General features: G+C 35.8%; 5 protein-coding genes and 7 non-coding genes across 14 annotated transcripts in view; 7 read left to right on the top strand and 5 right to left on the bottom strand.

The window, feature by feature from the left end:
* Positions 1–4,918, top strand: part of stpg2 (sperm-tail PG-rich repeat containing 2) — a 26,894-nt gene extending 21,976 nt beyond the window's left edge. Inside the window, exons 11-13 of the mRNA XM_073833317.1 lie at positions 3,103–3,271; positions 3,516–3,631; positions 4,784–4,918. Of these exons, the coding sequence (XP_073689418.1) occupies positions 3,103–3,271; positions 3,516–3,631; positions 4,784–4,918 (420 nt within the window). The remainder of the gene's footprint in view (positions 1–3,102; positions 3,272–3,515; positions 3,632–4,783) is intronic.
* A 50,527-nt stretch (positions 4,919–55,445) lies between these two features.
* On the top strand, positions 55,446–55,517 carry trnac-gca (transfer RNA cysteine (anticodon GCA)). Its single transcript has one exon. It is a non-coding gene; the product is annotated as a tRNA-Cys (tRNA).
* A 2,760-nt stretch (positions 55,518–58,277) lies between these two features.
* On the bottom strand, positions 58,278–58,349 carry trnac-gca (transfer RNA cysteine (anticodon GCA)). Its single transcript has one exon. It is a non-coding gene; the product is annotated as a tRNA-Cys (tRNA).
* Positions 58,350–60,201: 1,852 nt separating this feature from the next.
* On the bottom strand, positions 60,202–60,273 carry trnac-gca (transfer RNA cysteine (anticodon GCA)). The gene has a single exon. It is a non-coding gene; the product is annotated as a tRNA-Cys (tRNA).
* A 1,951-nt stretch (positions 60,274–62,224) lies between these two features.
* trnac-gca (transfer RNA cysteine (anticodon GCA)) lies at positions 62,225–62,296 on the top strand. The gene has a single exon. It is a non-coding gene; the product is annotated as a tRNA-Cys (tRNA).
* Positions 62,297–64,247: 1,951 nt separating this feature from the next.
* On the top strand, positions 64,248–64,319 carry trnac-gca (transfer RNA cysteine (anticodon GCA)). Its single transcript has one exon. It is a non-coding gene; the product is annotated as a tRNA-Cys (tRNA).
* A 1,527-nt stretch (positions 64,320–65,846) lies between these two features.
* trnac-gca (transfer RNA cysteine (anticodon GCA)) lies at positions 65,847–65,918 on the top strand. The gene has a single exon. It is a non-coding gene; the product is annotated as a tRNA-Cys (tRNA).
* A 2,194-nt stretch (positions 65,919–68,112) lies between these two features.
* trnac-gca (transfer RNA cysteine (anticodon GCA)) lies at positions 68,113–68,184 on the top strand. Its single transcript has one exon. It is a non-coding gene; the product is annotated as a tRNA-Cys (tRNA).
* Positions 68,185–69,263: 1,079 nt separating this feature from the next.
* On the bottom strand, positions 69,264–74,548 carry arl5c (ADP-ribosylation factor-like 5C). The gene is made up of 6 exons (XM_073833316.1): positions 74,076–74,548; positions 73,052–73,112; positions 72,781–72,928; positions 72,542–72,625; positions 70,117–70,268; positions 69,264–69,994 (listed from the first exon to the last, which is right to left on the bottom strand). Exons 1-6 carry the CDS (start codon positions 74,119–74,121, stop codon positions 69,946–69,948), a joined length of 540 nt encoding a protein of 179 aa, XP_073689417.1. The 5' UTR covers positions 74,122–74,548; the 3' UTR covers positions 69,264–69,945.
* Positions 74,549–80,024: 5,476 nt separating this feature from the next.
* cacnb1 (calcium channel, voltage-dependent, beta 1 subunit) lies at positions 80,025–134,823 on the bottom strand. Of its 2 annotated transcripts, none has more exons than XM_073841589.1 (14): positions 134,553–134,823; positions 121,678–121,764; positions 105,666–105,785; positions 103,828–103,950; positions 102,985–103,121; positions 102,483–102,550; positions 100,323–100,465; positions 94,079–94,159; positions 93,930–93,988; positions 93,631–93,740; positions 89,449–89,600; positions 87,420–87,515; positions 86,145–86,330; positions 80,025–83,990 (listed from the first exon to the last, which is right to left on the bottom strand). In XM_073841589.1, the coding sequence occupies exons 1-14, from the start codon at positions 134,643–134,645 to the stop codon at positions 83,520–83,522; spliced, it is 1,926 nt and encodes a 641-aa protein (XP_073697690.1). In that variant the 5' UTR covers positions 134,646–134,823; the 3' UTR covers positions 80,025–83,519. The 2 variants fall into 2 exon arrangements, with proteins under 2 accessions (XP_073697690.1, XP_073697699.1); XM_073841598.1 differs by lacking the exon at positions 100,323–100,465 and adding an exon at positions 98,012–98,040.
* A 2,289-nt stretch (positions 134,824–137,112) lies between these two features.
* On the top strand, positions 137,113–139,057 carry rpl19 (ribosomal protein L19). The gene is made up of 6 exons (XM_073833314.1): positions 137,113–137,151; positions 137,879–137,985; positions 138,083–138,205; positions 138,379–138,499; positions 138,589–138,699; positions 138,865–139,057. The coding sequence occupies exons 1-6, from the start codon at positions 137,147–137,149 to the stop codon at positions 138,986–138,988; spliced, it is 591 nt and encodes a 196-aa protein (XP_073689415.1). The 5' UTR covers positions 137,113–137,146; the 3' UTR covers positions 138,989–139,057.
* Positions 139,058–140,396: 1,339 nt separating this feature from the next.
* bckdhbl (branched chain keto acid dehydrogenase E1 subunit beta, like) lies at positions 140,397–143,892 on the bottom strand. 2 transcript variants are annotated; one of them, XM_073833312.1, is made up of 7 exons: positions 143,749–143,892; positions 143,588–143,658; positions 143,148–143,474; positions 141,290–141,589; positions 140,938–141,210; positions 140,763–140,847; positions 140,397–140,594 (listed from the first exon to the last, which is right to left on the bottom strand). In XM_073833312.1, exons 1-7 carry the CDS (start codon positions 143,757–143,759, stop codon positions 140,510–140,512), a joined length of 1,152 nt encoding a protein of 383 aa, XP_073689413.1. In that variant the 5' UTR covers positions 143,760–143,892; the 3' UTR covers positions 140,397–140,509. The 2 variants fall into 2 exon arrangements, with proteins under 2 accessions (XP_073689413.1, XP_073689414.1); XM_073833313.1 differs by lacking the exon at positions 140,763–140,847 and having other exon boundaries at positions 143,749–143,891.
* Between the last annotated feature and the right edge of the window lie 287 nt (positions 143,893–144,179).

Raw genomic sequence — 144,179 nt, 5'->3', positions numbered from 1 at the left:
TCATTCTCTGCCGCTGCCGCTTGGTCGTTACTTTAAAAATCAAAAACTTATATTTAATGAACAAAAAATGCTCCAAACGTTTTTTCTAAATTAACTTAATAAAAACGAAACGAAATATAATCACTTTGCGTTACATACAAAACTGGACTATTTTAATAGCTGAAACAATAATGCAGGGCTCTTATGTGTGTGACAGCAATGCTCACCGTAAATAATACTAATAATTGTAATTATTATAATTATTATTTAAATTTGTAGACTAAATAAATGGGTATACTTAAGACAGTAAACTGTTTATAATGAATGCTTTATTTTTAAATAACCTTTTACAGCTTTGGAAATGTGTTATACTATTCATTCTTAACACGTAGACGAATTTTGGCGATTTTATTATAAGCTTTTCACCCAGAGTTGAGTTAGATGCATGCTTTACTGTTAATGTTATTATTAAAGGGCTCTTCGTCTTCGCACCTGACAATAAAGTTTTCACGTAATAACGTGATAATTATATTGTACGAACATGATATTATATTGTATGAATGGGAAAAGTAGCCTATATTGTACAAACGTGATATTATATTGTAAGAACGTGATAATTATATTGTACAAACGTGATATTATATTGTACGAACGTGAAAAGTATATTGTACAAACGTGATAATTATATTGTACAAACGTGATATTATATTGTACGAACGTGATAATTATATTGTACAAACGTGATATTATATTGTACGAACGTGATAGTATATTGTACAAACGTGATATTATATTGTACGAACGTGATAATTATATTGTACAAACGTGATATTATATTGTAAGAACGTGATAGTATATTGTACAAACGTGATATTATATTGTACAAACGTGATATTATATTGTACGAGCGTGATAATTATATTGTACAAACGTGATATTATATTGTACGAACGTGAAAAGTATATTGTACAAACGTGATATTATATTGTACAAACGTGATATTATATTGTACGAACGTGAAAAGTATATTGTACAAACGTGATATTATATTGTACGAACGTGATAATTATATTGTACAAACGTGATATTATATTGTAAGAACGTGATAGTATATTGTACAAACGTGATAATTATATTGTACAAACGTGATAAAGCACAGATTTTTTTTTTACCTGGGTGGCAGCTCTACGCTTCCGTAGAGCTTCTCTGCATTGATGTTTTAGCTCCATACTCGCTGTATGTCAACTTATGTCAGTTTTTAGCAAACGTCTAAGGAAAAAGTTGATTTTTAACTAAAACATAACTGAGAATCGAGCTATAAAAGAGCTAACTCTGAGCAATGCAAGTTTTTGCAGTAAAAAGTCAAACTCAGACTGTCCTAGAAGTTCAGATTTGTGTGTGTTTGCTTTATGTGGGAAGGCCCTGATCATTTGGCTTCATGGAGAGTTCAGATTAAATCCTGTCCATATCTAACATCAGTAATTATACAACACAAGATATGAGAACGCACAAGTAACCTAGAGAGTGTTTGACTCAGACGCTCCGATGCAGATGCTGCAAATATTTCATTATGAGCTCAGTGCCTCGCCTCACGTCTGCTCCACGCTTTTATTAGACACATGTCTGCTCCCTCGCAAATAACACCACATACACACCACTGTCTGCGGCAGTCCCACCAAAACATACCCTGATCACATTTCGCCACAAAATCAAAAGACATTTTATGGTGTATGAAGAAAATGAAGCTTAATTTTAGCATCATTGTGATGTTTTGCATCGTGACATTATTCTCGTGACAGATTAACATGATTATACTAAATTACCATAATGCTTTAGAAAGTTAGACCTTTATTTATTTATTTATTTTTTGTAATACTTGTTAACCATTTAGTTTAGTTAACAATTGATTTGTTTCAAAATTGCTGAAATAAAGTCTTTGACTGTAAAAAGTGATGCATTAATAGTATTATTATATTCTATGTATATCCTTTTATTTATATATATATATAAATATATATAAATTATATTATATTTTATATATTTTAGGTTTTGCAATTTTTAGGTATAAAGGGTGCAATAATATTTTTACTTAGATTTTTACTGTTCTAGATATGATTCATTTTGTTTTGATTTTTGTTTACACATAAAGCACTTTGAGCTGCATTTTATGAATAAAGGTTACAATAATAATAATAATAATATACACTAATTTTACGTTTTTACTTTGATTTTTACTGTTCTAGATTTGATAATTTTTTTGTTGACACATAAAGCACTTTGAGCTGCATTTTTGTATAAAGGGTGTAGTAATAATAATAATAATATATACTAATTTTACATATAAAAGGTGCAATTTTATATATAAAGGTGCTATACATAAAATACAACAATACTACTAATTATCATAAACTATTATTATTAATTTAAATATAAATATATATAAAATATATTACATGTAAATTAAATATATAAATATTGTAGAATTTACACAGATTTTTTTTTTTTTTTTTTTTCACACAAAGGGGAATTTAGTTTAATTACTTGAATTAATTTCACAATACAAAACGTCTTAATGGTCTTAAAAATAGTCTTGTTTCTGACAGGTTTGGAGAGAATCTCTCTCTCTCTGTCTGTCTGCCCAGCTTACAGATGTCTATTTACACAGCTCAATAAACAAGACATGTTACTCTGTGTGTGTGTTACCCGAACGTGGCTTAATTCACAAAACCGTCTTTGCATATTTATTCATTAGATCTGTCACTCCTGACTGACATCTATATTTTTAAATGTTGAGGTTTACTGATTGTTGTTTGCCGACATGATTACAACCATGCCAATATGATCCGAATGCAATTATACAAGTAGCCAGTTAGTATTGCAATATCCAATAGTTACATATGTCTAAATAACTAGAATGTTTCTAGTTTGCTGCAGTTTAATTTCTATGTACAGCGTCTGTAGCATCTGACTTGTCATTCGTTTTGTAAAAACAAGCAAAAATTGTATTTGCAGTAATGCACTTATAGCACAGACACACACACAGCCTCATATGTACCTGCTGTAAATACATTGTGCAGGTGATGTTTATGATGCTGTGGTTAGATATTAGATTTCTCTTGGCAGGATACTCCTCCGCCAGGCTCATATAATGTGTGCGAATCGTTCGAGAAGATACACGGCCTCCATCACTACAGCGGGCCGCGCAACGACAAAGCACGCAAGCGACAGAGCTGCTTCCTGTCTGCCGCCCCCAGAGACCCCGCCTTCCTCCACTACGACCCCGACACCCCAGGTGACCAAATCTTGGACAGCTATTAAAGGAACATACGTTAAGTTCATCTTTATGGCCTGATGTTAATTCACTGAAACAAACAAACTAAAAATATTACACTCTATATATGGCTAAACATTCAAAGTTGTGGATTTGTTAATATTTCTTTAATAGTTGTCTAATTGGGACTGAGAACGTCTGCTCGTTCTGTGCAAGTTATGTGCAAGTATTTCAGCTAAACTAGCTGTTTATTTGTGGTTTTTAGGCCCAACTCATTATAGTCCAGATGTTAAGTCCAACCCAAAACTTGCACTGATTGTCTCAAAAGAAGATCGCTTTAAAAGCCCTAAAGACAAGACACCTGGACCTGGAGCATATGAGGTATGTATTGCATGTATTTATGTTTATATACATACATACATATACATACATATAATTATGCGTATGCATATACTTATATTATTTTAAATAATATTTATTTGATATACATTTATATATGTATGTAGTAATTTATGTAAGCAAAATATTTTGTTTATTATTTAAATTAATTAATTAAATAATTTATTAATTATATGTGACCCTGGACCCAAAAGTCTTAAGAAGCACGGGTTTATTTGTAGCAATGTTCAAAAATATATAGTATGGGTCAAAATTATCATTTTTTCCTACCATAAATGTATCAAAACTTCATTTGGACAACTTTAAAGGTGATTTTCTCAATATTTATTTTGCACCCTCAGATTTCAGATTTTCAAATAGTTGTATCTCGGCCAAATATTGTCCTATCCTAAACATCATACATGAATGGAAAGCTTATTTATTCAACTTTCAGATGGACCCTTATGATTGGTTTTGTGGTCCAGGGTAACATATATCATTCTTAACTAATGAACCTTAATTATTAATTAATTATAGATTTGTTTTTAAATGAAAATTAATTATTGACATATTTATATATATATTATGTTGAAAACCGCTGAGTAGAAGTTTGTCAGATTTCTTTGAAGATTAGACTAATCTGAAATCAAAATCTTGTGTAACATTATTAATGTCTTTATCATAACTTTTGATTTAATTTAAAGCATCCTTGCTAAATAAAAGTATTAAGTTTAAAAAAAAAAAAAAGAATCTTTCTATTTATCAAAGAATCCTAAAAGATTTACTCAGCTGTTTCAAATATTGATAATGAGTAATAATAATAATAATAATAATAATAAATGTTTCTTGAGCAGCAAATCAGCATATTAGAATGATTTTTGAAGGATCATGTGACAATGAAGACTGGAGTAATGATGCTGAAAATTCAGCTTTGCATCACAGGAATAAAATGCATTATTTTAAATAGTAAAAATATTTCAAAATGTTACTGTTTTTGCTGTACTTTAGATCAAATAAATGCAGACTTGGTAAACAGAAGAGACTTCTTTAAATACATAAAAAATCTTACCGTTCAAAAACTTTTGGTAGTGTAGATGTATTAAACAAATACATTTACTCCACATTTGTGTCACACTCTGGATGTGTGTGTTGTAGTTGAGTCCGGTCATCAAGGACACTGTTCTGAAAGGCACCTTCAATGTGACGCTCCATGATCCTTTGGTGTCCAGCATGAGATCTTTATCTTCACGCAGGTCTTTGAGAAAACCCTCCGCCCACAGCAGTGCCTAACTCAGGTCAAAGGTCAGTAAGACTATAGCAGACACTACTTATAAGGGTTAGTTTCAGTGAAGCGTTCTTGAAAAAAGAGAAAAGATGACTCTCTTCTGCTCTCCTCTCTGTTTTATTGAGACTAACAGCTCTGTTACACACAGATTCACCACAGGAGCAGCATGAGCTCTGATATTATATTCCCTCTGAATGGCTGATTAATCTCCTAAAACCAAAGACGGTCAAATAAAACATGTATCATATTTTTTGATTTACATATCCTAATTAGATTATTCATTAATGGCATGTGAGTCTGCTCCCTGCATGATGGATAACAGGATATCTGGCTCTCAGATTCACTGTTTTGATTTGGCTTTATTAGCCATATATTTGGAAACATGTATTTGTATGTTTACTTTTATTTTTTTGTATTACAAAAGCATTTGTAGCTTGCCTGCGCTGATTATACATATGTTAATTGCTCAGAGGCTGCTAATTCAGCAGTAAACTGAATGTGGATGGAAGCCCAAAGCATTTGCTATTGACAGCAGGATTATTATACTTTATATACTATATATATATATATAATAAATGTTACCTACATTTAAATTAATTTAATTTTTTTTAAAAAAATTTCCAGCTGTTACATGAAATAAGATAAATGTTTCCTAAAAAAACAAAATAAGTTATTTAATTTAATATAATGTAATGAAAAATAAAATAAAATAAAATAAAATAAAATAAAAACTTTTTATTCCAGCTAAGTTCCAAGGCAGTATTTCTCATTTAATTTAGTTTAAGGTGATCTACTAAAATAACTAAAACTAAAACAGTTAAAAAGATTTTTTTTACCTGAAATAAAAAAACAAAGAACTAAAATTAAATGAAATTAAAAATAATAAATAAAATTAAATAAACTTTTTATTCCAAAAAAATTACTTAAATTAAATAAAAAAAAATAAAAAATAAACTTACTGAAAAACAAACAACCTAACAAAAAAACTAAAATTTAATTAAATTAAATTAAAAATAATAAATAAAATAAAATAAAATGAAATAAAAAACTAAACTTTTTATTCTAGCTGAGTGCAAAGGCATTATTTGTCATTTTAATTTATTTTAAGGTGATTTACTAAAATAACTAAAACAGTTAAAAAGAAATTGTTACCTGAACTAAGATAAATGTTACATGAAATAAAAAAATAACTAAAATTAAATAAAATTCAAAATAATACATAAAATAAAATAAAATAAAATAAACTTTTATTCCAGTTATGCTCCATGAATAAAAATGAATAAAAACTACACACACATAATATATAAACAAATATATATATATACAAAAATGCAACATAAATACTAGAAATTTAACTAAAATTAAAATGGAAACAATATTAACAAAATATAAAAATAAAAACTGATTTTTTTTTTAAATAGTAATACTAAATAACACTGTTTGGGAGAATTGAAGGATACATTTTGAGATCTTTGCTGTCATTGCTGTATATAAAACTAAATAGATCTCATTTGTGATGTATGTGTACAATAATAAGCAACAAAGTTAGTAAAGTAAAACAGCACGCAATCAATTAATACAATTAAAACGAAATAACAGTGTAGAGTGAACTAAAAACATAGCAATCTATGAACTCAACAAAATTAAAAAATGAAAGAAGTAGCATTAGTAATTTAGAAGTCTCTTAATTATTAAAATGAACACTGTATTATATAAATAATCTATGTAGATCTAGTTCTGTCTTTCAGTTTTAGTTTTAAAAATACAATAATGTTAATAAAATAAAATAAAAAATATCAGTAATGCAAATCAAAGAAGAATATAAAAATATATAAAAATATGAAAGTATTTTAATATGATATTTATGACTTTTTAGGAAATTTAGATCAGTCTTATACATGTCTTACGGTTTCCCTCTGTATTCTAATTTGTTTTTCAGGTCACACACTTCCAAAAAGACCTCAGCTAAGCCTCTCCTATTAAACACATGCTTCCCAGGAGTTCCTGTCACACACACACACACACACACACACACACACACACACCTCTTTATGGGTGATATATTTCCCCAGTGCTCACGGAGAATAAATCAGGATTCTTTAATGGGTTTGATGTTTCAGGGTTTTTGTGCGTCATAAATTCTCAGCCCTGCCCACAATAACACAGCGCTAATGTAGAGCGATCTCGACGTACACACACACACAACATCTTGATATCGTTATACACACCCTTTTAATCTAATTAAGCATTTACACACTCTCATTATTCAACAGAGGGAGGGAGGTCGCGGGAGGAAGGGCGATAGACGAGCGAACGAAAGAAATAGAGGTTTTAGCTCTTTATTGAACTGACTTGTTTTACATTTGCAGGCTAATTGAATCAGATAAATCACTGTGGCGGCCCTCGCCCCGCACGCGCGTGTTTGTCTCGTGGAGTTTACGGATGTTAAAGTCAATGTGAAATCTAAATTGAACCCATTTGCTTTCTTAATTCACCATCCTGGACTTATTGTGAACGATTCGTTAGACCATGTTACTCCGAAGAACAAAACGCCGGTTTTTAACTTTTAAGTTAACATCAGTTAGGCCATGCGGCTGTTGGACAGCGTTAATCAATGCAGTGCAACAGTCGGGTTCTGGAAGTAAAAATCCTATTTGCAGGTGAATAGGGTTAAAAAATGTAATAATAGTTATCACCTTACTTACCCAGTTGATTGATTACATTGATAATTTCAAACAACATTTTGCAGATTTTGCAAGGTTTATGTAAACTGTCTTTTGTCTTTGTTTTTTGCATGCCTGTAACGCAAGAAAAGTTGAAGATATCTTAATATCCTTTTAGATCCTGGTTTCTTTTGGTGACTCTATTTGTAAAGTGCTATATGGTTCCATCCCAGAGATATTGGGATCTCAATGTGGCTCCATGTCCAAATAGTTGAATTTTACCTATTTTTAAAGGTCGAATGTGGTCCCAACTTATTGTATTGAAAGAAGAACAACTGAAGAAGAAATAGTGTTAAAATTAGAAATATACCTGTATTTATTTTCATAAAAACCAATAATGACAATATTTAGAGTTTTGGATTTTTAGGTTATAAAAAGGTCTTAAAAAGTCATAATTAGCCCTTCCACAATTTTAAAAAGGTTTTAAATCATAGCAGAAAGGCTTACATTTCTAAAGTCATGGCATTAAAATGTTGCATGCACTGCAAATACAAAATACATCCAATGCAAATATCTAATTGACCTTATAAATCAAGATTAATTTACTTGAGATGCATGTAAAAATTCTTGAAAAACAAAAAAACAAGTTTATGCTCTCAACAAGAACAAATATTTGTCAGTGGGGTATGAAAACTTGTTTTCCTTTTAAATTAAGATATTTTTCTTGTCTTAAAGGTCCACTGAAGTGCCTTGAAACAAGCAGCGTTATTCTATGTGGTGACGTACTTTTAACTGAAACAAAAACATATCGCCCAGCCCCGCCCACTTATTTTGAATAGCCAATAGCGTTCCATTTATATCTGCTCGGGCCAGAGCCGTTGAGCTCGGTAAAGCCGCATTTGTAAAGCCGCATTGATTTAACAATCTTGCATTCAAAAACAAGACAAATTACTAACATTTTGCAGTGTGAATGTACAGTAGAAGTTATTTTCGTATTCTAATGGTGGGGCAGATGTATTCAAGGCATCTTTTGTAAAATTAATTCAAAAGTGACATAGATTGGTTAAAAGTTGCACTTTCAAACACTGAAGTGTTACAAACACAACTCATGATGCAGAACATTTACATTTTGAAAACGCAAATGTATTGTTTATTCCTTAAGGCGAGATACTGTAGGTGAATAGTGTAAAAAATAGCTAATAGTTTTGACCTTACTTACTTTGATAATTGTAAACATTTTTTGTATTACAAGTTTTCTAAAATGTTAGGTTTAAATATGCAAATGAGGCATTATTTAATGAAACATGCGCTCATTTGCATAAATTGCATAAAGTCAATTTCAAAATTCGTGTTTAATTTTTGTTTTTACAGAGGGAATTTTTAGCATCTCATTTTGTTCCATAATTCAGAAAATACAGACAGACAATTTTTTTTATTTTATTTTTTACAAATTTTGGGGGAATAAAATGTTGTATAAAATTCAGCAAATTATATATGAACAAATCCCTCTGTAAAAACCTTCAGTATATATACTGGAATAAAAATGGTGTGTGTAAGTGCTACTGAAGTGGAGATTTATGGCTCAGTGTAGGAGAAAAAATAATTTTGAGAAAACAGCCTTCAAAAAAATTACTTGTAATTGAAATCTATTGACACAAATAGATAAAGTGCTAAAAAAGAAACACTTAACAGTGTCTTTTGGATGTTTTTTTTACCACTATTCTGAAAAAAAAAACACTATGTAAAACCAAGAACCTTAAAAGTCTTAAAAAGTCTTAAATTTACTGTCATAAACCTGCATAAACTGTTATAAGGAAAGCGTGGACATTTAGCTGGTGCAACACATTTATTTTATTTTTAGATTTCAGAAAGGTACATCTATAAAGCACTGGAAGGCATAAATGATCTCATCAGCACATCCTGACCAACTCAGGTTGGTTTGGATCATGACTTATAACTTTTTTAAAGACTTTTTAAAATCTCTACATGGGAAAAATACCTCAGGAACCAGTGCCACTGATAAAGTGGGCGATCACTGTTGCACTCTTAAATAGCTATTTAGCTATTGTTTTTTTTTGTGTTTTTGTGGGCGATGCAGTTCGCTAATTGCCAGCACACTAATTTGAATGCAGTTTGACAGTAATCTTATAATAGCATATAATTGAGAGAAATCTCATACAGTACTGGTGTTCTGATATGAAACACCCACTCGCCATAACTAGCTGTCTTACAATAACCTCTAGACTCTCAAAGTTTACCATGGCAACCTATAAATAGCGGGTTTTGTTCGATGTGCGACAGGACTTTCATTGCGGTGAACTCGATTCGAGCTCTCTGCAAGCATATGTTAATGATTATGAGTGGGAGAACGTTTGATAGTTTGTTCTCGGTGGACTTATAGAAACAGAGCTGAAGACTTTTAAAAGTAAACACCATATTGCGAGATGTGTTAATTGGGGAGTTAATTGTCGTTAAGATGTCTTAATTAGTCATTAAGCCAAGCTGTTCCTCCTGCTGAGGTCTGGTTGGCCCCGTGCCCATGACTCTCCAACCACAACTTCTGCTTCTCCATTATTGTCGTTATGTTGAAGAACTTCAGTCGCTCTCAAACACCCCCTGAGGAACATCTGATGACTCAGATGTTGTTCTTCAATAATAATTAAAAACATATGAAGTATTTTGTTGATAGTGTGCAATAACGTATTGATTATTTTGCATCGCACACACATTTTATTTAATTGTCGTAAAGTGGTGCTGTTTTGTAGTGAATATTTTAGGGATGTAACAATATCGAAATCTCATGATACAATAACATCATGATATGAAGACAAATGAAGATTTTGTACATTTTAAAGTTAAATTCTTCTATCTAATGCACTTTGAGAGAGTTAAAAATTAAGAGCTCCAACCCATGTTCTTAACTAAGAAAACTTTAGTCAGAAAAAAGTTAGTAAATTGAATTGTACCTGAACATTAAAGGGGATTCAACCATCTTTTTATTTGTGGTATACTGTTTCAGTCTAATTTACATTCATGCTGATGTATTAGAAGCAAAAAAAAAAAATTTGAATATAGTAATAATAATAACAACAATTACTGCAACAATTATTGATATTTCTATGACAGTAATAGCCATGCATTGTAAAACACTTATATTTCAGAATATAATAATATTTCAGAGGTATATTATTTTTGCTTTATACAGAAGGGAAATTCAGGTTTTCAATTAGCTTTTATTTTTATTTTTCTCTTTTTATTTAAACTTTTGTTTGTTTTAGTAATTTTGGTATGTGTTTTTGTCATTTTTTTTATTAGTTTTTGTTTTTAAATATTTTTATTTATTATAGGTTTTACTTTAGTTTTGCCAGGGCAACGCTATTTTCATCTAATATTTAGATTTTGTTGTTGTTGTAATTTACAATACAAAACATGACAGTTGTTGACATACAGTAAGAGTATTTTTTCATCCTTACCATAAGAGTGGGCGTAGCCATTTGTAAATTTTAAGGGTTTTTAGCTGTTCAAAACAGCTTGTTTTGCTGCTTGATACTGCAAATTGGTCTGTCTAACCATATTATTTTTTATGTATTATCTTAATTATGAACACACTGGTTTGTAGTGCAAACAGATTTACCGTTTACTGCATGCTGTTGTTCTTATCATTATTTCCCTATAGCGGATAATTAACCGGATGTCTCGCCCATAGGCTTACTATTGCGTTGAAGAGAAAGAGCTATAAAATGAATGTGAATAGCAGCCTAGATCCTTTGGATTTGGAAAACTGTGATGAGAAATGTTTGAGTTGAGATTTCTGTAGTCTATTTCGTAGGAGAAATATCTCTAGTTTCTAGAGTTAGTTTCTCAAACTAATGTCTTTCATGTCTTGGAGAAACAATTAAGACATTTAAGAGATTGTGATAAGCAGAAAGATCTGTCCTAACAGTTTAAAAAGTACATTTTTAAAGGATTAATTTACATTCAGAACAAAAACGTACAGATAATTTACTTACCTCCTTGTCATCCAAGATGTTATTGTCTTTCTTTCTTCAGTCGTAAAGAAATTGTTTTTTGTGGAAAACATTTCAGGAATGTTCTCCATATAGTGGACCTCTATGGTATTAAACTTCCTAAATGTACCTTCAAAGGGCTATAAACAATCCCAGCCGAGGAAGAAGGGTCTAATTTAGCAAAACAATCAGTAATTTTCTTGAATAAATTAATTTTTATACCCTTTTTAACCTGAAATGCAGGTCCAACTTTAAAATCAGACCCATTAAATCGAGTCTGCACTGGTTTCACTAGTTGAAAGAATTTGTAATTGTTATGAATAATAATATATAAGCATAGCTATTTATCTATATAGCTATGGATAAACATTTATTTAGTTTTTTGTGTTTTTTTATTTAGCTGACATATTGCAGGATTCTAATAAGATAGTTTTGAAGTCTTTTATGCTTACCAAGGCTGCGTTTATTTGCTAAAAATACAGTAAAATATTGTAATATTGTGAAATATTATTTCAATTTAATAGACCTATTTTCTATTTGAATATGTTTTAAAATGTAATTTATTTCTGTAAGACAAAACTGTATTTTCAGCATCATTACTCTAGTCTTCAGTGGCACATGATTTTTCAGAAATCATTCTAATATGCTGATTGTTGCTCAAGAAACTTTGACACGTTTTGTTTAGGTTTTATTGAATAAAAAGTTCAAGTATTAATATGATTTTGAAATCTTTTGTAACATCATAAAAGTCTTTACTATCACTTTTAATCAATTTAATGCATCTTTGCTAAATTAAAGAAAAAAAGGGATATCTTATACTCCACACAGAGGTTAGGTTAAATGTTGTACTATTCAGGAGCCAAGTTATTCATGACATTGTAATAATGCTAGTGTGTTTCTATGGTTGCTAGGGTATTCTTGATGGTTGCTAGGGTGCTTGTCTCTGTGATATTCTAGTCTCTAGATGAGTCTCTGATTGCTTGTTTTTATGCATCTCATCATCCGCCATGTGATGATCATTAGCCAGATCGCATACAAAACAAATCACACACATCTGCGTGATTTGAGGAATCATTCACATCTGTTGCGCAGCAAAAAATGAATACTTAAAGGGATGTTTCACCCAAAAATGAACATTCTGTCATCATTTACTTACCCACCACTTGTTACAAACCTGTATGCTTTTCTATCTTCAGCTGAACACAAAAGAAGATATTTTAGAGAATCTTGGTAACTGAGCAATATTTTTGGAGGTCACCCTATACAGGGCTTGACATTAACTTTTTTGCTCACCAGCCACTGTGGCTAGTGGTTTTCCAAAATGTGGCTAGTGGGAGTGACCATGTTACCAGCTACTGCTGAAATCTACTGGGTTGGTGGGTGTTATCACTCTTAAAAATAAAGATGCTTCACCATGCCATAGAGCAGGGGGCGGGAAGTAAGTTTGGTCTTGGGCCAAAAAAATCTTCCCCACTACACTCTTAAAAATAAAGGTGCTTTAAAAGTTTCAAGCGATGCCATAAAAGAACCATTTTTGGTTCCACAAAGAACCATTCAGTCAAAGGTTCTTTAAAGAACCATTTCTTTCTTGCCTTTTTATAATCTGAAGAACCTTCTTCGGCCGCAAAGAACCTTTTGTGAAACAAAAAGGTTCTTCAGATGTTTAAGGTTCTTAATGGATTCATTTAGACAAAAAAGGTTCTTCTATGGCATCGTGAAGCACCTTTATTTTTAAGAGTGTAGATGGTGGGCCAGAACAATTTAAGGGAAATTTAAGAGATTAATTAATAAAAAGTGCAACTAATTGCCTGTGACAGACTGTTACAGTGTCTTTTGTAACTGGTAGTGAGATGTTACTCCAGGATAAATTTAATACCTTTTTAATACCTTTTTAAGACTCTTTCCATACATTTTAAGACCTCATCGTCTCTTCAAGTTTTAACTGGTTACATAGTCAACACTTTAACTTACATTTGCTATATATTGATTGTAGGATAGCACAACTAGTTTGTGATAACTCCTTATCAATGCAACATAATTCAGAAGGGTGGGAACGAAGCACAAGAGAATTAACTGAGTGACTTTAGAGAAACCCGAAAAAAATTAGACCAATAAACAAAACAATTGACAAAACTTAGTGAACTGGGAAAATCGTCACTTGTTGGTTTGCAGTTTTAACATTCTTGCTTAAATTTATTTTCAAGATCTGAGCTAAACTGTCTGTTGTTGCTTTTAGTGGCTATAAATGTCATGCATTTTTTTTGTCTAAATGGTTCCATAAAGAACCGTTAACATCTGAAGAACCTTGCTATTTCACCAAAGGTTCTTCACATTATAAAAAATATATGTTTTTTTAAAGAACCTTTGACTGAATAGTTCTTTGTGGAACCAAAAATGGTTCTTCTATGGTGTCACTGTGAAGAACCTTTTAAGGGGAGACACTGCAGGCAAAAACAGTTTTTTCATGCACCTGTCAATTTTGAGATTTTGGGCTTTTTGGTTTTTCATAAAGTGTTTTTTCAGACTAGTGGAAAGAAAACATCCAAAAGACACTGTTAAGTGTTTCTTCTATAGTACTTTATCTATTTGTGTCAATAAATTTCAATTACAATGCATATTTTTAAAGACCGTTTTCTCAAAATTTGCTTTTTCTCCTACACTGAGCCATAAATCTCCACTTCAGCAGCACTTACACACATCAAACTTTACATTTTTATTCCTGTCTATATCCTGAAGGTTTTTACAGAGGGATTTGTTCATATATAATTTGCTTGATTTTATACAACATTTTATTCCCCCAAAAAACTTTTGGTTTTCTGCCTGTTCTAAGTATTTTCTAATTCATGGAGTGACAAAATGAGAGACCCAAAATGAATCATTTAATAATGTCAAAAAAAAAAATTAAACAAGAATTTTGAAACTAACTTCATCCAGTGTTTAGATTTTTGTACAAGAAATGTATGCAAATTAGCGCATATTTCATTAAATAATGCCTCATTTGCATATTAAAACCTAACATCTTAGAAAACTTGTAATACAAAAAATGTTTGCAATTATCAATGTAATCAATCAACTGAGTAATAGATGATAACTATTAGTTAATTTTTTTTACCCTATTCACCTGCAGTGTCTCGCCTTAAAGCACCTTTATTTTTAAAAGTGTAGATTCTATAAAATATCTCTAGTGTTCAACAGCTGAAAGAAACTCATACAGGATTTAGATTTTTAGGTGAACTGTCCCTTTAAGTTTGGGCGTTTTTCAAATCACTAACTCAGTGAGAGCAGTAATACTAGCAAGCAGCATTAAAGAGCACTCAGACAGTCATAAGCGAGCACCTCTGTCATATCGCGAGCGGAGGGAGGGCCGTGGGGTGTTCACGGGCCGGGGCTTGTGTTATCAGCCTCTCGCACTCCCTCCTACTCCAGCAGGGGGTATAATGATCCTCACGCACGTATAATCATGAGACTCCAGTAAGCATGCCTAAATACAGCCTGCGCTATCATCACAGAGAGCAGGTAGCAGAACAGACAGAGAGAGAGACCTGTAGGGTCAGCGGTCCTGTGATTAGACTTTTATCTGGGCGCTCATCGTTTCTGAGAGAACGGCCCCGATCTGAAGTTTAATTGAGTTGAATGTTGTTATCGGAGTCGGGCTGCAGTATTGCTCTCTCTTTCTCTGTCTGTGTCTCAGAGGGAGATGTTTTTTTCCCCTCTCTCTCTCTCTCTCTCTCTCTCTCTTTCTCTCTTTCTCCAGGCAGGAGGCTGCTTTATATGGAAATAGGCTGCGGAACGACGGAGTTCATACGGAGAAGAAAGCTCAAAGTACTGCGAATGTCACACTCATTTCTGCTCAAGCGCTTTTTGCATTTTTTCCCGTGCTTTCTCGTTTCGCAGTTTCTAAATAATGCGCTTAATGATTGCTGTTCTGTTTGGTGTCTTTGAACGAGGGAACAAAACACATGCAATGAGACATTGCTTGTGTGTGGAAGGGAATACTAGAATACTGCTTACTACATGCTGCCTACTGTTGTTTAAATGGCAGTATGCAACAAGAAATGTTTAAAAACAAACACGTTGCATGTAAATTTGGAAATCATTGTGGTTATTTTGTATTAAAGTCCATTTCTGCCATGGAATAAAAAATAAAACTAGTACATTACAACTTTTTTTTTTACAGTTCAAGACATAAACTGGCAATACTGAGGAAAAAAAGGCAGAAGTAAGAGATGTAAACTCAAAATTCTTAATTTTACATGTTTTCCTCAGAATTGTGACTTAGACCTTGCGATTCTTGTTTTTTTTTTCATGCAATGGAATAAAAAAAATCATTTCAACTTAATTAACTTAAATAATTTCACAATTACAACTTTTTTCAGATTTTTTTCCAGTTTTAATTTGACCATTTTTATAAAAGCAAGTTTATGTTTTGCAATTCTAAGCTTATATCTCGCAATTGAGGATCAAGTATGAATTAATAAACGCTTAAATGCAAGAAAAACAGGTCAAAATTGTAAAATAAAAAGTCACAATTATCTTTTTTATTTACTTTTTTAAAGGCAGAAACAGCCTTCATGACCAAATTAAATGTTAAAAAAACACACACACATTGTATATAAATTTCAGAAGTCTTTTAGAGAAAGCCCATTTCGGTAAAATAAAATAAAATAAACAACTTTTAATCTCACAATTTTGACTTTTTTCTATTAGTTTCTAGATTCTCAAAATTTGGACTTTTTTAGAACCTCAAGTTTATGTTTTGCAATTCTGAGTTTATATCTTGCAACTGAGAATATGAGAATAAAGTCTGAATTGATATATAAACTCACATAAAAAGTCACAATTACCTTTATTATTATTATTTATTATTCCATTGCACAAACAGCCTTTCATAAATTTGCATGCTCAAATGAAATGTTTAAAAAATAATTTTGGATATCATTTTGGCTATTTTGTATATAATAATAAAATAAAATATTTAAAATAAAATAAATATCAAATCAATTATAATCAAAAATAAAATACAATAAAAAATTGTGACATACATCTCGCAATTCCTGTTTTTTTTTCTCTGCCATTGAATAAAAAAATATTTGCAATTTGGATTTCTTTAGAATGTTTAATATTTAAGTCTGAATTGATATATGAGCTCATAACTGCAAGAAAAACAGGTCTAAATTGTGACATAAAAAGTCACAATGATCTTTTTTTATTTATTTTTCAATGACTTTTTATGTCACAATTTCGACCTTTTTCCTCATAATTTCGAGTTATATCTCACAGCTTGGACTTCTTTTTCAGAGTAGTTTTTTATAAACTTTTTATAAAAAAAGTTGCAATTACCTTTTTTTAAATTTTTTTTTATTCTATGGCAGAAACAGCCTTCCATAATTTTCATGCTCAAAATTTTGTGTAAAAATAAAGTACTGAAATTATGCATTTTTGTAGGCAGACCCGAAACCTGGTTCCCTTGTCAGAAAGCCAATAAGATTTTTCCTTTTGATTTTAGATTATTGCAAAAAAAAAAAAAGCTCTGTGACCAACAAAAGTGTCTGATTCTTGCATGTTTTGTTCATCAAGTTAATCATCACCAAATGAACACTTTTGAAGCATAAACACAATTGCCAAAAGCAAAAACATCAACACATTCAACATCACCACCATTAAGCTTCTGACAGCTCTTTTAGTGTTTATTTAAAACACATTAAAAACAGAATTAGAGTAGTTTGCAAGATGCAATTAAAAACACAATAAAACTGTAGACTGGTGAGTAGATGAGCTTTTCTATTCGGTGTGTTGATGTTTAATGTCTCTGACATCCTCTGTAAGTCCCATTTAGATGCTTTTTAGCGTTTTTCAAGACACAAAAGCTTCAGAAAATCATTAAATTGATTCTTAATACTGTTTTGTTACCTAAATGATCCACAGCTGTGTTTTTTTAGTAATAGTTGTTCTGTCCGCTGTTCTTTAGAAAAATCCCTCAAGTCCCACAAATTCTTTGGTTTTCCAGAATTTTTGTGTATTTGAGCCCTTTCCAACAATGACTGAATGATTTTGAGATCCATCTTTTCACACTGAGGACAACTGAGAGACTCATATGCAACTATTACAGAAGGTTCAAACGCTCACTGATGCTTCAGAAGGAAAAAACATGCATTAAGAGCTGGGGTGAAAACTTTTGGAAAAATCTTCATTCAGTTCAAAAGTTTTCTTCTTAATGCAAGTTTATTCCTTCTGGAGCATCGGTGAACGTTTGAACCTTTTGTTATAGTTGTATATGAGTCCCTCAGCTGTCCTCAGCGTAAAAAGATGGACCTCAAAATCATGCAGTCAATGACATTTCTTGATTTTAAGACTCATCTCTGCAGTATTTCAAGACAAAAAGCATGTTATTAATAGAAGTCAGCACATCATTTTTCTAACCAAAAATTGATTTTATGCATCAACAAAATGCATTTCATCCACAAAATAGCATTTAGTGAATGAAATGCATAGCATTGCATGTGCATTTTATCCATGAAAAGAGTTGTTTGGATCACAAACACATGGATGAAATGCTGATCTTGTGAATTAAATACATTTTACCAAGTGCATTAACCATTTTGTGCAAAAAAAAAGTTCTGACCAGTAAATGCAACGCTTAATTGTAGTTCATTTTTTCTGTACAAGGCACTATTTGCCATTAAAAATACTGTGTTTTGTGTTATATAGTTAAAAAATAGCCAGGTTACACTCCATAATACCATTGGCATCGGAAGCAAAATAAATGTGGGTGGGTCCTCCCCCAGAAAAAAGAAATTTACTGTAGTATATACAATTTTCTGTAGTCTGGTGTCTTTTAGTTAATGTGTTTTTTTACACAGTGCAAATAGGCCGTCTTTACAAATATTTCAAAAGACGGCTGTTATGTAAGATTTTCAGTGGCCTAAGTGATAATACGAGTAACATATTGTTTTTGACGCGAGAGACCCGAGTTCGCATCCGCCTTTTGGTGAAATCGTTTTCAAAATCGTCTCCCTTTTTACTTCTCATATCACATCGGAAAGGCATTTGTTTTCAAAAAAATGAATGAAATAATCAAAAAGTTGAAATAAAGTATTGGGTAGGGTTAGGTGTATCTGAGCAGAAGGTCCTTTGTTGTGTCTCAGGAGTGCAGCAGGCGCTAGTAAAAACCCGGAATGAGTTTAAATTATATGGCCTCTAAATGAGCTAAGTGGAATGGATTTGAGGAAACAGCAGCGTGTAATTTAAAGGATAAGGCCGTGTTCACACTTGCCGTTCTTTTTCAAACTGCCAGCGTCTGTTTTACATTCTAATCCTATGGAGTAAACCGTCTTTTCAAAAAAGCCCTAGCGCTTTTTTTAAACGCCACCGCCGGCGTCTTTTTTTGCAGCTCAGAGCGTCTTTTTAGTTGAAAAAAGTTGAACTTTTTTGTAGAAAACGCCCTACGTCAAGCGCTTTTTTGACAGCTGACCAATGACAAGCAAGTAGCGGTTATCGTTTCCATAACAACATAAACAACAAGAAAAAATGGAGAAGTTGCCGGTAAATAAACTTATCGTACTAGTTTCGGAGCACAAGGAGTTGTATGATATGAGTAAACAACTCTATCATAATATACATCACAAAGAGGCTCTTTGTCGACATTTCTTCACCACACAGCACTACGCTACTGTTGCAGCTGTTGTTATAGCAACAAAAGACGCACTCGGCTGCTTTTTGTAAAAGAACGCTGCCAGCTTTTTACCAAAAAAACGTCCTAGTCAAATTTTTCTTGTCAAAAAAGACGCCAAGTGTGAACACGGCCTAACTACTGCCAAAATGCAACCTGGGCAGTTTTTTTTTTTTTTTTTACTGTAAACGAGACAAACTTATGTCTAAAAGCATAATTACGACAAACGAGCCGTTTTTGAGATTGACCGTGATTTCGTTTTGTGGTCAATGTCCGGTGAATGGGAATACTAGGGGCATTACCTTGAGCGCATCAAAATCTATATTTTTACAACACTAAGAAGGCTCGACACACCATGAAACTTTGCTCGAAGTATCGTCTGGGTCTCTACACATGAACTCGAGCATTGAGAACATTGTTTGTGTACACAGAGTTTACTAAAAAGAAAGGTTTTGAACAACTCACTTACACTGTTTGGGTTTCTGCTCGCAGCCGTCTTGCCAGTCAAGAAGTGTCGATCTCCGAATGCGAATGAATGGACTCCATAGGAAGAAATATTAGGCTTATATGTGACTCTGGACCACAAAACCAGTCATAAGGTAAAATTTTACAAAAATGAGATATATACATCATATGAAAGCTCAATAAATAAGCTTTCTATTGATATATGGTTTGTTAGGATAGGACAATATTTGGCCGAGATACATCTATTGGAAAATCTGGAATCTAAGGGTGCAAAATATCTAAATACTGAGAAAATCACCTTTAAAGTTGTCCAAATTAAGTTCTTAACAATGCATATTACTAATCAAAAATTACATTTTGATAGGTTTACAGTAGGAATTTTACAAATCTTCATGGAACATGATCTTTACTTAATATCCTAATGATTTTTGACATAAAAGAAAAATAATAATTTTGACCCATACAATGTATTTTTGGCTATTGCTACAAGTATACCCCAGCGACTTAAGACTGGTTTTGTGGTCCAGGGTCACATATGAGGCTCTTTTTACAACTAGAAGGTTAATATTGTTTTTCACTTGCGACAAAAAAACAAATTAGCCGTGCATTTATATTGAAATATGCTTTAGGAACTATCCATCTTTACTCTCCTCGCATTCGGAGATCGACAATTCTTGACTCAAACAGTGAAAGTGAGTTGTTCAGAAACTTTCTTTTTAGTAAACTCTGTGTACACAAACAATGCTCTCAATGCTCGAGTTCATGAGTAGAGACCCAGGCGATACTTCGAGCAAAGTTTCATGGTGTGTCGAGCCTTCTTAGTGTTGTAAAAATATCGATTTTGATGCGCTCAAAGTTATGCCACTAGTATTCCCGTTCACCGGACATTGACCACAAAACGAAATCACGGTCAATCTCAAAAACGGCTCGTTTGTCGTAATTATGCTTTTAGATATAAGTTTGTCTCATTTACAGTAAAAAAAAAAACAGCCCAGGTTGCATTTTGGCAATAGTTATCCTTTAAGGCTGTAGGTAAATGGAGTTTAATTTATTAGAGGATTCATCGCACAGTCTGACGGCGCTCTGAAAAGTGACATTTTTGCTGAATTAGAGACCTTAAAAGTGGGTGGGTCCATTATCATTGGTCTTCAAAAGTGGGTGGGTCCTGTCCCACCCCCGTTCAATGGGTCTGACGCCCATGCATAATACTACGTTAGTCAGACAAACTAACTTTATATGACATACAAAACTGTGATTGCCACTGTTAAGGCTGTGTGTGTGTGACAGGGATTTGAGTTGTCCAAGTGTGCACAGTGATAATGACCCTGACACGGGACACGTTGCCAGATCTTCCCCTCTAACACACAGCACAGGGCCAAGGTCCATGTGTCAGCCAGCTGGCTCGTCCCTCCTGGCCTGGGGTCCGACAACTCTGGAGAACAGCGCCGACACCGCGTGAGAACTGACTCACAGATAGCCTTCCTGGCATTTTACCCGATTCACACTCAACCTGCTTATTTGTCACATGTATAGGACTCAAAAAACATAGGTGCGGCACTTTAGCTCTGTGATTTGTGGAAATAGAGATGTGTAATCAGACATTAAAACCTAGAATGTCACCAACGAGTTCAACAAATTTTGGCTGAACGAATCCAACGTTGTGCTGTAAATTTGATTAGATTGAGATATTTACTAGTGTTTGTGAATATTAAAGCACAAACATACTATATTCTAAATAATCTCTTTGTGAGTAGCACGGTTTCGTCATGTTTTACTATGTGCATTTTCTTCATTTTACCAGCTTTTCACAGTTTAATTTGATAAAAACTATTGTCATTACTTTTTGACATTGTGTACTTAAAAAAAAAGCTCAAAGGTGTTCAAGTTAAACCAAGTTATATTTTAAGTTAGGGTGAACTTCAGTAGTACTTCAAAATTAAAAAGATAGATTTTTCAATAAAAGTTATTCAACATTTTCATTTACGTAAAGTTTTTAAATATATATCTTTTTATTTTAGTTTTATTTTATTTAAATGATTGTGTTTATATTTTTTATGTTTATATTTCTTAGTCATTTAATATATATAATATTTATTTTAGTTTTAGCTTTCAGTAACTTTTGTACTTCAATTTAAGATTGTGAAATAATAATAAAAAAGATTATTTAAATAAAATCAAATGGATGTAAATACTTAATAGCAAATTGAAGCACTGTCCAAACCTTTATTTTGACAGGTTGTTGTGAAATATGTATGACAGAAATTAATTACAGTACGATTAAAGTACAGCATAATGTACTTTTTAAATGTAATAATAATGTAATAATAATAACAATAAAAATAGGAAATCACTTTTTTCCATTATGTTTTAATTTTAACAACAACAAAAAAAACCTCTGTGTTGCAGCTAATTGTATAAAAATAAACACATTAAAAAATAAAGGGAAATATTGCATTTTCATTTTATAACATTAATGATGTAGTCTACATTTGATTACCACAGTTTTTTTAATCATTTTTATTAATCAAAAATTAATTTTTTGTTAAACTTTTAATTACTTTTAACAGATTATTGTGAAATTGTTTTTGTTTTCATTATTTCATATTATTGTGAATAATTACGTTGTTTATTTTTTTCTTAATTCAATTGATTAGACATGTTTTTTCACAAAACTTATAATAATTATAATTATAATAACAATATTTTTTTATTATTATTATTATTAAAATTCAGAAAATATATAATGGAAAACACTGAATTTGGAAACTATAAAACTGAATTTATGAAAAACAAAAATTGACAATGTAAATTTAAAAAAATAAAATATTATTTTTGTTTTCATTATTTCACATAAATGTGAAATAATTATGTTGTTAAATGTTTATTAATTCAATTGATTATTATTATTATTATTATTATTATGAAACCAATAATCCAGATTAATTAAAATTGATAAAACAAAATATATATATGTAAATTAAAACAAAATTAAAAGATCAATTTTATTGAAATTTTAATTAAATACAATTTTATTGAAATTTTAATTAATAGCTAGTTTAAAAAAGTGTTTAATTAATTCAAATAATTAGACATGATAAGACAATTTACATAATAAAATACTGTAAATTAAAACAATAAAATATGATTTTTGTTGAACTTTTAATTACTTTTAATAGATTGTTGTACAATTGTTGTAGTTTCCATTATTTCATATTATTGTGAAATAATTACTTTGTTCATTTTTTTTATTAATTCAATTGATTAGACATGTTTTTGAATAACAACAACAACAATAATAATAATTATTCATATTGTATGAAAGCATTAAAATCCAGAAAAATTAACAGTGAATTTGGAAATTTGGAATTTGTGAAAAACAAAGGAATTTATTTTACATTATAAAATGTAAATTGATACATAATGAAAATTTAAACAATATATAATATATAATTTTTGTTAAACTTTTAATATTTTTTTTATTAAATATTTTGCAGTTAATTTGTTTTGATTTTCCCTAGCATATTACAGATGCATGTTTTCATGTTTCAGACGAAGATTGTCAAAAGCATTAGCTTTTTATGTTGACAGAAGTTGTCATGCATTACACGAGATTAGGACGACTTCAAGGATCAAAATCCTTTGTAAAAAAAAAAAGAAACTAGATTAAATATGTGTAATAAGACTGTAATTATGTTCCCGTTTTATCTAGTTTACTCTCTACTAAATGCCTCAACCTACTAGATTGCTTTCAGAGGTGTGACTAGTGACTAGTTCTTGCACAAAGGAGCTTATTTTGCCGAGCCAGTAGTTTGTAAACTCAAGTTTGTTTCCAGGAGTGCATTTAGATAAGGATGTTCACTTCCTACATCATCCAGATAAACACAGGCTCAGTGAAGGTGAAAAGTTTGTTGGGTGGACAGATGGATGAGCCGTCCGAAACCTGCTCCGGCGTGCCTGATTAAACCTCCCTGATCTGCTCCCTCACCACCTTATTACTGTTCACTCACCCACTTCCACTTCCTGCTGGGAGAGGAAGTGACACAATCTGTCAGACGCAGCGGTGCGCAGTGTGAACCGTCACCTGCCTGCCGTACGACTTACCTCAGTAAATATCCTGCGCTTGCAGTAACATAACAGAGAAAATAAACATGCATTTGCTGAAGGAAATAGCAGACGGCAGCAATTGAATCATGTTAGAGTTTTGGATTTGTTTGGGGTTTTAGGGTTTAGTTCTGTGTAAATTAAATGCCAGCACCCTTATCAAATATTCACAATATATTTAGAGTTGCTGGATCTAAAACTACAGTAGACCTGGCAAATTTAATTCATTTTCTTGCATCAATTTCAGACCTTTTTTATGAATCAATTCCACAGTCTGATTCTGATTAATGTAATTTTTTTATTATTCATATTCATGTTTAAAATATTTTTTATTGCAGTGAAAAATTAATAATGGCATTATTTACTATGAAATATTTACATCTATTTGAGTTTATTTAAATAATCTTATTATTCTTAGATATGTTTGAGAATATTCAAAAATATCTAAGAAAAATATTGTTTAGATTTGAAATTGTGTAATTTACAATATGAAAAACTTGCATAACTTAAATTTTAAATATACAATTACTGAAATAAACAAAAACTAAGATAAATATATATATGAAATAATAATAATTAAAGTATATAAATAAACATTATTTAGAAATTTAAAAATAAAGATATTAAACATTTAAAGTAAAATATAATGATAAAATATAATTATGCTTAAAAATCTGCATTTCATAAATTAAAAGGATTTAGTAACAATAATTGCATTAGTTAAAAAAAATAATGTATATTTTACCTCAAATATATAGCATATTATTGCAGAGAAAAATTAATAATGGCATTATTTATAAGCATTTACATCTATTTGATTTTATTTAGATAATAAGTAATATAATAAAATATAGATTTTTTAGATATTTAAAATTGCATAATTCAAAAACTTTTAAAAATGTTGAATACATTTTAAATAAACTTGAAATTTTACTTGAATTTAAAACTTAAAATTTAAAAAAAATGTGGAAATACTAAAACTAAAATAAATATTTTATAAAAACGGCATTTTATAAATTTCATAAAATAAAATGATTTAGTGAAAATATATGTAAATAAAAATTGCATTAATTAAAAATAAACAAATATTTTGAATATGTAATGTATATTTTGTTTAAAATATTTAAATCACAGTTTTTAATCACAGTTATTTAAATAAAATGAAAATAAAAAGATATAAATATAAAAAGCTTTAACTAAATGAAAATGTTTAATAACTTTTATTTATAATGTTGAATAACTATTATTGAAAATTCTAGTTTGCAAGGCAGCAGATGAATCATGTTGATAAAGTAAAATGATTTAGAAATATAGAAAACTAAAAATAATCATTATTATTTAAGTTAAAGTACTAAAATTACTAATATATATATATATATATATATATATATATGATTAAAATGATTTAGAAATATTAAAAAATAAAAACAATCACAATCATTTAAATAAAATAAAACTGAAATAAAAAAACGTTAAAATTTTGAAGAACTTTTATTGAAATGTATATAATTTTAAATAGACTTAAGTTAGTTACTAAAATAACTAATAAAAACTAATAATTTTAAAAACTAATCAAAATTATTAAATAAAATTTATCACCCTGGCCAATAAGGCTATGAAATAATTACATAATTGATTGTTAAGTATGCAAATATATGCAAGACAGAAGACCAATCATCGTTCAGCAAAGTCAATATGCAAATATTACGATGACATCACCTAAAAACTTGAGATTGTCATTGCCATCTGATACTTTGCCTTGCAAACACAGTGACAGAAATAATTGAGTTTGAGAGGAATGTGAGTGAGTAGGTGAGCATTTGTTGGGTGTGTAGGTGGTGATGTTAGATGAACCCCGAGAAACACAGAGTGTGAAAGTAAGCTGCCTCTGAGCCCGGTGCATTGTGGGATGTCTTGAGTTAATTACACACAGATCTCTGAGAAGTGTTGACGACACGCTGCTAAATTACAGGAGTCCATTATATGCTGCAGATCTTCAGTAATGTGTTGTGGGAGTTTGAATTGGCTTTGAACGGAAACCCAAGCGTGACTCGGCTCGCCACAGACTGCAGAGCTCGACGCGCCTTGAACAATGCCATTCTCACCCTCGTATCAGCCCAAACCCGTACCGGCTTGCTTTCATTCGTGGCACACAACAGGAGGTTTAGTGTTCTCCTTTTGTTTGTGTAGGCGCCCTAAACCTAATGCCTGTTTCTCTCTTCCAAAAACCTGGTGAGCTGCCCACATACTCCTGATCCTCCTAAAGGTAGGCAGCGTAATACTTACACACCTGCTTCTGACCTCATTCTCCTCCTTATCTTCTGCACTGCTTTTAGTGCTTTTCAAATGCTATTCAGATTTTGTATTTTTATTTGGCTTTTATATTTATATTTTCAGTTTTGATTTTAGTTTCAGTCATTTTATTATGTGCCTTTGTCATTGTCAAATTGTCAAACTCAAAAGTTAAAACATTTAATTAATTATATATATATATATATATATATATATATATATATATATATATATATATATATATATATAATTAAATGTTTTAACTATTGAGTTTGAATTTTATTTCAGGTTGAGTTTTTTTGAATTTGAAATTGAAATTTAAAATTTTAAATTTATAATTATATAATATAATTTGTAATTAAATATTTTATGATTTTTTTTTCTAAATAGTTTTAATTTATTTAGAATTAATTTTAGTTTTATTTCAGTCAATAATTTTATTTAGTACTTTAGTCAATTAGTTTAGTCAGTTGCCAAGGCCAGTGTAGTTTTTTTAAATCTAATATTTATTTAATATTTATATATACATATATATATTAGATATTACGTAATTTTTTTTTAAATATTTTTTTATTTCGGTCTTTTTAGTTCAGTAGTTCTCAGTAAGCAATCTTAGTAATGTTTTAACTTAATTTTAGACATTTGCCAAGGAAACAATTCTTATAAAATATATATTATTTTTATCTTTATATTTTAAAATAGTTTTATTTTATTTTTTTACGTCAGTTTTATTTTTATTATTTTTAGTTTTATTTCACTTGGGTGCCAAGGCAACATTTTTATTTTATTTTATTTATTATTATTATTTTCCAGATTTATTTTTATATTTATTTTATTACAGTTTTATTTCAATTTTAGTTTATCAACACTGAATCACTAAAAGCATCCATAATTTTTGCGACAAGCTCAGTGAAACAATCCATTCAGTGGATAAAATGGGAGAATTATAAATATAATTCTTTTTTTTTTTTTAATAATTTTTTTAGCGCTACTTTCAAAATATTCCAGTATATTTTTGTGTTTAATAGAGGAGTAATGCTATTTGAATATTATGGAGAAGCTATTAGTTTTTTTTTTTTTTTTTTAGTTTTAGATTTATTTCAGTCAGTCATTTAATTGTTTTTATTTATTTTTTATTTCAGGGCTTTTATTTTATTATTTCAGTTTTATATTTATTTTTAGTTTTACATTTATTTCATTTAATATTTATATTTTATTTCATTTCAGTTTGATAGATTAAACCAGAGAATTATAAATATAATTCATCAGTAACTTTTTATGACTATTTTCAAAAATATTCCTGTATATTTTTGTGTTTAATAGAGTAGTAATGCTATATATATATATTGTTTTTATAGATGTTCAGTAATTTTTTAATCTAATATTTATATTTTATTTCAGTTTTATTACTTTAAGTAACTATTTATTTATTTTATTATATTTGGCTTTTTATACTGTATCTCTGAATAGTTTTATTTTAGTTTTAGATTTATTTTAGTCAGTAATTTCAATTTTTAGTTTTAAATGTATTTTATTTAATTTATTTAAATTAAATATACTTTTTTTTTTAGATATTTTATTAATATTTATTTAATTATTTTTTATTTCATTCTTTTTATTTCATTACTTCTCAGTAAGCAATTTTAATCTTTTAACTTAATTTTAACATTTGCCAAGGAAACAATTATTTTTGGTTCATTTTTACTTTAAAATTATTTTAATTTTATTTGATCATTTTTTGTTTTATTTCACTTAGGTGCCAAGGCAACATTTTTATTTCTGTGTATTTTTGTGTTTAATAGTAATAGTAGTAACTGTAATATTATTAGTTTTGGGGTTAGTTTTTATTTGTTATATTTTGTTTCAATTTTAAATTTAGTTAAAGTTTTAGTAAGTTTGTTGTGTGTATGCATCTATATAGTTTATTATTATTATTCATTTATTTCCTTTTAGATATTTTAATAAGTCAAACTACATGAAAATATGAAACTATTCATTCAAAATATTTCATTCTATTTTTACTTAAGTTAAAAAGTATTTAATTTCAAGTAACAAAAGTTTTTTAATGGTTTTAGCTTTTAGCTGTATGGTAACAGAAAACTATTGAAAGCCATTGTGATTCAAATCTTCATTTGTATAATGAGGTACACTCTTAAAAATAAAGGTGCTTTAAAAGGTTCAAGCTATGCCATAGGCATAGAAGAACCATTTTGCTTCCCAGAAGAACCATTCAGTCCAAGGTTCTTTAAAGAACCACCTCTTTCTTACCTTTTTATAATCTGAAGAACCGTCTTTCACCACAAAGAACCTTTCGTGAAACTGAAAGGTTCTTCAGATGTTAAAGGTTCTTTATGAAACCATTTAGACACAAAAGGTTCTTCTATGCCATCGTGAAGCACCTTTAGTTTTAAAGGGGTCATCAGATGCCCATTTTCCACAAGTTCATATGACTCTTTAGGGTCTTAATGAAAAGTCTATAATATACTTTGGTTAAAAATTATCAATATTAGTGTAATAAACACCCTTTTACCTTGTCAAAATCAGCTCTGCAAAAGATCAAATCATTTTATGGCATGGTCCTTTAAATGCAAATGAGCTCTGCTTGCCCCGCCCCTCTCTGATGTGGGATTATAAACTCAGCTGTAATGTTTACTTTAGCCACATTTAGCAACTGCGTTTAGCGGCGAAACGTGCCAACAAGCACATTATTAAGAAAGGCTGTTTGCAAAGATGCATAAAAAACCCTTATACTCACTTCTGCTGTTGGTGAAGCTGCATCAGGAGGGATTCGCACAAACATAGATGCATACCGGTATGTAGATCGGGATCAGCGCTTTCCTTTTTAAAAACGAAAGTAACGTTATCCTCTGCGTCTTCAGCGGCTCAGATGTCGGGAGTAAATGACGACTGCTATGTTCATTACTACATCCAACATCCATTCTTGTCTTCCGCTGCACCTGAGTCACACAATGACGAACGGAGTCGGACTGTTTGAGCTCGGTGAGGGCGGGTCTAAGGTAAGGCGCTCATGTCAATCAACTATCGTGGGAGGGGCCTCTGTCTGTGTGTCGTCACAATGACAAGAAGATGAGAATGACCTGATTTTAAAAAGGAGATATTACTTTTAAAGATGAAAAAATACCACTGGGTGGATTTTCATCATTGTAGGGTGGTTGTGTACACAAACTGACAACACACATTAATGTTCAAACAACATGTAAAGGTGAGTTTTGCATCAAATGACCCCTTTAAGAGTGTAAGGCAGCTCATAAGTTTTGAGACAGTCTTAGTGTGTATTATTGAGTGTGTGTGTGTGTGTGTGTGTCGCCCTCGCTGAACCCATTTGTGATGTAATTGCACATTAGATTCATTTGGCAATATTTAAACCTGCTGAACTGAATAATGAACATAAGTGAGTTTTAATATAGCCGATAATAACAGCAAACACAAACCCTCCTTCCCCCACCGTCCTCTGTTTCTGTCTTTAATCGCTTTTGCGCTCGGATGATTGCTTTCTGAAATGACCACTGCATAAATAACAGCGGCTAAATTACTTGTAAATGACACTCGGGGATAGTGGATATGAAATACAGGTACTTGATCCAGTCAATTCAAAACACAGACCTCGCGGAACAATCAGAGATTATTCACAATTAGACACTGGAAAAATACACAGACAAACACAGCAAACACTCACACTCCGTGACGTCTGTATAGCAGGATTTATGAGAGCCATATGAATAGAAGTTTCACAATCTGTGATCCAACATAACCGCACTTAATTGAGCAGGTTATTATTAGCCGTGCGTGTGTTTGTCTGCGTGTTTATGCATGATGCTGCACTTTCTTCTTGTCGCCTGTTATTTATTTGTGTTCTGGCTTATTGCCATACATAAATCCATATGTAAGATTTCATGGGGTGATGTTGAGCATTTATCTCTCATGAAGAATGTCGTGTGGGATAATGCATCAACTCTAATGTTTGTGCTGTTTAAACAATAAGCAATTGCAACTTTAAACAGGTTATTTTTCACTTTTGTAGCTTTATTTTCTCTCTAGTGCACTTATAATGTTTTATTGCAGCATTTTTTGCTCGCTCTCTCACTGACTGTTTTAAATATCCAAATTAAACAGCTTGTTTTCGCTGTACCTTTAAGACTTGTATATGCAATTCTCAACTCAGTTTAGCAGCCAAAAAAGAAAAATTGGTGAAAAATGACTCACCTTCAGGCCATCCGGGATGTAGATGAGTTTGTTTCTTCATCAGATTTGGAGAAATGTAGCATTCCATCAGTTGCTCACCAATAGATCCTCTGCAGTGAATGGGTGCCGTCAGAATGAGAGTCCAAACAGCTAATAAAAACATCACAATAATCCACAAGTAATCCACACCACTCCAGTCCATCAATTGAAGGGAAGTGAAAAACTGCATGATTAAAAGAAACAAATTCATTAAGATTTTCTAGCCAAAAATGCTAATGCTAATAACTGGTTTATTATGTTAAAAACATGCTAGTAATTTGCTAATCATGCTAGCATTTTGCTAATAACTTGACTAGCATGCTAGCAACATGCTAGTCATTTGCTAATCATGTTATAAAGAGATTACTTGTTAATTATGCTAAACACATGCTAGTCAAATGTTAGTCATTTTAAAAACATGCTAGTAACTTGTTAATAATGCTAACAACAGGCAAGTAACTTGCTGACAACATGCTAGTCATGCTAAAACGTTTGTAGCTTGTTAGTCATGCGAACAACATGCAAATAACTTGCTATTAATGTTAGAATTACACTAATAACTTGCTAATCAGATGCTAGCAACAATGCTAGTAACATGCTAGTCATGCTAACAACATGCTAGTAACTTGCTGACAACATGCTAGTCATGCTAAAACGTTTGTAGCTTGTTAGTCATGCGAACAACATGCAAATAACTTGCTATTAATGTTAGAATTACACTAATAACTTGCTAATCAGATGCTAGCAACAATGCTAGTAACATGCTAGCCATGCTAACAACATGCTAGTAACTATGCAATATGCTAATAATTCTAACAATGCTAGTAATTTGTTAATCATGCTAGAAACAGACTAGCAATATGCTAATAACATGCTAATCATGATAGAATAATGCTAGTAACTTGCTAATCATGCTGAAAGCATGCTAATAATTTGCTAATCATGTTAAGAATAGGCTAGAAAATATGCTAATAACATGTTAGTCATGTCAACAACATGCTAGTAACGTGCTAATAATGCTAACAACATGCTGGTAATTTGCAAATTGTGCTAGAAACAGGCTAACAATATGTTAATAACTTGCTAATCATGCAAAGAACATGCTAGTAACTTGTTAATCATGATAGAAACAGGGTATCAACATGTTAATAATGCTAGAATCATGCTAGTTACTTGCTAATCATGATAGCAACATGCTACGTGTTAACTACATGCTAATCATTCTAGTAACATGCTAGCAAATTGCTAATCATGCTAGGAACATGATTAGCAACATGCTAATCATGCTAACAACATGCTAATCATCTAATCCAGTTGTCCAAATTTTTAATTAAAAGCTTTTACAGCTGCTTTAAACTTTCAGGCTAGGCTTTCTCAAACTAACATAGTTTGTCTTGGTAAGTCCATTTCCTGTTGTCCTTTTACATCAAAATCCATCCACATATTTGTTTTGAACTGTTTTGGCTCACAAACATTGCTTGATTTGTGCATATTTCTCTCCTGATTCAGATGAGATTACTTTTTTCCCTTTAGAAATCACTATTATTGATAGACAACTCCTTTTTTTAGCCGAAAGCAATGGTTTAAAGTTAAAAAGCCTTAGATGATGGATTTGTTTCTTACAAAGACACAGCTTTTCACTTCACATAATGTTATTCGGTGGACTGGAGTGATGTGGATTACTTGTGGATTATTGTGATGTTTTTATCAGCTGTTTGGACTCTCATTCTGACGGCACCCATTCACTGCAGAGGATCCATTGGTGAGCAAGTGATGTAGTGCTTCATTTCTCCAAATCTGATGAAGAAACAAACTCATTTACATCTTGGATGACCTGAGGGTGAGTAATTGCCCTGCTGAAAAAAAACAGCATATGCTGGTTAGGTAGGTTTTGGTGCTGGGATGCTGGTTTTAGCTGGTTTATGCTGTCCATTTGCTGGTTTATGCTGGTCCTTTGCTGGTTTATCCTGGTCATGTTGCTGGTCAAGGACCAGCATAAACCAGCTAAAACCAGCATCCCAGCACCAAAACCTACCTAACCAGCATATGCTGTTTTTTTCAGCAGGGTGTTCTGCTTATTTTCATTACTGGGTGAGTTATTCCTTGAAATGATTAAATGATTGCATTGATGATGCAATTACATCTCCATCCTGACCAGTGGCGATTTCTTTAAGACTGCAAGGGAAGCTCAGCTTCCCCTATAAAGTCACAAAATTAATGGTCAAATTATGTACTATTGTATTAACATTTTATTGACTAAAAATGCGTTAGAAAACGTTCATCTCTCATAAGAGTTCGTTCAGAATCAGTTAGATATAGCAGGTCGGCTGACTTGATTTTCTTCTCATACATTCCCGTAGTGTCACAGTGCATTTCCCCATTGAAGCCCAGCGTCCATTGACTTCAATGCGGCTGCTTTGAACGGTTTTTTTTCAGTGCTTTGAAACTAGACAGTCATTGGATAAACGCTGCGATTATGTCCCGCCCACGGACGCTCAGCGTCTCTGGAGGTGAATGAGGAGTGGGCTGGCCTGGACTCCGAGCTTCTGCGTGATGATTGGAGGGTCTGTCGAAAGATTGCATCTCCTTTTGACTGACAGCGATTTTGTACTATAAGGAATCGCTGAAGCTATTCGCGCTCAGTCCCATCGCGGATTTCTCAAATTCAGTCGAAATAAAAACTGCTGCAACCTATTTATATTTGCTTGGCGAAATTGCTTGATTTTCATCATACATTTCACACAATTATACACCACATTCCTTGTTTCACTTTTACAGAGTTTAATATTTTTTTTAGATCGAAAATGAGCTTCCCCTATTTGACAGACCAGTAGCCGCCACTGATCCTGACAACATACACAACACTGACACAGTATATTTCAGTATGTTTAGTTGACAAGCAGAAACATTGACTTGTTTGTTCCAGCAGGCCACAGGAACCTTCAATCTCTGACTCTACAGATATTTGTGCACAATGTTTTTGCTGTTGTTCCTGTCTGTGTGTGTTCGTGCTCCTCTGTGACCCCTCACTGCAGGTTTGGCCCTTCACTTATGCTTATATTTCACTTTTTAACTCCAGGATCTGAATTCAAATGTATTTTTTTCCATGGGTCAATAGCCAAAGGATTGTGCTGTTGTTTTTAATGCCATTCAGAGGACCAGCAACTCGGTGCAGTGCATCATTGATATACTTATAATTCTATTTATATAACATTTTGATTTAGATTTAGATTTTATTTTTAAGTTTTTAATTCATTTTATTGTAATTTACACTTTATATTTTTATTTTTAATTTTAAGTCATTTAAATGTAAAATTTAACTGGGGTGCGTTTCCCGTACAATGACGTAACTCGCTGATTAACCTCCATAGTACGATGCATTGTTGTGGAAAGAACTAGTTAGTCACGACTGTTTCCCAAACATGGTCGCATCTCCGTCCTTTGAACCACATTAGTTCAACAACTTAGGGCCGTTGTTAATGACGTCACTGAGTAATAACTTCTGCTATTTAACTGATTAGAGATCTCAAAAATGCAGCTATTTTGAACATGGCAGCTAATAACTCATTTACTAGTATTTGTTCCCTGTCATTTCGCTTTATTTGATGTTTGATTCATTGCATGTTCTCTCTTACTCCGTTATCCGGGGTTCCCTTAGGCATTTGTGCACATGCACACTATTCATAAACAACGCTTATAGAGGATGAACAAAAATACATAGATTAAAATGCACTTATATTTATATTCAATGGAAGATATAGATTGTACTGCATGTTAGCTTACTTATTGTGCCCAAGAGCATAATTTATTGAGCTCATATGTCTTACTAACAAGAAACTGTTTGTGAATGTTAGTTTGAACTATGTCGGTAACAACGGAACTTGCGACCATAGTTGGCTAACGATGCTTTTGGGAAACGCATCCCTGTTCAGTAATTTTGTTGTGTCATTATTATTTTTAATTTTTGTAAAGTTTTTAGTTTAAATTTAACTTAATATTTTTTATTTTAAGTCATTTTAATTTCAGTAATTTTGTTGTGTTATTATTATTATTATTATTACATTTCTGTAGTTTAAGTTTAAGTTTATTTAGTTTTAGTTGTTTTAGTACTTGAACTTGAGAAATGAAAAATAAAAAAATTGAAAAATGATAAAAAAATAAATAAAATGATTTTATTTGATGCTTCAGATCAACTGACATATACAACAATAAGTAAACGATCTAATAAATAACATGTAAAAACAGATCAAACCAATAAAACCTGGGCGATGCAGATTATATATTAAATTAATATATAATTTCTCTTTTAAAAAAAATGTATAAATATATACACTACCACTCAAAAGTTTTTGGACGGAAAGATTTTTTATGTTTTTTTTTTAAAGAAGTCTCTTTTGCTCACCAAGCTTTCATTTATTTGCTCCAAAGTACAGCAAAAACAGTAAAATTCTGAAATATTTTTACTATTTAAAATAACTGCTTTCTATTTTGTCACGGTTGAGAGATCACACAACAAGGCAGCTCAGTGCAAAAGCCCCGGAGGGTGGATTTTATTGAATACTTGTGCAAATAAAAGTGGTGAACGGTGCTCAGCGTGATCCAAACTGGTGCTCTAGTGAAGTTCTCGTGTCCGTGAAGGGGGTGTCCAGGCGTGCGTGCTGCGGCCGTCGGTCACTCGCTGCCCTCTGTGTGACAAAAGAGAGAACGTTAGCATCAGTGTGGTCAGCGTGAGACGTGAGTCTGTCTGAGTGAACGCAGCAGCGGCGTCTTATGCTGCGGGCTGATGAGCGGCAGCTGGGACCGATCGGCCGCTGACGAGGAGGTGCAGGTGTTGCGTGTTGGTTGCCAGGGCGACGCTGATGAGCCCAGAGACACTCGTCACATCCCCCCCCCCTAAGCGTCGTTCTGGTCCTGGGAACGAATGGAGACAGTAGGGGTGAATTAAGGGGTGGGTGGGGAATGACCCCTGACAGACCTGCAAAAGCTGTCCATATCCGTGAGAGCCCATCTGCATTGGCGTTGGCGGCCCCGGCGCGGTGGCGGACTTCGAAGTGGAAGTCCTGGAGCGCGAGGAACCAGCGAGTCACCCTGGCGTTGGTGTCCTTGGCGCGGGCCATCCACTGTAGGGGGGCGTGGTCGGTCACCAGGGTGAACTTGCGGCCGAGGAGGTAATATCGCAGCTCCAGGACTGCCCACTTGATGGCCAGGGCCTCCTTCTCTACGGCGGCGTAGTTCTTCTCAGCCGAGGACAGCTTCCTGCTGATATAAATAATAGGATGCTCCTCACCTTCCTGGATCTGCGATAGTACGGCCCCGAGTCCGGTATCGGAGGCATCCGTCTGCAGCAGGAAGGGGCAGCGGAAGTCCGGGGCGCGGAGTACCGGCGCTGAGGTGAGGGCAGTCTTGAGTCCGGCGAACGCCTCTTCCGTGGCGGGCGTCCAGCGAATCTTCTCGGGCTGCCCCTTCCTGGTCAGGTCTGTCAGGGGGGCGGCTAGAGAGGAGAAGTTGGGGATAAAACAGCGATAGTATCCCGCCAACCCCAAAAAGGCTCGTACCTGGGTCTTCGTCTGAGGCTGGGGAGCGGTGAGTATCGCTTCTACCTTCCTGTCCTGGGGCCGGATAAGGCCGCGGCCGACTTGGAAGCCCAGGTACTTCGCTTCGGAGAGCGCTAGGTGGCATTTGCGGGGGTTGGCGGTTAGTCCAGCCCGCCGGAGCTCCGAGAGCACCCTCCGCAGACGTTCCAGGTGTTCATCCCATGCCTCGGAGTGCACGACGACGTCGTCCAGGTATGCAGCCGCGTAGGCTTGGTGGGGCCTCAGGAGGATATCCATCATACGCTGGAAGGTGGCGGGTGCTCCGTGCAAGCCGAAGGGGAGGGTCCGGTACTGCCAGTGTCCACTGGGAGTGGAGAACGCCGTCTTCGGTTTTGCCGAGGGGGTAAGTGGAACTTGCCAATATCCTTTGGTAAGGTCGAGGGTTGAAATGTACCGGGCCCTCCCCAGCCGGTCCAATAGCTCATCCACCCGAGGCATGGGGTAGCTGTCGAATTCGGAGACTTCGTTCAGCCGGCGGAAGTCGTTGCAGAAGCGGAGGGTGCCATCCGGCTTGGGTACCATCACGATGGGGCTGGACCACGGGCTGCGAGATGGTTCTATTACCCCCAACTTCAGCATCTGTTGAATTTCCTCTTCGATAGCCTGCCGACGAGCCTCTGGGACTCTGTAGGGCCGTTGCCTGACGATCACTCCAGGGGGCGTTTTGATGTCATGTTGGATGACGTTGGTCTGCCCGGGCTGGGAGGAGAACACATCCTCGAACTGACTGACCAGGTGTTGCAGCTCGGTCTTCTGGGCAGCCGACAGATGGGGATTCATGTCGACAACCACGGGATCGGTGAGACTGAGGGCGGCCACCTGCTCGTTGGTCCCTTGCCATCTCTTGAGGAGATTAATGTGATAGAGCTGTTCGGTCCGTCGTCGTCCAGGCTGCCGTAGTCGGTAAGTTACTGGTCCGACTTTTTCCACCACAGTATAGGGGCCCTGCCAGGACGCCAGGAACTTGCAGGCGGAGGTGGGGACCAATACCATCACCCTGTCTCCCGGTTGGAATTCCCGTGGTTGGGCTGCCCGGTTGTAGTGGCGTTGTTGGGCCTGCTGCGCCTTGCTGAGGTGTTCCCGGACTAATGGCATGACCCGGTCGATCCTTTCCCTCATCTGCTTCACGTGCTCGATGACCGTGCGGTGGGGTGCAGGCTGCTGCTGCTCCCAGGCCTCCCGAGCGACATCCAGCAGCCCCCGTGGCTGGCGGCCGAACAGGAGCTCGAAGGGGGTGAAACCAGTTGAGGCCTGAGGTACTTCGCGGATCCCGAACAGGACATACGGGAGCATCAGGTCCCAGTCGCGTCTGTCCTCGGCAGCTACCCTCCGAAGCATCTGCTTGAGGGTTTGATTAAAACGTTCCACGAGCCCGTCGGTCTGCGGATGATAGACTGTCGTCCTCAACTGTTTCACCCGCAGCAGCCTGCAGAGGTCTGCCATTAGCCGGGACATGAACGGTGTACCCTGGTCAGTCAGTATCTCTGATGGGATACCCACCCGGCTGGCCAACAGAAACAGCTCCTGGGCGATGGCCTTCGCTGTTGCTTTCCGCAGGGGGACTGCTTCCGGATACCGGGTGGCGTAGTCGACGATGACGAGGATGTGCTCATGACCACGGGCAGACTTAGGCAACGGCCCCACAAGATCCAGTCCGATCCGCTCGAAGGGCACCTCAATGATGGGTAATGGGATGAGCGGACTGGGGGGAGGAGTTCTAGGCGCGGTCCGCTGGCATGTGGGACAGGCCTGGCAAAACCGTTTCACTTCCGCGTCCAATCCGGGCCAGTGAAAACGGTCTCGAATCCGTTGTGCGGTGTTAGCAGCCCCCAGGTGACCGGCCATGGGGTGGGAGTGGGCGAGCTCTAACACGGCCTCCGTTTTGGTCCGTGGAACGACCAGTAACTCCTTCTCCTCCCCCCTTCGCTGGGCGACGCAGTATAGCAGGCCCTTTCGGACAATGAAATGCGGGAGAGGATGGGGCCGTGGGAGGACGTCTTTGTCATCCACCGCGCGGACTTGTCCCCAGCAATGTTTCAGTCGATCGTCCTCCCGTTGTTCCTTGGCGAATGAGCCCCCCTCGCTGGCCTGACGAAACACATCATAGAAAAGGTTAGTATTTTGAGAGGGGGACTCACCATCTCTCCCGCTGTCCGAAGCAAGCAGGGCCGGTTGGCGGCGGGGTCTTCGGGGCCGCCTGCGGCGACGACGGTTCCCTTCCTGGCCGGCGGGTTGGGCGGCAGCGGCGAGCAGGCGGTCAAACCCCGGCCAGTCCCGTCCGAGGAGCAGTGAGACCGGCAGATTCTCCATGATTCCAGCCTCCACAGGCCAATTGCCATGAGCTGCAGCGACGTTGATACGACGAGCTGGGACCTGTTGGGTATCTCCGTGCACACACGTAATGGGTAGCAGGCTCTTTTGGTTGGGACGGGGAGGGCACAGCCGAGCTTGTATGAGGGTGACCGCACTGCCCGAATCCAGAAGCGCTCGCACGGGTTTTCCATTCACGGTGACGTCCGCTTCTGGTGCCGCCGGCGGGACGCGCTGATGTAGGATGCAACCCGCCAGCCAGGTCTGCGGAGGTGTTGTTGGCTCGGCGGTGGGCATCGGCTCGTCCATCGGCGAGGGAACCGTCGGCCTGCTAACTGCGCGCGGGGTGCCCTCCGGCGTGCGTCGCTCCTGGACCACCCTCCGGGGAAACGGCGGCGCTCTCTCTCCGACCTCCCGGTGGTGGATGGCGTCCGCCAGCTCGATCGCCTCCACAAGGGACATGACGGTGGTGGGGTTTTTCATCCCGACAGCTTGGCGAAGGACTCGGGGCAGGGCTCGCTGGAGGCGATCGACCACCACGCGTTCCATTACCTGGGCTGCGGTGGGCTCTCCTTCAAGCAGCCAGTGCTGTGCCAAGCGGACGAGTTCGGCAGCCTGGGCTCGCGCTGGCACCCGGGCTTTATACTCCCACTCGAAGAACTGTTGGGCCGCACAAATAGGAGACAGACCCAATCTGGCGAGAATTTCTCTCTTCACCTCTCTATAATCACCGGCTGCTGTTGGGGACAGCGAGAAGAACGCCCGTTGAGCTTCGCCTGTGAGGAGGGGCGCCAGCGCTGAAGCCCAGTCGTCCGGTTCCCAGCCTTCGCGGTGAGCGGTGGACTCAAACATTTGTAGATAAGCCTCCACATCATCCTGCGCGGTCATCTTCGGCAGCAGCCGTGCTGCTTGCATCCGAGGATCAGGTAATGGAACGCGTGAGGCAGCTTGGGCTCGGAGGGCGGCGAGTTCCTCTTCGGTCCTGCCCTGCCGAGTAGCCAGATGTTCCATGATCTGCTGCTGGCGGACGGTGACTTCGGTAAGGCGTTGTAATAATTCATTCGTCTCCATGGAGAGAGAGCGCGCTGACCGATTCTAAAAGAAGAGTGAACAGAAAAAAAAGACGTCTTTCAGTGCGGGTGAATGCAAACACTTGTGTGTGATCTCTCATGCAGTTGCCCGCATTCTCCACCAGGTGTCACGGTTGAGAGATCACACAACAAGGCAGCTCAGTGCAAAAGCCCCGGAGGGTGGATTTTATTGAATACTTGTGCAAATAAAAGTGGTGAACGGTGCTCAGCGTGATCCAAACTGGTGCTCTAGTGAAGTTCTCGTGTCCGTGAAGGGGGTGTCCAGGCGTGCGTGCTGCGGCCGTCGGTCACTCGCTGCCCTCTGTGTGACAAAAGAGAGAACGTTAGCATCAGTGTGGTCAGCGTGAGACGTGAGTCTGTCTGAGTGAACGCAGCAGCGGCGTCTTATGCTGCGGGCTGATGAGCGGCAGCTGGGACCGATCGGCCGCTGACGAGGAGGTGCAGGTGTTGCGTGTTGGTTGCCAGGGCGACGCTGATGAGCCCAGAGACACTCGTCACAATTTGAATATATTTTAAAATGTAATTTATTTCTGTGATTTCAAAGCTGAATTAATATCATTATTCCAGTCACATGATCCTTTAGAAATCATTGTAATCAGATTTTCTGCTCTAAATACATTTATTATTATTATATTATTATTATTATTATTATTATTATTATTATTATGTTGAAAACAGCTGAGTAGATTTTTTTTCAGGTTTCTTTGATAAAACAGCATTTGTCTGAAATAGAATTCTTCTGTAATATTGTAAATGTCTTTATCATCATTTTGGATCAATTTAAAGCATCCTTGTTAAATAATTTCTATATAGTGTATAATGTTAACTTTTTCAGAGAAATGCTGATCTTTGATTCTTTCTGTTCAATAAAGAGTCCTGAATTTTTTTTTAAATATTTATAATAATAATAATAATAATAATAATAATAAATGTTTCTTTGAGCAGCAAATCAGCATATTATAATAATTTTGAAGGATCATGTGACACTGAAGACTGGAGTAATGATGCTAAAAATTCAGCTTTGATCACAGGAATAAATTATATTTTAAAATATATTTGAATAGCAAGCAATTATTTTAAACAGTAAACATATTTCACAATACTGCTGCTTTTTCTGTAATTTGGATCAAATAAATGCAGGTTTGGTGAGCAGAAGAGACTTCTTTAAAAAACATGCATTTGAAGTGGGTCAAAAAAGTTGACCAAAGATGTCCTAGGACAAGAACGGGTATTGTTTTGGTTTAAAGGACAACTTTGATTAAATGTTCTGATCCACTTCAAATGTTGACTATAGTATTTTATAACAGATGTACATTCTTCAAAGTATGAGAGACTTCATCTAAAGAAGTTTATTATTATGTGATCTGATCTCTTATCTGATTAGACAGCCACGGCATAAGAACATTGGTAATGAATAACAACTTAAATCTCATTCTGTTCCTCACATAAAACTTTAAAAGACTTGGGCTCCTTAGATCTTGATGGTGAAAATCTCCATTTATATTGTATTGAAAGAGCAGCTCAGTCTGGTAAATACCTTTTTTGTGTTCCACAGGAGTAAATAATGATGCAATGATCATTTTTGGGTTAAGTATCTCTTTAATGGTTGTTTTATTGACTTTATGTGAAAATATATCATTATTTTATACTGTTCTGATTATAGAGTGGCAAAGACTGAGCACTACATCTAAAGGTTGTCATGTTAATTGCTGATAGGCGTCACAAACACTAAACACGAAAACAAATGAAGAGAGAAGATTTTCTAAGCAGGAGATTGATGAGGCATATTATTACCTTTTTATTTCTGTTTTATGTATTTGATGCTTTTCAGTTTTATAACTGCAGATGTTACCACAGGCAGCTATTGCTCAACTAGTTATTATTTAGTAAAGTCAAAACATGAAGTAATTAAACAGCATAAGTGATACAATCTCCATCTTATAGGCCTAATGTATTTGTGATATTAGGATTAGTGCATACCGAATCATACATTAAAAAATATGCCATCATAGGGTATTATTTCTGGATTTAAAGTAATACATTTGCTAATCACCTCTTTGCAGTTGAAAAATGTGAAGCTAAACATTAAATACTAATTGAAATACATTTTAAGGTAATGAATTTAGCTAGATGCACTTAGATGAAAATGCCAATTTTGATATATTAACAAATGCAATACATTTTAGGATGCCAAATACTGGTATACAGTTTATAATGTACCCATCACAGGCGAAGCATGCAAGTTTGCATTAAATCTAGTGGCTAGAATACTGCATTGCAGTATGCCTAGTATTTATACATATACAATATGCACACTGCTGTTCAAAATAGATTTTTGCATCACAATTTCCATGAAAATCTGAAGCAGCACAACTGTTTTCAACTTTGATAATAATTAGAAATATCTCTTGAGCAGCAAATCAGCATGTTATGTCATTTTTGCTGAATAAAAATATTTAATTTGCATTTAAAAATACACTGTTCATAATATGGAAGCTCGTTTCCGCCACTGAATAAAAAATAAAAAAGGTAATTGCGACTTTTTATCTAACAATTCCGAATTTTTTCTTGCAATTGCAAGTTTGTGTCTCGCAATTCTGACTTTTTTCTCAGAACTGTGAGATATAAACCTGCAATTCTGACTTTTTTTCTTGCAATTGCAACTTCTATCTCAATTCTGACATTTTCTTGCAATGGCGAGTTTGTATCTTGCAATTTTGCCTTTTTCTCAGAATTGTGAGATATAAACTCAAAATTGTGATATAAACTCGAAATTCTAACTTTTCTCACAATTGCGACTGTATCTCACAATTCAGATTTTTTTCTTGCAATTGTGAGTTTGTATCTCGCAATTCTTGCAAGTAACTTTTGAGACTTTTTTTCTCAGAATTGCAAGTTTATATCAGGCATTTCTGACTTTTTAACTCACAATTGCGAATTTATTTCTAAGAACTGCGTTTATATTATGCAATTCTGACTTTATAACTCACAATATATTACACAATTCTGGAAAAAAAAGTCAGAATTATGAGATCCATATCATAATGACAAATATTATGTTTTTGCAATAAATAAATAAATAATTCAAATAATAAAAATAACAAACTAATGATTAATTATAAAAATATGTATTTAAAAAATATATATTATTTATTTTGATATTTATTTTGTCCGTTTTTTTTGCATCCTTGCTAAATAAAATGTATACATTTTTTTCTTTTTTCTTTAAATCTTATTCCAAACTTTTGAATAGTAGTGTATCACAGTTTCCATATTGAGCAGCAAATACTATTTTCAACATTTGACAGCAAATCAGCATATTAGAATGATTTCTGAAGGATCATGTGACACTGAAGACTGGAGGAAAGATGCAGAAAATTCAGCTTTGCATCACAGTAATAAATTTTACAATATATTGAAACACAAAATAGTTATCTTAAATTGTAATAATATTTCTGTTTTAAACTGTATTTTTCTTAAAAAAAATGCAGCCTTGATGAGCTGAATTGACAATTTACTGAGTGTTTTCACAACGAGTCATCAATCATCCATATCAACGTATGCCACTGAACTGAATAAAACTCATATTTTGCTGATAATTGCAGCTGAAAATGATCAATTATTGTCATGTTTTAGACTGTACTAATCGGTCCGACCGGTAATAACATTTGGAGAACTATAGAACTATAAAATTATAACAAATCAAAGAGAAGAGTGCAAAGTCAGTGTGGCTGGCCTAACTGAAGCAGGATTTCCAGAGCAAGAATCTTGACAACATTTTTGTTTGTGCTTATCATGTCCGGTCAGGCAGGTGCAATATAATGCTAATATCTTAATACTGCTTGTACATATCTTTACCACCTATTAACTTTAGCTTGTCAAAATATTGCACCCTTTGCTGCTTACTAAGTCCTTCTCTATATGATTTAACAGCTCCCACACATTATTTCTATGGTTTAAACAGCCATAAATTAGCAGAACAACGTATTCAGTAGCCCATTAACCATGCAATCAATGCTGTTGTTTACATCTGAGTATCTCCAATATGGCTGCACATCCGGGTAACTGACTAAATCGTGACTTATGTGCAAACCCATGCAGTATTATGCAACAATAAACGTTTCAACAAATCCTCTGCCATAGAGATGAATGTAAATTTCTCCATGTACTATAGACCTCACTGACTAAAATCAAGAGAAGTTGAGCTCCAGTAAGGCCCAAGATGAAGTGCTCTTTTCTATTCAGCAGCAGTGGATGGCTGCGGCTGCTGTAATGCTGATGAGCCTCAGGTCTTCTCCTGAGGTGTGGCTCCAGGGCTCCTCTGAGATGCCTTGCCTGCTGGCTTTGTGCATTTCCTCTGTTGTGTGCTGTGGCTCGGCACTGCATCACATGCACCGTCCTGTTGTGTCTGTAATGATTGTGATTGCGCACTGAAACGGCCTGTAATGTCTGACAGCTGGAACAGTTTGTTAATCTAATAAACCAGATGTCAAATGATCTATGATCAGTCTTGCCACATTAAGCATAACTACAAAGCCGTATGTCACTCCAGCTCTTCATAAACCTGCTCTGGGATAATTAAAAACACCATATTTTACACTTTTCTAGTATTTCAGGAGCTTTTTGCTCCAATATAACAGAACACTATAATGTTAGCCCAGGTTTCTTGCATTATAATTTCAGGCAATTGTTTTAGTAGTACTTCTATACTGTTTAGTATTTTTTAATATTTTGAGTTAGAATTTATTTTCAGTTTCTATATAGCTTTATTCATTTGTTTCAGTTAGTAATTTTAGTGGTTTATCCTAAACTTATTTCAGTTAGTTTCAAAGTTTAATTTTTGTTGAAGTTTAAGCATTTCATCTGACATTTTTATTTTATTTCAGCTTTATTTTATTATTTTATTTTATTACAATTCAACTTATTTCAGTTAGTTTCCAAGACATCATTTCTCATTTTTGTCGAAGTTTAAGCATTTCATCTAATAGTTATATTTTATTTCAGCTTTCAATTTTAACTTATTTAAATTTATTTTTATTTTCCAAGGCATCATTTCTATTATTTATTTAAGGTTTTTTTTTAGGCTAAGCATCTCATCTTATTTATTTGTTTTTATTTCAGCTTTGTTTTATTTCAGCTTTATTTCAATGCAACTTATTCCAGTTAGTTTCCAAGGCCTCATTTCTCATTTTTGTTTAAGTTTAAGCATTTCATGTTCACATTTTATTTTATTTCAGCTTTATTTCAATTGAACTTAATTCAGTTAGTTTTAAAGGCAGCATTTCTAATATTTATTGAAGTTTTTTAAGCTAAGCATTTCATCTAATATTTATATTTTATTTTTTCAGCTTTATTTTATTTTATTTCCAATTAATTTCAATTCAATTTTCAATTTCCAAGACATAATTTCTAATTTTCTGCTGAAGTTTAAGCATTTAAACTGATAACTTATTTTATTTATTTATTTTTTCATTTTAGCTTTATTTCAATTCAGCTTATTCCAGTGTGTTTCCAAGGCATCATTTCTAATATTTATTAGGTTTTTTAAAGCTAGGGATTTCATCTATTTATATTTTATTTTATTTTATTTCAGCTTTATTTCAAGACAACTTATTTGAGTTAGTTTTCAAGCCAATATTTTCAAGCCTATTTAACGTTTAAGCATTTAATCTAATATTTTTATTTTATTTTATTATTTTATTTTATTTCAGTTAAACTTATTTCACTTAATTTCCGAGGAGGAAACATTTCTAATTTGTATTGAAGCTTTTAGGTTTAAGCATTTAATATACTGTAATATTTATGTGATATTTTATTTCAGCTTTATTTCAATTACCAAATCTGATTTTTTTATAGTTTTAGTTAACAATAACAACAGTTTTTTTTTACTACTGTACCTTTAAGAGCTCACACTAATTTAAAATAGTTCACACTGTTGTGGCTGAATACTGAACCTATAGGAATTCAGTATGCAAATGACTTCTGCTATGATTGGCTAATGTCACTCCCTGCAAAATGAGTAACACCTCCACATTACAGAAAACTGTGGATATGCAAATTTGGGCTATCATGTGCTAATGAGCTCATCATGGTTGTATTGGCAATACTATTTGATTTCTGAATAATATTTGGTAGTTTAGTTTTTAGCTTTTGTTTCTAGGTGGAATGTGGGGAAGGTTCACATTGTGAATATTAGAGTCTTGTCTACATAATGTGTTAAAGTAATTCATTAAAAAGAAGAAGAAGAAGAAGAAGAAGAAGAAGAAGAAGCAAAAAACAGGGTGTTTTAAATGCTATCTATTGTTCATGCTGATTATTTCTTAACTGAAGCAACCTTCCAAGCAACGATAGTAACAATGACCAGAGGCTGTTGAACTCGAGTAAGCATGAAAAAGTGCAATTAAAGCAAAGTCGTACCAGTTTTGTATGATGTAAGGGTGAGTAAATTACATTTTTGGGTTAAAATATGGTCTGCTATCATAATTTAATATTTGGAGTGTAAGTAAGCCAACAGTAGGCTAATTTCCTTAGGAGTGTAACACTATGTTTCTGTGCTTTCAAAACATTAATCTTTCAAAATATGCTTTCAAAATATTAATATGGATGAAATTAACAGTACAAGTGATTGTTAGCCTGCTGGAATAATTAGAAATGCCATATTGTACACTTTGTTTTGTTTTGTTTCCCTCCTTAAGGCCCATTTACAATAGTAGTCACTGACAGACTGTTATTTTACTATTATGTCTAGTATTTATTAATAATTAGAATTAGCTTTTAATATTATATTTCTGTTTTCATTTTATTTTAGTTTAAGTTTTAGTCAATAAAAAAAAAGCAGCAATAAAATGTGAATTTTCCGGATGAAGTATCTCTTTGAAATGCTTTCTTCTCTCCTAATTTAATATATAGAGTCAGTGTAAGTAAGCCATTTGTATTGATTTTGACTAATGCTTTCAGAACATTAATCTGGGAGAAATTAACAACCTGTTTGGAATCGTTGCAATTCCATTTGCTGCAGTAGACACACAGAAATGACTTCACCTTAAACTGCTGTGCAACCCCTGGTCTCTTTTAGTAAATACCTTTGAATGTATGCAGAGCGAGTCAGCATTAGGTTTCACTCAGTGCTGTGGAAGCATCAGTGTTGTGTAATAGTGAATTAGAAGCAGATGACGCTTCGGTCTGCAGTCACATACTGTGCTGCGAGCCTCACTGCTGCCGTCGCTCGTGTTCTGATGTGTGTTAGCGTCTCTCACATCCAGGAGTATGAAACCGCATCCGCTCCAAGTCTGGCAGCTGATGAGAGACATGAAACGCACAATTAATCAATAAATCACCAGTGATGAATAAATGTATTAATGCAGAATATATGATTTCATAAAATATGTATTATGTGACATAAAAAGTTGAGCAGTGTATGTTTCTGAAAGTCTCATGCTCAATAAGCATGCATTTATTTATTAAAATAATACAGCAAAAACAGTACAATTGTGAAATATTATTGCAATTTCAAAGAACTCTTTGCTATTTTAATATATTTTTAAAATGTTATTACTGTGATGCAAAGCTGAATTTTCAGCATCATTACTCCAGTCTTGAGTGTCACATGATCCTTTAGAAATCATTCCAATATGCTGATTTGCTGCTCAAAAAACATTTCTTGTTATTTTGAAAACAGTTTTTTACATTTACAACAGAATACATTTTTTTCAGAATTCTCACTGTAAACCCTGACAAGTTACGGTAACACAAACCGTTTGAGGAAACCGATTGCCTTAAACCATTTAAGTTTTAAAACCAATAAATATGAGTACTTTAAACTCATCTACAATGAGTTAAGTTAGCATAACTCTGATTTTTTCCAGTTCAAGACAGTTAGGGCATGTTGAGCATTTGAGGTTAAAAAGTATATAAATTGTAATAAAAAAAAACAGATCGTTTCGCCAGATAAGACCCTTCGTCCTCGGCTGGGTCGTCATCAGCATCAAGCTATTTTTAGCTGTATGAAACAGCTTGTTTTCCTGCTTACTAATGCAAATTGGTGTATCTTACCATATTTAATGTATTATCTTAATTATGAGCAAACTGGTTTGTAGTGCAAACAGTTTTACCGTTTACTGCATGTTGTTATTCTTCTCATCATTCCGTATTACAAAGTAGAAAAATAAAACATCGCCAATATTACAAAATATAGCATTAAAAGTGCATAAATTTGGTTTTTCTAAAGACACATTGTCCAACAGCGACACCAGCAGGTACAGCGGAAATTCGCGTCTCTTTCATCTCCCCTCATCCCATTGGATTTTAACAGGGAAAGTCAAGTGCGATCTTATTGGATATGAATAGTTATGTTCGGCTGTGATTGGTTCCTGCGATAAACCCCGCCTCTTATGTTCATGCGGGTTCGCGAATCAGTTTGAACAAACATTAAAGGTCCACTGAAGTGCCTTGAAACACGCAGCGTTATTCTATGTGGTGACGTGCTTTTAACTGAAACAAAAACAAATCGCCCAGCCCCGCCCATTTATTTTAAATAGCCAATAGCGTTCCATTTATATCTGCTCGGGCCAGAGCCGTTGAGCTCGGTAAAGCCGCATTTGTAGCTTATGACAGCCACAGACTAATAAATTACCCCACAGATTCAATATGAAACTCTTACTAAAACAAAACAGTGATCATAATCATGCTGAGGCTGTGTAGTTTAATACATGCCGATCGCACATGAGCGCATACGATCTGCTCCGTGTATTGCGTCTTTGTGTAGGGGGCGGGACACTACGGACTCTAGAGAGCATTTGATTGGACAGAACGTTTGATGAGAAACTGAAGTGCACGGTGATATCATCAAAATCGTTGATTCATATTGGCGGAAGTGACGAGACTGTAAGTTTTGAATGCCAATATCTTGTAAATGCGAATTTTTTAGTTTTTTTGAAGCACACTAGCTTATAGATAATCTTAAGGCTAATATATTCATACTAAAAGCCAAAAAACTTTCATTTTGATTTCAGGGGGACTTTAAAATGGCATTACTGAAAAGACTACTTTTAAAAAAAGTAAGCAAACAACTCACACATTTGCAAATAACAACTTTGTCACGTCAAAATAAGACTTAAAAGGACTTCAAAGATGGGTCTGTAGGAGGTTATTGTGAGTAATATGTTTTTGTGAGAACTTTGAGGACTGATGATGCGAAAAATTCAAATATAAACAAATGTTTGTAGTGCAAACAGTTTTACCGTTTACTGCATGTTGTTATCCTTCTCATTATTCCGTATTACAAAGTAGAAAAATAAAACAACGCCAATATTACAAAATATAACATTAAAAAGTGTATAAATCTCTTGTTTTTCTAAAAAAAAAAAACATTGTCCAACAGCGACACCAGCAGGTAAAGTTACAGTGGAAATCCGCGTTTCTTTCGTCTCCCCTAATCCCATTGGTTTTAACAGGAAAAGTCACGTGCGATCTGATTGGATATGAATGGTTATGCTCGACCGTGATTGGTTCCTGCGATAAACCCCGCCTCTTATGTTTATGCGTGTTCCACACATAGACTGTAAAAAAATATGGACGTAGTATCCTTGACGTCACCCATAGGATTCTGAAGCGCTATTTTGAAGCCTGTTGTGGGCGGGATTCGGCCGCGCCATCTTTGAATCGTGTCATCGCGCGTCACTCCAGTATAATCAAAAATGGGCAAAAAGGCGGGATGTGGGTGGAGCTGATTGCTGAAACCACACCCGCCTAGAGCGACAATGGTGACAGCAGCGGCAATCCCCCTGTCACTCAAGTGGCCACGCCCTTAATTATGCTGACCTTTAAGGCTTAATATAACTTAAACCGATGAGTTATAAAAAAATTCACCCCCCTCACAGTTGACATGAAGGTCAAAACTAACTATATAGACCAAAACCATTTTTTGAACCAGGCCGTAAACATACTTTTTTCTGCTGTAAAGTTGGGCATTTTAACATGGAGTGTCAATGGGATTGACTCCCTTTTGCAGCCAGCCTCAAGCGGACAGTCGATGAATTGCAGTTTCAGTCACTTCCGTGTTGGTTTCACGTGGGAGACCGGAAGGTTGCCCCTTGGTTCCACATTGGCGAATCAGTCTGAATGAACTATAAAATGGCATTACTGGGAATACAAATTTTAAAAAGTAAGTAAACAACCTACTTCAAACTTAGGCCTTAAAGGACTTCAAAGATGGATCTGTAGAAGGTTTTTGTGAGTAACGTTAATATGTTTTTGTGAGAGCTTTGATGACTGATCCCAAAAATCCAAATACAAACAAATGTTTGTAGTGCAAACAGTTTTACTGCTTGTTGTTATGCTTCTCATTATTCCGTATTAAATAAAACAACGCCAATATTATAAAATATAATATTAAAAAGTGCATAAATCTCTTGTTTTTCTAAAGAAACATTGTCCAACAGCGACACCAGCAGAAAAATCTTTCATCTCCCCTCATCCCATTAGATTTTAACAGGGCAGAATCATGGAGAAATGGCTCTGTAACAGGGAAAGTCACGTGCGATCTGATTGGATATGAATGATTATGTTTGGCTGTGATTGGTTCCTGCGATAAACCCCGCCTCTTATGTTCATGCGCGTTCCGCGTTCGCGAATCAGTTGAGTTACTGCAGTGTTGCCAAGTCTGCGGTTTTCCCGCGGAATTAGGCTACTTTAACACTGTTGCCACGGATGGTTTTTCATGTCCGCGGGTTGAAACGACCCCAATAAGGTTATATTTATCCCCTGGAATGCGAACTGTACAGGGGAACCCCTCCAAAAAACGTAAGTTTTACCCCGATTTTTACTGGGGGACCCCCCCTCAAGATGCAATTGGGCTAGTTTTGAGTAGCAATTGGGCGGGTTTTGTTGTGAAGACCTGACAACCCTGCGTTACTGGGAAGACAAATTAAAAAAAAGTAAGTAAACAAATCACTTGGATTTAACACGTCAATAATGACATAACTTGATATGTGGGAGTTTTTAGTGAGTAATATGTTTTTGTGAGTGCTTTGGTGAATAATGAACTGAAAAATCCAAATGTAGTTAAAACTTTTACAGTACAAGAGCCGAAAGTGCTGCAAAATAAGCTTTATTTTAAGGAGTTATTATAAGCATACAGTCATGTGTGTGAGAGAGGGAGAGATTAATTATGCACTAATGGCCAGTTTTTCTTAATTAATATCTGTCACCGCACACAGACATGGTGTCGTTGATGCGAATGAAGAGTGAGGGATATTCTTTTAATTATTGAAGGAGCAGAAGAGGAAGAGAGAGATGATCTCTCCTTTATTAATGAGGCTTCGACACTGACTAATAGAAAACATGACTAACGCACTTTAGATTAATCTAGTGTACATTACGACCTCTAGCATCAGAATATGTAATTCAGCCTCGGCGTTATGGATGAATAATAGATTACGCTCTCGTCTTTGTTTAATGGCGCTTATGAGCCTTGGCTTTCCTAATGCTGCGGTTTTGTCTGACTTTATTTAGCTCGTCTTTGAAATTCTGATCCGCAGTGGGGAAAGGGAAGAGCTCACTTCTGTCTGGATGTCTATGGTCATAGCTGTTTAGGGGTTTGTGGTCGTACTGGTCGTTTTTAATAGCTGATGACAAAAGGTTGTTGTTCGTTATTAAACTGAGAATGGCTTTTAAATTTCAATTCAGATCTTGAATTTGACATTTATTTAAAGTGAGGTAGCAAACAAGCTCCAACATTGCAATACAAATTTGAATGGAGGTTGAATTAAAATGATTTGAAACTATATTGCAGGGATCCTCAAATCTGGCCCTCGAGATCCATTTTCCTGCAGAGTTTAGGTCCGTGTACCTTTTCGTTCATTCATTATTCAATTTCGGAATGAAAGATGAAATTTAAAAAAGGGTGCAGCTTGGTTTTTTGTTTAAAAGAAAAAAAGCAGAAATGGCTGTATTTTGTTTTCCAAATGTATTGTTGTCATCAAATAATAGTAATAGAAAATTGGACGCATTTCCGATCGTTTTTTAATTTGTAATATTTATTTGTACATTTATTGTATTTCATTTGACTGATCCTGTCTTTACCCGGTATATTAGCTTGACAACATATCATTGACACATGCTAGCTATGCCTATTAGAAGCTAAGAACGCACTGATTAAAATGTTATGTTTTTACAATGCGTCACACAAACAACTTAGACACTATGACCAAAAATCTCATCTTTAAAAAAATTACTTTTTTACCAAGAAAATGATTTTGGGTAGAAGGAATGATCACATGTGACTGATTTCTTCCAGGAAGTATGAGGGGCCAATAAAGCATGTGCAGTATGAATATTATCACTGTATCTTATTCCTGCTTGAAGAAATAAGTAATGTTGCAACTGCCACACGTTGCAACTGTCCCCACTCCCCCCCTACACTCAATGTGAAAAAATATCTCTGTGACGACAAAATCATGGATCAGATTCATTACATGTTGTTTAAAGGGCCAAAACGGGTCAGCCTCCGAGAAGTGACAAGTTCTCGTTATTGTTATTAAGTTATTGACAAGTGGTTAGGTTTAGGGGCAGGGGTTGGGTTACGTGCTCGTAAATGTGTCTGTTCTGACTGTTTGCATTGAACAATCACACCCCAATACAAATGCAATAATGGCAATATTATTACCCAATAGATCATTTAATCATGACGATAAAATTCACAGTGCCTTTCGCGTCAGCTTATTGACGCCAAGGGTTTCTTATTTAAAGTAGTGGAGGACCCTGCACGTCCAAAAATGACGCTGAAGGGGTACCCTGTGCGTCAAAATGCGACGCCAAAGGGTCCTGGCCAAACGTCAATATGTGACGACTTGGGAGTGAAACTGTGTTGCGCGAGCGCACATTCAGCTCTGCAGGCCTGGTGCTATGCGTATTTAAATCTCCTCTGATGCGCATTTTCCTGCATTAGCCAAAATCATGACAGTCAACCACATCCAGTCATATGTGAATTAATGTAAATATTCGCTAAAAACACACAATAAAGACAGCAATGATGCAGTCAGGACTGTGGCACCGGCTTGCTTTGAAATGTATTTGGTTATTGCGCCTGATGCGTGTGCGCCCGCTGCGTCTCCCGCACCGAAGTCATTTTAAACAGTAGCCTACATAATAACGAAAACAATACCTTACAAATAAAAAGGAGCCGATTTTTATGATCAGAACTTCCTTAAAGGGATAGTTCGCCCATTTAAGACATGAAGGTGTATGCAATCCTTACCAGCACTATAGTGTATACACACTGACCCACTCCGTTGTCACCTCCCTGGTCAGAGTTCTGGCCGCTGGAAGTTTTTCAAAAAAGTAGTAACGGTTAGTTTCCGGGGCCACAAAACTGTGCGTTTTTACGTGAAAAAATTATATGCGTTTCAAAGCTTGCTTAATTTACATCACAAAAAACACTCCGGGCAAAAATCATACCTTAGTTTTAATCTGCACTATTTTCTTTCCATTTCCATCAATCCGCGCTGCTCTCAATGTCAACAGTGCGCACGTTCGGATCAGCTGTTCCACACACTCGCATGACAACAACGTAAAAAGTAAAAAAATAACAATGGTGCGAACTTGTAAATTTCCAGGTTGTGACCACAAGAATGTGGCGGGATCACCGTTCACATTTCATCGTTTTCCTGTTTATGATATAGCTCTGAGACAGCTTTGGCTGGTTGCCATCGGCTACTCTGCGGGAGCTAAAATATTTAGTATGAAGGATTTTCGTGTATGCAGTGCTCACTTTAGCGAAGACGATTACATCCCCAACCAAGGAGGAACAAGAAAAAAACGGATTTTAAAGAGTTCTGCTGTACCAGTACCACGGGTAAGCTCTATTTACTAACTTTATGTCGCATACGACAGGTTTATATTGAAGCTAACGCCAGTTTTTAGGCTACAATGAGAATATGCTAACCGGGGCAATGATAGCATCGACAACAATCGACTGTCTATGTGGCGAGAAAATCGGCAAATGTCTTTACTAATGAATTGAATTGAACCTATATAACACAACAAAATATGATGCTTCGCTATTGCTGTTATTGTCTGTAACTATGTGGAACGTGTGCCGGTATCATCGTGTTTATAAGTGTGCTTGAAGTCACATACAGGTAGGTCTAAACCAGGTATCTCCAACTCCGGTCATCGTGAGCTACATTCCTGCAGCTCTTGACTTAGATGTTTCCCTATGACAGGACACCTTTCTCAAATGAGACATTCTGAACAAGCCTGCTAATTACCCGTTGATTTGAGTCAGGTGTCTTGCATCAGAGAAACATCTAAAACCAGCAAGACAGTAGCTCACGACGACTGGAGTTGGAGATCCCATGTCTAAACTGTATGGTAAACAATCTGATGTTTATACTCCAGTGGAAATCACGTGAAAAGAGGTCTAATATAAAAACAGTATATAGGGATTTAGGTACAAGTTTCGTAGTCAGACATGTTGTCAGCGAGTCGCGCTATCAACAGCTGATCCGAACGTGCGCACTGTTGACATTGACAGCAGCGCGGATTGATGGAAATGGAAAGAAAATAGTGCCGATTAAAACTAAGGTATGATTTTTGCCCGGAGTGTTTTTTGTGATGTAAATTAAGCAAGCTTTGAAACGCATATAATTTTTTCACGTAAAAACGCACAGTTTTGTGGCCCCGGAAACTAACCGTTACTACTTTTTTGAAAAACTTCCAGCGGCCAGAACTCTGACCAGGGAGGAGACAACGGAGTGGGTCAGTGTGTATACACTATAGTGCTGGTAAGGATTGCATACAACTTCATGTCTTAAATGGGCGAACTATCCCTTTAAAGACTTTGGAACATAGACGACACTTTGTAACATGGACACTAATCTTTCTTTAATTAAAATAATTTTTATCAGGAGCTATTGGTGTGGCCACACCACAGTAATCTGAATACTGCAGTCATTTGGAAAACAATCTGTCATTTTGGTAAAAAATGTACAATTTATACACTTTGTAACCACAAATGCTTGTCTTGTCTTGCTCTGCGTGAACTGTGTGGACTCCAGTTCAGTACAGTTAGGGTATGTCGAAAAACTTCCAGTAAAGTGGAAAAGTGCCCAGAGTATGTATGCGCATTGCTGAACTAGACAAGACGAGCATTTGTGGTTAAAAAGTGTGTAAATTGTAATTTTTTTTAGAAAATAACTCAGCGCTTCACTAGATAAGACCCTTCTTCCTCGGCTGGGATAAAGCCCTATCCCATTTAAAACCCTTTTGAAGCTGCATTAAAACTGCATTTTATAAGTTCAAACTCACAGGCACCGCTGAAGTTCAAAATTCCTGAGATGTTTTCCTCAAAAAAACAATGTCTTTACCACTGAAAGAAGACATAAACATCTTGGATGACAAGGGGGTGAGTAAATGATCTGTACATTTTTGTTCTGGAAGTGAACTACTCCTTTAACCATCAATTTGTCGTCTCCTCCGGTGTAGAGTTTACAATATTGTTCTTGTGAAATGTGTCACAGAACAATGTTCAAATAGAAGTTGGTTTCCTCATGCTTAGTGTGAATAACCTGCTCATTCTAACAACATCTAAATTTTCTTTTTTTATGGTACCAAACTTGATATTTCGTTATATTGGAAATGCGTGATTGACAGGACTACAAACGGAAATATGGACTGATTTTTACAGAACTGGATTTGTGTTAAGGCTTCTAAGTAAACCCCGATGCATGTTCTTACGTCCCTTTGTCCCTCTATTACTATTTCTTTTTTTGCTGCCAATATTGCTGTCAGTATGGAGTATTTTTTTTTCACTCAACCATTTTAATATTGATTTCCTCACTGTAGCAGAGGTGACCATGAAGACCCATTGCATCATTAGATTATTTCAAGCCAAGTGTGAAACTCCTCCTTTCCAGAGTAGAGAAACACACAACGCTGAACTAAAAGACTAGTTTTTTTCCTGGAGTCCCATATTAATCAATTTGAATGAAAAGAAAGTATATAAAACAAACTCAGACTGTCATACCTTTAATTACATTGTTATATGACTGTTAGGTGACTGACCTGTGAAAAGGACACCTGTGAGGTGTGATAGTGTGTGGGGGTATAGCTCAGTGGTAGAGCATTTGACTGCAGATCAAGAGGTCCCCGGTTCAAATCCGGGTGCCCCCTATGGGATGTCTTTATTGTCATCAGGCCACATGCTTCGATCGAAAGAAACCAATATGAATACAAATATATATAATTGCAGATCTTAACAATAATAGAGGCCAAGAACCTGAAGCTTTCCATGAATTTTCATGGCCGTAAACCTCATCTACCAGTAATACCAGATGCCAGGCCTGGTTACTAAACGCACACCCTGACTGACTACATGAGCAATTATTTCATTATTTTGGACTCATTTAATGACTCAGCAGAAGGAGAAAGCATAAATGGACTGTCATCAAAGCTGCTCACTCACCAAGCCCATATTGTCACCAGTGGAAGCAGGATCTCCTATTGATCCCATAGACACACAACATTTTAAATATTGAGACATGCTCATTTCACTGACTGTTACGTTTTACAATAGCTAGCCGATTATTATTATTATTTGCTTAACCACTTTAAAATGGCTTTTTGATTGCATTTAGGCGTGTTGTCCCTTCATTTTTAATTTGTATATACTGTTTGAATGACAGATTGGTAAATCTGTTGGCGATCAAATATTTAATATCGCTACTCATCATAAGTACTTGGTACATTATCGGGGCAGCGGGAAACGTATAACCTAGTTTACATCTCTATGATGATTGGTTGATATAGGCCTACCAGAAGGGAGGCTAGCCTCCTCTGCAAGGTGTCTTTTCTCAACACCCCTTAGCGCTGAAAGAGAGCGCTCGATGGTGATTGGCTATTTTTATTTTTTTTTTACCAACAGAGGCACTTCCCCTCCCCTTTCTATCACTTAGTGGTTGTATTTAGATCAGCAGATTCGGCACATTCGTGATAGAAAAGTGGCGCTTTCCAACTTCAATAACATGTTATGGTGTCAGATGTGGAATTACAAACAAAAATTACAGATTTTGACACATAAACGGAAATTAATTGTGAATTTTATTAACATTAAATCGTCCTCCTCTCATTTTTACCTCAACATTTTGGCAGAAGCTGTGCCTCCCCCGACGAGCCGCCACTGTAGACTACAGCTCAGTAAGTTCCAAAATCGCCTTAAAATATCAACCATATCTGATATCATGTTTTATATATTCGGAGTCGGAGCCTGTGCCATCAAACACTATGAGATTTTTTTGTGACATTTGTTACATTAGTTCACTTCAAAACAAAAAAATACAGATAATTTACTTACTTACTTCATTGCTGCGTCCGAAATCGCATACTTCCCTACTATATAGAACGCGAAAAACAGTATGTGAGGCGAGTAGTATGTCCGAATTCATAGTATTCGAAATACAGTAGGCGAGAAGTACCCGGATGACCTACTGCTTCCGCCCGAATTCTGCAGTACGCATCCGATGGACACTTCAGGCTCCAGGAGAGGAGTCGTTATTCGAAAAATGGCGGAAAGTGGAGACGCGGCGGATGTAGTACGTCCGAATTCCATTCATACTACCCATATTCATACTATATAGAACGTACTTTTTTAACGTTCATGAAGTACGTTTGAATTTAAATGTAGTACCTACTGAAGCAGTATGCAATTTCGGACGCAGCACATGTCTTTCTTCAGTCATAAGGAAATTGTGTTTTTTGAAATGAAAAACATTTCAGGAATTTTCTCCATATGGTGGACTTCAGCAGTGCCCGCGAGTTTGAACTTTCAAAACACAGTTTAAATGCAGCTTCAAATGGCTTTAAACGATCCCAGCCAAGGAAGAAGTGTCTTATCTAGCGAAACTATCGGTTATTTTCTTTTTAAAAAATTACAGTTTATACACTTTTAACCACAAATTCTCGTCTTGTCTAGTTCTGCGATGCGCATACTCTGTTCAATACAGTTAGACTAGAAAAAAACTAGAAAAACTCCCATCTCATTTTCTCCTCCAATTTCAAAATTATCCTAAGCCTTTACAATATTGTTCTTGTTAAATGTATCACAGAACAAAGTTTTATTGGAAGGTGGTTTCCTCATGCTTAGTGTGAATAACATGTTAATTCTAGCACAAATCAAATTTGCCACTTTATGGTCTTTATACCAAACTCAATATTTAGCTACTTTGGAAATGCGTGACTCACAGGCCTGCAATGTACATGGACTGATTTCTACAGAATTGGATTTGTGTTGGTGTTTCTAAGTAAACCCTATGCATGTTCTAATGTCCCTTTGTCCCTTGTCTATTAGTATTAGTATTATACTTTTTTTGTTTGCTGCCAGTATTGCTGTCAGTATGCAGTATATATATATTTTTTCACCAAACCATTGTAATATTGATTTCCTCACAGTAGCAGAGGTGGCCATTAAGACCCAATACACTATTAGATCATAGATCAGATTGATTATAGATCACCTCCTTTTCAGATTGGCTTTGGTTCTAAATAGAACTGTTACTACATGTAAAGAACATTTAAAGAACGTCTTAAAATATTCCTAAGTCTTAAAATATTCACACCTTTCACCAGATTTTTGATAATTATCTGTTTCACACTTTGTATGAGGCGACACCTAGTGGCTAAGGACACAACTACACTCATTCCACTCCAAATACAGTAAGACATGTTGATTTCATGAGACTTTCATCAGATTAAGTTGTGTGTCATAATTGCTACCTGTTACATAGCTCAGTGAGTTTGCCTGTGTCTGTTTTTTTTTTTTTTGGTTCGATCCTGTGCAACCCTTGACATATTTTCTTTGTAATCCTACTATTGTGCTTGTAGGCTTTAACACAATACTACAGGTTGCTCTTTATTTTTAAGTGATGTGTAAAAAAGAGGGGGCACCCGGATTTGAACAGGGGACCTCTTGATCTGCAGTCAAATGCTCTACCACTGAGCTATACCCCCACACACTATCACACCTCACAGGTGTCCTTTTCACAGGTAAGTCACGTGACAGTCATATAACAGTGTAATTAAAGGTGTGTATGACAGTCTGAGTTTGTATTATATACTTTCTTTTCGTTCAAATAGATTAATATGGGACTCCAGGAATAAAACTCTTGTAGTTTAACACTGTGTGTTACTCCAATCTGGAAAAGAGGTTGTTTCACACTTGGCTTGAAATCATCTAATGATTCAGTGGGTCTTCATGGCCACCTCTGCTAAAGTGAGGAAATCAATATTAAAATGATTGAGAAAAACAAAAACAAAAAAACTGCATACTGACAGCAATACTAGCAGCAAAAATAATTAAATAAATAAATAACAATAGACAAGGGGCAAGGGACAAAGGGATGTAAGAACACACATAGGGAAACCCCAACACAAATCCAGTTCTGTGAAAATCAGTCCATATTTCCGTTTGTAGTCCTGTCAATCACGCATTTCCAATATAACGAAATATCAAGTTTGGTACCATAAAAAAGAAAATTTAGATGTTGTTAGAATGAGCAGGTTATTCACACTAAGCATGAGGAAACCAACTTCTATTAGAACATTGTTCTGTGACACATTTCACAAGAACAATATTGTAAACTCTACACCGGAGGAGACGACAAATTGATGGTTAAAGGAGTAGTTCACTTCCAGAACAAAAATGTACAGATCATTTACTCACCCCCTTGTCATCCAAGATGTTTATGTCTTCTTTCAGTGGTACAGACATTAAGCTTTTTTTATTTGAGGAAAATATCTCAGGAATTTTGATTTCAGCGGTGCCCGCAAGTTTGAACTTATAAAATGCAATTTATATGCAGCTTCAAAGGGTTTTAAAAGGGATAGGGCTGTATCCCAGCCGAGGAAGAAGGGTCTTATGTAGCGTTAGCGCTAAGTTATTTTCTAAAAACAATTACAATTTATACACTTTTTAATCACAAATGCTAGTCTTGTCTAGTTCTGCAATGCGCATACATACTCTGGGCACTCCAGTTCAAGACAGTTACTGTATGTTGAAAAACTCCCATCTCATTTTCTCCTCCATCTTCAAAATCATCCTACATCACTGTTTTACCTTTTATTGGAAGTTTTTCGACACACCCTAACTGTAATGAACTGGAGTGCACACAGTAACGCAGAGCAAGACAAGCATTTGTGGTTAAAAGTGTATAAATTGTACATTTAAAAAAAATGACCGATTGTTTTGCTAGATAAGACCTTTCTTTCTCGACTGGGATCGTTTAGAGCCCTTTGATGCTGCATTGAAAGTTCAAAGTCACAGGTACTATTGAAGTCCACTATATGGGGATAATTCCTAAAAGGTTTTCCTCAAAAAGCATAATTTCTTTACGACTGAAGAAAGAATCTTGCAAATGACTGCAGTATTCAGATTACTGTGGTATGGCCACACCAGTTGCTCTTGCTAAAAATAATTTGATTTAAAGAAAGATTAGTGTCCATGTTACAAAGTGTCGTCTATGTTCCAAAGTCTTACAATATTCACACCTTTCACCAGATTTTTGATAATCATCTGTTTCACTGTTTGTATGAGGCGACACCTAGTGGCTAAGGACACAACTACACTCATTCCACTCCAAATACAGTAAGACATGTTGATTTCATGAGACTTTCATCAGATTAAGTTGTGTGTCATAATTGCTACCTGTTACATAGCTCAGTGAGTTTGCGCGTATCTGTTTTGTTTTTGGTTCGATCCTGGGCATCCCTTGACATATTTTCTTTGTAATCCTACTATTGTGCTTGTAGGCCTTACCACAATACTACAGGTTGCTCTTTATTTTTAAGTGATGTGTAAAAAATGAGGGGGCACCCGGATTTGAACCGGGGACCTCTTGATCTGCAGTCAAATGCTCTACCACTGAGCTATACCCCCACACATAAAGAAATGGCACAGGTGATGCTTTGTGCTCAAGTCCATTGTGTAAATAATAAATGTGTATACAAGTGCGAGTGTTTGTCTCTTCTGAGCTCATAGCTGTGTGCTGTCCGTCTGTTGTACTGCCCAAACATAACTTTACAGTTTTTTTCAATTGTTTACACACAATTTTGAAAACCAGGTTCTTTTTTTCAAAATATAATCACAATTATCCAAACACCACACTCAATTTGCAGAATTACTAGATTGTTTGCAAAATGACACACTTCAGTCAAAACATACACATTTCAGTCAAAACATATACACATATTTGTAAAAATGCTATTAGTTTTCATTTAACCAACACAGTCCTCAATGGCCAGACACTACAGTTTCACACTGCTGTGATAAATAAAAAACACATTTGTAAAAAAACTAATTTTAGGAAATAGCATGTGCTAGATTTTTGGGCAGACATTGTTATGTATGGGATCTATTTGATGACAAAACAAAATAGTGACAAACCCACAACATTCTTCATGATTAGTTTGAGATATAGGGAGAATGTACACAAATAGGCCTACTATAAACTTACCAAGCACTGCACAACACTGATGCTGCAGAGACTGAATACTTCAAGTATTTATTACCTCCTTCTCCTCTTCCTCTACCTCCTTCTCCTCTTCCTCTACCTAGGCCTCTTCCTCTATCTCCTTCTTCTCCTCTTCCTCTACCTCCTTCTCCTCTTCCTCTACCTCCTCTTCCTCTACCTCCTTCTCCTCTTCCTCTACCTAGGCCTCTTCCTCTATCTCCTTCTTCTCCTCTTCCTCTACCTCCTCTTCCTCTACCTCCTTCTCCTCTTCCTCTACCTAGGCCTCTTCCTCTATCTCCTTCTTCTCCTCTTCCTCTACCTCCTTCTCCTCTTCCTCTACCTAGGCCTCTTCCTCTATCTCCTTCTTCTCCTCTTCCTCTACCTCCTTCTCCTCTTCCTCTACCTAGGCCTCTTCCTCTATCTCCTTCTTCTCCTCTTCCTCTACCTGGGCCTCCTCCTCTACCTCCTTCTCCTCTTCCTCTACCTCCTTCTTCTCCTCTTTGAGCTCCCCCTCTCATTCTCACTCTTCTTCTAGCTCCTTCCATTTTTGATGAATACAGGTGAACTCACCTGCTGCCTTTTATAGCACACCTGAGTGCTGCGTTTTCAAATTAGCACATGTGTGCTTCCACACCTTGTGGATGTGTTTATCCAATTCGTTCATTAGTGTGGTCATTGGCAATCCGGGGCTTTGTAATGCCAAGGAAGTAACCTCACAATCCTTATCTGTGTCTAAGGTGTCGAAATGTGTGTAGAGTTTTACAAATCACTGTGTGTAATGTTTTGCAAAAAGAGTGAAGCAGACATTGTGTGTAATGTTGTGCAAATCTGTGGCGGTGTTTTGCTCCTTGGAGTAGAATTTTGCAAATTGTGTGGAAATTTTTATTTTAGAGTGTAAACAATCGTAAAAAACTGTAATATTCAGAAATAATTACATAGGTAAATTCACAAAAAGTATCAAAAAGATGACATTCCCAACACTATACTTACACTCTAAAAAAGATGGTTCTTTAAAGGTTCTTTACATGTATTAACAGTTCTATTTAGAACCAAAGCCAATCTGAAAAGGAGGTGATCTATAATCAATCTGATCTATGATCTAATAGTGTATTGGGTCTTAATGGCCACCTCTGCTACTGTGAGGAAATCAATATTACAATGGTTTGGTGAAAAAAAATATATATACTGCATACTGACAGCAATACTGGCAGCAAACAAAAAAAGTATAATACTAATACTAATAGACAAGGGACAAATGGACGTTAGAACATGCATAGGGTTTACTTAGAAACACCAACACAAATCCACACAGCTATGGGCTCAGAAGAGACAAACACTCACGCTTGTATAAACATTTATTATGTTCTTAATATGTGTGGGGGTATAGCTCAGTGGTAGAGCATTTGACTGCAGATCAAGAGGTCCCCGGTTCAAATCCGGGTGCCCCCTCTTTTTTTTACACATCACTTAAAAATAAAGAGCAACCTGTGGTATTGTGGTAAGGCCTACAAGCGCAATAGTAGGATTACAAAGAAAATACGTCAAGGGTTGCACAGGATCGAACCAAAAAAAGAAAAGAGACACAGGCAAACTCACTGAGCTATGTAACAGGTAGCAATTATGACACACAACTTAATCTGATGAAAGTCTCATTAAAATCAACATGTCTCACTGTATTTGGAGTGGAATGAGTGTAGTTGTGTCCTTAGCCACTAGGTGTCGCCTCATACAAAGTGTGAAACAGATGATTATCAAAAATCTGGTGGAAGGTGTGAATATTTTAAGACTTTGGAACATAGACGACACTTTGTAACATGGACACTAATCTTTCTTTAATTAAAATAATTTTTATCAGGAGCTATTGGTGTGGCCACACCACAGTAATCGGAATACTGCAGTCATTTGGCTATTTTCGTAATTATGGACAATGTAGACTACACAGCTCAATAAGTTACAAAATCACCTCAAAATATCAACTATTTGGTATCATGTTTTTTATTATTCATAACTAAAAGTCTGATTTTCTGTGACATCTGTTAAAGGATTAGTTCACTTCCAGAACAAAAATTTACAGAAAATTTACTTAGCCCCTTGTTGTCCAAGATTCTTTCTTTCAGTCATAAAGAAATTATGCTTTTTGAGAAACATTTTAGGAATTATCCCCATATAGTGAACTTCTATGCTGCCTGTGAGTTTGAACTTCCAAAATGCAGTTTCGGTGCAGCTTCAAAGGGCTCTAAACGATCCCAGCCGAGAAAGGAGGGTCTTATCTAGCAAAACAATCTGTCATTTTGGTAAAAAATGTACAATTTATACACTTTGTAACCACAAATGCTTGTCTTGTCTTGCTCTGCGTGAACTGTGTGGACTCCAGTTCAGTACAGTTAGGGTATGTCGAAAAACTTCCAGTAAAGTGGAAAAGTGCCCAGAGTATGTATGCGCATTGAAGAACTAGACAAGATGAGCATTTGTGGTTAAAAAGTGTATAAATTGTAATTTTTTTTTAGAAAATAACTCAGCGCTTCACTAGATAAGACCCTTCTTCCTCGGCTGGGATACAGCCCTATCCCATTTAAAACCCTTTTGAAGCTGCATTAAAACTGCATTTTATAAGTTCAAACTCACAGGCACCGCTGAAGTTCAAAATTCCTGAGATGTTTTCCTCAAAAAAACAATGTCTTTACCACTGAAAGAAGACATAAACATCTTGGATGACAAGGGGGTGAGTAAATGATCTGTACATTTTTGTTCTGGAAGTGAACTACTCCTTTAACCATCAATCTGTCGTCTCCTCCGGTGTAGAGTTTACAATATTGTTCTTGTGAAATGTGTCACAGAACAATGTTCAAATAGAAGTTGGTTTCCTCATGCTTAGTGTGAATAACCTGCTCATTCTAACAACATCTAAATTTTCTTTTTTATGGTACCAAACTTGATATTTCGTTATATTGGAAATGTGTGATTGACAGGACTACAAACGGAAATATGGACTGATTTTCACAGAACTGGATTTGTGTTAAGGCTACTAAGTAAACCCCGATGCATGTTCTTACGTCCCTTTGTCCCTCTATTACTATTTCTTTTTTTGCTGCCAATATTGCTGTCAGTATGGAGTATTTTTTTTTTCACTCAACCATTTTAATATTGATTTCCTCACTGTAGCAGAGGTGACCATGAAGACCCATTGCATCATTAGATTATTTCAAGTCAAGTGTGAAACTCCTCCTTTCCACTAAACGACTAAAAGACTAGTTTTTTTCCTGGAGTCCCATATTAATCAATTTGAATGAAAAGAAAGTATATAAAACAAACTCAGACTGTCATACCTTTAATTGCATTGTTATATGACTGTTAGGTGACTGACCTGTGAAAAGGACACCTATGAGGTGTGATAGTGTGTGGGGGTATAGCTCAGCGGTAGAGCATTTGACTGCAGATCAAGAGGTCCCCGGTTCAAATCCGGGTGCCCCCTATGGGACATCCTTATTGTCATCAGGCCGCATGCTTCGATCGCAAGAAATCAATATGAATACAAATAAATCAAATAGCAAATCTTAACAATAATAGAGGCTGAGAACCTGAAGCCTTCCATGCATTTTCATGGCCGTAAACCTCATCTACCAGTAATACCAGATGCCAGGCCTGGTTACTAAACGCACACCCTGACTGACTACATGCTGAGCAATTATTTCATTATTTTGGACTCATTTAATGACTCAGCAGAAGGAGAAAGCATAAATAGACTGTCATCAAATCTGCTCACTCACCAAGCCCATATTGTCACCAGTGGAAGCAGGATCTCCTATTGATCCCATAGACACACAACATTTTAAATAGATGAGGATAGGCTTTGACTCTCAAATATTTCTTGAATTCTTTATTATCTGAAATTCACTGAAACTGTCACCTTTTAGAATAAACACTGATAACAAAGTGAGAATATTCAAACTTTGAGCTATACTAAAACTAAACTAAAACAGCTTTTATCCTCATGGCAAAGTGTTGGCAATGTCATCTTAGGTAGTTTTTGTGAATTTACCTATTTATTTCCTGATTATTACAGTTATGTTTGGGCATTGCAACAGATGGACAACACACAGCAATAGGCTCAGAGGAGACATAAAACAAACACTCACACTTGTATCTACACTCATTAGTTACACAATGGACTTGGAGCACAAAGCATTACCTGTGCCATTTCTTTAGGTGTGGGGGTATAGCTCAGTGGTAGAGCATTTGACTGCAGATCAAGAGGTCCTTGGTTCATATTGTTTACACACCACTTAAAAACAAAGAAAAACCTGTAGCATTGTGTTAAGGCCTACAAAGGCAATAGTAGGATTACAAAGAAAATATGTGCCCAGGATTGAACTCAGGACAAACTGCTTTGCAAAAACAAAACAGACACTCTCAAACGCACTGAGCTACGTAACAGGTTGCAGTTATGATGCACAACTTAATCTGATGAAAGTCTCATGAAATCAACATGTCTTACTGTATTTGGAGTGGAATGAGTGTAGTTGTGTCCTTAGCCACTAGGTGTCGCCTCATACAAAGTGTGAAACATAATCATCAAAAATCTGGTGAATGGTCTGTCAGAACTGGATTTGTGTTGGGGTTTATACGTAAACCAAATGCATGTTCTTACGCCCCTAGTCTATTGTTATTTATTTATTTTTGCTGCCAGTATGCAGTATTTTTGTTTTTACTCAACCATATTAATATTGATTTCCTCACTGTAGCAGAGGTGGCCATAAAGACCTATTGCATTATTAGATCATTTCAAGCCAAGTGTGAAACAACCTCTTTTCCAGATTGGAGTAACACACATTGTTAAACTAGAAGAGTTTTATTCCTGGAGTCCCATAGTAATCTATTTAAATGAAAAGAAAGTACATAAAACAAACTCAGACTGTCATACACACCTTTAATTACATTGTTATAGATGGACTGTTAGACTGACCTGTGAAAAGGACACCTGTGAGGTGTGATAGTGTGTGGGGGTATAGCTCAGGGGTAGAGCATTTGACTGCAGATCAAGAGGTCCCCGGTTCAAATCCGGGTGCCCCCTCTTTTTTTCACACCACTTAAAAATAAAGAGCAACCTGTTGTATTGTGGTAAAATATATGTCAAGGGTTTCCCAGGATCGAACATGGGACCAACTACATTGCAAAATTAAATCAAACACACAGAAGCTCACTGAGCTAAGTAACAGGTAGCAATTATGACGCACAACTTAATCTGATGAAAGTCTCATGAAATCAACATGTCTTACTGTATTTGGAGTGGAATGAGTGTAGTTGTGTCCTTAGCCACTAGGTGTCGCCACATACAAACAGTGAAACGGATTATCAGACAGCACTATTAGATTTTTTGTTAAAGGGGTCATCGGATGTCCATTTTCCACAAGTTGATATGATTCTTTAGGGTCTTAATGAAAAGTATATACTCAATATACTTTGGATAAAAATTCTCAATAGTGGTGTAAAAAAACACGCGTTTACATTGTCAAAATCAGCTCTGCAAAAAATCTACCCATTCTATTGCATGTTCCTTTATATGCAAATGAGCTCTGCTCACCCCGCCCCAGTCTTCTCTCTGTTGAGTGATTAGCCATTGTTTACTTTAGCGCATTTAGCTGTGAAACTTGCTAACTAGCATTGCACGATTGCATAGGTTAATTGAAAAAAAAAAACATATACTCACTTCTACTGTAAGTGAAGCTGGATCACAGATGATTAGCGCAAACACATTTATGTAGATCGGAAGGTGCATTCCGTTCACAAACAAAAGTCATCCACTGCGTCTTCAGCAACTCAGATGTCGGGAGTAAATGCACACACACTGCCAACACACATTTATGTTCAAACAACATGGCATGCAAAAATGAACTTTGCATCTGATGACCCCTTTAAAGAATTAGTTCACTTCCAGAACAAAAATGTACAGATAATTTACTCACCCTCTTGTCACCCAAGATGTTCATGTCTTTCTTTCTTCAATTTCTAAAAAATTACGTTTTTAGAGGAAAACATTTCAGGAATTATCCCTATATAGTCGACTTCTATGGTGTCCGCGAGTTTGAACTTCTAAAACACAGTTTAAATGCAGCTTCAAAGGGCTTTAAACGATCCTAGACGAGGAAGAAGGGTCTTATCTAGTGAAACGATCTGTCATTTTCTAAAAAGATTTACAATTGATACACTTTTAATCACAAATGCTCGTCTTGTCTAGCTCTGCGGTGTGCGTGCATACTTTGTTCAAGACAGTAGGGAACGTAGAAAAACTCCCATCTCTTTTTCTTCTCCAACAATTCTTTTCTGAAAATAACCAAATCGTTTCGTTAGATGAGACCCTTCTTCCTTGGCTTCCTTGGGATCGTTTAAAGCCCTTAGAAGCTGCACTGAAACTGTGTTTTGGAAGTTAAAACTTGCGGGCATCATTAAAGTCCACTGTATGGAGAAAATTCCTGAAACGTTCTCCTCTACAAAAATGATTTCTTTATGACCGAAGAAAAAACGACATAAACATCTTGGATAACAAGGGGGTGAGTACATTATCTATAAATCTTTGTTATGGAAGTGAACTTCTCCTTTAACCATCAATCTGTCGACTCCTCCAGTGTAGTGTAGTGTAGCGTTTACGGTATCATTCTTGTGAAATGTGTCACAGAACAATGTTCTAATAGAAGTTGGTTTCCTCATGCTTTGTGTGAATAACTTGTTCATTCTAGCACCATCCAGATTTCCCCCTTTATGGTGCTTGTTATTTAGCTACATTGAAAACACATGATTGACAGGCCTAAAACCAAAAATATGGATTGATTTCCACAGAACTGGATTTGTGTTGGGGTTTCTAAGTAAACCCAATGGATGTTCTTACTTCCCTTTGTCCCTTGCTCTTGCCCTTGCCTTTTATGATTTATTTATTTATTTTGCAGTATTTTTATTTTTATTTTTTTCGTATTTTCACTTAACCATTTTAATATTGATTTTCCTCACAGGAGCAGTGGTGGCCATGAAGACCCAATGCACCATTAGATCATAGATCAGATTGATTATAGATCACCCCCTTTTCAGATTGGAGTAACACACAGCGTTGAACTAGAAGAGTTTTATTTCTGGAGTCCCATTTTAATCTATCTGAATGGAAAGAAAGTACAGAAAACAGACTCAGACTGTCATACACACCTTTAATTACATTGTTATAGATGGACTGTTAGACTGACCTGTGAAAAGGACACCAGTGAGGTGTGATAGTGTGTGGGGGTATAGCTCAGTGGTAGAGCATTTGACTGCAGATCAAGAGGTCCCTGGTTCAAATCCGGGTACCCCCTATGGGCTGTCTTTATTGTCATTAGGCCACATGCTTAGATGGCAAGAAACCAATATGAACAAGCATAAAACTAATCGCAAATCCTAACAATAATAGAAGCCAAGAAGCCTTCAGTGAATCTTCATGGCCATAAACCTCATCTACTAGTAACACGTAGATACAGGGCCTGGTTACCAAACGCACACCCTGACTGACTACATGAGCAATTATTTATTTTTTCGGACTCATTTAATGACTCAGCAGAAGGATGAAAGCATGGATAGACTGTCATCAAATCTTCTCACTCAAGCCCATGTTGTCATCAATAGAAGCAAAAACTCCCATAGACACACACACAAGCTAATTTCAACGACCGTTATCTAACTTCAGTGACTGTTATTTTTTACAATAGCTAGCCTACATTTATTTAATCAGCACATGAAATAATTTACAGCTCTTAAAGGTCTATAGGCTGAAATACTGTTTAGTAACAGCATTTTATATTTGTTTGTTAAAAGGTAAAGCCACAGACTAAAATCATGTACATGACTCTCAGTCATTTGATTAAGCACATCTTTAGAAACACTATCCAAATATTTCCACTCAGCCTGATTGAGGCATCTTTATTGTGATCTATTCATTACTGCAGTTTTTAAGTTTTATTTTGACTTTTGCACCACTCTAAAACCTAGAAAACCTGTGAAGATTTACGAGTTTAGTACATCACCTATACAGGGGTGCGAATTAGATCTCACCTTTGTGAGGCGTAAAAACAAGTTACCTAGAAACCTAGATTAAAATAAATAATTGGAGACAGACATTGATATATACCTTACTGCATTAGCAAATCAAACTGCACAAAAACATGCATTGCAAAACATGCATTGCAAATAGACATTCGGTCGTTGGTTGGCTTTAATGCATTAGCATATGGATCTATTAAAGGAGGGGGCGGATTATCATCTGAATGATCAATGCTAATTGAGCTGTAGTCAGCTTCTGTTTGATCTGAGAATCATCGATTGTCTTTATCTGCACCTCTACTCAACAGTCGTTTACATTTTGAACTCCAGCTAAAAATATTCCTCAAAAACAAAGGCATGTTTTTAGTAGATTTTTTTATTTGTACAAAACTCTCTTTGTACAAAAATTATATAAGAAAACATACTATGAATATCCAGTCAAAAATAAAATACTTGAACGCATGTTCCATTCTGCATGCACACATATGTACAACATACACGAATCAATTCCCTTTAAATACTTCAAGTAATGCTTGTTCAATAGCTTAGTGGCTCATCATGAATCAGTACGGGCATGTGAACCATTACACCCCCCACCTCCACCCTTTTTGAGATGGACGTCTGTAGACAATAACTCCACGTGAGCAGCGGAGCCGTCAGCACAGCCGGAGGAGAAAACGGTGGCACCAACACATCATGATCAGGGTCAGATCATTTCAGAAGTCAGTAATGTAAACATGTGGACCTCTAGAACGGAGTCACATAATGTACAAACACAAACGTTTATACACACACACATATTCTCTCTCACACACACACACACACACACACACACACACACACACACACACACACACACACACACACGCAGAGTCTCCAGGCTCGTTCTGGTATCCAGAGTAAGTGGATGAAACGTAATCCTCCAGGATTCAGTATTTGAAGATTACTCCAACAGAGGCACTGAGAGCTGTATGAAAGTCTTTAGCAGGCCTGATCTCTCTTTCAGCAGTTCCAGAGGTTTCAGAAGCACTGTAGCTGGACTAATTCGCCACAACTCGTGAGCGCATCCAATCTAGACTGGCTGGTAAACTGTAGGGAGAAAAGAAAAATATGGTTAAGCATCAAATAAATAGGCTTTTACTTAGATCAGGACTTGCAAACAAGCAAAACACGCAGGTATACATATGCACTCCTTGAAAACACACACATACCCTTCTCCAGTGAGTGCACAGCAGGCCTGGACATGCCAGGAGCGGGCGTTGAGCGAGCTGAGAGTCAGACTCTGGGAGATCTCTGCGGCAGACATGCTGTTCTTCATGTCTTGCTTGTTCGCCAAAACCAAAACGGATGCGTTCTGCAGATCCTGCATGGACAACCCAAGGAGAAGCAATGAAATTAAACTGTCAACAAGAAAGAATAAAAGTTCAAAACAGTTACGACTAGGGCTAGGCTCACTTGGGCTGGTCTACCCCAACCCTAAAAACCTGATTTAATCATTTGTTTGCAAATTTAATATGTACATGAAAAGCCCTAGATGACAATTTAATCACGTTTTCAAAAAAATACACGTAAGAAAATATTGCCGTTTGTTGTTGTTGTTGTTAAATAAAATACTTGGGCTGTCAAACGATTCATCATGATTTAGTTTTTGTTTACACATATATATATATATATATATATATATAATATAAATATACATAGTACACACACACACACACACACACACACACACACACACACACACACATACATATATATATATATATATTTATTATGTACATATACATATAAATACACACACATACATGTGTATGTCTAAAAAAAATGTATATGTATATTTACACTTGTATTATAATTTAATACATATGTATAACATACAACATTCTTACTTGTGACCATTTAGAGAAAAAACATGTATTTGCACGATTTTAACAACATTCTAATGTATTTTACTATCAAATAGGATATGGTTTCTCCTTATATGGATTATGGTTTCTCTGATTGGAGACAACTTTAGAACTTGTTTTGAACCAGTGTAATTATTATTAACCAAAACTACTACAAACATTTTTAACTGAAATAAAATATAAATATGTGACCCTGGACCACAAAACCAGTCTTAAGTCGCTGGGGTATGTTTGTAGCAATAGCCAAAAATACATTGCATGGGTCAAAATTTTAGATTTTTCTTTTATGCCAAAAATCATTAAGAAATTAAGTAAAGTTCATGTTCCATGAAGATTTTTTGTACAATTCCTACTGTAAACATATCAAAATGTAATTTTTGATTAGTAATATGCATTGTTAAGAACCTAATTTGGACAACTTTAAAGGTGATTTTCTCAGTCTTTTTGATTTTTTTGCATCCTCAGATTCCTGATTTTCAAATAGATGTATCTCAGTCAAATATTGTCCTATCCTAACAAACCATACATCAATAGAAAGCTTATTTATTGAGCTTTCATATGATGTATAAATCATCTCAGTTTTGTCAAATTTAACCTTATGACTGGTTTTGTGGTCCAGGGTCACATATTTGCTGGAAAAAACAAATGTTCTTTTGGGAACTAACTTGAACAAGTTTAGGCTGAAGGACTAAAATTATTAACTGTAAACAACAGCTAAAACTGAAATAAAAATAAAGTGAACCTAAATAGTAACAAAAAATTTGAATTATATAAATTTACAAAAGCATATACCAAAATGACTGAAAATGAAACTACAATTAAAACTTAAGAGACAATTCAAAATATTGTTTTAAAAATATTAAAGTACAGCAAAAGCAGTAAAACTGTAAAATATTTTTACTATTCAAAATAACCGTTTTCTATTTGAATGTATTTTTTAAATGTAATTTATTCCTGTGATTTCAAGACTGAATTTTTAGCAACACAGGATCCTTCAGAAATCATTTTAATATTCTGATTTGCTGCTCAAAAAACATTTATTATTATTATTATTATTGTTATTAAGGTAAAAAAACAGCAGAGTAGAATTTTTTTCAGGTTTCTTTGATAAATAGAAAGTTCAGTAGAACAGCATTTATCTTAAATAGAAATCTTTTGTAACATTATAAATGTCTTTATCATCACTTTTGATCAATTTAAAACATTCTTGCAAAATAAAAGTATTAATTTGCATAATAAAAAAAAAAAAAGCTGACTCCCAAGTGTTTGTATGGCATAAGTGTATAACGTTACAAAAGCTTTTTATTTCAGATAAATCCAGATCTTTGGATCTCAAAGAATTCTGAAAAAATTGTAAATATTAATAATAATAATAAAAATGTTTCTTGAACAGAAAATAAGCATATTAGAATGATTTATTTAGCTTTGATCACAGAAATAAATGACATTTTAAAATGTATACAAATATCAAGCAATTATTTTAAATAGTAAAACTATTTCAGAATTTTACAGTTTTTGCTGTACATTGGATCAAATAAATGCAGGCTTGGTGAGCAGAAGAGACTTAAAAACATTAAAAATCTTACTGTTCAAAAATGTTTGACTGGTAGTAATAATAATATTATTACATATTTTTTAAACCCAAGCCCTGATACCACACATGCAATTAAATACCCATCATGAAATATTCATAACAACTGTGTCATGAAGCAGCTGAATGTAAACTAACCTCATGTGCAAGCATGCGATGAAGCTCCTCTTTAGTTATAGTCAAGCGTTCACGATCAGTGCTGTCAACCACCAGGATGACAATCTGTTATTTAGAGAGGAAGATGATACATTTTATAAGAACTATGAAGCTGACAATAATATATAGTACCTGCCTCTAAGCAGCAGGGAAAGAACAATCATTAGAGTTTTACATATTTCCTGTCACACCAGCAAGGCATGCAGGTTAATGACACACACCTCTGTATTACAGAAATACGAGTTCCAGGTAGCTCTGAGACTCTCCTGACCGCCGATGTCCCAGACGAGGAAGCGCGTTTTCTTTACAGCAATTTCCTCCACGTTGCTGCCAATTGTGGGAGAAGTCTGCACGGCTTCTTTTGTTAAACTGGAAAGAACAAGGTATGCAAGATTGAAAAGCTGAGTGGAAACATGTAACATGTAATAACAGACTGGTAACAGTCATGTGCTTGCTTGCACTGTTTTTACTTCCAAAAAGAAAAACACTTACAACTGATAGAGGATAGTGGTCTTTCCAGCATTGTCTAAACCGACAATAATTACTTTGTGTTCTGAAAAGAGAAAAACAATGTCAGTGGAGACACACACACACACATACATGACAATGACAATGTCATCTGATAACATCGATCTGATTGACATCCACGCAATGCATATCTAAGAACACAGTGTTCATCTGTTTGGGTTTAACAAAGTTCAGAAAAGTTAGGTAAACTGGTGCAGAATAACTGTAAGTAAGCAAAAACTACTACGATCTTTGAACCTCACTGGCATGTACAATCTTATCTGACATGTGTACAGACAAGAACAGAACATCCTAACACAGACATGCGTTTGACAATGACATCTTATTAGTGCTTCAAATCTCAACACTATTCATATTTTATACTGGTTTAGTACTTTGGCTAAGTTTCGAGACTTCATACTGTACATTTGGTTATTAATAAGGTGTTTAGCTTTGATTGAACTAAAAGTATCCACATTTGTGGATGTTTTAATTTAACGTGAAATCTTAACTCATCTGAAACATACAGTACAAGTTCGATTAAACGGTGCGTTAACGTTTTAGAAAACAAAGCAAGCTAATGAATATTTAATGAGTACGCACTGAGAACGCTTATGATTGGTTGTGGGATGCTAAAATACTCGCGTTATTCTAGCTCTCAATCGTAAAAGTTTTAAAAAAGTACAAATATGAAACAATAATTAAATCAGAGTTCACTAAGGCCTTTATCCGGAGTTTTGAAACACGTTAACCATCTTAAATCAAGTGTACTGGTAAAATCCTTGAGGAGTAAGTTACAGCATGTAACAAAGTTTCGTAATAGCCAGGACAGAATGTAACTTAACCCGGTGTTAATGTTTTTGAACAATGTGAGTGAAAACGAGTGTCTCAACTACAGTTATAATAACATAGCCACTTAAACATCACATAAAATGTTGCTAAAAGACTTAGCTTACAAAATCAAAACAATACAAAGCATAAAACCACATCCTTATTTAAATTCGCTTACCTCTGTCTCCAAAAACAGTCATTAGTTTGGCGAACAGCAACCCCATTTCCGATGGCAGTGTATTTAAAAGACCGGTTTAGTTAATCGATCACACCAGGTTTAAGCGCTGAAGTCAATTTGATCTCCTGGTTTCTTTGATTCTTCAAATCTGGGATGTAAATACTTTATGGTTACGTTAAACCAATGTTCCAGCAAACGATAGTCCTCTGTTTTTTTCTTGTCGCTCTGTATTGCCAAACGGTTCCGTTAAAATGCCCGAACTTATGGTCGAAACGTTACGAGATTCCCTCCGTGAGTGTCTGTTTTTAATCGTCTGGTGTCTGTCTAATTACCCCTCCGCTGTGATACGTTAAATCGGGCCGGAATACGGAATTTCGTCGTGTTTTCCGTGGGCGTCTGCACATTTAAACGATGAGTAATGACGCAGAGGCAGCGTCACACGTTTCAGGGGTAGTCTGAACTACAAATCCTCATTGGACGCCCACAGCGTTGACGCAAATTTCCGTATTGTTCCCTTTATCCGTATTTGTAACGGGGCGGGGTGTTCTTCGGCCAGTGTGGCGTTTTATTTTCGCATTACAGGGGAATTTGAGAGGAAGTTTAATAGAACTCTAATCAGAAAGTAAAAGAGAGCTCGCGGAATTCCCTGGACTCCCTGTAACTTAAGCTCAATAACCAGTTTCTGTCATGTGATCTTCTTTATGTTATAAAAACAGATATTGCCTTACATAAATGACTCAGATCAATATCCTTACTTGACATTTTCTTCTGACCCCAGTGACCTCTGAAGCCAATTTACTGATATGCTGTTTAGGCTGATTATTGTTTCTTATTGTATCTTTCTAGCTAGAATCAGAAAACTCGGCCCAGACATTCAGACTAGTCAGACTCGACTTGATATATCTTTTCTCTCGGATTTAGCGTTTACCATAAAAATGTTCTTTTAAACAAATCAGCTGGTTTTAACTTTTTTTTTTTTTTTTTTTTTAAATCAACTGGTTGTAGATGGTCTTTGCTGTTTTGTACAAAATCAACTATTTTTAGCTGTTTTATTTTAAGTTGACTGGTTTAGGGTTAGTTTTTTTTTCTTAATAAATATATGAGCTAGTTTTAACTGTCTCTCCCCTAAAATCAACTGGTTTTACATGATTTCTGCTGTTTTGTACTAAACCCACTATTTTTAGCTGTTTGTTTTGTTAGGTTGACTGGTTTTAAGGTTAGGGTTAGGTTTTTCTTAAGGTTAGGGTTAGGGTTAGTTTTTTTTAAATATATATATATATGAGCTAGTTTTAACTGTCTCCCCTAAAATCAACTGGTTTTACATGATTTCTGCTGTTTTGTACTAAACCCACTATTTTTAGCTGTTTGTTTTGTTAGGTTGACTGGTTTTAAGGTTAGGGTTAGGTTTTTCTTAAGGTTAGGGTTAGGGTTAGTTTTTTTTTAATATATATATATGAGCTAGTTTTAACTGTCTCCCCTAAAATCAACTGGTTTTACATGATTTCTGCTGTTTTGTACTAAACCCACTATTTTTAGCTGTTTGTTTTGTTAGGTTGACTGGTTTTAAGGTTAGGGTTAGGTTTTCTTAAGGTTAGGGTTAGGGTTAGTTTTTTTTTTTTTGCTAAGTCGGCTGTTTTTTTTTTTTTTTTTTTTTTTAAATAAGCTGGTTTTAATGGTTTATCCCTCCCCCCCAATATCAGCTGTTTTTTTACGGTTTTGTGCTAAATTGACTAGTTTTAGCTGGTTTTTATTTGCTAAATCAGCTGGTTTTAATTGATTTTTAAACAGGGTTTAGCTGTTTTCTGTAAAATCCACTTAAGCTGTTTTTGGGCTGTTTTTTTTCCCCTCCAAAATCAACTGGTTTTAGATGTTTTTTGCTGTTTTGTACTAAAAAAAAAACCTACTTTTGAAAACCTTCAAACTTCAAGCTTTTAAAACTCCTTTAAACATTTAGGCTATAGGCTTTTTCAAACCAACTTAAAGTTTGTCTACAAACTTCTTTATCTCGTTTTGATTTAATTTGAAATGTTATAACTTAAAACAAAGAAACAAAACAAAATCAAACCCGATATTACAGAACTGAGCAAGTGATGAAACCACATCCTTTCCATAGTGTCATGTGTTGTGCTGTTTCTGTTCCTCCTGATATGATCAGAGCTCGATGAGTTTCCTGCTGTCACTCGTGTCGTGAGCTGAATCAGGTTTCTCGCACACCCACACCTGAGGACTTGTGTTTTCGCAAGATGAGTCTGTGTTTTGAGCACATAGGGTAGCCGACATAAATGTCACGTAGGCAGACTAATGTGACACAATGTGAGACCATCTAGCTACAGGAAGAGCAGAAAATGCTGTGCACAAAGTGCATGCACGTCAGCGCACAAATGCATAAGTGTGGTTAAGTGTCATTCGCACATCTGGACAAGAATTATGTCAAGTCTTGTGTGGTGTGTTTTTTTTTTTCATGTACCCACCTGTCAACAGAAACCGTTGCTAGTTCAAGTCAAGATGTTTGTGTTCAGACAAAAAGAAGAAAGAAGAAAACATTTCTCATGCGTGATTATAATTCCAGACAGTGCAATCATATTTTGCATGATATGAAAGAAATGAAAAGTGAAAATGAAAGTAGTGATCATTGATTCCAAATCTGTATAAGGTAACTTAACAAAAGATGATATTTTAAAGATTGTTAGTAACCATACAGTTGATGGTATAGCCATTAACTTCCATTAAATAATAATGTAAATCAATGGCTATCAAAATCCTTTTGTGTTCAACAGAAGAAAGAAACTCATACAGATTTGGAACAAGTGGAGTGTGAGTAAATGACTGAATTTTTATTTTTAGTTGAACTGTCTCTTTAAGACGTCTAAATCAGAAACTTTGCATGATCAGCACATGATTTACATTTCACTCGTGTAAATTCAGGAGTTTGACTGTAAACCAGGATTGCCCCCATAAATGAGAGGTGATGACCATCTTTTCATTTCTTCTTCGCACCCCATTGTCTCTGTCCTCCATTGTTTGCTTGCTCCTTCCTTTTTGTGTTCTTCCTGACCCCCCACCACCAGAAATTCTTTCTCACCCTGTCCACCCCCATCACTTCACACCACTACCTCTTTCCCCTCTATTTACCACTTCACTTTGTCATCCCTCCTTCTCAGGTTTCCCACAAGTCCCTAGTGGATCTATGCCAGTGGTTCTCAGGCTTTTTTGACTCAAAGGCTCAATACTGAAAGGCCTCCATATATGCGAAGATATTTTGGTATTTCTGATGTACACTACCAGTCTAAAGTTTTTGAACAGTAAGATTTTTAATGTTTTTTTAAATAAGTCTTTTCTGCTCACCGAAATACAGCAAAAACTGTTAAATTCTAAAATATTTTGACTATTTATTTTCTATTTGAATATATTTAGGGGTCCGGTAAAACTGATCGTGCAGACCAAACCGTAAGGCCTGGAGAGCTGAAACTTTGTCAGATAGTAGTAGTATTGCTCGCTACTCAGACCCAAAGACTCAGCCCGATCGGCCTAAAGGTGGCGCTACAGCGACCAAAAACGCGAAAGTGCCCATAACTCTCAAACCGTGTGTCGTAGACTCAAAAAAAATTCTTTTTTGGAATCTCTGGGTCTATACAAATGTCAAATCCTCATCTGTGATTTGGGGTCCCGGAGGCCCCGTTTTCCCATAAAGTTGAGTTATGTCTAAAACCTACTTTTGCGAACTAGTCCTAGGTTTTTTGCCCGATCGTAACCAAACCAGTGCTGAAATATTCTCTGGACACTGAATATCAATAATTATCAAAAAAAGTTTAACTTTTCACTCACGGTCGCAAAGGGCCGCAAAAACGTTCGAAAGTGAAGGGGCCACTTTACTAAAATGGCTATAACTTTTGAATGGAATGAGATATCTTCACCAAACTCGACACACATGTGTATAATCTAAATCTTTGGTCAAATAAAAAAAAAGGAGCTTGTCGCTATAAGGTGGAAAAAACATATAAGCAGCTATAAATACACAGCCGTTAGACCGATCGACTTGAAAATTGGTATGCAGTGTCTTGGACCAAAGGGGCACAACTGTCTATGAGGACATTGGCGTATCTCAAAAAACATGGCCGCCATTGGCCAATGAAGTTTGAGGACCTATTTGACAAGGTTAACGGTGGTCGATCAGAAAGAAACTCGGTGGACATGTTCGACTCATGGCCCTAAAGGTCTGTAAGAATTTTAAAAGAAATCGGCCACTAGTTGGCGCTAACGAGTTTTTTGGCTCTGTAATCGAGTGGCGTTTCACACATCCACACAATATGGATATCATTTGATAGATCTCCTCATGCCGAGAAACTTTGCCTCAAGAACCATTGCTGTCAATCAAATCGTTCATTAATTAGTCACAAATATGTTAAAAACCTACTTTTACGAACTAGTCCTAGTTTTTTCGCCCGATCTCGATCAAACCACTGCAGTAATATTCTCTGGACTCTCTAGATCAATAATTATAAAAAAAATATGGAATTTTGTCCTTTGGTTGGCTATAATGGGCTCATTTAGTAAAGGGGGTGTGACCACACATACTAAAAAGCTTATAGAACCTAAACAAAAACTTAAAACTTTACAAAAATTGGTGAAAACATGTACCAGATGACTCTTAAGAAGCATACAAAGTTTCATGAAGATCGGACCATAGGTGGCGCTATAACAGTTAAAAAGGTGTCCAAAATATGAAAATTCTATATTAAATGGCCTCAAATTGCTACAATAAAAAATGCTCATATATTCACTCAAACACTAGATCCTCATATGATGTCATTTTTTTCATGTTGGCCTGCACCCTAACAGCATAAAAGCCAAAAAAAGGTCTTAAATGCTCGAACCCCGCTCAATGCTGCTTGCAGCTTTAATTTAAAATGTTATTTATTCCTGTGATCAAAGCTACACTTTCAGCATCACTACTCCAGTCTTCAGTGTCACACGATCATTCAGAAATCATTCTAATATGCTGATTTAATGTTCAAGAAACATTTATTATTATTATTATCAATATATATATATATATATATATATATATATATATATATATATATATATATATATATATATTTCAGGATTCTTTGATGAATAGAAAGATCCAAAGATCAGCATTTATCTGAAATAAAAAGCTTTTGTAACTTTATACACTATACCATTCAAAACGTTCATTCTTTGGGAAAAAAATTATAGAAATCAATACTGTTATTTAGCAAGGATGCTTTAAATTGATCAAAAGTGATGATAAAGACTTTTATATGTTACAAAATGTTACAAAAGATTTCTATTTCAGATAAATGCTGTTCTTCTGAACTTTCTATTCATCAAAGAAACCTGAAAAAAATTATACTCGGTTGTTTTTAAGATAATGTTTTTTTGAGCAGCAAATCAGAATATTAGAATGATTTCTGAAGGATCATGTGACTGGAGTAATGATGGCTAAAAATTCAGCTTTGAAATCGCAGGAATAAATTACATTTTAAAATATATTCAAACAGAAAACAGTTATTTTAAATGGTAAAAATATTTCAAAACTTTCAAAAACATTAAAAATCTTACTGTTCAAAAACTTTTGACTGGTAATTTAATTGTTTGTGACAAAGCTGCTTATTTTCATACTTTTGATATATATATATATATATATATTTTCCTCCTTTTAATATTTTTAGTATATTTTATATTAATTTAATCAACCATTATTTATTTGGTGATTCCAGAAGTTATATTCTGCATATTCTTTAATATATTAAATTTCAGTTTACATCTTGATTTCAACTTGTTTTTTATTATATTAATATTTATAACTTTAAATCATTCTTGGACGTTCGCTGAGGCCCATGGTTGAGAATCACTGATACTTTGCATTCATTTTTGTAGGCGACTCAATGACGTGAAAACAGCAGTGGCACAGGAAACAGTTGATCCAGATTAAAATTTTTAATTAAAATATGAATTTATCCACAGAATTAAAAACAAAAAGTAAAATGGAGCTACAATCAGGCACCAAAGAATACGTTTGTTTTCCTTATATTTTGAAACAATTGCGATAATGCAACAATAACATTATTTAGTAAGCTATCTACTTGTATATTTAGCGAATTTCATCATGATGATCTTTTCAAACATAGGTGAGGGTAAAAAGAGGCTCAAAGACATTCACCAAGGCTCTGGTTACATAAAACAGTAAAGACTCCAGATTTTCTCCCATTTCATACGCACCCACACTCACACAAACATACAGTCCTGGCTTAGAAATTGGCCACAGAGATAACAACACAAAAAGCAGTAGCATTAGCATGAGTTTGGCAGTAGGATGTGTGTATGTTCGTCAGTGTTGAGTTTTAGCTTCTCAGCCTGTAAAGTGTCATGCAAGAAACACCTTGTTTAATCTTAAAATGGCTAGCAGTGCAAACATGTCGCTATGAAAACAAAGTAAGATGGCAGTGTAGACTACTATCACACACAACAACAACAACTATATGTGTTGCACTGAGTTAAGACAACCCACCATGTTTATGGTGGGAGTGGCCTGATGAGAGATTACGGCACTTGTGATTGGTTGGCTTGTGTGACTGACGTGCGAATAAGGCAGAGGATGTTTCCAATGGCAGTGGTACACTAGCGGCACAAATGCTAAAAGCCCTTAAGCAGGCACAGAAGACGGGACAGAGCCGGTTACAACCAACACAAAGCTATTTGTGTTCGACTTTAGCAGTGGTCTCAAACATTTTGGGCTTTTAGTTCTCAAATTTAACCCTCTTAATTGTCTTATTTATATTTGCATATTCTTTTCAAACTGCTAGCAGATCTGGATTAACATGGTGTTAGCGCATTTTAGCCCTATTAAACTATAGCATGTGAGCACCACAGCACCCCTTTGTGGATTGGAGGAGTACACACAGCAGCGGTGGAGCTCGGTAAAGGTTTTTAGCAGGCTAAAATCTGGATAGACCTTTTGAGACGCAATAAATAAAATAAATAGAATAAAATACGAAACGAAAACACGCTCTGCAGTAGTGCAGTCTGGGAAAACGAATTGGTGGATCACTCCCAAGACTACAGTGTATCAGAAAGACCCTGTTTAAGACTACAGAGGATGCACACGCGCACACACACACGCACCCGACCACCGAACCATACGGACGCACACATACGTTTGCAAGATTTTGGTTATACATTCTGAATCGTGTTTAATGCTCAGCAAGAACAGTTACTAACCTTATAATGATTAGGAGTCATGCAGTACTATACAAAAGTAAAATAGAAATGAAGAAAGGTTCTCCTGCTTATTCTCCTCAAAAACAGATTTAAAATAAATTAGGGTGACCATACGTCCTTATTTTCCCAGACATGTTCTGGCTAACATTTCTAAAGTCAGAGCCAGTCTGCAGATTTGAGTTGATGGATTTCTTAATTTTTTGGCTTCAGACTATCATTCCAGCCAGTCAGAGGATATCAAAAATATTTGATATTTAAAAAAAAGTGACTGCAGGCAACATTGGGCCTCATTCATGAAACACAAACAGAATTTTTGTTTAGATCATTCTACCAATTGGAACAATGTTAGCTGGTACAAAAGAAGTCTACACCTGCTCCCTACCATCTGTAAATAGTGCATAAAATGTTGATGACACTACATTTTGATGCACTACCATAATAATAATAATAATAATAGTTCACCTGTTTGTTTGCCCAGTCTTTTTTTTCTGTAACTGTACAACTTTGGGTAAAACACAGCACTTGTCAGTTGGTGCATTTTCAATACAGATTTGCTTTATAAATGTTGAATAAAAACTGTTACAAAATGACAGTGTTTCCCATGTTATGAGACTAAAAGGTAATTTTTTCCTCACGATAAGTCATGGTGATGGATGTTGGTATGTTTATGTTATATCGCAGCCACCACACTAACCATTCATTTTAATCGTAGGAGACGTAGGTATCTATCTTTACAGAAGCAAGAGACGCTTCTGAAATGTGCTATGTCACGCCTGGCAGCGTTGGGAAAAGTTACTTGTAAAAGTAATGCATTACAATATTTGCTTGTTAAGTTTGACGTCATGCGTCACCTCTTCCGTTTCTCAGATGACAGGAGAAAACAAAAATGGTGCTAATTATACAATCATAATGTGATATAATACTACAAAATATATATATATATAAACCTACCATTTAACTCCATACCAAAATCCCAGATCCCAGATAATTGTGTTACTTAGTTACTTTTTATGGAAAGTAATGCGTTACGTTACTTTTGCTGTATTTTCTGGGCTGAGCTCTCTTGCTTGTTTTTAATATAAAGAAGTTCTATTTTTGGCATTTCAACAAAAGTGAAATTAATTAAATTAATTTATTCCAACAAAAAAAGAAATAAAACAAATGTCATGTTTTTATGTTTTATGTTCTGGCATTATTTACATTATTTAAAAAAAGGAACTCTTCTTGTAAATTAAAAAGTAATGCGTTACGTTACTAGTTACTTGGAAAAAGTAATCTGATTACGCAATTTGCGTTACTTGTAATGCGTTACCCCCAACACCTGAAAAATGTGAAAATGCCATTTCCATTGCAGCTTTGTGAAATATTCCTTTTTCGAACTGCTTGAAAAACCACGTCATGCGAGTGTAAAAACTATGGGAGTCTTTGCGAAATTGACGTGTTTCCATTAGGCATATTTTCAATTCGCAATTTCAATTTGCGTAGTTTGAAGGGTAATGGAAACGCAGCTGCCGTAAACACGACGGCACGAGTTTTGCATCATGGCATATTTTTTTCCGGACAGAATGTTAAAAAGAGCGTGACACACACGTCTCCCGGAAATCCTGTATAATTCAATCAATCTGATGATGACTTCGAAACTCCTGAAGTGTGTCCACTTTTTGTGTGCCATATGCATCAGACATTCAGCCAACGGTCTGTGGGCGTGACATCTGAGGCAGAGACTATGAAGCATTTGGTAACGTCTGTTTTACGTGCAAATTACTATCAATTTAGTCATATAAGTTTCATAAATGAGGCCCAATGTGCGTGCTTCTGAGTTTGTTGTGATTGGAACGACTTGATAGTTTGGTAGATTCAATATATGATGCCCAGCTTTTCCTCAGTGACTATTTACAAAGTCAGCAAGTGTATGATGCTTATTTTTGCTTAGAGATTTTTAACAGTGTACTCGAGCCTTTAGAAATCCTAGCCAAGAAGAAAGCCTGTCTAAAAACAAGAGGACATACGGTCACCCTAAACTGAATATGCAATGACTGAGAGCTTTTGTCAGCGTAATGCGAATGTCGTGAGTGTTAGCTGTACAGCGTTTGTCAATGATTGTGTGTTTCTCTGGGTTGTAAACAGATCCAACTATAGAGATTCTATTCAGTGTCGTTTCTAAACAACTCCTCACCCCTCATCTCAGGTAAACCTGCTCTAGCGAATGTACACATCTCTGCTCCAATCCTCCTGGTTGTGATTACGGCCTGTCGTCGCCCCGCCGCCTTCCGCATCTTGAGAGTAGCGCTCCCTCAGCTTGCCTCGTCCACGCTGGTGCTGATTGGCTGGTGGTGGGACAACGTTGAGGTTCTCCTGGTCAGGCTCCGCCCCCTCGTCCTCCCACGAGGCCTGGCGAGGTGCGTGGTGGGCGGGGTTTAGGCGGTACGAGCGGCACGGGTCCGGCTCCTCGTACGGGTCGGTCTCCATGTCGTCGGTGTAGGCGGAATCGCGGCTGCCCTGGGTCTCGGAATCGAACGTGTCCTGCCGCGACAGACCTCGGCCGCCTGTTTGCAGCTGGCTGCGTGAAGAACGCAGCGGCTGCTTGCCACCCAGGTCGCTCTGGTAGTCTTGGAGACTGCCACGTTCAGGCCCTTCCCTCTTCTGTTCTCCATGCACCAGGAATGGCCCCTACAGCAATCCCCAAAACACACCACAACAGGCCAATGCACATGCACACACACAAAACAGAGCAAGCATGTTAATACAAAGGTTAGAGTTCAAATTACATACATAAAATACATTCCTGGTTCATGCTATCATGGGAAAAGACCATTTTGGTAATGAGATGCCAGGGCTCATAGTATTCTTATTAGGGCTGTGCGATATTGAAGAAAAATGCGATATGCGATACGAGAATGCTTAAAGTGCCACATGCTCAGATGAAACAGTTTTACTCCGCTGTTACGGAGTCAGTTCTGTCAACTTCTATCTTGTGTCATATATATATGGTTATTTATATGTATGTATCAAGAGCTCCTGTAAAACCACAACAAATTCACTGTGTTTGTGCACACTTGGCGAATAAAGCTCAATACATGTTTTACTTTTTGTGAGAAGAAAGCACCCCTACAATAACTCTTTAAAGTGAACGGTAGTGGTTTACTTTAGCATTACATAAAAATGTAATTTTAACATCAGTGTAATCATTTTACCATCACTTTAGGAGCTGAATAATGAAAAGGAAAAAATAAAACACTGCTTAGTCTTTACTCTACGAATTCAATATGCACTGATTCTTATTTAAGCTACAAAAGTTATTTAGGCAAGAGCAGTGAGTGATTTTCTCTGTCATTTGCGATATTTTGATATATTGCACAGCCCTAATTCTTATGCTTTGCGTCGTTGCACAAAGCAATGACAATTGCTATGGAGAAGCTACAGAGTTAGTTATCTCTGATTTCTAAGTGCAATCTCTACATTTCATAAATGCAGTTTTAGTATGCAATAATTATCTTGCTTTACTTTAAAAATACCTTTTTGATTTTCAAAACATTAGAAAGTTAAATGTACCTCATAAACTGCAGACATAAACACACCATGCACGTAATGTAAAAAATAATCATAGCGCCCTCTAGTGGTCATATCAAAGACACCACACAATAAAATAAGCTCATTTCAACATATTTGGTGATGATTCAAAAACATAGGGCTAGATTAGATCAGGGCCAGTTGCATAAATTGCTTAGACTAGTCTTAAAAAGTTAGTCATCTAATTTGTTATAAAGACTAGTATTCACCTTTTAAAGTCAGTTACAAAAAGATAGATTTGAGTCAGAAAAGTAAGACTTATTACCTTTTGGCTAACTGCTAGTTGGTCAACCTATTTCTTATTATACAGTCTTAACATAGTGGCTATGTTTATGCAACTTGCCCCAGATTAGATCATCTAAAGTAGATCTGTCGTCTTCGGAGTTCATCTTATATTGCAACCCTCTTCTTTTTGCAACCAATATCTTTATCATATATTATGTTATTTAAAAATCAAATCTAATTATTTGAGGTGCCCTGTGTGACTATAAGAAGATAAACTGTGTTTTATTAAAAGAGCATCTCAAAGCTGCGTAACTTTGGTCTCCTAGACAACTGCGTAATGGTGAAGACTGAGCAGATGGATGCTCATTTTTTCTTGTTCAGATTGCAGTGAGATAGTTGTAAAAGCACGCATACTGGCACACAGGCACTAATCCATCCTCTGTCTCCCTCAATCCCTCACTTTCGCACTCGCTGTCTCTCGCTTCTGCACGCACACACATAAACACACTTTCATTTAACTTGGGTAAACAACATTGGCGATCATGCACATACACACGCTTCTGTTAGAATTTCGGCTCAGTGTTAATAGGATAATGGATATGAGTGCGTTTTTCAGAGCTGGTGCCATGGCAACCTGGAAGAGGGCAGCGATCTGAACTACGTTTCCCAGACGACAAGAGGCCACTGTATGTCAAATGAGGGGACACTGTGTGGACTTTTGATTATGTTGATCACGTATGGGAAATTTTGTTTGTATGTATGTGTGTGTGTTGCGTTATTTATATCGAGAGATCAGACAAAGGAGAGGAGCAGAGACAGATAATAGAATTACAGTCGGGTATTTCTATCTCTTGAGCAGCCATCGTTACTTTTCTGTGATTGGGAGATGGGTACGAGACCCTTTGATATCCCACTGTAATCCTGGCCCCGTCTTTAGACGGCGTGCTCTTCTTCCTGTTGGCCTTGCCCTATAGCGGGGGAGCCATCGAGGAGCTCCATGTTGCGACGCAGGGAAGTGAGCACCTGTACCTGCAGGTTGGAGACGGGTTCGGGCGAAGCTGCCAGGGCGGCTGTGGCCATGGTGCGATTGAGCAAAGGGTTGGGTGGGTTGCTGCTCGGAGGGTGTGTAGCCTTCCAGTAGGCCTCCAGGTATTCAGCCAGGTGTTCACATGCATCCTCCAGCTGATTCTCATCTAATATGATGTCAAAAAGCTCCTGAAATAAGAAAAGGACAGCATTTTAAAAAGAAAGCAAATGTGTAGTCAGGATGAGTTTACTCACCCCTATGTCACCCAAAATGTTTATGTCTTTCTTTCTTCAGTCGAAAAGAAATTAAGGTTTTTGAGGAAAACATTCCAGAATTTTTCTCCATATAGTGGACTTCAATGGGGATCAACAGGTTGAAGGTCCAAATTGCAGTTTTACTGCAGCTTCAAAGGGCTCTACATGATCCCAGCCAAGCAATAAGGGACTTATCTAGTCAAACGATCGGTCATTTAACAATTTATATACTTTTAACCACAAATGCTCATCTTACACTAGCTCTGCCATGTGCATGCACATCTTCATGCATCATGTAATCATGTTGGAAGAGTCACGCGTAGTTAGTTCTTCATCTGTGTACTTTGGTTTAGAAAGGTAGGGTAGGGCAAAAAACTCCTTCTCATTTTCTCCTCCAACTTGAAAATTGTCCAACATTGATGTTTTACCTTTGTTTGAAAGGACGTTTGACTTTCTTTGCATGTTCGCTTTGTAAACAATGGGTCGGTACTTCCAGCCACATCATGTTTGACCTTTCCAATGTGATTTGTGATGGTTTTTTCTAGAAAATGACAGATTGTTTCGCTAGATAAGACACTAATTCCTCAGCTGGGATCGTATAGAGCACTTTGAAACTGCATTAAAACTGCAATTTGGACCTTCAACTTATTGATCCCCATGGAAATCCACTACATGGAGAAAAATTCTCAAATGTTTTCCTCAAAATCCTCAATTCCTTTTCGACTGAAAAAAGAAAGACATGAACATCTTGGATGATATGGGGGTGAGTAAATTATCAGGAATTTTTTATTCTGGAAGAGAACTAATCCTTTAACGCTTTCTATGCTATTTATCTATGCTATCTTTGCATATGACCAGATATGACTGAATCTGTGAGCATCTAAATTTTTTAAATGTGTTTAAGAAACAAAGACTGAAGAAGGAAATGAAAAAGAAGGAAACTTTCCAACCACATTAAAACAAATTACACAAATCTAAAAGTGTACATAAAGTAAGTGTGCATACAGTAAGTCATTTACTCACAGGAGGACACTGTGCAAGTTTATCAGCTGCCACCATTTGGACATTGAGATGTTTGGCCTGAGATTTACCCCTGGACTTTATCAGCCTCTGCAACACCTGATAGCGAAGGGGACACAGAAATACGTTCAATTAACAATTACATTTCAATTAATACATCATGATGTACACTAGGGGTGGGCGATATGACCTAAAATTAATATCACGGTATTTTTCATCTTTTGAACAGTGCCGGTATAATATCACGGTATTATGTTCCTGGTCTTGATCAGAAGATCACAAATATTGTCTCTGTTCTAGAGCGACACTCTCAGAGCCATTGCTGTCTGAGAGTGCCACCTTTCAACTACCTTCTTCTGGCCATTGAAACGGTCCAACTCAGGCCCTTCAATGCTGATGAATAAGAGCCACTGAGATGTGGCTTCTCCAGTCAAGTCAATTTGTTAATTGAACTGAAACCCCTATGAGGTAGTGCTAGTAATAGTTCAGCAAGTAATAATGATCAGCAAGATTTCTGTCTTCATTTTTATAGTTTCGTCCATGAAAATGAGGCTCAGAGGTGCCATGAGTGCAATTAAATCTATAAATTCATGTTGAGATTAGTGTTTTTAAAATAAAATTTGGAATACACAAGTATTTAAGATTTCAATAACTGAAAGGATCTGCCAGCAGGTGGCGGCAAGACACTGAAATTATTTACTGAATCGTATTGTTCATTTGATTCGTTTGAACACATGGTTCATTCAAGTGACTCTCATTATGAATGGGAAATTGAATCATTTCACTAGATTAGTTTAAAACGCATGTTCACTTATAAAGGAAACACTACTGTGTTTTATTGGAGAACTGCGCATCTTCATTTAAACACAGCAGTGTGTCTTGTCCCAGAATAAATTTAGACGACGAAACAGACCAAAATCGGGCATAGTGTTATTCTCAGACAATGTAAGTCACTTGATAATAACGTCTTGTTTATTTAACGGCTGTATTAAATTAATATCTCATTTACGAACTCCCATAAAAATATTAAAAGCTGTTCCTCATCTTAGTTTGCGATATCACAAAGCTCTATTATAATCAATGACGCTCTCTGTACTGCGATCAATCTCTTACTTATACTATCTACACTTTGTTTATAGAAGGAATGAGGTATGAGATATGTCTCTGATACATTACTTTGCTGTGAACCTAGACACTTCGGCGTTTGGCTTTTCGGTGCATTTAGAACTTGCACAACAGGAACAAAGCAGCGATCGTATTTATCTCCGCCATGGTCAATCGCGCCATGTTGTTATTCGCGCGAGTGATGGGGAAACCTCCCGCGGATAAACTGAGTGAGTGACGCGATGCGCATGCTCGCTTGGCGTTTGGTGTAAACGCACTGACTGTATGTGCGCACGCAATTGACAAACAGTCGCAGGCAAATTAAACTTTAGTGCCTTATTATTTAGAATGAGCTATTGTTGATGTAAATGCAGCCGTTCAAGGCACATAATAGATTTATTACGGTATTGACGGTATTAGAAAATCCATATCGTGGCGCAATGTCACACCGGTGATAACTATGATACCGGTGTACCGCCCACCCCTAATGTACACACTGAAATCTTTAAACAAAAAAAGCAAATGTATTGAAAACAAACCAATCTGAGCTGTCAAACACTACTGTTTAAAAGTTTTGTGGTCAGTTTTTCTGAAAGAAATTTATAATTTTATTCAGCAAGGATGCTTTATTTATATTTAATTGATCAAAAGTGACAGTAAAGACATTATAGTGTAAAAAAAAAAAGAATATATCACAGGTTCCACAAAAGTAAAGTATCATGTGACACTAAAGACTGAAGCTGAAACTTTGCAATTAAAGGAATAAATTACATTTTAATATATTATATTATAATTATTTTAACTGTAATAATATTTCACAAAATTACTGTATACTGTATAGTGAGCTTAAATATTTTCTAAAACATTGCAAAAATCTAGCCGACCACAAATGTTTAAATGGTAATGTGTACATTTAGCTAAAATATACCTTTGGAGAGGCAATCTTGATGTAGACTATGATAGGTGCCAGTGATGTCTTGGCCAACTGAGATGGATGGTTGATTGTGTCAGCATCCAGAGCCACTAACTGGAGCGTCCGGGCCAGCTCAAAGATTCTCTCGATTTCACTCTGTACCTCAGCTACCAGATAAAAAAAAAAAATGAATACAAATGTAATAATTTATAAATATATAAAATACGAAATGATTCATACCCCTGGCAAATTCTGACTTAAAGTTACTTTTATTCAACCAGCAAGGTTTTTTTTTTTTTTTTTTTACCAGAAATGACACAGGCTTCTCCCAAAAGATTTTAAGACAATGTACAAGAGGCATCATTGTGGAAACAAATATTTCTCAGCTTTTATTTACATTTGAACAAAAAGTAGCATGTCCAAAATTATTCATACCCCCTGTCACAGTCTATGGGAAAATCCAAAGTTCTATACCATTCCAAATAGTCCAAGCTGTTCTAAAGCATCCTAATTACCAACTGTGTTGGTTACTGCGACTGTGCATTGTGGCTGCTCACAAGTCAGGAAAGGGCTACAAGACCATATCTAAATGTTTTGAAGTTCTAGTGGCTACAGTGCAAAGTATTATTAAAAAATACTGGCATAAAAAAGGAGAAGCCTTCAACCCTAAGAACACCATCCCCACTAGGGGTGGCACGGTACATGAAAAACAACCGAACCGTTCGGTTCGCTTATCTCGGTTCGGTGCGTGTGTGCGTCGCACGGTTCAACGGTTCACCCCTGTGCCACCCCTAATCCCCACTGTCAAACATGGTGGTGGAAACCTAATGTTTTGGGGGTGTTTTTCAGCCGGTGGACCAGGGAACCTAGTCACAGTAAACAGCACCATGAAAAAGGAGCAACACATCTAAATTCTCAACAACAACATCAGACAGTCTGCAGAGAAACTTGACCTTGGGCACCAGTGGACATTTCAGCACCACAACGACCCAAAACACACAGCAAAAGTGGTGAAGAAATGGTTAGCAGACAAAAACATTAACGTTTTGCAGTGGCCCAGCCAGAATCCTGACTTAAATCCAATTTAAAATCTGTGGAGGGAGCTAAAGATCAGGGTGATGGCAAGGAGACTCTCCAACCTGAAAGAGCTGGAGCTCATCGCTAAAGATGAATGGGCAAAAATACCAGTGGAGACATGCAAAAAGCTGGTCAGCAATTATAGGAAGCGTTTGATTGCTGTACTAGCCAATAAAGGCTTTTCTATTAATTATTGAGAAGGGTATGAATAATTTTGGACATGCCACTTTTTGTTCAAATGTAAATAAAAGCTGAGAATTTTTTTTTCCACAATGATGCCTCTTGTACATCGTCTTATTATGTTTTGGGAGAAACCTGTGTCATTTCCGGTCAAAAAAACCCCTTGCTGGTTGAATAAAAGTAAATTTAAGTCAGAATTTGTCAGGGGTATGAATAATTTCGGGCTTGACTGTATACATTCATAACTACATCTAAGCACAGTGTTTGTCTATTGCACATGTTTGCTAAACCAAATTCATTATACACTGCAAAATCAATACTCTGAATTTGTAACTTGTCTTGTTTTCTAGTAAAAATACCAAAACGTACTATACAATAACTGAGAAACCACATTTTCCACTAGTACTTTCATTTAATTTAGGCATACATGTCATTAAATGCATTTTTATTTTTTTTGCAGTGTATAGCAGAGAACACCAAAAGCACACACAAACACACCTCAAATCGTAATAAACAAGATGAATATCAGGATAACTTACCTTAAATTTCATTTCATACTCAAACCTATATTAGTATATATCATGCATGTGGGGGTTATTATGGTCTGCTCGAATATATGCATGTGCTAGTTTAGTTCCATTTAACTTTAAGTAAATGGAACGCTGAACAGTATGACAGTAAGACTGGTAACATGCTATGTGCAGCTTTCTACGTTGATCCATGGAAGTCTGTAGAAAGCTGTAGTGTGTGTTTGCGTATGTGGGTGTGAAGTGCTATATGGGAAGTGGCATCACACTTCTTACAGTGAGTCAGAATCTATGCCTTCAGTTAATTTAAAGCAGACAGCCATTCTATTTTTCAGTCAAGCTACCATTTAAAAATATAATGGAATTAAGCTGAACTACTGAACTGTAGCTGTGAAGCTATTTAAGGGACATCTTTTAATCTAACACATTACACATTTTACTATAATAAAATCAGAACCATGTTTTCCCAAACAATACAATGAAGATCTCAGTTATTGTGACAGCATATTTAAAACATTTAAACATAAAAACACTCACCTAACGTACTAAAGTACTAAAAACTACCCAACTACAAAACAGCTTTATTAATAGGACTGAATGAAAATATTGTGATAAACAGGAGTGTTTAACTGGTCCCTAAGCGTGTACACCATGAGAGGAACACCTGGATTCCTCAGAGAGTACAGCGCAATCTGAACAAACACTCTGCGCACACACTGCACATATAATGCAAATATACTGTTGTCTAAATGTTATCCAGAATCCATAATTTAATTTACATATACACTAATGTTTTTTTAATTTAGTCCTGTATGTTTACCAAATGCATTTATTTGATTAAAATACAGTAAAACAGTAATACTGTGAAATATTATAATATAACTGTTTTCTACTGTAATATAGTTTAAAATGTAATTTATTTCTGTGATGGCAAAGCTGAATTTTCAGCATCATCACTGCAGTCTTTAGTGTCACATGACCTTTCAGAAATCATTATAATATGCTGATTTGCTGCTCAAGAATTTTTTTAAACAGTATCAATATTGTTGATTTAATATTGAATATTTTTGTGAAAACCTTTTTGCGTGTGTGCAATATAACATAAAAAACAAACAAACAAAAAACACACCACTACTCTACATCGCCATGTGTTGGCAACAATAGCTTGTTATTGGAAAAGCTGCACTGTTTTCCAAACAGCTGAGCTACTGAAAAATGCTAAATTAGTAGTCTTTTTTTTTTTTAGTTAATAACACCACAACTGTGTCAGCAAGTTAAGACTCCAAACCCAAGGTAGAGGGTTAAGTACAGAGACAGATGGATGGAGAGTTAAATGAATGGATTGGGACGTGAATGAATCGACAGATGGATGGCTGGAAAGGGGAAAAGGGTGGGATGATAGGATACGTACCCAGTACGTCTGAGGTGAAGAGAAAGAGAGAGGGAAGAAATGTGTGGTGGGAAGGAGTGGCAGGAGAGAGCAAGATGAAAAAGAGAAAAAAGGCAAATCAGAAATGACGTAACAGAGCAAGAGGAGGAAACACTAAGAAAAATGTTCAGGAAACAGAGGTGTACACTAGTGAAAACTGACAGGGCTTGACAAACATTTTGTTTTTACCCATCTAAAACTAGTCTAACGGCCTATTGACACAGAGAGCGCATATTTAGCAAAAAAAAAGTGAAATTGTCTTTGCCGACTTATTCTATGACTGATTGTAAACACTTAAAAGTGAAAATTACCCTATGATTCAAGCAATTCTATGTGTATATGACTTTCTTCTTTCAGACATATACAATCAGAGTTATATTAAACAATGTCCTGGCTCTTCCAAGCTTTGTAATAGCAGTGAATGGCTGTTGACATTTTCAAGTCTAATAAAGTGCATCTATCCATCATAAAAAGTACTCCACATGGCTCCGGGGGGTTAATAAAGGCCTTCTGAAAATAATCAATCAAATATCCTTATTTAAAACTTTATAAACCGTAATCTCTAGCTTGGAAGAGCTAGGACATTTTTTAATATAACTCCAATTGTATTTGTCTCAAAGAAGTAAGTCATATACACCTAGGATGGCTTGAGGGTGAATAAATCATGGGGTAATTTTCATTTTTGGGTGAACTATCCCTTTAAGTCACTTTCTTCTTTTCTCTATACCAGCTATAAAATCTGAATGAGTTTGCATTTCATTCATCTCAACAAACAGGCTATTTATTTTGCTCCCTATATGAATATTTTTGTATTTTGAAATTTGCTTTGTTCCTGACTGCCTGGGCTAACATGGATCCAAAACATTTGTTGCGTCGGTCATTCAGCGTGTTGCTAAACCACATGTTCAGCCTGCTCTGGCTTCATGACCACATGAGGGAGCTCTTTCAGTAGCCGTGACATCTGTGTGCAGGTGTGTTTCATACCCAGACTGGATCTGGTGCTGGAGCGCTCGATGATTGTGTGTTTGCTGGGGTTGTTTAGGACGGAACGTTTGGCAAGTGAGATGTCTGCTGTCACCCTGGTGATGGATATTCTGGAACAAACAACAAACCATAACCATGGTATGCCAATTATAGCATGAATGCACTGTGACGTTTCCAGCATTAATAATCTACACAGAAATGTTTCATTAACATTAACAGCTTTTTTGACAACACTTACTGTAATGAGATATTTTCTTGTTAGGTCTTTATGACCAAGATATGCATAATTTGGTACCCACCTGCCTTCAAATTTGTGTTTTAGAAAATCAAAGAGAGCTTTCTGCATCATATCTGTCACCTGCAACGTAACACACAAACAACTAAGTAATATTAACAACATGGATTAAATTTAAAAATAGACATTTTTGAGAGAGATATATTGTCTTGCCTCATATCCTTTAAGGGACGGTCCCACCAAAATAATGGGTCTCATGGAAGGCACCACATCGTAAGGAGGAACATGTTCCATCTGAAAGTTCACACACAAAACAAAACCTCTTCAGTGAAATCATGATTTATACATACATTTGACAAAACTGACCTAACATCTGGATTTAAAAACAGCATTCACATTCCTGCGTTAAAGTGTCTTTTTTCTTCTCCAATTTTCGTTTCACTTTTGTTTCAATGTTTTGTTTGTTTTTAAACAATTTTCATTTTTGTTTTCTATTGAGACCTGCTTCCGCCACTGAATAAAAAACAGAAAAAAGGTCATTTTGACACTTCATATCACAATTCTGACTTTTTAAAAATCATAATTGTGAGTTTATATCTTACAATTCTGAGAAATAAAGTCAAAATTGCAGGATAGAAAAAATCACAAATGTGAGAAAAAAAGTCAGAATTGAGAGATAGAAAGTTACATTTTTTTCAATTCTGTGGCGGAAACAGGCTTCCATAGTTTTCCCGGTAACACTTTACAATAAGGTTCATTAGTTAAACATTAGTTAATGTATTAACTAACATGAACTAACCAAGAGCAATACATTTGTTACTGTATTTACTAATCTTTATTAACGTTAGTTAACGGAAATACAGTTGTTCATTGTTTGTTCATGTTAGTTTACATTGCATTAACTAATGTTAACAAAATTTTAATAATGCATTAGTAAATGTTGAAATTAACATTAACAAAGATTAATAAATGCTGTATAAGTGCAGTTCATTATTAGTTCATGTTAACTAATGTGGTTAACTAATGAACCTTATTGTAAAGTGTTACCGTTTTCCCTTTCTAACTCAGTGGTGGTCAATGAAAAAAAAATCTGGGAAGCTGATTAAATTATTATATGTTTTAATATAGGCTAATAAATAATGTTCGTGTTAATTAATATTAATTAAAATCTGATTTCTTGTAATTTCAGTCATGTATTTTGTATAAAACGTATGCTTATTTACACACTTAACATCTCGCTAATACAGTTGAGGTCAAAAGTTTACATACACCTTGCAGAATCTGCAAAATAATCAATTATTTTACCTAAATAAGAGGGATCGTACAAAATGGATGATACATTTTTATTTAGTACTGACCTGAATAAGACATTTCACATAAAAGACGTTAACATATAGTCCACAAAAGAAAATAATAGTTGAATGTATTAATATGACCCCGTTACATATGCTTGATTCTTAATACTGTGTTGTTACCTGAATGATCCACAGCTGTGTTTTTTGTTTAGAGATAGTTGTTCATGAGTCCCTTGTTTGTCCTGAACAGGTAAAATGCCTGGTTTTCTTCAGAAAAATCTTTCAGGTCCCACAAAATCTTTGAATTTTCAGCATTTTTGTGTATTTGAACCCTTTCCAACAATGACTGTATGATTTTGAATCATCTTTTCTCCCTGAGGACAACTGAGGGACTCATATGTAACTATTACAGAAGGTTCAAATGCTCACTGATGCTCCAGAAAGAAACACAATGCATTAAGATCAGAGTAAATTGAACTTATTTTGTCTTCATGTAGTATCATCTGCAGCTTCTGAAAGGCAGGACTAAATGAAAAAATATTCAGGCAAAATAATAAAAATGTACACACCTTCATTCTGTTCAAAGTTCATACCTCTGGCTCTTAAAGGGATAGTTCACAAAAAAAAAAAAAAAATGAAAATTTGATGTTCATCTGCGTACCCCCAGGGCATCCAAGATGTAGGTGACTTTGTTTCTTCAGTAGAACACAAATGAAGATTTTTTATGAAAACCGGTGCAGTCTGTCAGCCAAATAATGGAAGTGGATGGGCACCAGACCTTTAAAAGTAAACAAAAAAACATGCACAGACAAATCCAAATTAAACCATGCGGCTCGTGACAATACATTGATGTCCTAGGACACGAATCTGTCATGAGCTCGGGTTTAGCATCAGGCATGTTACATGTGTATGCGTTCTGTCGTAGTATACGCAAACGCCGGAAGCGATCTGTCGCATGTATACGACACTCATTGTTTACACAGAGCACAGAGATTGCGGGTATAGCGGCTATTCAAAATGGTAATAACTTGCGCTTATCCTGATTGTTCAAACCAATTTAAAGCTAAAAGATTACGTTTGCTTGCGCAAACTCATCCGGGACTTTTCACCGATATCCCCTTCCGGCGTTTGCGTATACTACGCCAGAGCGCGTGCACATGTAACGATCCGGTTGACAAGCTCGAGCTCAGGACAGATGGACGTAGCTGTGTATCAAAGGTAAAAAAAGATATAAATACGGTTGAGTTTCTCGCAAAAACCGATCATTTCGTGTCTTAGGACATCAATGTATCGCCATGAGCAGCAGGGTGTAATTTGGATTTGTCTGTGCATGTTTTTTGTTTACTTTTAAAGGTCTGGTCCCCATCCACTGCCATTATTTGGCTGGCAGACTGCACTGTTTTTTGTTAAAAATCTTCATTTGTGTTCTGCTGAAGAAACAAAGTCACCTACATCTTGGATGCCCTGGGGGTAAGCAGATAAACATCAAATTTTCATTTTTGGGTGAACTATCCCTTTAATGCACTTAATCCACTCTGGTGGACTATATGTAAATGTCTTTAATGTGAAATATTTTATTCAGGTTGGTACTAAATAAAAAATAACATGCATTTTGTATGATCCCTCTTATTTTGGTAAAATAATTAACATTTTGCAGATTCTGCAAGGTGTATGTAAACTTTTGACCATAACTATATCTTAAATTTTAGCGAGATTTATAAATTTATATAATTAGATAAATATTACAAGTGATAATAAAAGTAACGGCTGTTGAATTAAAAAAAATAATTAAATCTATAATAATATAGGCAGTAAGTAATCATTTATTAATTTTTAATAAAATTATTATTTATTTATTTTTACAAAGACTAGTACCTTTTACAAAGACTTTACATAGATTGGTGTGGTAGATGAACAAGTCATTTAATAGACTAAAATAAAATTCATATACTTCCATATCATGTGAAAGGCACCTTATGAAATACACTTTTTAAATGAAATATCTCTTTATACATTATATGCATTTGTATAATGCACATCTGAATAAAATGCTAATTAATTCAAACATTTTACTTTCTATGTTTATTTAAAATCTTCTTTTTTAAAAGCTCTTTGCTCCTCAGACAGACTGCCACTTTAGTCTATAAAGACCTCTTCATGTTCTGCTGAGGGTCCTCCACTCGATGAAGTGTATTTGAGAAAAACAGAGATCTTTTGCTGTTTTGCAGTGATTCCTCCCACTCCAATGACCCGGTTAGATAATACATAACTGACCAAAAGTTTCAACCGGAACATCTACAATCTAATGTCATCATTTTCAACTCTAATTCACCCAGTCGGGCATCTGTGCATGTGTGACTGCGTGACGGTAGCCATTGTGACAACAGTAACAAGCGTGGGCTACTCTCTATGTCACAGACCCATAATGGAAACGGAAACCGTGGAAACCTGTCAGGGTGTTTCTGCCTCATCTTGCATGCGCGAGAGGATAGCAGACTCCCTGTGTGTCCACACGTGTGGGTGGACACATGGGCCGGATTCATTCATTTCTTGATTCAGTCTGAATGAGACGTACATGTCCTGTAGAGCTAATAAACTCCGACAGTTGTTTTCCTTTCTAAACTATTTTTTGTAAACAGGACTGGTACAGAAATCCCATCTGCATGCCACAACAAATCACATTCAATTCTTCAGAGAAGCAAACTAGCTTAGAAGAAATTTCATTCGTTGATTCTGAAATACATTCGCTTGCTCAGCTGATACAAGGACACAATGGCTATAGCCTCAAGACTCAGATATCTACAAAGACAGAAACACGAAACAGAAAGTTTGTTGTTGCTATATGACTCACCGATTTCTGTTTCTGTTTGGCAGGCCCACCTATCATTCCACACACACGCAGCAAGAGAGAGGGTGAGCGAGCAAACAAACAGAAGATTGTTAGTGACAAATTGTTAATACATTTAGGATGCTGGGAGAGAATGAATCAACAAATCAGATGTGGCCAAATGAAGACAAGATGAAACCACTAAGGTATTAGATAAACTGCATTGTGTTTGATCATCCAGTTGATGTGTAAAATTCTCCCAACATGAACACAGTCTTAGGATGCTTAATTCATATTATTGCATTTGTGAGTCTTTATCCACCCAAGAATACACATTCTGTCAATATTTATTCACCCTGTCATGTTGTTCCAAACATGTATGACTTACTCTCATCCATGAAACATAAAAGGATGAAGAAAAGACAAACAGCACCATTAAAGGACCATAAAATTAGTGACTTATGCACTATATATCAAGTCTTCTGAAACCAAATGATAGCACTTTGGGTGCAAACACTAAAATGTACAATTATTTATTGATAAATGTCCTCTCTGGTGCAGTTCTCAGATCTCATTTGTGTAGAGCAGAACAAATATGTGACCCTGGAGCACAAAACCAGTCTTAAGTCGCTGGGGTATATTTGTAGCAATAGCCAAAAATACATAGTATGGGTCAAAATTATAGATTTTTCTTTTATGCCAAAAATCATTAGGAAATTAAGTAAAGATCATGTTCCATGAAGATTTTTAGTCAAATTCCTACTGTAAATATATCAAAATGTAATTTTTGATTAGTAATATGCATTAAGAACTTAATTTGGACAACTTTAAAGGTGATTTTCTCAGTATTTTGATTTTTTTGCCCCCTCAGATTCCAGATATTCAAATAGATGCATCTCGGCCGAATATTGTCCTATCCTAACAAACCATACATCAATAGAAAGCTTATTTATTGAGCTTTCATATGTTGTATACATCTCAGTTTTGTCAAATTTAACCTTATGACTGGTTTTGTGGTCCAGGGTCACATATGAATATGCACATATTAAATTACAAAAATTGGATTTGGGAGTTAAAATAGAGGGTAAGTTTTTCAGTTTTTTTTTTATATTATGGTTTTAACAGATTTGAAATATTGTAACTGTTATAGTACTTGTGTGTCGGTTTTGTCAATTGCATAATATTCTAATATCTTATTAAATTCTTAATTATATACAGTCAAACCAAAATTTATTCAGACACCTTTCACATTTCTCACATTATCACAGTTTATTCACTATAGTTTATAAAAAGGTTATAAAACATGACAAGAACTTAAGAGATAAACTGTGTCAGAACAAATTCATCTTGATAAATGTTAGATAACTTTGATGGAAAGGTATGTAATAGGTCAAAGAGTCCACTGCATGAAGAATGTTTGGGTATAATATGTCACACTTTACTATCCTCACTTACATAAATGAACTGTAGTGTCCGGCACCCACTAGTAAAAAATAAAATAAAAAATAACATCAATAACATTATATCTGGTCTCTGAATACTTTTTGGTTTGACTGTATATACATTCTTAATCATTTTGTCTTATTTAAATGTATTAATTTCTTATAGGGCAGTCTGTTATGTATTGGTTGGGGAACAATCGAAAAATGTATAAAAGTATTGCGTCTGTACAAATAAATACATTAATTGTTGCAAATAGTCATACAAGGGTGAATAAATGATAATGGCTGATTTATACCTTAACAATGCATTTATTTAAAGGATTAGTTCACTTCCAGAAAAAAAATCCTGATAATCTATCCACCCCTGTCATTCAAGATGTTCATGTCTTTTTTTCCTCAGTCAAAAAGAAATGAAGGTTTTTGAGGTTTTTTAGTACAGAGCTAGTGTAAAACGAGCCTTTGTGGTTAAAAAGTATCTAAATTTGTATTTTATTTTTTTAGAAAATGACCGATCGTTTCACTAGACAAGACCTTGTCCTCAGCTGGGATCGTGTAGAGCCTTTTGAAGCTGCAAATTGGACTTTTAACCCATTGATCCCCATTGAAGTCCACTATATGGAGAAATTTCCTGGAATGTTTTCTTCAAAATCATTAATTTCTCTTTGACTACAAAAAGAAAGACATGACCATCTTGGATGACATGAGGGTTAGTAAATTATCAGGATTTTTTAATCTCTTAGATGTGAATTTTAACAAACAAACACACACAAACAGCAAAAACTCCAATAATGTTTCAAAGACACAGAGGGTGCTTGGTTAGGTACGAGTCTTATTATTAGTCACATCTGAAGGAGGCTGTCTATTGATGCATTCTGGGTTATCACCAGGGTTACCTTCTTAAAGAAAGGGAGGCGGGGTAAGTTGCCTTGAGGGGAGGTGACACTTCCGCCCACACCCTTTTGGTCACGGGTGTTGGCAGGCTCCACCTCCTCAACTTCCGAATCCGAATCGTCATAAAGCCCAGAGGACAAGTCAGCTAGGGGACCAATTGGGGGGTGGGTGGGTTTTAAAGAAAAAACAGAACAAGAGAGGGTGGAGGGTGGAAGAAAAAAAAGAGAGAGAAGGAAACGAGGGTGAAAGAACAGGGACAGAAAGTGAGAGAGGAGGAAGAGAGGAAGAACAGCAGCGTGATGTACAGACTTCACTGAGTCAGAAAGGTGATGAGAACACGGTAGGTGTTTTAAAAAGGACAAGCAAAACTAAAAAAGAAATGACCTTTCAAGAAACACAAACAAGCGGTATGGTGTAAAGTTCCTTCTCTGAGCTTGGGGCTTTAAAATTAATTTTAAGTTCTAGTTTCTTTTGCTGTTTATGGTTTGTGAATTAAAGGAATATCATTTATCCTACACTAACAACAAGCAAACAATATTATATATTTTTTCATTTAATTGTTTATTTACCAAAATTTTCCACTTAGAAGTCAAGTTTTCACATTGATTCCAAACAACAATAACACATTGTAAACCATGTTTGTAATGTTCACATAGATAAGCTACAGTAAAAACGGCAGTAATTGTAAACTTTACCTTACTATCCACCTTATTTTTTCTGTATAAGCAGCCATGTAAATTGAATGTGTCTGGCTTCCAGTGTCACCTGTTTCCAGCTGTTTTTAGATGTACAAAACGTTTTGCTGCTTGATATTGCAAATTGGTGTGTCTTACCATATTATTTTAATGTATTATCTTAATTATGAACACAACGGTTTGTAGCGCAAACAGTTTTACCATTTACTGCCCTTCATTATGAACCAGAAGTCTAACACATTACCAGAAAACAGCTTACTTCTGCATTAAAAAATAAGGTGGATATATAGTGAGAAACTGTAAATGGTTTAATATTTCATTATATATAATTTGACTGTGAAATCAAATTTATTTTTCAGATCAAATCTATGAATTACCATATAATTTAGGGTGAAAAAACGTAAAATGACCTTCCAAGACATCCTTCCATGACACAACATGACTATATTTTATGTAAATAATGGTTTCTTTTTATTTTTGTATATTAGGGTGTTTTGCTACATTTTGTGCTATTTGGATAATGTTTATTGCATTATTTTAGTGTCATGCATGAATTAGTTATGATTATAATACAGGGCCGTTGAATGCTTGAATCTGATTGGCTGACGAACATTCTAATGGTGTGCATTATTTTCAGGGAAACGCACGGCGAACATAGTTCCAGGCAGCTCGAGACCGCATTACATGTCTACAGTATATCACTTCGCCACACGATTTCAGTTATTTCAAATTTACTTTCTATAGATAGGCCACTGGCAAAAACTCAGATTTTAGTAGATTGGTAGATTAATATATATATTTATTGTAATTATAAGTTTTAAGTTGATTATATTTTACAGCCACAACTGCCATATTTTTGCAGGAAAATTACCAGGATATTTTTGTACAGTGTCAAGTATCAAAACTGTATTTATTTGGTTTTATACCTGACAGAATGTCACCAGAAGTGGTGACTTTTAAAGGGGGATAAATGAAAAAAAGATACTTCCCTATTCTGAAAATGAATCTGCTGGTCTACAATGTTATTTTAGTAACCTAGATTATTTGTACACTCATATATGGCAATATCTGTTTCATTTTTGGATACCGTTTTTGTTTTTTGCCCCTGATTACAAATGAACCAAACTCCCAGAGCTTGACACTGGCCTGACAGATCACATAAACCGAAAGTAGCTTAATGTGAGAAAGATTTGAAACTACAATTACAGATAATGGTCACAAAGAGAAAAGGAAGAAAGTAAAACAACAGATAAAGACCGCAAGACTAGAAGAATGAGTGATAAGAGGGAAGAGAGGATGGCAGAGGGGATCCTAAAGGGCCATTCTAACTGTCACTGTGTTCAATAATTACCCAGTGTGAAAGTAATGGGATTTATGTTTTGTACACGTGTGTGTTTAGAGGGACAGGGATATCATAACCCATCACAACAGAACCAAAAAACTCACAGGATTACTGTCTGATCATACCTGTTCCAGGTGGAGTGGGCCTCCGGGCACCTGTGGCGACATCCAGACTAGAGCTTCCACCAGACTTACTAGTAGACAAATAGAGAGACCAATGGAAAGTAGTTAAAACGTTTGACAATATGGTTAGTGGCTACTTTCACCGCCTTTCAAATGTTTCTGGTTGGTAAATATTGTTTATATGTTTTTAAAAGTGTCTAATGCTCACCAAGACTGCATTTATTTGATCAAAAATACATTTCTAAATGTATGTTATTCCTGAGCTGCTTAATATTTATATGGATACTGAACAGCATTTATTTGAAGAAGAAATCTTTTGTAACATTATAAATGTCTTTACCATCACTTTTAATCAATTAATGCATCTTTGCTGAATAAAAGTATTAATTTCTTTCAAAAACAATCATGACTGCCCCTAAACTTTGGAACAGTGAAGTGCATGCCTGTTTCATGCAGCAAAAACAGCATCAGGCAGCAAAAGAAGGCTGATGTGATTGGCTGTTACCTGGAGCTAAGGCGGTTCTGTCTCATTCTCTGTTCTTGTAATTGACGGGTGCTCTCAAGCTTCACTGGACTGGGGATAAATCCCACCTCACATCCTTCCTTCACCAAACGCCCAATCCACCAGTCATTATTATACTTCTGTTAACAGAAAAATCACACAAATATACAAAATGTGAATACACATTGTTATTTATGTAAGCCAAAGGTACAGTTGCAGTCCATATGATTACATACACATATGTGACCTTGGACCACAAAACCAGTCATAAGGGTCATTTTGTTATTGATATTTATACACCATTTCCATTGATGTATTGTTTGTTAGGATAGGATAATATTTGGCCGAGATACAACTATTTAAAAATCTGTAATCTGAGGGTGAAAAGTAATCAAAATATTGAGAAATATTTTCTCAATTTCAAAGTTGTCCAAATGAAGTTTTCAGTGATGCATACTACTAATCAAAAATTAAGTTTCCATATAAGTACGGTAGTAAATGTACAAAATATCTTTATGGAACATGATCCTTACTTAATATCCTAATGAATTTTGGCATAAAAGAAAAATCAAAAACTTTAACCCATACAGTGCATTTTTGGCTATTGCTACAAATATACCCGTGCTACTTACGACTGATTTTGTGGTACAGAGTCACATATAAGACCACAATATATGGTTGAAGGATTAAATTATACATCAGATTAAAGGTGCTGTAAGTATTTTCAGCATTATTTTTGCCGTCACAAAGGTAGGTGTGATTAATTTCAGTGATTTCAGTCTATTATTTTACTGCTAAATGTCAAATTGCTAACTATGCCTTTAATAGGAAATATGTATGTCTGACCTCTTTGATGTGCAGGAAGTCTTTGGGTTCGAAAGAGATAGCCATGCCCTGAACCGGCACATCATCATTTGGGCCTGGGTTATAGCCAACGTTAGTCCTTACAGCAAACGCTACAGGCTTGGTCTTCACAGAGAGGATAAGAGAGATAAATGCACAGAGAACTTTTAGAATAGAAAGAGATCTCCAGTGAAACACTTCAGAGAGGAAGAAAGAGCAATGGTCATGTGATCAGTTTTACAAATAACATACAGAAGTAATGGAATAATACTGGAGAACAGCACAATGCTTCTGAACTCATTTCCCAATGGAGAAGCAAGCAACAAGTTTTGTGCTACAAGCCTCAATCAACACATCTGATTAAGTGTATTAATTCATTAAAACAAATTCATTTACTCAGGTGTTTCTCCATGACTGAGGTGGAAACTTATTGGTGTGAGACTACAAAACAACCAATGTTAAAGCTAATGTCATTCTAACTCTAACACTAATTATTCACCTTCATGTTATTCCAAACCTGTAAGACCTTTATTCATCTTCAGAAGACAAATTAAGATATTTTTGATAAATCTGAGAGCTTTCTGACCCTGCATAGACAGCAACACAACTACCACGTTTAAGGCCCAGAAAGGTAGTAAGAACATCGTTTAAACAGTCATGGTTGTGGTACTCTCAAAGACTAACATGGAAGAGAAGAAACTGTTGAATAAAGTCATTATTTTTGTTTTCTTTGTGCATAAAAAGTATTGTAGTAGCTTTATAAAATTACAGTTGACAGGGTATCTGCAGATATGAACAAGTGAAATTTAAGACTTTTTAAGACCTTTTTAATACCACCTTATATGAAATTTAAGACCTAAACCTGTAATGGAAATGTATGTTATATTACATGCATATATGTAATATTTAATGTGTTTAATGTAAAAAGTAAACAAAATATACAGTGAACTTTTCATATCAGCAGATACTATTCCACACAAATGTCCCCATAAAAGTACCACTTAGAGATATCTGGTGATGTAAACAAGATGTTCTTACTACTTTTCTGGGCCTTGAATGCTTTAGTTGTGTTGCTGTCTATGCAGGGTCAGAAAGCTCTCGGATGTCATTAAAAATATCTTAATTTGTGTTACCAAGATGAACAAAGGTCTTACAGTTTTGGAACAACACGAGGGTGAGTAATTAATAACAGTATTTTCATCTTTGTGTAAACTAACTCTTTGAAGATAAAGTGTGCAATTTTTAAGTGTCATTTAACATAACAATCTGTGCTATATCCAAATAATTATAATGCTAGCCTCAATGTTCCTTACTTTCTAGTTAGAGATTGTTGTGATGCCCTAAATAGTAAACTTCTGTTATTAATTCAGCCTAAACCACTTAGATGCACAAGCTTTGCTTTGTAGATTATTTCAGCCTTATGTACTATAAATTATAGTTTAGGTTTGTACATCTAAGTGTTTTTTATTTAAATAATTTTTTTTAAATGCAAAAATAACTTACATTAATTATTGATTGATTGATCAACACAGTGCCATTTAAAATGACATAATCTTAATATTGGATACTGATTTCTAAAGTCTAAAACAAAAACGTAACTTTAACACAAATGACTTCCACAGTTTTTTGCTGCCTTGTGTAGTAACATTAATAACACACTAATATTTCCATCACAGAATTCAAATCTAGTTAATCATACAGGTACAACCTCTCAAAAAGATGTGCTTCCAACAATCAAGTTCATTATCTTCACTCAGGGCAAAGTCTGAATAACAGACCAATGAGAAATTGAAAAAGAGAAACTGGCACAGAACATGAAACAACATGAAAATATAAAACACCTTAGCCTTCTCTAGGGTGGCAAGCGCTTGTCTATCGGCTTCTTTCCTGAGAGCCTCAGGGTCCTCCTCCAGAGACACGTCAGAGTCTGAAGGACGACTGGTGTAGGAGTCTGCTGAGCCCTGCCAGAGAACAGAGAGGGGGAGTTAGAGGGATGCAGGGATGGAGGGCGATTCTGTGTTAAAAGCCTTTGGCACAGCGTTTGAAAAAAGATTTTTTTTATTATTATTATTCCTTATCGAAAACCAAACACAATAACAATTTTACATCTCTTCTTCCACCAGGCCAAATAAGAAATGGCACAAATGAACACACAGTGAGCTTTCGTATGACACAAACAATTTGTGAATGAAGAACAGGTTGAAGACGAGGGCAGGAACAGTGTGGGAGGAAGTGGGAGCGAGCAGAAGGTACAGTACAAACACTAGAAAAGAGTTTCTAAGAATATAAGAGGAGCAAAACAGAAAGAAGCAAATGTTTAGAGCAGCTGAATCGAGGGAGATGAGCTTCTTATGATGCTTACAGTTTGTGCAAGGATGTAAACAAACATTCAAGATACGGGTATGTCCACAATGAACGTGTTTGTCCCAGGAGTTGATTCTTACTCAAATAAATGTTTAGTTAATATATATATATATATATTTATATTTATTATTTTTTGTTACATTAAGTTCACATTACTTTTTCTTCATACATTCATTATTTATTTATGCTATTTTTCTAATTATTTTGTTTTTCGTATGTATAAATTTTACTGTCAATTAATAAGTCGATTATAAATATAAATTATTAATTTAATTACTAAAATAAAAGAATGATAATTTAAACTGAGTAAATTGCTCTATACTTCTGATATATCAAATTAAAAGTGATTTTTACATAAAATTACATGTCACTTCCATCACGATCAACAAATTAGCAACCAATAAAGTGTTATCAAAAGTTAGTGTTAAGGCAACAAAAGTCTCAATGAAAAGCTTAAGATGAAATATGACATGAGAAAATGTGATTAAAAAAGTAAATATCAACTGTTTACAGACTATTTTTATTTTATTTTCACTACAAAATGCTATCAAGCACAATATATACTTTGAAATTATGATAAAAATGGATGTATGGGCCATTACACAGAATTGGTGCAAACTGCTGTCCCACAACCAAAAAACACATTTTAAAAGCATTTAAGTATTCAAATCATAGATGTTTACTATCATCCTTCTATTATCTATCGAAACCCACAATAATATTTTAAATATCAGTAAGCTTAATATGTATAAAATCACCATTTATTGTGTATTTACAATTCGGAGGTGGCTGTCCAGAACCTTAACCCCTAAATTTCAGCTTCTGAAAACAATATTGTGTCCCGCATTTTTCATGTCACTACTGAAACATATGCATATGTTTTAGTCCATTGGCTGAGACTGATTTTAACTACACCCTAAATTTATGATCAGGAAATATTCCTGTGTCCCCCTCTCTCATAGCTATATGGCAAGTAAATAGGCCCCATCATTTTGAGGTAAATTGCTTTAAAATGTTAAAAAAAAAAATCTGTGTGTAACTTTAAGAATGTCACTACCGAACACCTTTTTTATACAATTAAGCACATTTTTTGGGAGTTAATTCATTACATTTAGTTTTTATAGGTGTACAACTCTTCTGGACTGTGCTAGCTAATCATGTGCTGATTAGCATCTGTAAGCTAGGTTCAAAAGTATCTAAAAAACACTTTTACAAAATTTTGGTAGCGACATCTGGATTCAAAATACAACAAATCTCATAAATCACACTTGAAATATTGTTAAAAATTTAATTATTATTGATTTACATCTGAAAACATTTTAATAAAATAGAAAAAAATATATAATTACAAAGAAGATGTAAGCAAAATATTAAATAGGTCAATATAACCCTACTTATTAAAAAATGTGACCCTGGACCACAAAACCAGTCTTAAGTGTAAATTTGTCGAAACTGAGATTCTTACGTCATCTGAAACCTGAGTAAATAAGCTTTCCGTTGATATATTGTTTGTTAAAATAGGACAATGTTTGTCTGAGATACAACTATTTGAAAATCTGGAATCTGAGGGGGCAAAAAAATCTAAATACTGAGAAAATCACCTTTAAAGTTCTTCAAATAAAATTCTTAACAATGCATATTACTAATCAAAAATTACATTTTGATACAATTATATTAGGAATCTTATAAAAAATCTTCATGGAACATTATCTTTACTTAATTTCCTAATGATTTTTGGCATAAAAGAAAAATCAATAATTTTGACCCATACAATGTATTTTTGGCTATTGCTACAAATATACCCCAGCGACTTAAGACTGGTTTTGTGGTCCAGCGTCACGTATATTACTAATCAGAAATCAAGTTTTTATATATTTATGGTAGAACATTTACAAAATATCTTCATGGAACATGATCTTTACTTAATATCCCAATGGTTTTTGGCACAAAAGAAAAATCTATAATTTTGACCCATACAATGTATTGTTGGCTATTGCTAGAAATATACCTGTGCTACTTAAGACTGGTTTTGTGGTCCAGGGTCACAAATTATTACTGTGTTTCGGTAGTGACAAATTTGGGGAGAGAACAAATATTCGACAACTTTGAAAATACAATATGGAAGTTAACTGCACAATTACTACAAGACGTGTCCAACTTTGACTTTAAACCCATTCTGTAAAATGGCCCATATACATACTGCTAAACGTTAACTGAAGACACTTTAAGTCAGTTGAATAAACACACATATGTCTGTATTGATTTGCACTTGCTTTAGAGTCTGAGTAAGTTCACAAAGATGCTAAAAGCAGACAAAAACACACACAAATTGTTGTGGCACTGACTTTCACTGTACAGTATGGTGTCAGAACCTTTATATAAGCCTCCCACTCCTCTCATCTCTTTTTTTCCCCTACTTTCCTCTGGTTTTCCTGTCTATGTTTCAGGTGTTGATCGGACTCTTATTCGTGGGAGGTGTGGACGGCGCGGCGTGCGGACAGCTGCAAGAATGACTCATTGGATGGATGCGCGTTGCGTGTGTGAACATGAGTACATTAGGTTTGTCACATATTTGTGAGTATGTGTGTGTGTGCATGTGTGTTTTAAATAGAAATGAGAATGTGTCAGGCTGACATATGCCATATGCAATGATGTTAAATTATTCATTGTGAAACAGAGGGTCACAGGAACCCAGCGCACACACTAAATATCACTGGCTTCACTAGGCAGCAACAGATTGCACACACACACACTTTGCCTGCTAGACTATCACTTTTACAGCAGAGATGTTAAATTTGTAATTGTTAGTACAGTGGTCATAAAGTGGGCTAAATCCAAATCTTGGCAGAAACAAATCACACAAAAACATTTTTCTATCATGGTAGGGATTTTCCACTGACATCTATATTTTAATATTGACTCTAAAACCCTTAAGCAAACCGTTTTGAAAGATCATTAAGTCAGTATTCAGTATGTTTGTTAAGTAAAACCCACAATGGACCAGTTGGCTGGTCCCACAATGCAAGTCATTTCAGGTTTTACGATCCTTGTTGGGAAATTTGATGCCTAAAATAGGTAACCTGACACACAAATGTTTACTGAGCTATTTAAATGGGGACATTCCATAGACGTCTATTGTTTTAATAAACAGTAAGTTATACAGTATTCTAACCCTTTTGCCTAGGTATTTATTAGGAATTAAAAAATAGTATTTTTTATTCCTAAGTTTAATATCACTAGCTAATCACAATTAAAATCCCCAGATTTCATTTGCTCATTTTTGTGCACTCAGGATGCTTCATGCAATCTCTCACTGCATATTAATTCTGGTATTTGCACCTCGGCCCTGGTTTGTGTTAACTGTCAGCCGCCTATGTGCTTGGCAGTTTTCAAGGTCGGTACCAGGTCACCTCAGTAAAGGTCTACGACATCCATTCTCTTCAAACAGCACCAAGAACTTGACAGTAATATCCCAGGCCTAAATGTTATGAAGTTGGCTCCATTGTAGTAGCAACGTATTAACAATAATATTAGCTTAGGCTCTGCCGAGCTCGTAAACAAAGTTGACATTTTCTCTCTTCCAGCCTGTAAAGTTCCCCAGGCTGTGTAGAAAGCGGCCGTGAACACTATGCATCAAAAGCGCTGTCAGACTTGCGCTAGTCAAGACAACAGCGGCAGCACGTCAGGAACAGGAGCGGGAAAAGAAACAAAAGACATGCCAGAAGATGACAGCTGATCGAGAGAGAGAAAAAAGCAAGAAATGGGACGAAATGAAAAGGACTGTGTGGGAGACGTGGAGAGGAAGGATTAGTACTAGCTCTGAAAAAAAAAAAAAAAAAAAATCTCCCACTCACACATTGTGGGATGATCAACTGTAACAACTACGCCTCGCTATATGAAATCAACAATAAATGACTGGCAGATTATTCTGATGTTTTTCTTTTATTATTCCTGTATATAATTTCTTTTTAGTTTAAAGGGGACATCGGATGCTAAATTTACTTGTACATGGCGTTTGCATATAAGTGTACCTTAGCAGTGTGTGGACACAACCACCCTACAATAAAAAAAAAAGGCATTGTATTTTTAATCCCTAAAAAACCTAACCTCAATTATCAAGCCGTTTTGATTTTGTGAGCAGTGTGATGTCACACTGCTCAGGCTCTGCCTATGACCGCTGACGACTGTCCTGTTTTTGCATATTTTCTTCCTCAGACAGTTGTACACTGTTTTCTCTGCCTCGTAATTAATGCAGATGTTAAAATAAAGTTGGATAAAAGTGAACATAAGAGTCTTCATTTTCTCCCGACACTGAGGACACAATGGATTAGTTTTGTTTTTGATGGTAACGCGGCACAGAATACACAAAAATGGAAGAAAGGGGTGGGGGTGAGCAATAGCTCATTATCATTTAAAGAGACATGCACCAAAATGGCTCACTGCATGGCAAAAAATGCTTTTCTAGTTTAGAATTTTTTGTCTGGTTTCCAGTCAAAATATCAAAAAATTCTTAAATCAAGAAGGATTTACTAGAGGAGTAAAAATTATTGTCTTGTATTCAGAAAAAAGTCAAAATTAAGTGCATTTTTGCTTAAAACAAGCAAAATAATCTGCCAATGGGGTAAGTAGAAATCTTGCTTTGTCTGTTTGAAAAAAGATTTTTTTTGCTTACCCAATTGGCAGATTATTTTACTTGTTCTAAGCAAAAACTCACTTAATTTTGACTTGTTTTTTTTTTTGAAAACAAGAAAATAATTTTTACTCGTCTAGAAAATCCTTCTTGATTTAAGAAGGCTGGAAACAAGACAAAAAAATCTAAGCTAGACAAGCATTTTTTTGCAGTGTGTGAACAGAGCCGTTTTTGACAAGCTAAAAAGGGTGTTGTTTTACATGACCATTGAGAAATTTTAACCAATGTGTTTTGCAGATTACATGAAGACTTTAAAGACTCTTGAACAAACAATTTGTGGAAAATGGGCATGATGTCCCCTTCAAAGGAATGTTTTGCGTTCAGTTTATGTTAAGCTCAAAAATGCAGATTACTACACAAAATAACTTTTTTAAAGCAAAAATCATAGTTAAAGTACTTAAACTTACAATGGAAATATACAGGAACATTCCAAACACATTTAAATACATTTTCAACCTTACAGCCTTATTATACAAGTTTCGTATTTCTATTAGCTTTTTCTTCTTTAGGCTTGTACAACTAACAGTAATGGTTCTTTGCAAATCATATTTTACATATAGTTATAATATTTCAATTTTTCACACCTAAGTGGATGTTGCACACTGATAGTGGTTGAGGAGCTTTACTTCTTTAAAAATGTGTAAATCAATTTAAGTGTCAAGAAAAGCACTATACAAATGTAATCAATTATTTATTAAAAATAAAAAACTACAACAATACTGATAAACACACAAACAAATAAATTAAATAATTTTACCAAATTTGGTTAGGTAATATGTAAAATGTGTTTTAAATTTATACATAATGTGAAAGCTGAATAAATAAGCGTTTTTAACAATTTTTGAAAATCTGAAATCTGAGGATGCAAAGAAATTTAAATATTGAGAAAATCGCCTTTAAAGTTGTCCACTTGAAGTTCTTAGAAATAAATATTACTAATCAAATATTAAGTTTTAATATATCTACAGTAGGAAATGTACAAAATATCTTCATGGAACATGATCTTTACTTAAAATCCTACAGATTTTTGGCATAAAGAAAAATCTATAATTTTGACCCATACAATGTATTCTTGGCTATTATTACGAATACACCAGTGCTACTTAAGACATGTTTTGTGGTTCAGGGTCACATATTAGATAAAATCTATGTTATATTTTCATTCTACTTTCTAAATAACTTTCTAAACAAAGAATAAAAGTGTAAAATCTTTAGATTAATCACAAGCATTTCAAATCTATTGACAGCCTATTTTATTCTTCTCTTGAGGTATATATGGTGAGCAGAAAAATATACAGTTACATATTAGTTAACTGTATAAAAATATGGCTTTTACACATTAAAATATATGACTGCCTTTTACAATTCACAAACGGGGAAAAGTGTCATTATATTAAGGGGTTCATAGCATTAAAGCGTTTAAAACCCCCCATTGCATTGTCTCTTTGATAAAAGAAACAAACAGGAACATCCAACATACTGTTTTTTTTAACATTTTAAAATAACATGTTTACGTCCTTGTACTGTTTTTAGAGTTCAGTGAGTGTAACGTGAGAGAGTCACAAATGCATGTCGCTTCTGGGAATGTGCAACAAAGCCATATGCTTCTGAATTCATTTGTTCCCAAAGCACTACATCTATCAGATTATGCATTATTTGTCCTTAGGACAGCTGAATTGTTCAGAGTATTAAGTCTACACAGAATGACAAATAATAGCAAGTACATGCACAAAAGCAGATAATATTCATGTATGAATGCATTGACCCCTACAGCAATGATTAGGATGCTTCAAAACAAACCCTGAACTCTGTTTGCTCATGTAAGCATCTGATACCATCCCCACAATCGGCATCAATCTGGTCCTAGACACTCAAACACCTTCAAGCCACTTAAGCAATAAATCACAGCTTTATTATGCCACAGAATCTGACCGTCAAACTTAAAAAGACACATTTAATGCCAGATCACATTTAGTGATGCATATCTTACAGTGATAAATCTGACAAGCCAAATACCCTGCTGTGAAAACACAGCAAAGCTAAACCCGTTGATGACACAAAAGATGACATTTTACACGTTTTCTCTGCATACTAATTCTTTCATTGTTAATCAAAAATGATGCCAATCAGCAGCTTTCCAAATTCTACCAAACCAGACTATTATCCAGTCACTAAAACCCAAATACAGACAGATTTTTTTCTCAGCATTTCACCTGCTCTTACATATTACATCTCAGCATTTTAGCGTTTCAAATGCTCAAGACACTTCTGAAAGGCTCACCCAGCGATTCAACTGAACGTTGCCTGAAAAAGCACCAGCAAAGACAGACTTTCACTTTTTGTTTCTTGTTCTACCTCCTCAAAAAGCTCCTTTAAAAGCTTACAATTGAGAACATAACATAGAAACATAATTAATCACATTCGATGGCATTCTAGAAAGACTTTATGAATAACTGTGAGTTGGTGCATATGATTTGATTGAATAATCACACTCCATGAGTGCCCAGATTGGACGGAAACCCAGACAAAGGGCTCTGTGACAGGGCAGCTAGTACCAGCAAGATCCCTTAGCAGTGCTGGAGGTCTAATTTAAACCCAGCAGGCCTAAGCAGCTGCCCAGCCCAAAATGGAATCAAACGGCAGCAAGAGAGAGAGAGAAGGAGAGAGAGAGAGGGAGGAAATAAAAGGAGAGAAGGTGCAAATAAGACGAATTCGTAAGAAAAGATCCATGCATCCAAGGTTATGTTTGTAGCTGTTAGTATGCTTAATTGAGCACCACACAAACTCACACGGACGTTTCCGGGTGTTTCTTACCATTACGGGCCTCTGAATCCGTGCGTTGGTCTCCATGGCATTCGCTCCTTGCCACGGTAACACAGAGTCACACCCAAAGATCTGAGTCCACGCCGAACACGATGTGTGTGTCACACGAGCTTTTGTATTAATGTGTGTGTAGCCGTGATGGGTGTGTGTTGCAAAAGTTAGCCAGAGGACTATACGTGTGTGTCAGGAATTGACCAATTGCTCTGCTAACCTCATCACCCCCTCCTGGCTCACTCTGACACTCACTAACACACACACACACACACTCACTGACAAACACACACACAGCTGAAACCTGTACTCAGTTTCTAAGTTGAAGGGGGTAAAGAGAGAGAGAGAGAGAGAGAGAGAGAGAGAGAGAGAGCGAGCGAGTGAGAGAATTAGGGTGGGGGGGTCAAATTGCAGGACTTGTGCTACATTTGCAGACTGAGGGGTTAAATTTAGCTGTGACAGGCAGGGGCAGATCTCTCTCTCTCTCTTTCTCACTCAGCCTTTCCCGTGTTTAGCTCTGGTTTAGAGTGGCGAGTGCCAGAAAGAGTGGGAATGTAAACGTCAGAGATAGAAAGACAAACAAATAGACAGAGAAAGAAAGAAAGAAAGAAAGAGCAGGAGGAGTTTATGAGAGACCTTTTTGAACAGACCCTCTCTGACAGAAGGCCACCTGACTCATTGTGTCTGTTACCGGTGGAACCCACACATCCGTTTAGTCAGTCACTTCACCTGAGGTTGATTCATTTAGTTCAAAATCACCTGCGTGCGACCATTGTAATAGTGATAAACTGATATATATTGGCCAGTGTTTGAACATTTTGAGATTGCTGAGATCAATAACTGTGCCTGCCGAAGTGTTTGTTTTTCCTGGTATATTTCCAAAATATACCAGCAGCTAGGTCAGTCAATGGTTTATGCACACAGTTTCGGTTTCAAATATTTTTACTGAAAAAAAAGTGTATTATTACATTACTGTTCAAATGTTTGGGGTCTTTAATCTTCTTGCAATGCAACTCTTCTGTTAATAAAAAAAAGAATAACAATAAAGTAAAAACAGTAATACTGTAAAACATAATTTTTTTTAAATAAGAACTGTTTTAAATACACTACCAGTCAAAAGTTTTGATTTTTAATGTTTTCTAAAGATTTTATTTCTGAAATACAGCAAAGGCATATATAAAATAACTGTATTCTATTTGAATATATTTTCAAATGTAATTTATTCCTGTGATCAGAGCTAAATTTTCAGCATTATTGGATCAAATACATGTTGAGAAGAAAAGACACATAAAAAAAAATAAAAAAATGTTGACTGACAAAAACGTTTGACTGCTAATGCATATTTTTTTCAATACAATTTATTTCTGTGATAAAAGCTTAATTTTCAGCATCATTACTCCAGTCTTCAATGTCACATGATCCTTCAGAAATCATTCTAATATTCTGATTTGATGTTTAAGAAACATTTATTATTATTATTATTATCAATGTTGAAAACAAATGTACTGCCTAATTTGTTTGTGGAAAATATTTCAGGATTCTTTGATGAATAAAAAGTTCAAAATAACTTTTTGTTAGTTACATTATACATATATTTACTGTTACTTTTGAGTATTATTTCTTAAAACAATTTGGATTCTGCAATTCTGTCCGCGTCTTATGCATTGTGGAAATCACAGGGCCCTACATTGGTAAGCAAGAGATGCAATGCTAAATTTCTCCAAATCTGTTCCCATGAAAAATCTGACTGTGTTTGTCTATGGTTGTGAAATAATTGAAAATCAGATCAAATTTATAATTTATAAATTTTAATATCCAGTTTATGCAGAAATATATGGCAAATCTACATTTTCTTCAAACCTCCAATGTTCACACAATTTTTCCTGCAACTATGTATAATCTAACCCAATCCATTTATTGGCCTCGGTCATTGAAAAATCCATATTAGTCGACTTGTCTTGTAATAGATTTAGTGTGTGTCAGCTGAAAAAACACTCATGTGTCACTTTGGATCAAAGTATCTGCTCAAAGAATCAATGCAAATGTCAGCACCAGTAAATTAAGTACAAAGAAAATGTAAAAAAAAAAAAAAAAAACAGACACCAAAATAATAAGATACAACATTTTGACTTTCAGAGTCCCAGACACTTGTATATATACTGACATCCTCAAGGATTATGTATTACCACTAGAGGGCAACCTTTGACCCGCAGGAACAGCCTGTCCAACACCACTCACCCATCACCACTGACCATCTTTGTCATGTTCTCTCTAAATTATGGCTCAGTGGGAACACAGAAAAAAATATGTGGATATTCATGTGTGTTTATCTGTTATTAACTTTTTTTTTTCCCAAAAGACTGGGAAAAATTTGTAAATTTTATCTGCGTCCAGCTATTTTTAGCTGTACAAAACATGATATTGCATATCTGTGTGTCTTACCATATTACTTTAATGTATTTTCTTAATTAGAAACACACTGGTTTGTAGTGCAGTTATACCATTTACTGCATGTTGTTATTCTTATTATTATTTCTCTATAGCGGATAATGAACCAGAAGTCTCATCCGTATGATTACCTCCGTGTTAAAGAAAAAGGTGGATATAATAAAGAAAAAAGTTTGTTTAGAAACAAAAGAGCTTGATATAATGTGAAAATATACAGTATATTTTAGAATTTACAACAAATTTCTCTCATTCTGACGGTACCCATTCACTGCAGAGGATCCACTGGTAGGGTCATTAGTTTTATTTTTTCCCAAATTCCGTTTTATGTGTATTTTATTCAACAGCATCTCTAAATAATTTATTTTATTTTAAAAATATATTTTTATTTTATTTATTGATGTGTATTTATGTGTTGTGTATTTAGTTTTTTCTGGTAAAAAGGTTCTGTTAAATAATTTTTCTGCTACATGTTACTTAAAAATAGTAGTACTACCATTACATTAAGTAATATATTTCTGTTACAGTTTCTTGAAATTAAACCAAACTTTTATTTTGACAGGTTGCTGTGAAGACCTTTAAGTTTCTGTTTGTATATGATATGACGATAGTTTTCTCAAAAGAAACTGTAAAATGCTCATGAAGTGACTCTCAGAGCAGTTCAAGAGATTTTCTTTATGGTTTTTTTTTCACCTTCATGCAAAGGTGAAAAGTAATGAAAATCTAAAATATAATACAAAAACCATAATGGACCTCAGAAAAAAAAAATCATAACATGACTTCTTTAAACCTGACTGAAGACATAAAAAACATGCTATACATCCTTCTTAGACTCTTTCACATACTTCCTGCATGTTACACTTTTATATTTGTCCACACTTGTATTTATCCAGCAATAAAACCATCGAGATAAATATAAAAGTGCCACTCCAGACAAACAGATATAACCCAGACAAACAAACACAGTAAACAACTCATGCAAACACGTGCACACACGCACTGAAGCAGACAGCACGCAGCGGCTTTTGTGTGGCATCAGGTGTGACCGTGGCATAAAGGGAAATGTGAGGGGATGTTCTGTTGTGCAGCTGCCATTTGAAGCCGTGATCAAACACACCAGCCGGTCCTCAGAGAGCCAAGAAGCACTCAACCTCAGTGCCTCATGGAGGTCTGACCTAATGGCACCCAAACTAATGGGAAAATTAGAAAGTGATCCATCAGGAGAGCCCGCGGGGATAAGGGGCTCAATTATTCAGGGGTCTCATCCTAATAAACACTGCCTTGAGAGCCACACCCATTAACTCACAACAGAACACAGTGTGTGTGTGTCCGACAGTCAGGCTGATGTACGACCCCGGCTGGTTGCGACCACACATTTTTGTCAGCAATCAACACATTGGCCTGTACGCTTCCAAACACACACACACACGCACCTATATACACAAGCACACTAATCCATTTGCCTCCTCCTCTTCCGACTGTGCAGCATGCTGTGGGGAGATTCGGGGCCCTGTCACCATGGAAACCTTGCCAGTATAAGAGCACAACCGTGTATGTGTGTGTGTGTGTATATTTGTTCATGTGTATACGCGTGGGTGTGTATGAGACCAAGGCCTACACAGGTTTTCATACTTACGGCTGCCAAAGAGGGGGCAGACACACGTGGAAACGTACTATATGGTCATAAATATTCATGAATCTTCTAAGGTACGTCCTTAAAGGAGCACTAAATGTCCTCATCTTTGAAGGTACATAAGTGTCTGAGCACAAGTAAGAGCAATCAATTTTATGCACATGTATATGTGAGGATGGGCGGGAGTCAACCTTTCCAGTCTGCTGTCTGGCAAGGAGGAGGTATTTTAGCACGAAACCCCTTGCGGATGGGCAAATGTCGTTCATCAGGGGCTACAAAGAGGGCTTTGGGAGAAGGGGACATACAGTGCTCTGCGAAAGTATTCATACCCCTTCTATGTTTTCTTTTACTTTTTGTTATGTCGCTGCCTACTCAAGTACACATCAATCCACACACCATAATGACAAACCAAAAACAGAACTGTCACAACTAAAAAAAAACCTGAAGTAAGTACATTGCATAAGTATTCATACCCTTAACTCAGTACTTAGCTAAAGTACCTTTTCATACCGAATACCGGTGGGGTTTTTTTTTTTTATGATATTCATTTTTCATATACCCCAATACCGGTGAGTGTGTGCGTACAAAGCGTCGAGAACAGGTATGTTGACGCAAACAGAAACTGGAATATGAAGAATGCACAATAAAGTGTTGTGTATTTTGACTGCAAGTCATGAATTCTGATTTCTTCACCTCATTACAATTACGAGTGCCACTGTCACTTCTTTGTGAACAGCAGCATTTTGTGAGACCAATCAAACCTGGGTTAATACTAGTCCGGTCAATGTAAGCCAATATACTGCAGTAATTATTCTCTAATTTATTAGGAAATGTGGTTAACACCTAGTCATGCATGGAAAAAAAAAAAACCATCATATACCGTATAATTTTGAAAAAATACCGTGATATAAATTTTTGGTCATACCGCCCAGCTCTACTTTACAGCCTCAAGTCTTTTTGGGTAAGATGCAACAAGACCATTCAGCAATTATCCGCTATTCTTCTATGCTTTGGGTCATTGTTCTGTTGGAGGGTGAACCTTCTGCCCAGTCTGAGGTTCTGAATGCTCTGGACTGTGTTTTTATTAAGGCCATCTCAATATTTTGGTGCTTTGATCTTTTCTTCTACTCTGACATGTCACTCAGTCCCTGCCACTGATAAGCAGTGCCTGGTTTCCTTCAAACATGATGCTTGGAACAAAAGTTCATCAGACCAGAGAATCTTATTTCTCACAATCCGAGAGTTCTTTAGGTGCTTTTGCAAACTCCAAGTGTGTTTTCCTGCATCTTTAGTGAGGAGAGGACTGAGTTTGGCAAGACTGCCAAAAAGCCCAGATTGGTGGAGCATTGCAGTGATGTTTGTCCTTCTGTAAGTTTCTCCCATCTGCACATATTATCATGAAGCTCAACTAGAGTGACCATCAGCTTCTTGGTCACCACTCTAGCCAAGGTCCTTCTCCATCAATTGCTCAGTTTGGCCAGGAGACCAGCTCAAGGAAGAGTCCTGGTTGTTTCAAACATCTTCCATTAAGGGTAGCGGAGACTCCATGCTTTTGTGAACCTTCAATGCAGCAGAATTTTCCTGAACTCTTCCCCAGGTGTTTGGCTTGATGCAATCCTGTCTCTGAGCTCTACAAGCATTTTTTTTTTTTACCTCAGGGTAAATGTGTGTGGCTTTTACAAATCATAATTTGCCACAGATTAGCTTCACTCAGGTGTAGTAACATCGACAAGCAATATAAATGCTCCAGAGCTAAATTTGAAGTGTCCCAGAAAAGGGTATGAATACTAATAGAATGGAATCATTTAAGTTTTTTATTTGTAATAAATTTGCAAACATGTTAAAAAACAGTTCCTTCAAATGTCAGGTGGATGAGAGGGGAAGAAAAATAAGAACTTGATAGTAACTATATACTACTGTATATACTGCCTACTACAGAACCTGATTACATTTAGGGTTACAACTATATTAAAATTCTGACCAAAATGATAAGTCGATAATCATTTCCACGCCCAATAACTGATACAACTGATACAAGTTACAACTGAATTTAGACATCAAAACATTACAAAAGTAGCATGACAAATTAAATTTGAGATTTGTTAAAGTTATTTTTAAAGTTATTAAATTATTAATTTATTAATTTATTCATTTCATTTTTTTTAAATTAACTTAAGGTGAACACAATGTTTCATTTAAAGGAGTAGTTCACTTTCAGAACAAAAATGTACAGATAATGTACTCACCCCCTTGTCATCCAAGATGTTCATGTCTTTCTTTCTTCAGTTGTAAAGAAATTATGTTTTTTAAAGAAAACATTTCAGGATTTCAAGGGTCTTATCTGAAACGATCGGTTATTTCTTAAAAACATTTACAACTTTTCAATCTCAAACGCTCATCTTGCCAAGCTAGACAAGACGAGCATTTGAGGTTAAAAAGTATATAAATTGTAATTGTAAAACAAACAAAAAACATCGTTTTGCTAGATAAGACCCTTCTTCCTCGGCTGTGATTGTTTAGAGCCCTTTGAAGCTGCATTTAAACTGCATTTTGGAAGTTCAAACTCAGGGGCACCATAGAAGTCCATTATATGGAGAGAAATCCTGAAATGTTTTCCTCAAAAAACATAATTTCCTTACGACTGAAGAAAGAAAGACATGAACATCTTGGATGACAAGGGGGTGAGTACATTATCTGTACATTTTTGTTCTGAAAGTGAACTACTCCTTTAAGAACAGAACCAGTAAGAGAAATAAAGACTGTGGATAAAGATAACTGCATTTCTTGCATAAAATGAAACTAAAATAGGTTGTAAATGAACATTTATTAATGTTCATTTAATGAACATTTATTAATAAGTTTAATAAATAATTAAATAATACAATTTTTACGTTGCTTATTAATAAACATTCACCATTTGATTACTGCTAATGCCTCTAGTAATTATATACGATTTTTAATTTACAATTAAAAATTTTCATTTTAAGCCAGCCATATAGTACTTTCTAAACAATAGTTGAGTTAAATAAAACTACCCAGAAGGCTGGGTTTGTCCATATTTCACCCAGTGCTGGGTTGTATTTAACCCAGGATTTTAAAAAATGTAGAAATTAATGCTTAATTAATGCAGTAAATTAAATCAAAAATATAAAAAGCACAAAAAAGCAGCACTGTTTTCAGCATTGATACATGTTTTTTGAGCATCAAATCAACATATTAGAATAGTTTCTGAAGGATCATGTGAGACTGAAGACTAGAGTAATGATGCTGAAAAATCAGAGGAATAAATTACATTTTAAAACATATATACATCTATATATGTATGCGTGTATATTAGACAGATGATTTTTAATTTTTAAATATATTGAAAAATATTGCTGCTTTAACTGCATTTCTGATTATTAAACTGCAGTTTTAAATTAATATCATGTACTTCAATAACAGACACAATATCCATACTGCACACTGCAGAAATAGTAAGAGCATCTATGATAGTATACTATTCCAGACATACCCACTGTGTGCTTATGTATCTGAACAACATATTCGTTTGTTCCTATTTTTTTTTTTTAAATAAATCTTGAAATAGCATAATACATCAAAAAGATTGGCTGATCTGCATCCTGCAGTCTCGAAGAACAGAGAGCTTCCTGTGATAAGGAGCAGAACTGCACAAGCACCCACAGACCAACAACAGAAACTACAGGCTAGTGCTTTTGACCTCAGACTATCAGCACAGGAAGGCTCAGTATGGTAATAACTGCAAGAGCTACATATAGCACAAGTTGCTAGGAACCTGAAAACTAGATTACATGGTGCATAATGGTTCAAAAAGGGGAATTATACCTTACAATGACTTCTGCAACTAAGGCAGGAGTGACAGACACAAGACATTTAGGCGTCTTACCTGTCGGACAAAGCTGTTAGAGGTTGTGTCTGAGGAGGTGCTGCCATCTGAACGTTTGAAACGGCTCTTCCTCTTTGCATACTTCCCCTGAAACGTTAGAGAGAAAGAAATTAGAAAAGAATGGGCACTTTTTTTTGTATGCATGCCCACTCACACACACACACACACACACACACACACACACACACACACACACACACACGCACACAAAACATGGATTCTAGGCCTCTGTGTCCAGATATGATTACCCATAATTACTCATGTCCACCAGTGTTCTCTGGGAATCAGTAATCTGATTGGCCTTAACGTTGGCCAATGGCCTGGCTGCCCTCAGCAGGGCCCTCTATGTGGCGTTCATAGGCGCCAGACTCCGTTACCATGGAGATCAGAAGAAGGCTAATTGGGTTTGGTGGCACTAAAAGACCCTGATGGATCAGGCAACACTGTAATATGTTCAAAAGCCATAATAACAGCGATGCGCACAAGCTTTCTGACACAAATGCTTGCAAAAGCATTGTTTTTCTTCACCTGAAACGCACGACTCCTTGCCCTTTTTATCAGGTATGGTGTCTAAATCTTTACAACAACCAGCAGATAGGTTTAGTTTAAAGTGAAATGTGCAAAAGTGTGTCGAATAATGATTGTTGTCACATTGTATGACACCCATCTGACAAACAGATAGTCCTGCCTCGAACTCAGACCATTGGATTATCCAGTGTCGGGCTGGTTGGAATGCGGAAACAAACAAATCAATGTTTTGAAAGGGTTTAGACCTTTGAGGGAATCAACTACAAGTTGCTTGCTTAAAGTTAGGATGTGATAGAGCACTTTAACAGAAAAAAATTAAACACATCTAAATGAGATAATGAGTTATGAGATTGTGAGTTATTAGTTATTATCTAAGGATCATACAAGGTCCAGACAGTTAACGTCTGAAAGCTGCTGGAAATAAAGTATAAAATAAAACTAGTGCAAAGCCTGACAAAGTCATTTCCTTCTGTGTAGTTGATTTTGGATACACAGACAGAAAAGAAGCTTCAACAACAAAGGTCTTCTGCACTGGTTACTTTAACTGCGCAATATTATGATTACAGACACAAACCAGTTGCAAGCTTACTGGAAACAATTGCATAAATCAAACCACAATGCCATATCTTTTCCAATATTGGTAACATCCCAAGGTCTCGCCTCTATCAGTGCCAGTGAAATCATAAAACATTAATTTAAAACCAAACAGAAAGACAGAACCGCACTGTCTGCATCGCTCCTGCGTCATCATAAAAGGTTCATAATTGACATTACAGTCACAAAATGGGCATAATTGATCACTGCCATTGCTGCCAAGTTATTGTGCTATATGCCAGACACTCAAAATACTTATTTACCTTAGATAATGCCTTTCAATGTTATTAAAGTGAACAGCTAACTCAATTTACTTCCTTAAGGCACAATCCTGGTCTTGCTGTGTATAAATCACTTGTTTGCATCATTCCCAGTGAAGAAATGTTTTAAATAATGCAGAAATAGAATGTAAACATTATATTAAACATATAAAAACTTTCAACTGAATTGCAACCACTTTGCTGGATTCTTGTTTGTAATGATTCAATATACTGCTACAGGATAAAATTAAGTCCTGCACTACATTTTTTTAATTGTGTACCACTCAGAAATTCGTCTGAATATAATGGTAAAGTGGTTTGAAAACATCATTTGACATTGACTTTAACTTGTTATTTTTGGAATCCCTTGTCTTTAATTCTATTCTTCCTTTTAATCATAACTGGAACCTTATAAAATGAGGTTTTTTTTAGTAATTATTACACAGTTGAGGTCAAAAGTTTACAAACACCTATTAGAATCTACAAAATTTTAATTATTTTAGCAAAATAAGAGGGATCATACAAAAATGCATGTTGTTGTTTTTTTATTTAGTTCTGACCTAAATAAGATATTTCACATAAAAATGTTCACATCTAGTCCACAAGAGAAAATAATAGTTGATTTTTAAAAATTATCCCGTTCAAAAGTTTACATACACTTGATTCTTAATACTGTGTTGTTACCTGTGATCCACAGCCGTTTTGATTAGTTTTTTTGTTTAGTGATAGTTGTTCATGAGTCCCTTGTTTGTCCTGAACAGTTAAACTGTCCACTGTTCTTCAGAAAAAAAAATCCTTCAGGTTGTACAAATTTTTTTGCCTTTTTTTTGTGTATTTGTACCCTTTCCAACAATGACTGTATGATTTTGAGATCCATCTTTTCTCACTGAGGACATCTGAGGGACTCATATGCAACTATTACAGGTGGTTCAAACACTCACTGATGCTACAGAAGGAAACACCACTTATTAAGAGCCGGGGGTGAAAACTTTTTACATTTGAAGATCAGGGTAAATTTAACTTAAATTGTCTTCTGGGAAACATGTAAGTATTGTGGGATTACAAATTTAAGAATCTGTTTATAATAATGCTGACCATAGATTCTTACATAGCATCACAGATAAATCTAAAGTTAAGTACATTGAATTTAGAGGTACAGATGATGACATTAGAAGAAGATCAAATCAGGCAGCCCAGGTGTCTGAGACATTAACCTTTTTACAGCTATTCCTTTGTCTCTATGATAATGTTAAAGTATGGGCAATACTGTCAGACTGATTGGATTAGTGCATATGCCTTTGAATGATACCTTTGTCTCTATGATAATGTGAAGGTATGGGCAATACTGTGAGACTGACTGAATTAGCACCTATGCCTTTGAATGACACTGTTATGATAATGAGATCAGGGCTGGGGAACTCTGGTAACGGGCTGATTCCTGTACTGCATTTGCATGCTTTGTTTAGATTGACTCCACCTCTATGTAATCCTCCCCCTGGAAAGGTATATAAACTGTAATGTATATGCCTTAGCAGACGACTTTTGATGACTGCAGCGAACGAACAGCTAGGATCTCAATAAAGAGAAACTTCTGCTTCAAGATATCCAAAACGTCTCCTGGTCTCTGAGAAAAGTTCACAACAGTATCTTCTGTAACTTCTTTAGATCAGTACTAAATGAAAAAATATATGATATTTAGGCAAAATAAGAAAAATATACACATCTTCATTCTGTTCAAAAGTTTACACCCCTGGCTCTTAATGCATCGTGTTTCCTTCTGGAGCATCAATGAGCATTTGAACCTTCTGTAATAGTCCCTCAGTTGTGCTCAGTGTGAAAAGATGGATCTCAAAATCATACAGTCATTGCTGGAATGGGATCAAATCCCAATCAAATACATATAAATGCTGAAAAACAAAGAATTTGGGGAACCTGAAGGATTTTTCTGAAGAACAGCAGGCAGTTTAACTGTTCAGGACAAACAAGAGACTCATGAACAACTATCACTAAACAAAAAAACAAAACAAAACACAGCTGTGGATCATTCAAGTAACAACAGTATTAAAAATGAAGCGTATGTGTCACGTCCACACACAAAAGGAGAGGGTGAGTATCTATCGTGGTATTTATTGACAATTGTGCACAGTTCAAACAAGTGAATACAGGTGAGTGTGGGTCTCGGTAGCCGAGTCTTCAAACACAACACAACAGGTGAGTTCAAGTTCATCAGTAGCGTAGCAAGAGCTAAAGTCACTTCCCTTAAGGCGGCTTTCGTGTTTCACAGGAGAACACTGCAGCGGTCCGTGAGGAGCACAGGAGAGATAACAAGGAGAGGCGGCGATCAACGGAGAGGTGCCCATGTAACTATGATTCCAGCCGGTGAGTAAGTGGCAGAGGTAAGTATATAAAGGATGTGGTGATTGCTGGTGCAGGTGACGGTGATTAGAACTCTGGTGATGGTTCACGGGTGTGGTGCAGTGGGGATTGGCTGATTGATGGTGGATCGTGGTGATTGGGGCTGAGGGAACGTGCTGAGGGTGTGACAGTATGTAAAGGGGTCCTTTTTTTCTATATAAATTAATTTTTTTTTCAGTTTTAGTTTCAGTCATTTTAGTTCTTCAACCTACATGTATTTCAGTGAGTTGTCACTGAGTCATCACCATTTTTCAATACTTTTTTAATGCTTAAATTTCATGTAGTATTTATATCTTATTTTAATTCATCTTTATTTAAGTATCTGCAGTTGTTTTAGTTGCAGTTAACAAAAACAACACTGAAAATAACCTTGTATTTCTGAGACCACCTGTACTTTTACCCAACACAGCATCCAAAGACACATAATAAACAAATAATGTACAATAACAATAAATGTACAAAAACAATAAATGTTTTATTATATCAACCGTCTTTAAACACCATTCATTTTTTAATGTAGGAGGTTTGCGAGAGGCCAGAAACGCTCATATACTGCAAAACCAGATCTGAGAAAGGCCAACAAAATGTCAAGGGAGGGAGGAGGGATGTATTGCTATGGTGATGAGAGATTTCCTGTTGACAAACAGCCTCAGAGGCTAATTAGGTAATTAAGGAGGAAAAGCTGTGCCACGGGGTAGGAGGAAGGATTTTAGCATTACACAGTGTCACCACTAGTTCAGAAGAGAAGAGAAGAGAAGAGAAGAGAAGAGAAGAGAAGAGAAGAGAAGAGAAGAGAAGAGAAGAGTAAACACAGTGTCCTCAATTGACCATGCGTGGCTAATGATATCAATCCAATTAAAATGCCCACTTATGGTCCTATTCTTAACAAAAATTCAACAAAGCTAGGAAATACACTTTTTTTTGCTCTCATACACATACACACTCGCTTCTCAACACTCCGCCTCCTCACATCTATGTATAGACATGATTCAGATAGAGCACCTCTCCACAGCACAGGTCACACACATTCACGCTACCACATTATATAAAAAAACATTATATAAATACAGCCCTAGCCATCTGAAACACTACTAAAACATCCATCCACACACCACACACGCTGTAATAAGCCGTGCTGAACAGGATGATGAGTGGCCTGTATGGAGCAGGTGTACATTCATACATCAGCCAACCTCTGAAACAAACCACAAAACAGAGAAAAGGACAGAGCCAGAGAGAGGCATCAGTAAATGTTTTCAGCTTTTGTAATAGTGGCGTATGAGCAGGGCCGTGCACAGACCTTTTGAGGGGCAAGTGCTGAAACTGGAAAAAAGGGCACCCCCCCAACCCCTCCACAAACCCCTCCACCACCAAAAAAATAACACAATAATATTCTTATATTATATTTAATTAGTATTAATAACTTTTATACAGATAATATATACAAGCATCAGCACATTCAGCAGATAGCCATAAAATCAAAATAAAATTTCTTATAATATTTTGCCTAGCTGACAAGAATCACTCTGTTGCTTTGTATCAAACTCAGATGCAGTTACACCGCAGGTTTTTGACCAGCGAATGTGTGCAATTTGTCCATCATTAAAACAACGACATCACATTACCTCAACATCACACCGGTGTGCTGATGCATTATATGAACCTTTATAGACATACTAGTGTTTATTTCATAAAGACAACGTTGCATTTATTCAAACAACAAGGTATTTTACCGTTACAAGACGAAGACGTTCATCCGAAACCACTATGTCAGCACCTACGAGTGCGGTGTTTATGCAAGTGGTACACCATGAAAAAATTGACTTTATGACAATATAACGTTGCAAACAAATTAATAATAATGTAATAATAATACATGCACTCAGGCAGTTTGGGGTGACTTGCCTGGAACGCTACAAAGTCGTGAGTCGTGATTTGAAGTTGTGATTTACGAGCTAAAAAACCTGCCTGGAACGCAGCGTAAGAGATGCGCTTTTTAATGCCTTTAATTGGTTAAATATTTGTTAAAAAGACAAACAGGCGTAAAGGGTTACCAATAGTATTGATCTATTAAAAAAAAAAAAAAGGGCACTTCCGAGTGTAATTACAAAAAGGGCATGTGCTCTGCACAGGTTGAGCCCTACCTGTGCACGTGCCTGCGTATGAGTCCCTTAGTTGTCCACAGTGTAAAAAAGATAGATATCAAAATCATACACCGCTGGGTTATTTTTTTCAACCTAATGGCTGGGATATGTCTGTTGGGTAATTTTTCCACTGTTGGGTGTTTTTTGTGTAACCCTGTTGGCTTAGTGGCTGGGTCAATCTCACTGACTGCTAAAACTATACGCCCGTCCCCTCCCTCAGACAAAACAACCCAGCGCAGACTCACTTCAACCCAGCTGTTGGGTTATAATCAGAACAATGGCTTTTCAACTCCTCTCATTTGGTGGACTTCATCAGTGAAATTAGAGTTTGTATACGCTTTATTCCACATATAAAGTCTTTACTGTAAATTATGTTATTTTATCAAAGACTATAGAATACCCAAGACATTAGTGATGTCCGGTTCGTGAACGAATCGTTCTATTTAACCGGATCTTCTCAGTGAACCGGTTGAACCAGTTCACCAAATCGAACTGAATCGTTTGAAACGGTTCGCGTCTCTAGTAAGCACTAATCCACAAATTACTTAAAGGTTTTTACTTTTTAACGTGCCCGACACTCCCTCTGATTCAAAATAAATAAATTTCCCGAGTTATTTAGTTACTCAAACAGTGTTTGTACGGCTGTGAAAAGAGAGCTGATGATGCGCATGAGCAGAGCAGCTGCCAGAGCGGTTGTCGTTCTCGAGTCATGAATCGGTTGCAGCGGTTGTCGGATCACCAGTACACTGAACGAGAATCGCTTTCTTTCGGATCACCAGTACACTGAACGAGAACCGGTTTCTTTCGGACGCGTCCGATTTGCGAATCGATGAGCTGATACTGTGCGCATGCGTGTCATTTTTGCAAGCGGATGAAATGAAGCACGTCAGTCAAGTTGGTCTATTTTGTTAAACGTTTTGTTAAAAGTTTACTTAAGGATTCTGTTAGGTTATTGGCTAAAAGGGTTTTTATGATCTTGATCAGGGAAGTGCCGTGGTACCATAATAAATAAGATGCTTGATTAAAAGAAAACATGTGATTTATGAATTAGCTGCACTGTAATAAAAGATAATGATGACATACAAAAATTGTGTTTGTATTAAATGAACAATGTTTTAATGAAACTATACACAACTATAATTTGAACCATGTTCAAACAAAAATTATTATAAAAATTTTTAATTTAACTTTTAAACGGTGGTATAATGATAAAAATTACGTAATCAAACTACTGCACAAGCAAACCAAGCGGCACGTTTCAGTCACTCTGTGTGAGTTCTCCAATCACATTCTCGACTCAAGAAGCGGTTGCAGCGGTTGTCGGATCACCAGTACACTGAACGAGAACCGGTTTCTTTCGGATCACCAGTACACTGAACGAGAATCGATTTCTTTCGGATCATCAGTACGCTGAACGAGAACCGGTTTCTTTCGGACGCGTCCGATTCGAGAATCGATGAGCTGATACTGTGCGCATGCGTGACTCGTGCAGCTGCCAAACAAACAAGCTCCTGCTATGACTGACTCCATCTGAACCGAACTAGTTCTTTTTTTTTACCACTGTCTCTGTGCTAATGCTATGAGCAGTTAACTGAGGACTTGAATGAGGGGATCTGGTGAAACTTATGTTTATAACAAATACGTCTTTATGGATTGTGCATGTTCAGTAAGCTGATCGTGTTTCTGATTATAATTAATTTATCTTATAATTTATTAAATCAAGACTTGTAAAACTTATGATCTTATATGATCTTATATGAACTTATATGATCACTGCATGTAACTGTATATGGGTGCGGGACGATAGTAATTACGTTAATGACGTCATTACGTCATAGCGTAAAAGAACTGGTGAACCGGTTTTTTGAACCGGTTCTTTGAAACGAACTGTCCGAAAGAACCAGTAGCTTCCTCGAGCAAATCGTGCAGAAACAAGCCCTGGGCTCTCTCAGTTTCTTGCACCAACTGCCAAAAGGCTCGCCATCTCTACTTTCTTCAATCCACGCCCAGCGCCATTTATTTTTGAGTCCTTTATCTATTGCTAGGGCATCATCCCCAGGCTTCATAAACTTGCGCTCCATTTTTTTTCTCCGACAACGCTAAAGTGACATTGACGTATGGGTGTCAATCATACTGTGTTGCAAGGACCCGCCCTTCTCTGCTTCTGATAGGCTTGTAACGTTAGTTAAAGCTGCGTTCCTCTCATATGATTGGTAGGTGAAATAAATTGGCTCTAAAATATTAAATCGCATGCGCAGGCTCTAAAATATTATAATTTTTTCCCCACACGGCCGCACGCCGGAGATCCGGCACGGTGCCGGAATACTTTAAGCCCTGTGGAGAAATTCCCTCTAAAATTAAGATTAAAAAATTAAGACCCTTGGATTTAGATTTAAGACAAATTAAGACATTTAAAGGCCTTATTTTAGGACAACGGAATTTAAGACTTTTTAAGGATCCGCGGCCACCCTGCTTTAGGCCGTGTTCACACTTGGTGTCTTTTTTGACAAGAAAAAGTTGACTAGGGCGTTTTTTTAGGAAAAAAAAAAGCTGGCAGCGTTCTGTTACAAAAAGCAGCCGAGTGTGTCTTTTTGTCGCTATAACAACAGCTGCAACAGTAGCGTAGTGCTGTGTGGTGAAGAAATGTCGAGAAAGAGCATCTTTGTGATGTATATTATGATGATAGAGTTGTTTACTCCTATCATACAACTCCTTGTGCTCCGAAACTAGTACGATAAGTTTATCTACCGGCAACTTCTCCGTTTTTTCTTGTTGTTTTTGTTGTTATGGAAACGATAGGTCCCGCTATTCGCTTGTCATTGGTCAGCTGTCAAAAAAGCGCTTGACGTAGGGCGTTTTCTTCAAAAAAGTTCAACTTTTTTCAACTTAAAAAGACGCTCTGAGCTGCAAAAAAGATGCCGGCGGTGGCGTTTAAAAAAAGCGCTAGGGCTTTTTTGAAAAGACGGTTTACTCCATAGGATTAGAATGTAAAACAGACGCTGGCAGTTTGAAAAAGGACGGCAAGTGTGAACACGGCCTAAGACGTGTGCTCAGTACTGCGCATGCGCACTGGCTCATCTAGCCGGAAAAATAAGCGTTTTTTCACGCTATTGGAGCACAAGGAACCATATTTATGAGCCAGTTCTTGTTGGATTTCTTTGAAGATTTAAAATATGAAATTTAATCGTAAGCTTGGTGAACAGTTTTGGAGAATTTGATGTTTCCCCATTCAAACAGATAGGAGCTGCACTTGTATGCCCAAGAGGCGTTTCAAAGATGGCCGCCAAGTGACATGACTTGCCTTAAAGGGACTTTGATTTTATGCAACGCAACATATGGGGATGAGATGTCAGTTAGCGAAATGCATCAGCAACGGTCGTTTTGCAAGATGGACACTGACTTTTTTTTTTAAGATTTATTTTTTGGCATTTTTGCCTTTATTATGATAGGACAAATCAGACATGACAGGAAACAAAGTGGGAGAGAGATGGGGGGCGGGATCGGGAAAGGTCCTCGAGTCGGGATTCGAACACGGGACGCCAGGTGTTCTGACGATTTTTGCTACCCTGTCAGATTTTGCTATCTCCCATTCAAACATAAGGAAAATTTGACAGCGAAAATTGCTACCTATCAGATTTTGCTTCCAGCATGATATTAATGTGGTGTGAGGCATTATTAACGCGTACACCTACCCCAACCCTAAACCTAACCTTACAGTATGAAAAATACAATGTTGGTAGGAAAATCTGACGGGTAGGATGAAATGTTAGAACACCGGAGCGCAACGGCGCAGTATGTCGATGCGCTGCCCACAAGGCTATCGGCGCCGACTGGACACTGACAAAAGTCAGTTATTTTTATCAGTTATTGTTATAATACTAATTCTAAATAATTCAGATGTTAAAATATGTTCTCAAAACTCTGTATTGTTCGTTTATGGGTAGGTTATAAAGTCAGTCACAGCATCTTTCAGCTGTAAGAGAAATGCAAGGCGGCGGACTGAGGTTCGCAATTGCCCCACTGAACAGCAGCCTATCACCAGATCAGATTTCAGCGACACGCCAACACGAGAATCTGTACTATTTCAGTAAAAAAGGATAAGCGAGAATGGTTTAATACACATTAATTACACTCTTAAAATGCTGGGTTCTTTTTTTTAACCCAAATGCTGGGTTCAGCTTGTTGGGTCATTTTATTGGGTTATTTTTAATATTTTTAACTCAGGTGCTGGGTAGTTTTTCTGGAACTAAGTTAAGCTGCTGGGTCATTTTTTATGTGTTATTAAATATTGGGTTATTTTTTCTACCCAACCACTGAGTTGAGCCTGTCTATGACAAAACAACCCAGCTGCTGAGTTACAGCCAGAGAGTGGGCTTTTTGCGTCCTCTACAGAAGAGAGCAATTCTCAGAGTCGCCATGCACTTCTTCAGCTAAATAAAGGTTTGTATACATTTTATTTAATTTCTAAAGTTTTTAATGTGCTCTAAACTATATTATTTTACGCAACACAACATACAAGGACCAGATGCCAGTCAACTGCGTCAGCAGAGGTCGTTTCACATAATGGAAATGCCTTTTGCCTTTCAAAACATAAACTGATTTTATTCATTATAATACAGAATTTATGTTAAAATATGTTCTCTAATCTCAGTACTGTTTGTTTATGGGCAGGGTATAGAGTCAGTCACAGCATCTTTCAGCTACGAGTGAAACATTCCGGCGAAAAGTGATTATAGAGAATGGTTGAATACACTTAAATTAAAATGCTACTTTTAAAATGTTACTTTTTTTAAAAATGCCTGTTAAATTAGTTTGAAAGTATACAATGTTAAAATTGATGCTGTATAATTCAATATGTTCATGGGTGTTTTCATATAAATAAATGTTCACCTTTTAATCCTTACTGTTGCCTCCAGTAATTCTGTGTCGGCTTTTTAATTTCCAACCTATTTTTGGTTCATTTCAAGCCAGAAATAGTAATTTCCAATCAATTAATTAAAACAACCCAGCATGTTGGGTTAAAATAACCCAACGCTGGGTTTGTACATATTTGACCCAGCATTGGGTTGCCAAAATAACACAAACTGGGTTGTTTTAACCCAGCGTTTTTTTTTTTAGAGTGTACAGTCACAAATAGAAAGGGGTCAAATATGAACAAGATGCTGGAAAACCAAAGAATGTGCAGGACCTGGAGGATTTTTTTTCTTCTGAACAGCAGAAACAGCAGGCAGTTAAACTGCTCAGGACAAACAAGGTACTCACAAACAACTAACTAAACAGTCATGGATCATCCACATAACAACACAGTATTATGATTCAGGGTATGTAAAAAATTGAACAGGGTCATTAAAAAAAAAAAAGAAAAAAAAAAGTAAATTATTATTTTGTCCGGTGGAGTATATGTAAACATTTGAAATCGCTTATTCAGCACAGTGGCAAATAAATAATAAAAAGCATTTTTTATGATCCCTTGCATTATGTTAAATTCATCAACATTTTGCTTATTCTGCAAAGGGTATGTAAACTTATGAGCAGAACTGTATAGAAAGATAGATAGATAGAGAGCTAGACAGACAGACAGACAGACAGACAGATAGATAGACAGATAGATAGATTTGTAGCAATTGCCAACAATACATTGTATTGGTAAAAATTATCGATTTTTTTCTTTTATGCCAAAATTATTAGGATATTAAATAAATATCATGTTCCATTAAGATATTTTGTAAATTTCCTATCAAATACATCAAAAGTCAATTTTTGATCAGCAATATGCATTGCTAAGAACTTCTTTTGGACAACTTTTAAGGCAATTTTCTCGATATTTAGATTTTTTTGCACTCTCAGATTCCATATGTTCAAATAGTTGTATCTCGTCCAAATATTGTCCTATCCTTACAAACCATACATCAATGGGAAGCTTATTCATTTCAAAAAAGGTCACATATGATACAATTTAGTATGATCATTAGTTGTTGTTTTTAGATATTTTAAGAAGTAGCTACAGGTCAGAATAAGTATGTTGTTTCATCTTTAAATTTATATTGACTACAGTGAACGATGATGGAACATTATTTCACTGCTTTTCACCCACATTTTTGATGTTTCAAATAACTTTTGAAATAGCAAACGTTATTTGAAACACTGTGTTAGACACTTCACTTGCATTTAATATGCTGTATATAGAATCACTTTGGAACATTTTATTTGATGCCGTTACCAAAATGGGATGTCTGAAAAGAAGAGATAGATGCATATAACAAGCCAATGGTGGGTCCATGTGGGCGTGGGTTGAGGTAAAATCCCCACGGTGAAAACGCTATGTAATGACATCACGTTTTATAGCGTATGTTGACATCATCTTTCCAGCACTCAGTGTGTCAGACACCACTTTTAATCAACTTTGACGTTAAACGCCTCATGAGATCAGCCCTGCTCCAATATCAGACGTACTTTTAACTGAACAAAAAAGCGACCTCTTGTTCAACAGTGCTGGTTCATAGCCTAACTTATCAACAGAATAGACTGTCATAAAAAATGCAAGACTCTAGTAGGCCAGCTGTCTAGAGAAAGAGAGTGAACAGGGGCTAGGTGATGAAATAATGCTATCCCACTAATTACCGGAGAAAATACACTTGATACCCAAACAAATATTTGTTTTCACGACAATGTAGCTCATACATAAACAACTTTCAGTCGGTTATTTCCTCGCAGCTCACTTTTAAAAGACCTTGCGGCTAGCGAGAGCGCAAAGATGCCGTCTTGTTGCCAAGTAACCACTATACGAGCTACGGGTTGATAACGACTAATCCTCGCCGTAAACAAAATCTGTGTTTTTCACTCAGTCATTATTAAACAGCAGACGGCAGCGTGTATTTTGTCTTGCACTGGTTGCATGCACTTGTCTATAAGCTGTACAGTGTCTCTCTCTTACCTGAGCGTGAGAGCCGTGGTGGTCGAACATGTCCATTTGGATTTCCTGGGTTGAGGTGGAAGGCGTCCTGGACATAATACCCTCCTGTACCATTGATTTAAACTTTAAATTCGGTTTTATTGTTTCATTTAGAGCCTGCTTTCAGTTTAGCATGCATTGTAAAATAATTAAAGATATAATAAAGCAGACAAAGATGGTTTTTCCTCCTTCTTGTGGATTACAGATGGCTTGTCACTGCGCTGCTGCGCCCCCAGCCCTGGTGGCGTTGAGCACTAACCCTCTCCCTTTGCAAATACAACGAGCCTAGTCTCCAGCTGTTCAGCGGAGGGACCAAGCCCCGCCCTCTCTCTCTTATCAATCAATCAGATAGGAATGGGGCGGGGCTTGTTGACTATCCTCGCAGCGATTGGTTTATCGAATCGAAATTAATATGAGATGGATGATGGCTGTTCTACTCCCAGTCTGCTGTTCATAATGGCATCGGCGCAATGTTGCTCCATATGAACGATAAATGACCACACCCATTGATTCTGTATTATTAGGAAGAATCACAAAATGCCATTTTTTGCGGTTTTTAGAGAATAAATGTAATATATTATTGTGTTAATCAGTCTCTGACAAATGCAAGAAATTATAGGGTGATCTCAGGCAAAGTGGGACACTTTTTGTAAAACATGTAATTTAGCTACAATGATGTTTTTTCCTGTTCTTTTATTATTCTTATTACTCTTTATTACTTTTGTTAACTTTAAGGTCCAGCTATAATATTCCAGTTTTGAAAGCAGTTCATATAAAGTGTTATTTGCAAGATTTGTGGTCATGTACTCCAGGCAATTTTTTTAGGTCAAGTGGGCCATCTCTTATTTATCAAAAATTAAATAAAAGCACAGACAAACAGACAAACTTAAATATATTTAACAAACCTAAAAAAGTAAATAAAAGTACATATAAAATAAATCATGTGTAAAGCCACATCTCAATTTATGTGTGAAATTCCAAACAACTGAAAGAGCATGTTGTATTGACATTACATTACATTTTATTACATTTACATTACATTTACATTACATTTACATGACATTACATTTGATGAAATCTGAATATCAGAATATTCAGAAATCTTGAATATTGATATATTTAATATACAGTGTATGTGACTATAACACAAGCAACAACAAATAGGCTAAAAAATAATAAGAGGAACATTTAAAATGGTAACCATGTGTAAATTTTTTTCTGTCTATGCTTTATAAACATTTTAAACTAATTTTAATTGTGTCCATATTTTAAAGCTTTATATTCTGCTTCTATATTTTTCTGCATCATCCTTTCTTCACTCCACAGATTGAACTTCATGCGTTGACTTTCTTTCTATTCTCTTTCCTTTCTTCCATCTCTGTCTTGAATTTCCTGACTGCAGTCTCATTTCTTGTTTTCAAAAAGTAAATTATAAATGTGAACTATAAAATAACTGGTGAATGTCAATTTATTATGAATTTGGGTATAATTACTGAAGGTTAAAGGTTGGCCCACTTTACCTAAATCCCACTTGCCCACTTTATTTAACACATTCAGCCAACCTGAGACAGCAATAAGAACTAACTTACAAGAAAACTAACAAATAAAAAAACTTTTCCTTGCATTTTATGCAGTATGAAATAAAACAGGATCTGTCACTATAATGTTTGTTTACATTTAGTGCGTAACCTAAAATTTTATGTCAAAGGGTTTTCTATCTTTCACCATGACAGTCCTCCTTCGAGGTGTAACCACACCAACCAGTGTCATCATTTAGAAAAAGAGTATTTCTTTAATTAAGAACCATTTTTATGCTCTGAAAGTGTAAACCCTTTGAGCACAGTAAAATCAAGCTTAAATGGCCCACTTTACCTGAATTCACTCTAAATAGTCACAAGATAAGTATTGGAAAACTGTGTTCCTGTTTGCTAAAATGACTCGGTTATTATATATCTTTAGTAGTCTACTAGCTTTGTTTCCTGCATTGCCCTCTCATTAATTCAAAGACGAATAAAAACAGACTGAGAATAATCAAACAACCAGTGGTCAAAGTCGAAAGCTACCCAAACTAAAATGCCACTTTTCCAATTATTTGCACATTTTTACTAATTATACTGCACTTTGCATTTATCATTGTATCACCAATCTACTTGTTTGTTAAATATTCACTACTACAGTACTACAGAATCCACAAGTTATCATCTTTCAACAGGCAAAACACTGTCTCCGTGTGTCTTTTTCATGAAACAGCACTCAACTAGCCTACAAATACCACTGCCTACAATACCCAAAGTATAATGTGTGGACCGTACCATTCCTGTTGTCGAGGTAAACGTAGCATGCTTTAAATGTATATTAATACTCTTACCTGATGAAGCTATAATATAATTATTTAAAGTACCGAATATACATAAAATAAGTACACTTAATACCTTCATAACAATTTGTTATAACCATCTACTTTTGTAGTAATTGGTTAGTTTGTAGTAGCCGCACCCCTCTTCCCGGATTATAACTATATAATCGCAAAGTCTCCGGCATTGACGGCCTCTTTCAACTTCCGCTGAGCAGCAGCCATGAGGTAAATTTCTTTACACGTGTTATACTCGATTTTTCGTATGAATTTAACTATTATATCTTAAGTTAGACTTTCCTGACACGTTTATAAACAAATATTTAAACGTCTAAAGACGATTTATGGTGTAATGTTGCTATATGGGTATAATCGCCATGTTGTGGCACAGTGGCAAACGTCGCAGCGCTCAGATCCTATTACAATGCACGCAGTAAAACGATTATAGCCAACGTATCATTTTGTGATAACGTACTTTACTTTTAACTAATTTAGTTTTACATTACTATGCTTTATTTTTGTTTATCGGAGGCGGCCAAAGTCCATATGTTGTGTGCGGTTTATGTAGCCCGGTTAGCAAACGTGCTCAACATGCTCAAACATGCCCCGTATATAGACTAGGATCACTTCGACGGTCTGCTTAACGGCCATTTGCCCTCATCTTTTCTCATTTTGCTAGATTTGAGTAAGATGACATGTCTTTGTTTTGGTATTGATTTAATATAATAGTAGATTAATTTATTTTGTAGGCTACTTGTGTAAACCTAATGCTGTAGCGAGTTTAGTGAGAGAAACGAAAGACAACTTGTTAGGCAGCAGTGTGTAGTATGTTACAGTCCATTAATGTATAATATTACTTTAAATTGTTCAGTTACATTTGTAAAATTGTTTAATTATGTATTAAATGTCACATTTTATATGAATATCTAAAACTCATTTTTATTTTTTTCTCCAGCATGCTCAGGCTTCAGAAGAGGTTGGCATCCAGCGTTTTGCGCTGTGGCAAGAAGAAAGTGTGGTTGGATCCAAATGAAACCAATGAGATTGCCAATGCCAATTCCCGTATGTATTTTACGACCTCCTTAAGTCCTTTCCTCTGCATTGGAGCAAACACAGTTTTTGCCATGGAGTAGTAATTTTCTTCCTTTCAATCTTTCAGGGCAGCAGATTCGCAAGTTGGTGAAGGATGGGTTGATTATCAAGAAACCTGTGACCGTTCACTCTCGTGCTCGATGCCGCAAGAATACTTTGGCACGCCGAAAGGGTCGCCACATGGGCATTGGTGGGTACCAGTTTAATAATATTTGGGAGTTAGTTGCTATGAGAACAGGAATCATGGCAGTCCAAAGTGTGAATTTATGCCATCTATGCAGAATAATAGTAAAAAATTAGTTCTGGAATCAGGGCACTAAAAAGTGGGTAATTGTACTTTTTTCTTACGGTGTTTGCATGCAGGTAAGAGAAAGGGTACGGCAAATGCTCGTATGCCGCAGAAGCTCTGCTGGATGAGACGCATGCGTATTCTGCGACGACTTCTGAGACGTTACAGAGAGGCCAAGAAGATCGACAGGCACATGTGAGCTCTGGTTTATTAGTATTTTATGTAGTGATACTCAACCATCTGTGGATCCACAAATGAATAAATGTTTAACAATTCTGTTCCAGGTACCACAGCTTGTATCTGAGGGCTAAGGGTAACGTGTTCAAGAACAAGCGTATCCTGATGGAGCACATACACAAGCTCAAGGCAGACAAGGCCCGCAAGAAGCTCTTGTCGTAAGTGTCCAAATTGCATTACACTGCTTTTCATCTGAATTACACAATTGATTTGGAAGGAAAATTTGTGAAATATTACATAGCATATAGGTTAAAGTGTGATAAAATGAGGTCTTACTCTGCCGAACATAACGGTACTAATCTGTGTGTCCCTTCACTCTGCAGTGATCAGGCAGAGGCTCGTCGTACGAAGACTCGTGAGGCACGCAAACGTCGTGAGGAGAGACTGCAGGCTAAGAAAGAAGAACTCATCAAAGCTCTTTCCAAGGAGGAGGAGACCAAGAAATAAGAACGTCTTATTTTCCTGCCCCAAATGTTCAACTCACTTGAGTGATAATAAATACACTTTGCTACAGGTGTTTGGTCTCCGGAGTGTGTTTATGTATGGATGTGTATGCATACAGAAGGGTCAAACACAGGATACAAATCTTTAGAAATATTTATGGCACCATAAAAGGGACACAATTTCCAACTGGCACACATTTTTGATATATACACTATCAGTCAAATGTTTTTAAAGTAGTCTCTTCTGCTCACAAAGCCTGCATTTATTTGATGCCGGTAGTTAATCTAAAAAAGATTCAGTTATTAGAGGCAGCGGTGCGCCGTCAAATGTGTCGTTTAATAACTACGTTGGAAAGTAAGATGTATTTATTTTATTTTTTTAAAGAAGGCTCTTCTGCTCACCAAGTTAGCATTTATTTGATTCAAAATCTATTTTACCATTTAAAATAACTGGTGTCTGTTTGAATATATTTTAAAATGTGACTTATTGCTGTGATTTCAGCTTAATTTTTAGCATGGTTTATGTTAAAAACAGCAGAGGTTTTTTTCAGGTTTCTTTGAATAGAAAGTTCTGAAGAACAGTATTTGGATTAGAAATGTTTTGTAACATAAATGTCTCTACCATCACTTTTGATCAGTGTAAAGCATCCTTGCTAAATAAAAGTATTGATTTATATAGTTTCTTTGCAAAAAATTATACTCCAAGCTTTTGAATGGTATAGTATGTTACAAAAGCATTTTATTTCAGATAAATGCTGGTCTTTGGATCTTTCTATTCATCAAAGAATCCTAAAAAAAAATACTCGACTGTTTTAAATATTGATAATATTGTTTCCAGCATATTAGACTAATTTCTGAAGGATCATGTGACAAGACATTTACGGCTGAATATATCGCTTTGATCACATAATAGAAAGCAAAAAAACTTATTTTAAATAGTAAAATATTTCACAATTGTACTGCTTTTGCTGTGTTTCGATCAAATAAATGCAAACTTGGTGAGCAGATGAGATATATTTAAAAATAATTAAATATCTTCCTGTCCAAAAACTTCTGACTGGAAGTGTAGTTTTTAAATTAGACGTTTGACATAGCACTGCTGCTCCTAGGAATTGAACCTTTTTTTAGATTAACTAACGGCATAAATGATTCTGCATTAATCTACAGCTCTGAATACCAACAGAATGGCATTAGTCATTTAAAAAAAGGGTAGACTCTTTTGAATATACCAGGAGGTCATGGCCATTTTAAATAAATGAAAGAACAACAGTTGTCAAAATGTAAGATTTTAAGGCCTGGGTTCACAGACAGGGCTTAGGCTAAACCAGGATTAGGCCATAGTTCAGTTAGGATGTTTAAGTAATTTTTTATAAACATGCCTTAGAAAAAAATGCATCTAGAGACTAAACAAAGGCACTGGGTAAGTGTTTTTTATTAGTGTGAGTCAAGCAGATTTCTGAAATATTAGTAGAAACATTAATATAAAAATTGCTGTTTTGCTCATGGAATCTGGACCAGTGTTGATTCATGGTGTCGTTTTGAGTGTTTCTGTTCTTTTTTCCAGTGAGCTGTAGGGCACCTTTGTTACTCTCTGGTATTTAGCTTTCATCCTGCAAAAACAGCAGTAGATGGTTGTTAAAGTGGGACGTTGTCTCTTTGGGAATGGTAGAAAACATTCAATAGAAATAGCAAATAAAAACATACATTGATTTTTAGTGACAGCACTGTATAGCATTATAAAAATGTGATAAACATCAGCAAACCATTTGACTACTTACAAAAAACAAAGGACACAGAATGTCAGTGTAATGAATAATCCAATCAGCAGGCCTTTGATTGTCCACCTATATGCATTTCTAAGACCTATGTCACCAAAGATGCATGAAAAAGTGAAATGCTAAATATGTTTCATTGATTAAGTAATATTGTGCAACACAGTACAAAACTGCTCACCGTTAATGTTGTTGACTGGAAGAGTCATATTTGTCTGACCAAGGTAGTTTCTGCTGATACACATGACAGTGCTGTTACTTGTGAAGTTCCCAACAGTCATTGTGAAGGTGCTTGTTGTATGCTTGTACGATGCTCTGCTTTTGATTAAATAGTGCTTGTTTTGTAGCAGAGGCCAGTGAATGTCAGGCAAAGGCACACCCTGACTGACACACACACAAGTGAGCCGATCCTGTAGCAGAGTGCATGCGGAGCTGTTCAGTATCTGAGGATGAGCTGCAAGATACACAATTATGAAACAGGATCAGCGAAAGAGTTATTAGTGTGATGAATTAGGATGTGAAATATAACTCACAGTGAACCGTCAAAATCGTCTTGGCACTTGCAGTCAGATTTTCCCCAAACGTTGCTTCACATGTGATCTCTGCTCGATGATCCTCAGGTATGGGCGTATAAAGGAGCTGTTCAGAATATCCTGAATATTTGTGCATTTCTTTTTGAGATTTTTGCGTTAATAGTGGTTTTGAGCTGAGCCCTTTCCAGGTTATTTTTGGATCAATACCAGGGCAGTGCTTCGAAAGGCTGCAGTTGAAAAAAGTCTCCTCTCCAGCTACAAGGTCATTGGAGTAAGTGCTTGGAGTCAGCTCCACTTTTGCTAGAGAAAATAAAGACATAAAAGTTTATAGCATAACATTTAATTATGTAAACACTAAATAAGCTAAATTAAAATCTGTGTAAAGCAATAGTAAATAAGTTTTGTTTTGAGTTTGTCACACCACAAAATGTGTTATTAACCACCCAGACAAATTTGACACAATTCAATATACTGAAATATCATTGCTCAAAAGGTTGCCCCATGTATCATTAGAAATACACTACCAGTCAAAAGTTTTTGAACAGTAAGGTTTTAATGTTTTAAAACCTTACTGTCATGGCCTAATGGTTAGAGAGATGGACTTGTAACCCAAAGGTTGCAGGTTTGAGTCTCAGGTCTGGCAGGGATTGTTGGTGGGGGGAATGAATAACCAGCGCTCTCTCTGCTCTCAATACCATGACTGAGGTGAGACCCTTGAGCAAGGCACCGAATCCCCAACTGCTCCCCGGGCGCCGCAGCATTGGCTGCCTACTGCTCTGGATGTGTGTGCGCACACTTGGATAGGTTAAATGCAGAGCACAAATTTTGAGTATTATGCACCATACTATGCCTCACATCACATCCTTTCCTTCTTTTTTAAAGAAGTCTCTTCTGCTCACCAGGCCTGCATTTATTTGATCCAAAGTACAGCAAAAACAGCAACATTTTGAAATATTTATACTATTTAAAATAACTGTTTTCTATTTGAACATATTTTAAAATGTAATTTATTCCTGTGATCAAAGCTACATTTTCAGCATCATTACTCCAGTCTTCAGTGTTACATAATCCTTCACAAATCATTCAAATATGATGATTTGCTATTCAAGAAAAAATTATTATTACTATTATTGTTATCAATATTTAAAACAGTTGAGTACATATTTTTCAGGATTCTTTGATCCAAAGATTAGCATTTATCCAAAATTAAAAGCTTTTGTAACATTATACACTATACCATTAAAAAGCTTGGAGTCAGTATAATTTTTTTAGGGAAAGAAATTATAGAAATTAACCATTTTATTTAGCAAGGAAGCTTTACTTTAAATTTAATTTAAATAATGCTTTAATTGATCAAAAGTGATCAAAAAGGCATTTATAATGTTACAAAATATTTCTATTTTAGATAAATGCTGTTCTGTTTATCAAAAAAACTTGACAAATATTCTACTCAGCAATTTTCAGCAATAATATTAATACGTTTTTTTGAGCGGCAAATCAGAATATTAGAATGATTTCTGAAGGATCATGTGACACTGAAAACTGGAGTAATGATGCTAAAAATTCAGCTTTGAAATCACAGGAGTAAATTACATTTTAAAATATATTCAAATAGAAAACAGTTATTTTAAATAGTAAAAATATTATTATTTTTAATAAACAAATGCAGGCTTCGTGAGCAGGAAAGACTTCTTTAAAAACATTAAAAATCTTACTGTTCAAAAACTTTTGACTGGTAGTGTACATTCATGTTATTAGGAGTCTAACCTGAATAAACAAAAGCTCTGACAGACTACTATAATTATTAAGAAAAGATTATTAAGCATGAAGCTATTGTTTTTAGTTTCCACTTACTTACCGACACATGAGGCCACTTTAACCCTATCAGGAAAAACGTGTCTTTCGTTGGCTCCCCATTCTAACATGAACCCGTACTCCTCAGTCGTGTCCTGCAAGTCCCACAAAACAACGCTGCATTCTGATTCCGTAGAAATCATAGGTCTCATCAGTCCATCTTTCTTCTGCACCTCGGCTGGGCTGAGAGGGAATTCAGGACTGCGTCTGAACCAGACCTGTCGGCCGGAGAGCGCTCTCATTGGCGCAGTAAACGCACAGGGGATCCAAGCACGCCCTCTCTCATTGCCGATAAGCTTTTCTTGCAGTCGCAGTCTGAATTTATAATCGCCTAAATACAAAACTTAGCGTTAGAATGTTTTCAAATGTACACAATTCGTTAGTTATTACGTTTTTAAAACAGAGCAAATGCATGACATGATTTAGACTATGTTTTGGTCTCACTTCCTGACATTAGGCATCCATTACATAATCCTGCCATGAACAGAACACGAAGCAGAGCAGACAGCAACCTCCTGTAATGATTTGTAAAAACAGTGTTATTAGCTTTCACACAGACTGAACATTGGCTTAAAAAGTTGAGAAATTACTACAAATGTACCCACCATTTCATCATTTTTGTCTTGCCTCGATCGCTTTGATATACTCAGTGCTAGACCTGCATGTGATGTCTTGTTTGTGTAGAAATGCTTTTAGAAACCAGTTCCTCATAATAACTAAGCTTGTGAGATCATGTCCTGTGTCATGTCACATACCTCACTAAATCAACACTTTTGTAAGGGTGTGAAGGAAAACTTTTTAAAAACAATGGAATGCCATTATGCAACAACATTAACTTTGTGTACACACACACGCTCATGTCTGAAAACTGAAAACAGTCTGTTCTAAATCTACAATCCCAGCCTGTCTCTAGAACCTGAGAAAAAAGATATAACTGCGTTGAAAGCTTAGTGTTAATGTTAAATCAACAGTATGTCAATAGAAAGCACATACAGCAATTAATATGTCACTCTACTGCGTATCAGTCATAGCAAAT

Source organism: Garra rufa, chromosome 1 (assembly GCF_049309525.1).
Source record: "Garra rufa chromosome 1, GarRuf1.0, whole genome shotgun sequence".
Lineage (NCBI taxonomy): Eukaryota > Metazoa > Chordata > Actinopteri > Cypriniformes > Cyprinidae > Garra > Garra rufa.
The sequence above is the reverse complement of the archived record's forward strand: the minus strand, read 5'-3'. Positions and strand labels throughout refer to the sequence as shown.

Coding starts and splice junctions, on each gene's coding strand:
- arl5c (XM_073833316.1), bottom strand. CDS start 74,121: ATGGGGTTGCTGTTCGCCAAACTAATGACTGTTTTTGGAGACAGAG. Junction 72,626..72,780: donor CGTATTTCTGTAATACAGAG/GTGTGTGTCATT, acceptor TCTAAATAACAG/ATTGTCATCCTGGTGGTTGA. Junction 70,269..72,541: donor ATCGCATGCTTGCACATGAG/GTTAGTTTACAT, acceptor TTGTCCATGCAG/GATCTGCAGAACGCATCCGT.
- cacnb1 (XM_073841589.1), bottom strand. CDS start 134,645: ATGGTACAGGAGGGTATTATGTCCAGGACGCCTTCCACCTCAACCCAG. Junction 105,786..121,677: donor CTAACAGCTTTGTCCGACAG/GTAAGACGCCTA, acceptor GTTCTCTGGCAG/GGCTCAGCAGACTCCTACAC. Junction 89,601..93,630: donor CAGCACCAGATCCAGTCTGG/GTATGAAACACA, acceptor TTTATCTGGTAG/CTGAGGTACAGAGTGAAATC.
- rpl19 (XM_073833314.1), top strand. Junction 137,986..138,082: donor GATTGCCAATGCCAATTCCC/GTATGTATTTTA, acceptor TCAATCTTTCAG/GGCAGCAGATTCGCAAGTTG. Junction 138,206..138,378: donor GGGTCGCCACATGGGCATTG/GTGGGTACCAGT, acceptor GTTTGCATGCAG/GTAAGAGAAAGGGTACGGCA.
- bckdhbl (XM_073833312.1), bottom strand. Junction 141,211..141,289: donor GACGATTTTGACGGTTCACT/GTGAGTTATATT, acceptor TGTATCTTGCAG/CTCATCCTCAGATACTGAAC. Junction 140,595..140,762: donor TTCTGTGTCCTTTGTTTTTT/GTAAGTAGTCAA, acceptor CTGTTTTTGCAG/GATGAAAGCTAAATACCAGA.